At 42.6% G+C, this 137,871-nt stretch overlaps 1 protein-coding gene across 2 annotated transcripts; it reads right to left on the reverse strand.

Moving 5' to 3' along the window:
• Window positions 1–59,207: 59,207 nt before the first annotated feature.
• HS3ST3B1 (heparan sulfate-glucosamine 3-sulfotransferase 3B1) lies at window positions 59,208–117,003 on the reverse strand. Of its 2 annotated transcripts, XR_008375599.1 has the most exons (3): window positions 115,155–117,003; window positions 72,681–75,949; window positions 59,208–59,235 (listed from the first exon to the last, which is right to left on the reverse strand). XR_008375599.1 is itself a non-coding variant. In XM_053570014.1 (2 exons), the coding sequence occupies exons 1-2, from the start codon at window positions 115,706–115,708 to the stop codon at window positions 75,331–75,333; spliced, it is 1,173 nt and encodes a 390-aa protein (XP_053425989.1). In that variant the 5' UTR covers window positions 115,709–117,003; the 3' UTR covers window positions 71,987–75,330. The 2 variants fall into 2 exon arrangements, 1 of the variants encoding a protein (XP_053425989.1); XM_053570014.1 differs by lacking the exon at window positions 59,208–59,235 and having other exon boundaries at window positions 71,987–75,949.
• Between the last annotated feature and the right edge of the window lie 20,868 nt (window positions 117,004–137,871).

The raw sequence follows: 137,871 nt of genomic DNA on the forward strand, positions 1-137,871 counted from the left end.
ACAACAGGAATCTGCATACTCATACAAAAACATGGAAGTTAAATAACCTTATGCTGGGTCAGAAATGAGATTAAGAAGGAAATTGCCAAATTTATGGAACCAAATGACAATGAAGACACAAATTCTCAGAACCTCTGGGATACCGCAAAGGCAGTCCTAAGAGGGAAATTTATAGAACTGCAAGCCTTCCTCAAGAGAACGAAAAGAGAGGAAGTTAACAACTTAATGGGACATCTCAAGCAACTGGAAAAGGAAGAACATTCCAACTCTAAACCCAGTAGAAGAAAAGAAATAACCAAAATTAGAGCAGAATTAAATGAAATTGAAAACAAAGAATTATACAATAGATCAATAAAAGAAAAAGTTGGTTTTTTGAAAAGTTCAATAAAACAGAAATAAACCTTTGGCTAGCCTAACTGGGAAAAAAAGAGTAAAATCTCTAATCTTATCAGTCAGAAACAACAAAGACAAAATAACAATAGACTCCTCAAAATTCAAAAAATCCTTAATGAATACTTCAAGAAACTTTATTCTCAGAAATATGAAAATCTGAAGGAAATTGACCAATACTTGGAAGCACGTCACCTTCCAAGACTTAGCCAGAATCAAGTGGAAATGTTGAACAGGCCCATATCAAGTTCGGAAATAGCATCAACCATACAAAATCTCCCTAAAAAGAAAAGCCCAGGACCACATGGCTTCATGTCAGAATTCTACCAAACCATTAAAGAGGAACTAGTACCTATATTACTCAACCTGTTCCAAAATGTAGAAAAAGAAGGAAGACTACGCAACATGTTCTATGAAGCAAACATCACCCTGATCCCCAAACCAGGAAAAGACCCAACAAGAAAAGAAAATTATAGACCGATATCACTAATGAATATAGATGTAAAAATATTCAACAAGATCCTAACAAACAGAATCCACCAACACATCAAACAAATTATACATCATGACCAAGTTGGTTTTATCCCAGGGTCTCAAGGCTGGTTCAATATCCGTAAATCTATAAGTATAATTCAGCACATAAACAAATTAAAAAACAAAGACCTGTATCTCAGGTCTCGATGATTCTCTCAATCGATACAGAAAAAGCTTTTAATAATATCCAGCATCCCTTCATGATCAGAACACTTAAGAAAATTGGTATAAAAGGGACATCTCTTAAACTGATAGAAGCCATCTACAGCAAACCCACAGCCAATATCATATTGAATGGAGTTAAATTGAAATCATTTCCACTCAGATCGGGAACCAGACAAGGCTGCCCATTGTCTCCACTGCTCTTTAACATTGTAATGGAAGTTTTAGCCATTGCAATTAGGGGAAAAAAGGCGATCAAGGGTATCCACATATGGTCAGAAGAGATCAAACTTTCACTCTTCGCAGATATATGATTGTATATCTGGAAAACACCAGGGATTCTACTACAAAACTCTTAGAAGTGATCAAGGAATACAGCAGCATCTCAGCTTACAAAATCAACATTCATAAATCGGTTCCCTCTATATATACCAACAATGGTCAAGCTGAAAAAGCAGTTAAGGACTCTATTCCATTCACAGTAGTGCCAAAGAAGATGAAATATTAGGGAGTTTATGTAACAAAGGACATGAAAGATCTCTATAAAGAGAACTATGAAACTCTAAGAAAAGAAATAGCTGAAAATGTTAACAAATAGAAAAACATACCATGCTCATGGCTGGGAAGAATCAACATTGTTAAAATGTCCATACTGCCCAAAGCAATATGCAATTTTAATGCAATCCCTATTAAAGCTCCACTGTCATACTTTAAAGATCTTGAAAAAATAATACTTCATTTTATACGGAATCAGAAAAAACCTCAAATAGCCAAGACATTACTCAGAAATAAAAACAAAGCAGGAGGAATCACACTACCAAACCTCAGACTATACTATAAATCGATAGTGATCAAAACAGCATGGTACTGGCACAAAAACAGAGAAGTAGATGTCTGGAACGGAATAGAGAACCAAGAGATGAATCCAGCTACTTACCGTTATTTGATCTTTGACAGCCAATTAAAAGCATTCAGTGGGGAAAAGATTCCCTATTTAATAAATGGTGCTGGGTGCACTGGCTGGCAACCTGTAGAAGACTGAAACTGGACCCACACCTTTCACCATTAACAAAGATAGACTCTCAGTGGATTGAAGATTTAAACTTAAGACATGAAACTATAAAAATACTTGAAGAGAGTGCAGGGAAAACCCTTGAAGAAATTGGTCTGGGTGAATATTTTTATAAGGAGGACCCCCCCGGGCAATTGAAGCAGCTTCAAAAATACACTACTTGGACCTTATCAAACTAAATAGCTTCTGCACAGCCCAGAACATAGTAAGTAAAGCAAGCAAACAGCCCTCAGAATGGGAGAAGATATTTTCAGGTTATGTCTCCGACAAACGTTTAATAACCAGAATCCACAGAGAACTCAAACATATAAGCAAGAAAAGAACAAGTGATCCCATCACAGGCTGGGTAAGAGACTTAAAAAGAAATTTCTCTGAAGAAGACAGGCGCACAGCCTACAGACATATGAAAAAATGCTCATCATTTTTAATCATCAGAGAAATGAAAATCAAAACTACTTTGAGATATCATCTAACTCCAGTAAGATTAGCCCATATCACAAAATCCCAAGACCAGAGATGTTGGCGTGGATGTGGAGAAAAGGAAACACTTCTACACTGCTGGTGGGAATGCAAATTAATACATTCCTTTTGGAAAGATGTTTGGAGAACACTTAGAGATCTAAAAATAGATCTGCATTCAATCCTAAAATTCCTCTACTAGGTATATACCCAGAAGACCAAAAATCACATTATAACTAAGGTTTGTACCAGAATGTTTATTGCAGCCCAATTCACAATTGCTAAGTCATGGAAAAAGCCCAAGTGCCCATCAATCCACGAATGGATTAATAAATTGTGGTATATGTACACCATGGAATATTATACAGCCTTAAAGAAAGATGGAGACTTTACCTCTTTCATGTTTACATGGATGGAGCTGGAACATATTCTTCTTAGTAAAGTATCTCAAGAATGGAAGAAAAAGTATCCAATGTACTCAGCCCTACTATGAAACTAATTTATGGCTTTCACATGAAAGCTATAACCCAGTTATAACCTAAGAATAGGGGTAAGGGGAAAAGGGAGGGGAGGGAGGGGGGAGGTGAGCGGAGGGAGAGTGATTGGTGGGATTACACCTGCGGTGCATCTTACAAGGGTATAGGTGAAACTTAGTAAATGTAGAATGTAAATGTCTTAACACAATAACTAAGAAAATGCCAGGAAGGCTATGTTAACTAGTGTGATGAAAATGTGTCAAACGGTCTGTAAAACCAGTGTATGGTGCCCCATGATCGCATTAATGTACACAGCTATGATTTAATTTAAAAAAAAAGAAAAAGAAAAAGAAAATGTGTCAAACAATCTATAAAACCAGCGTATGGTGCCCCATGATCACATTAATGTACACAGCTATGATTTAATAAAAAAAAAAGAAAGAAAAAGAAAATGTGTCAAACGGTTTATAAAACCAGTGTATGGTGCCCCATGATCGCATTAATGTACACAGCTATGATTTAATAATTTAAAAAAAAATTACATTAAATTAGACTTAAATCTGCCCCAATATGTAGTGAAATGAACCCAACTAGTATGTAAGTAAACTGCAACCTAACCCAGATTATATTCTGGTAACGAGGAGCTGAGTCTCAGCCAATCACAACAGCTAAGCTTCAGCAAATCACAGGCTGCAAACTGAGCAGCTAGGGTTCATAAAAGACAAAAGTAACTCAACACACCAGGGCCAAATAAAGTAAATACAGGGCTGTAACTAATCAAGCTGTTTCTGTATGTCACTTTCTTTTTCTGTCTACAAATACTGCCTGTCCATTTTGCTGGGTAGCTCTCTCTGGTTCTACGTAGTGGCCAATTCTTTGCTCATTTAAAGGCTGCTAAATTTAATTTGTTCATGATTTTATTTTTTTAACAAGTTAATCCTAAATTTAGAAATTTAATTCCTCTAGCTTTCATTTAGAAGATTATTTTCATATTAAATTCCGAAGTTAAAGGAAAGAAAATGGCTCAGTAGTCTTGCCTGACCTATCATCCAGGCAGCTCTGAGAAAGTTAACATCTCCAGGTAACAAATTCATTATCTTAAAGTACAGGAGTAATTTCTTTTTTCTTTTTTTTATTTATTGTTTAGGATTCATTAAGAGTACAAAGAGTTAGTTTACATTGATTGCATTTGTTAGGCAAAGTCCCTCTTATAATTATGTCTCACTCCCAAAGAGGTGTTCCATACACTGTTTCCCCCCATCCCTCTCTCCTCCCTGCTCCCTCATTTTACAGATGTAATTTCTAATGAGAGAATCGATAAATTGTGAACAGTTTCTGGCCCTGACCCAGCAGCTGTGTGGACACATGGTTTCAAGGATCACCACCACCATCACACTGATTACTTCCAGGGCTCATGACTAAATGTTGCCCCTTTGTCACTACTGGACTCTCCTCTCTTTCCTCAACCTACGTGGCATACCATCCTCACTGCTCTTCCTATAGGCACCCCAACACATGCAGACCTGCTGGGTGCTCCTGGGAGCTGAGCCCCTGCTGACCCAGGGACACAGTGGAATAGCTGCCATCTAGGTGTGATCTCAGTCCACTAGCAGAGTGGCCAAAGTCTCGGGCCACAGCTTACTGAGCTGGCTTCCTTTACCTAATCTGTGAAAATGCCAAACATCTTCTTTCTCTAATCAGCCATCCTTGAGGCAGGGCCCTCACAAAAATGGGAAGTCCTCTCCTCATGTATGTAATGACTTCTCAGGCATGGGGAGCATAAACACAGGAGATCCAGGGATTACCAAATCCAATCAATGTCAAATTGAGCCCAAACTCAGCCCCTGTGCCTCAACAGAGCTGCCTTGTAACTTTAGTGCTATCAAAATGGCAGTCATGAATGAATTCTTGAACTCCCAGAAACAGCCCTTTAAACAGCTTTTCCAAAATAACCAAAGTAAGCAAGACATCCAGAAAACGACAGGCCCTTTGCCCTTTGGCCCTCCCAGGAGACAGTCTCAAATGCCTGCACTGTTGCCTTATGCTCCCCATGGATCAGGCTATTTATTATCCCCCACATTCAAATAGAGGTTCAATTAAAAATCGGGATTTGGCAGCAACAACCTGTTTTCTTGTCAGACACATTGTAAATTGTATAACATCTATTTTGGTGCAATTTACAACTCTGGAAATAAAAACACCCTCACGCAGCCATTTGTCTGCTGTAGCACTAGGGAGTCTGAATTCCTGGGCTCCTGGTCAGAGACTGGAGTGGCCAATGAAGGGTGTGTGGTTGAGAGTGGAATGCACACAGTAGTGACCACCAACAGCTACCAACAGTATGGTAGAGAAACACAATCACTTCCTCCCAGTGCTGTATACAGATTAAATGAATAAAAAATAAAAAATACTTTGCACAGTGCCTGGCATACCATATTTTAATAGAAGCAGTAGCATGGGGCAGGGGGAAGGTGATGGCAGTAATAATAGTGATTGTCATCATAGCAGTAATAATACTAGTCAGTGCTGCACCAATGCTGGGGCCACCCAGGCTCCAGTCATAGCTCCACCACTAATAAGCTCTCCAGTCCCTCTTTCCCAAGTCCAGGAAGGATTAATAAAAACATGGGAAAAGCAGATCAAAACCAGAGTAGAAGGCTGTTCTGGGATAACTCATTACTAGGTGGTCAGTAGTTATGTGAAGCAGCCAGATGTAGACAGAGCCAAAGGAAAAAGTTAACTCAGAGGACCTGTGAATGAAGCAAAAAAACTAATAAGACTGTCTCATTATTGGTTCCCTCCAAAGTCTCCCTCAAGAGTAAGAATAGGTAGAAAAATTCTGAAAAAGAAGATCCCGGGTTTTCCATATATTGAGCACATATAAGCTATAGAAATTTAAGTTACATGATACCAAGACAGGAATAGACAGACAGATAAATGAAATCAAATAGAAATCCTAGAAATAAAGTATGTGATAAAGATGGCACTCTAAACCAGGGGGGGAAAGGATAGATTTTAAATAAATGATGTTGGGAAAAATGGATGGGCTATCTGGAAAAATAAATAAATAAATTTAGGTCTCCATCTCTCATATTTTATAAGAAAATTAGAAATAAATAAAAAATTGAAACATACAAAATGAATCCATAAAAGTACTAAAATAAAATACAAACGTTTTTCTTAGAATGCATAAGGCCTTCCTTAAGATACTGCATAAAACCCAGAAGCCATTTAAAATAGCAAATCAACTTGAATACCACAAAATTAAAAAAGTCTGCATGGCAAAACACAAAACAAAACAAAAATGTCAAATTAGGGGAAAGAAGTGTGTAGGTTGTATCACAAAGGGCAAATTTCCACAATATATAAAAAGTTCTGGCAAATAGGGAATGGCAAATATGTAAACAGGTTGTTGATAGACTATAAAAACAGGTTGTTTACAGAAGCATGTCAAAAGAAGCTTAAACTTACTTATAATTAAAAAACATTATTATAGTACATCATTTTTTTCACCTCTCAGATTGGCCATTAAAAAGAATGAAAAGGCCTTGAAGTAATGTGGTTAAAGTAATAAAATCAAAGATAAATACTTAAGTAATAAAAGTAATAATTGTATATGAAAGAGTACTATTTTCAGGAAAACACACAGAAATTTATGTACTTGCAAATTCATAGACTATTTCTGAAAGTATTAATAGAAAACTGGTGCCTCTGGTTTTCTCTTAGAAGCAGAAGTGGATGGCTGGGGTATAGGAGGGAAGAAAAATACACTCTTCATTTAATGCTTTCATACCTTTGGGATACTGCATTTGCACATATCATCTACTTACAAAATTCGATAAAGAATATGTAAATCAGCAGGAGGGAGTAGAAAAGAAAACCTTCCACCCCCCGTGTCCCACCTGGTCTGAAGGAAACCCCTGTAACTCCCCACGGGTGGTGCGGGCATCTGCACACCTGCCTCTCTCCCCCGGTGCACGGTTCCCACTATCCCCACCATTATTCTTGCACCCCGCCACCTCCTGCTCATCCTCAGGTCTCAGACTAGATGTCAAATTCTTTTGGAATCTTTCTTAATCCCCAATAAATTGGGTTCGAAACCTCTAAAGCACACCATATGTACCCATAACATTCTTTCCCAGGATTTCATTGCCCACACAGCTCCATGAAGATAGACATCTTCACGACTCTGTACCTGCTCCTAAGGACTTAATGTTGTATACACTCGGTCCAGACCTCCAACGATTTTTATAGGTGAAACAGAGGCCATATAACAAGCTTAAGCTCCTACAGCTCTTTAGTGGAAAATGGTAAACTGGGAACCTCCATTTCTTCCCGCTCCACCACTTGCTTGCTTGCTTATTGCATACCTGGGAGCCAACACCCAGAGCCTTCATCCCCCACTATCAACGTGATAGTCTGGAACTTGCGCCTAATGCTCTTAGTTATCCATACCTTTCCCTTCCTTTGATACACAGTTCAGAACTTCCCAGTGCCCCATCTGCCGCGCTTCACAGGCTTATGGACAATAATTGCATGTTGTTACCATGCTGGGGTCACACTGTGTTCAATGCAGTGTTGTACGAGCAGAAAGAGTCCTGGGCCTGAGCTGCCCACTCCTACTTCTTTTTTTTTTTTTTTTACATATACATGTGTTTATTAGGTTTCCAATTTTTGCCTTCACAAAATTAAAGAGGCTTAAAATTTAATAACAATAACAATGTTTAAGATAAGGACTAGAAACAAAAACCTTGTAAAGAACGAACGAACATAAATACATTCAGAAAAGAAATCAGAGAATTGCTGCATCAAAATATTAAGTAATAATAATAATGCAAAGAAAGTAATATTCACATTGTCAAATAAGAGTATGTCTATTATAGAATGCTTTAACTCTGAGATTCAGTATGGAGTCATCAATTAACTTCTTACTTTTTCTTTAAGTCTCAAAAAATAGACAACTAATATTTATAAAGAAAAGTAAAAGATAATTTCAAAAAACAGATCATGCCAAATCTTATAGACAATAGAAATGGAAGAAATACTTCAAAATCATTCTACTTGATCTGGGTACACCTGATTCTACTTGATCTGGAGAAAATATATTATTATAAGGGGGAAATTATAAACATATGTCACTTATAAATGAGGATGCAATGCCCTAAACAACATATTAATAAATTGAATTAAAAATTAATGTTTAAGTAATGTACTTTGGTCAAACTTAAATACAATTTATGTGAATTTTTTTTTTTTTTTTTTTTGCCCACTCCTACTTACAAGTCCTCACTTTCATTTTTACTCGCTGGGCAACCCACATGGTCTCTCTAAGCTCCAGGTTCCTTACCTGAGGGCCACGGTACCTGCCCCACCTATCTCACCAGACTGTTAAGAGAATCAAATATGTGAAAATGTTCTATTCTTTACTGTCAACATTTAACTCCTTAAAGAAAGCCCATTGTTATGGAGGGCAAAGACTGGTTATCCCTTAATCTGAGTGCTTACATTAAGCATTTTTTTTTGTGTAGACTAGTTGCTTTCTAAAAGTAGGAAGGTACTCTGAATGCCCCTCCCCTATACTTTCTGGGCAAGTAGTTTTAAATCAGAAAATCTACAGAATATAGATTTTTTGTTTTCTTAAAATAATTTTCATATCAAAAGCTGAAACCTGCTTAATGCCTTTGCACCAGAAGATACAACAAGAAAACAGAGTTAGGACTAAGTTATGGTTAGAACTTCCCCACAAGGGAGCAAGGTTGGTATCGGGGTTAGCTTGGTTGCTGTCTGGAGAAAGAATGAAGTGTTAGCTTGGGGGCGCACACACACATGCACACACACAGCTGGTTTACCATGTTGTAGGGATAAGAGTAAGAGCCCTGTGGTGGGTGGCGGCAGAACAGATTCTTAATTGCCTGCTCTACAGCTAACTAGCTGTGTGATCCTTGGTGAGCCTCTCCAAATCTCAGTACTCTAACTCACAGGGATGCTATGAAGGTCAAATCAAATAATGGATATAAAAGTACTTTGCCAGCTAGCCTCTTGAGTGTGAGTTACTGTGCTCTGAACAGGCATTTTCCAAACTGGTGTTGTGCAGCACCCGGTTAATTAAAAGGTCTGTGAGAAAAGTGCCTGAGCTCATGTGAGCTGGGCCAATTATTCTCCTACAGCAGGTCTTCCCAAAGCATTGTGAGTCTCCAAAGCCAAAATAAGGGATTGATGTTGCAGAGTTTTCTAGTATGTTCCAAAGAAAGTCACTTTAGAAAAACATCACTCTCAATCAATTCCATTTGGAGGGAAAGATCCTCATCTCATTCCCTTTCCTGGTACAGAGACTCAGTAGAGAGCCGACATCACAAGTCTTTGGGTCATTGAGTTGTTTACTCTGAGTGCCTCATCTCTGCTGTGTCCCCTCACCCCAGGCCAGCCCCAGCCCAGCCCCAGCTGTTCTCCACGGGCTTCTGCTCTGTGTGGTCCTCACAGGTCTGACCCTCATGGACGGCACTGGCCAGCCCGGTGCCCTCTGGCTCCCAGGTGGGTCCCATCAGTGGAAGACACTGCAGGAAATGAGCAGAGAAGAGTAGAGGGTTGGGATATTTCTTCCCCTGGTCCTTTTCTGCGTGCGTGTCAGAGTTCTGGAAGGTGCTGTGACCCTCTAGTACAGTTTCCAAACCTTGCATTGTGGATTCTCCCTCAAGAGCGAGATAAATAGAATTCCAAAGATCTGTGATTTTGGAAAAGGAAAAAAAAAGTCTTTAAAAATTAACCTTTAACTGAAAGGTTAAAGGTTAAAGGTTAATTTTTAAAGACTTTTTTTCCTTTTCAACTATGAAGTAGGCAACAATTTTAGTAATTTTAGTATCACAGAACATATATTTATCTAGTGTTCTGTGATAAATATATTTTCTATCACTAGATAAATATATTTCTGTGATCACTAGATAAATGATCTAGTGATAAATATATGTTCTGTGATAAATATATTTTCTATCACTAGATAAATATATTTCTGTGATCACTAGATAAATATATTTTCTGTGATACTAAAATTACAAAATTGTTGCCTACTTCATAGGTGAAAGAAATGCTTCAATACTAAAATTAGTCAACAGCTGTGACAGATACCTATATCTCCAAATATTGTCGGTGCTCATAACTATCTTCAGATTATGGCATTATGAAATATTACCTCTCATTTTGTTATTTAACACGCTAATGAAGAGGTTCATAATTTACTATATCACAAATTTGCCTTTTAAAATATTTTTAATAATGTTATTTTAACATTTTTTTATAATTCTACTAATTTTATTCAAAGAAGGGACACATACATTTCTCCAGCCTGCTTAAAACCTACATAGCACAAGAAAGATTAACTCCCACCCAGAGGATCTGAATAGGCATTTCTCCAAAGAAGTTAGATAAGGGGCCAGCACACCAACACACATACACACACACACCTGAACATCGTTATTCAGCAGCGAGACACAAATTAAAACTACAGTGAGATACCACTTTACACTCAGTAGGATAACTATAATCAAAAAGTCAGATAATAATAAATGTTAGCAAGGATGGAAGGAAATCAGAACCCTCTTACAGTGCTAACAGAAGTGCAAATGCTGTGGCTTCTTTGTGAAACAGTCTGATAATTCCTCAGGTTAGAGTTACCATATGACCCAGAAATGCCACTCCCAGCTGTATTCCCAAAAGAAAACACTTGAGCACACAGAGTCTTGTACACAAATGTTTATAAGCAGCGTTATTTCTAATAGTTAAAAAGTGAAGGCAACAAACAAGATGTTCATAAATTTATCAGTAGATACATAACATGTGGCATCTCCATGCAGTGGACTATTATCTGGTTATGAGCAGGAGAGACAATACCAGTCATGTTCCACAACACGGATGAAACATGAAAACATTCTGCCTGGTGAAAGCAGCCTTTCAAAGGAACCCCCTATGGCAGAATTGCACTTATAGTATATTTTTATTATTGACAGGTTCATATTTGCACATTTACCTACTGGCTAAAATTTTCTTTAATTTTTTTTTTTTTTTTTGAGACAGAGCCTCAAGCTGTGACCCTGGGTAGAGAGAGTGCCATGGCATCTTAGCTCACAGAAACCTCCAACTCCTGGGCTTAAGCGATTCTCCTGCCTCAGCCTCCCAAGTAGCTGGGACTGCAGGCACCAGCCACAACACCCGGCTATTTTTTGGTTACAGCCGTCATTGTTGTTTGGCAGGCCCCAGGCTGGATTCGAACCTGCCAGCTCAGGTGCATGTGGCTGGCGCCTTAGCCGCTTGAGCCACAGGTGCCGAGCCTGGCTAAAATTTTCATAACCCTCAAACCAACACTCTCAGCAGTCTGCTGGTCATTTGCAGACATGCAGAGAGCAGCAGTAAGTTTGAGTTTCCCAAGGCTCATGTTCTCAGCTGAGGTCAAACAAGGCCATGCCCTGCCTTCTTGGTTCAACTCTCTTACTGTAAATAAGTCTTCGTTTCTCTGCTTATGTTATACCACCTTTAGCCACAATTTTGTACTTTTTGTTACACTTTTTACATTTCACACTTAAAATGGCTCCCAGGTCTAGGGTTAAAATGCTGCCTAGTATTCCCAAGTGCAAGAAGGCTCTGATGTACCATACATAGAAAACACGTACCTTACGTAACCTTTGTTCAGGCATGAGTTTTAGTGCTGTTGGCCGGGATGAATCAATGACAGATATTAAATAAAGTGTCTTTAAACAGATACATTTTCCCTAGAAGAGCAACTATTCCATATTCACTAATCCAGTGTTCAAGGCAACTTTATGGGAAAAACTGCAGAGAATTATAAGAATTGACTATTTATGGAATTTCCAGGTGGCCAATTGATAACAAAAAATAGAGCAGCAATTGACAGGGGTTAGGGAGAGGGAGACATGGTGGGAAATGGGGAGCAATACTAAGAGGTGCCATGTCTCTTTGGGGGGTAATATTTCAAAACTGGTTGTTGTCAACTCTGTAAATGTATCAAAAGTCATAGAATTGTAGGATTTAGATGGGTGAATTGTATGACATGTGAATTATATCTCAATAAAGTGGAAGGAAGGAAGGGAGGGATAAAGGGACGAAGAAGGAAAAGGCAGCCCCTGGAAGCGCCTGTGGCTCAAAGGAGTGGAGTACCAGCCCCATATACCGGAGGTGGCGGGTTCAAACCCAGCCTTGGCCAAAAACAGCAAACACACACACACAAAGGAAAAGGCAGTCCCTTCTCCCTGGCTTCATGGCTTCAGCTTCCACTGGGCTCCAGGCAAACCTTTCCCCTCCTCTTGAAGGTGGACTCTTGCTAGTCCCTATGTGGTCAACATTCTTTTTAGGTTTTCCTAATCCTGTCTACACCTGTGACAACAGTGCCTCTATTGAGATCGTCTTCAGTTGAACTCTTATGAGTAGAATTCTGCTTCTTGCTGGTACACTGAGTGAGCTATCTTTCATCACCTCTTGCACCATCACCTGCTTCACCAGCTGAGTTTGCTATGCTATGAGGGCTCACGAGACAATAAAAGTGGGTAACAAGGTTGAAATAGCCACATACTAGATTCCAGTGCCCCAGATCTCAATTAGGGCTCTTTGGTGGCACACAGCAGAAACTGATTCTCATTATCTCAGGCAAAAAGGAAATCAACTGGAAAAACAGAGGGAAGTGCAGAGGATCAAAGGGAGGACAGTACAGGCCCAAACCAGGAGGCTCTAGAAAGTTCCACGGGCAAGCTCAGATTCATTTTTAAAATAACTAAAATTAGAATTTGAAGAGGTATTTTTACCCCCATGTTCATTACAGCAATTTTGACCATGGCCAAAAGGTGGAAACAACTCAAGCATCCACCAAGAGACGAACAGATGAACAAAATGTGTTATGTACATACAATAAAGTATTATTTGGCCTTAAATGTGAAGAAACATCTGACACAGGGTATGCCACGAGTAAACTCAGAGGACATTATGAGGACACGATGCCAAGTGAAGTAAGCCCATCATGGAAGGACAAATACTATATGATGTCACTTAACATGAGGGACCTAAAATAGTTGAATTCATAAAGACAGAAAGTACAGTGTTGGTTTCCAGGGGCTGGAGCGCTGGGGTGCTTGAGGAGAGGGGAATGGAAAGATTGTATTCAATGACTACAGGGTCTCAGCTTTGTGAGATGAGAGGAGTTCCAGAGATGGATGGTGACAATGGATGCACAGGAGTGTGAATGTGCTAACACCACGGAGCTGTGCGCCTGCAAATGCTCAAGATGGTTAATTTTATGTTGTGTGCATTTGACCCCAATTACAATTTTTATTTTATCTTGTTTTGTTTTATTTTATCTTATTTTATTGTATTTATTGAGACAGAGTCCCATTCTGTCGCCCTGGGTAAAGTGCCCTGGCATGGTAGCTCAGCAACCTCAACTCTTGGGCTCAAGTCATCATCTTGCCTCAGTCACCTGAGTAGCTGGGACTACAGGTGCCTGCCACAATGCCTGTCAAGTTTTTCTGTTTTTACTAGGGATGAGGTCTTGCTCTTGCTCAAGCTGGTCTTGAACCCCTGAGCTCAAGTGATCCACCTACCTTGGCCTGCCAGAGTGCTAGGAATCCAGGTGTGAGTCACTGTGACTGCGCTAAAAATAATTTTTTTAATAACAAAAATCTAAATCAGCTTTACAAAATGCAGCCTGACACCTTAACCTAAGCTCTCTGGATCTAGTCTGGTTTAGTTCCGTATTTTCTGTCCGTCTTCGTTTTTAGCCTTGGGGAAAAGAGAGGAAATAAAAACAAATTAAAATAGCGTGCCTGCTTCTCCTCCTGCCATTCTTTATTAAATATAATATTCCTGGAATTCTCAGTTTTAGGGGTCTTTGGAATTGATCTCCCATGGGTTCTGAGGGCAATGACTTTCCAACATTATAGCTCAGCAGTGTACATACGTGAAGAACAGTTTGAAAATTTAATTCTGAGACCCAAAGTAAAACTAAAACTCATTTCATTCTCAGTGTATTGATAGGGCAACTGTAATGCATAAAAGACGAATTGCTTGGGGCTTAGTTTTCACCTGGTCTTTTAAACAAAAATACAAAAAGTGAGAGGTAATTTTGGCAAAGCTGTGTTGAGCCAGTGCTAAGAGAGCAGGTAATAAAGTAGTAGCATGTTGGTAAAGTCGATTTCCTTTGATTATATCTCAGAGCATGGTAATTTACAGATCAAGAGTCACCCACAGCATGAACAATTTTGCATTTCTGGGGACATGGTAGTAAGTCACTCATTTAACACATATTTGGAGAGTGCCTGCTACGTGACACATGCAGTCTTCATGGAGCTCACAGCTCAGACACCAGCACTCAGCTAAACAAATCAATTGGAACACGCAATAACCGTGTTCTCCCTCCCACAACCCTCATCACGCCTTAAATAGAAGCCCTCGTAATTTTTTAGAGATAGGTGAGGACAGACATGGCAATTTAGAGAGTTGGTAAATAAAACTGTATTAAAAAAATCCTTATAAATTACAAAGCTCAGCCCTAGCTTATTCTGCTTTGAGCTAACCAGCTCAACCTTTTAGCAGCAATCTCAGTTCAAATGAGAGACACACCCCCAAGCTACCCTGCACAACCCTGCACAACCATGGACCATGCTGATTATTTCATTTATGTATTGTTTTTGTTGATATTGCTAATACTATTGTCATTATTAAAACTTACCTTATTATGTAATATATATAATGCACAAAGACATTGTATACTTGTAGGGACTAATATCACTCTCTATCAACAAGTGAAGAAACAAAGAAGTTAGAAAATCCGCTGCAAATCAAACAGCTAGTAAGTGGTAGAACTAGGGTTTGAATCCAGGCAATTTGGTGCCCTAAACCAGACCTACCCAAGGTAGCTAGCCTTTAAGCTTTTTTAGACTGGTCTATGAGAAGATAGGGAGTTTACACACAGATTGTAAATCTGTGCACTGCTTCCTTCATCAAGAAAGTCTTGCTATGAAAAAAATATCATCTGAGCTAGACACAGTGCTTAGTTTCGTAGCTGATTTGTATTCTGGTGCAAGCTCCTATCTCCTTTGGAATCAGTAATAAACAGTTGTATACCAATGTCAGTCAGCAGACCTGCAAAAACCACTATGCTATCTGGCCTCTCAGCTTACCTTCTGTGAAGACATAGCACCCACATTTCTTGGGCAGGGCTAGGACTGTTAACCAGAGGTGTTTGGAGGAATCATTACAGGTCAAATACTATCAAAGGGTACCCCAATTACAAAGAAAATCTTAAAGGGATGAAAGGATTTCCAAGTCCTAGCCCACCCATCCCAAGCAGTATTTGATATCTGCAAGATATAGACGCCTCCATGGGAACAAATCCTTTCCAGACGGATGTACGAAAAGGCATCTTCCAGAGTGACAGCTGGAGCCCTTTGTAATTTAGCTCAGCTTTGAACCCACTCTAGTAGGGTGCAAAATCAGCCAAATTATGGTCACTCTCTCAGAAAGAGATAAGACTTCAAGATTTGTCTTTTCTTTTATATGGATGACCTGAAGCTAAAGCCAAAGGAGAGTGCTCAATTACAAAGCATGCTTGAAATCGAATCCTGTTTCAGTCAGTCAATTAGTATGGAATTTGGATGGGATAAATGCAATTTCATGTGCCAAATGTGGAAAGGTAAAAAACTGCAAACACATGCAACTCTTTGAAGCCACTGAAATCTGGAAGCTGGAGTTCCCAGGGGCTTATAATGTAAGAAACTGTAATAATTTCTCTTGGGAAGCACCAAAAATAAATCTTAAATGTGGTAAGTTATCATGAAATCTTGCAAAGAACTAGGCAAATTCTGAAGATGCAACTTTGCACTGAGTCTATGCTGAGAGATAGTATAGTTTAGTGGCCAAATGTGGACTGTGATTATTTTTTTGGCTCTGCTGCTTACAGCCCTGTGGCCATGAGTATAAGACGCACATCTTCTATTTTTTTATCTGCAATGGCATCTGTCTAATAAAGATCTTATGAGGATTAACTAAAATGCTAAGCAGAGTTCCTGGCACACAGTGAGTATTCCCTAAGGGTTAGCCGCCTTGATTATCAATGCATAGATCACCCCAATTTTAACTTCTACCCTTTAAATTTGATAAAATGTGCACCTTTCCAAAGCCTCAGTTTCTTCATCAGTAAAATGGTAGTACTGACATTATCTAGCAGTAACCCACATTGGGCTGTTATAAAGATTAAATGATATAAGACACTAATGTTTATTATAACAGAATACCTGGTATTTGATGAGAGCTTAATATGTAGTAGCTGCTGTAATTGTTATAACCACCTCCGTCTTTATTATCATCATCACTACCATAGCACCACCACCACCATTACCACCACTTCCATCATCATCACTAGATCCACCATTATCACTGCCTCCACCATCACCACTTCCTTCTATCATCATAACTACCACCGTTACCACAACCACCTCCACCAACATCACTGCTACTCTGTCACTACTGCCATTACCCACCTCCATTATCACACCTCTACAATCACCACCACCTCCACCATCACTAACATCACCACCATCACCAGCTCCACCATTAGGACCACTATCATCAATTCTACCATCATCACTGCTTCCACCACCATCACTTCCATCATCATAACCACCACTGTCACCACAACCACCACCACCACTATCACTAGTGCACAATTACATAATGATTTTATTATCACCAAGGCAAGTATCTGTCATTTGGACAGTCCCTATTCTCATAACAGGAAAAACTACTACTTTTCTCTCCTCTATTTCAGCGTCACCTTCTTCCAGAATATTTGAAAGAAATATTTTCATCACACATTCATTGTGAAATTGACCCACGCTGTCCCAGCTCCTCCACTGTATGGATTGCACTCAACATGCTACATGCCAGATCCAGAAACCTAGGCAATTCTGTGTCTTCTTCAAGGCCATATGTATGGTTCTATGTGTGTGTCTACTTGTCACTGCAAATGCCACTTTCTAACATCTTGTTTCCTTGTATAGCATCATGCAGTAGAAAGAGCATGAACTTAAAGTTGAGCCTGGGTCCAAATCATGACTTTATCTCCAGCTTTATTATGGTAGGCATGTCAACTTACCTTTCTGATTTCCAGGTACTTCATTAGTAAAAATGTCATTTATAATATTTGCTTCACAGGATTTAGGTAGGAATCATGAGTAATAAATGAGGTCATGACTATAAAGTACTTAGAACTTTATTTAGCATAAAGCAGGTACTGAAGAAATGCAAGTCTCCTTCCTTTCCTATTTTTATAACATTTGCTCAGTTCATAACGTGATGCCCAAACTTTGACAAACATCAGAATCACCTGGAAATCTTGTTAAACTCTACGTTTCTGAGCCCCACCACCTGATTTTCTGATTAGATAGGTTTGGAATTAATTCTAAGAATCATCATTTCTCACAAGTTCCCTCACCTACCAGTAAGACTATTTGTTCTGTTGGTTCCAGGCCCAAACACTGAAAACTACCACTGTAAAGAGCTAGCAGAAAGAAAAAGGAAGAAAAGTGATCCCTAAAATTTGAGGATAAAATTCTAGCACACATAAACAAATTTTGTTTTTTAAAAAACATAAGCATTCAACCCACCTGCTCCTATTTAAGAAAAAATAATAAAGCATCTCAATAAAGACACAAGGACAAAGAATGTATGCATATCGTTTTCACTGCAGTGGACGTTGCCAATGTTCTGTCTTGTACCTTTTCCATCCTCATGTGCACCAATGACCTGTGTGCTTTTACTCCTAATAAATAGCACCTGCGTCTTTTTACCTGCTTTGAAAGTGCTCTGAGATTACATTTTCCTTAGTTAAGCCTTTAACCAGTGACGGTGAATACAGGAAAACACACACTCAGGCTGCTTGCCCTAGCTAGCAATGACTTTCAGGTGTGATCTACCCATTCACTGCAAGAACTAGGCCAACATTACCCTGCATGGGACTTTGATTGATATCACTCTGTATCTTTGACCTTTATTTTCAGGTCTCATCTCTTTAGTTCCCTATAACTTTAACTTGAGATTAATTTCTTTATTATTTTTATGTATAATTGAAACATAACAGGGCAGCGCCTGTGGCTCAGTGAGTAGGATGCTGGCCCCATATACCGAGGTTCAAACCTGGCCCCAGCCAAACTGCAACAACAACAAAAAAATAGCCAGGTGTTGTGATGGCCACCTGTAATCCCAGCTACTCAGGAGGCTGAAGCAAGAGAATCACCTAAGCCCAAGAGCTGGAGGTTGCTGTGAGCTGTGATGCCACAGCACTCTATCGAAGGCAACAAAGTGAGACTCTGTATCCAAAAAAGAAAGAAAGAAAGAAAGAAAGAAAGAAAGAAAGAAAGAAAGAAAGAAAGAAAGAAAGAAAGAAAGAAAGAAAGAAAGAAAGAAAAAGAAAGAAAGAAAACAGTTATACATATTTATAGGGTACAATGTTATGTTTCTATACAAATATACATATAATGATCAAATCAGGTTAATTTATATGTCCATCACTTGAAACATTTAAATAATTTCTTACTGATGAAAACATTCAAAAGCATTTTTTCTAGCTATTTTGTAATATACAATACATTCACTATTGGTAACTCTAGCCATCCTACTGTGTGATATAACATCAAAACTTCTTCTTCCTGGCTGGTGTCGTGGCTCACACCTGTAATCTTAGCTTAGCATTCTTGGAGGCCGAGACAGGTGGATTGCTCAAGCTCAGGAGTTGAAGAACAGCCTGACCAAAAGTGAGACTCCATTTCTACTAAAAATACAACAACTAGCCAGGTATGGTGGCAGGCATCTGTAGTCCCAGCTACTTGGAAGGCTGAAGCAAGAGATCACTTGAGCCCAAGAATTTGAGCTATGAATTTACTGTGAGCTATGACACTACAGCATCTGTCCAGGGCATGGAGCGAGACACTGTCTCAATAAATAAATAAATAAATAGATAGATAGATAAAACTTGCTCCTCCAATCTAATTGTAATTAGAACCACCAGCATGGGTTATCATGCCTGCCCAGATAATTTGTCTCATTTTTTTTGTAAAGACAAGGTCTCACTATGTTGCCCAAGCCTCAAGTGATCCTCCTCCCTCAGCCTTCCAAAGTGCTGGGATTACAGGTGTGAACCACCATGCATGGCTTATAGAATGAGTTTGGAAAATTTTTCTGTCTTTCAATTTTCTGAAATAATTTGAAAAGTATTGACATTAGCTTTTCTTTAAATGTTTGGTAAAATTCAGCAGTGAAGCCATATGGTCTGGGCTTTTTTTTTTTCTGATAGGAGACTTTTATTACTAATTCAATTTTGTTACTCATTACTAATCTCTAGATTTTCTAAAGCTTTTCTTCATAATTCAATCTTGGTAAATGGTGTATACTTAAGAATTTATCCAGTTTTTCTAGGTCTTCCAATTGGTTGGCATACAGTTGTTAATAACAGTCTGTAATGATTTTTTTATATTTCTGTTTTGTTTTGCTGTGGTGCTAGTTATATCAATTATTTTTTGTCTCTGTTTTAATGTATTTGTCTTCTCTCTTTTTTCATAGTCTAGTTAAGTATTTGTCAATTTTGTTTATGTTTTCAAAGAAACCAGCTCTTTTAATGGTCCTTTGTGTTTTTTTAGTCTCATTTTTTTCTGCTCTGATCTTTATTATTTCTTTCTCCTACTAATTTTAGGATTGGGTTTACTCTTGCTTTTAGTTTCTTGAGTTGTAACATTAGATTGTTTATTTGACATCTTTCTTTTCTTTTTTATGTAAGCCTTACTTGCTCTAAACTTCCCTCTTAGTCCTACTTTTTCTGTACCTTATAAGTTTGTGTGTTTGCCTTATAAGTATGTTGTGTTTCATTATCATTTATCTCAAGAGATGTTACAATTTCCTCTTGAATTCTTTATTGACTTATTAGTCATTGGGAATCTGTTGTTTAATTTCCACATATTTGTAAAATTTCAAAAGTTTCTCTTGTAATTGATTTCTAGTTTTATTGAATTGTGATTAAAAAGACATTTGATATAAATTTCAATTTTGTGGCCTACTATCTGATCTATTCTGGATAATGTTCCATGTTCTGTTGAGAAGAATGTGTGTTTTATAACATTTGGGTAGAATGTTCTGTAGATACCTACAGGGGACTGAAGACCCCATTCTTGGAAAGGAAAAGCACCCTCAGAAAAAGAGGAAAATGAAAATGTAAGCTGAGTGAGTCAGAACAAAGAAAAGTCAGCTAGTTTACATTTAAGCTAGCCATTGCTAGCAAGCTTCCTGCCTTTTCTGAAATTCTAGCCTGTTGGGGATACAGCTTACAAACACCCCTGTTGGGTCTGTAAGCACTCTGAGGAAAAATGGCCATAGAAGAGAATGTGTCAAAAGTCTAGAAAAATACATTAACTGGGTCATTTCCTGCCTAGTAAACAGGCAAAGCAGATACCCATTGTGGAGATTTGCATTTTCCTGGGGCAGAGATCAAGGGAGTAGCTCAAGCCCTGAGATATGGGCAAAAGAGCTTATATCCCTTATACAGAGGAAGATCCTCTGTGGTGGTGATGGGAGGAAAATGCCTCCCTCCCATGGATCCCTCAGAGGAGATTAATGCAGGTGGCTTTTTGCTCCACTGGGAACTATTGGAGTTTAACACCTCCCTAGAAATCTGTGTGTGTGATCTCAAGCAAGAGGCTCTCCCAATACAAGGCTCAGATTTCAGATTTCTCAAGGCTGCTCAAACCCTTAAATAATAACAATAGGAGCTGATATCCTCACTGAGAGAAACTACTGGCATCTTTGTTCCTTCCCTCATCTTACTCTCTGGGAAAATAGACTTCAATAAAAGCAGAGTGGTGCAAACATTCTGGGCCATTGCTGGAATCCTACAAATGGGCAATGGACCCCCTGAGTTCCCACCTTTAATACTATTCTGTGTCTCATGTCTCTTTTTTTGCCATCATTTCTAACTCTATATTTCTTTAGTCAATCACTGCCAGTTCCACAGGTCTTAACAGACCCTGCCCCTGGGTCAGGACCCTGACAGATTTCTATTAGTTCCATTTGGATGCTCTTTTTTTTGATTTTTTTATTATTATTTCAATCTCTTTGTTAAATTTATCTCATAAATTACTGAATATAGTTTAACTCTTCTGTTTCTTTGTTAACTTTTTGTCTGCATCATCTGTCCATTGCTGAAAGAAGAGTTGTAAAGTTTCCAACTATTGTTGTATTGGTGTCTATCTCTCCCTGTAGGTCTCTTAATATTTTCTTGATATATTTAGGTGCTCTAATGTTTGGTGCATATATATTTACAATTGTTATATCTTCTTGCTGGATGGACCCCTTTATCATTGTATGACATTCCTTATCTCATTTTACAACTTTTGAATTAAAGTCTATTTTGTCTGATAGCTACTCCAGAAATCTTTTGGTTTCCATTTGCATAAGATATATTTTCCTATTTCTTCACTATTTTTTTTTTTTTTTTTTTTTTTTTTTAGAGAGAGACAGAGTCTCACTTTATTGCTGTTGGTACAGTGCTGTGGTGTCACAGCTGACAGCAACTTCAAACTCCTGGGCTTAGGCAATTCTCTTGCCTCCCTGAGTAGCTGAGATTATAGGTGCCCACCACAATTCCCAGCTATTTTTTTGTTGCAGTTTGGCCAGGGCTGGGTTTGAACCCACCACCTCAGTATATTGGACTGGCACTTTACTCACTGGGCCACAGACATCGCCCCCCAATTTCTTCACTTTTAATATATTCATGTCCTTATACATAAATTGAATTTCTTGCAAGCAGCATTTATTTATATATTTTTTTTCTATTTTTCATTCTATGTCTTCAAATTGGAGAATTTAATCCATTTACATTTAAGGTAATTATAAGTAGGGTCTTACTACTGCCATTTTGTTACTTGTTTTCTAGTAGTTTTGTAGGTTCTCTAGCTGTCTTCCTTTATGGTTGAATGATTTTTATTTTTGGTGATTCTATTATAAGATTTTGCTTTGTGAGTTACTATGAAGCTTACAAAAATATTTTGTTGCTATAAAAAGACATTTTAGGCTTATAACAACTTAACTTTGATTGTAAAGATAGAAAACAAAAAATGATGAAAACTATACACTTTTTATATTTTAACTCTATCTCCCCCCACAAACTTTTTGAGCTTTTGATGCCCCACTTTGCATCTTTTCATATTTTCTTACTTCTTGTCAAATTAATATAGTTATTATTATTTTAACATTTTGACTTTTAGTCCTTAGACTAACAAAATAAATGGTTTGCACACCACATTTATAATATCAGCATATTTATTTGTCTGAATACTTTTGTCAGTGACTTGTACACCTTCAGAGGTTTTCTTGTTACATGTTATCACTTCTTTCTTTCACTTTGAAGAACTCTCTTTAGCATTTCTTATAAAGCAAGTCAGGTGGCAATATTCTCTCAGCTTTCTTTGTCTGGAAAAGTCTATCTTTCCTTTGTTTCTAAAGAATAGTTTAGCCGGGTACAGCATTCTTGGTTGACAATCTTGTTTTTTTTCTTCAGCACTTTGAATATACCATTGCACTCCCTCCTCTCCTGTAAGATTTCTGCTGAGAAGTCTACTGCCAGGTGAATAGGAACTCATTCATATATTAATTGCTTCTTTTCTCTTGCTGCTTTTGGAATCCTCTCTTTGTCTTTGACATTTGAGAGCTTGATTATGATAGGGGTAGACTTATTTCAGGTCAAACTGACTGGTGACCTTTGACCTTCCTGTACCTGGATATTCATATCTTTCTCTCGGTTTGGGAACTCTTCTGTTACTAGTTCTTTGGAATTCTCAAGTGTCGGTTCAGTCCCAATAACCTGAATATTTGCTCTTTTGATGCTATACTATGGTTGCAATAGGCTTTCTTTATTCCTTTTTATTCATTTTTCTTTTTTCTCCTCTGACTGTGTATTTTCAAATACCATGTCTTCAAGCTCACTAATTCATTTCACTCCTTAATTGTATTGATGCTCTTTTTTGCATTTTTCATATTCTTATATGTTTTTTGGTTTCAGGATTTCTGTTTGATTTTTTTCATTATTATTTCAATCTCTTTGTTAAATTTATCTTCATAAAATACTGAATTGTTTGTATATATTTAATTGAAATTTACTGAATTTTCTTAAAGAGCTATTTTAAATTCTCTAAAAGATCACATATCACCATTGCTCTAAGGTGTCTTATTTCAGCCATTTGGTAAAGTCATGGTTCCCCAAATGTTCTTCACACGTATGGGCATGCAATGACATATATACATTGAAGGACTAGGTATTTACTTTATTCTTTTCATCCTGCCTTTTTGTACCCATCCTTCCATAGATTCTAAGCAAACACATTATTACATCCTTGTAATCACTTTCTAATAATTCACTTTTACACAAATTTTCAGCTTAGTTTCTGCTTTGGGGGGAACTCATCCTAAGATATATAGTATTGTGATAAAATAAGAGAAAGATATGAATTGGAAAAGGAAGGACAGACACCCCAAAATGAATCCAAGGGAATCAAAGCAAAATATGAAGACATCCAGGTCTAAAGACAAGGAAGCAGAGACATGCACACATAAAGAGAAGGAGAAATAGAAAGACCAGAGGACTGTGATATCTGAGGTGAGCATTAAGCATTAAGTTACAGTGCTCCATGAAACCTTCCCACCCCCTTGAACTATGACCTGTCAGCCCATTATTAAGTTCCTTAGATGAGCCACTTCTTCCAGTTTCTCAAACAAACCTAATTCCTAGTCTGATTTTAGCAACCCACCATGGGAATTAACTCCCTGCACAACCATTTCACTGAAGAAGACAGACTTGTTCCTTTGTCCTGATGATATATCACTAAAACCTAGTTCTGTACCATTCTAAAAAATTCAGATGGTTTTTCCTTTTCATAGCTACAAACATCTGTCTGGTAACTTTCTCCTTCTTCATTAAGCCCCAGACAGAACCACAATGGGCAGGATAATCCCTGTTTTGTCAAGGATTATGAATTTCCCACTGGAGACTCTAGAAGATTCTTGTCACCTGCCTCCAACACTCAGATGAATTCAAGCTCATGCTTATCCCTAAGTATCTTCATTTACCTAAAACCAAAAGCTTATAGATTTCTGGACTCCAGTAACACAATGATGTTTCTTTACTGACCTCAGAATAGCAAGTACAAATAGTCTGTGTGTTTGTTCTGAGCCTCAGTGGTAGAAATTCCAGATTCAGATGTATTTGTGGCTTCAACATCTAGGCGATCAGTGAAATTTTTCATCAACTTCATTAGATCCAGCAAGGTCAGGGAAAAGAGCCTGAGATTTGCTTTTAAGTTCTACTCCAGCTAGACAGGCATACTTTGTGGTCCCTCATTATCCCACAGCCGAATCTCACCTCCAGGCCTGCTTGACCTAGACTCCTTCCCCTGCTCTTTTTCTTCTGGCTCCTCCCCTGCCATCTTGACTCCTGTAGCCCTCACTTCCATGAGAAGAGAAGAACCCCCCCTCCCCACCCCAACTTCTCCATAAAAGACATTCTCTCACAACTGGCTCCCATCCCCTGTCATAATCACTCCTTTTGTTCTCCTCCCACCATTGCTCCAAACAATAAACATCTTTCTTGTTCACTACTGTTTAACCACAAAGCCTCACATTGTTCCTGTAGCAAAATAGGTACTTAAAAAATAGTTTGTTAAATGGATGAATGAATAATTACTCTTCTGCCATTTGTAAGCCATGTGACTTTGAATTAAGTTTTCTTGTCCATAATATGGAATAAAAAGGTCTTCTGTGAAGATTCAAATTTTTGAAAGATCTATAGAAGCATCTAGTTTATAGTCCCTGCTATTTGACAGGTACTCAATTTCTCCATTTCCACGTTCAAGCACAGGACAGCTTATGTGCACTTGGAAATTCTGTTTGACAGCCCTGGACTCCATTTCAAATACAGTGGAATGGAAGAAATGGAACAATTCACCAGAGTTGTATAGTAACAATAAATGAACCAACCAATTGGTGTGAGAAGCACGCCCACACACCTCTTCCCAGAAGTGCCATTTTATCCAAGCCTTGACCTGTGGAGAAACCTCACTTGCTTTTCTCAGACATTATGTACTATTTTCAAGGACTATTAAATCAAAGGCAAGGTGAAAATCACTGCCATTAAATGGCAGAAGAAAAAAATTCTTGAACTGAAATTCTTCCAAGGGAAAACAGCATGAAAATATTCCTTGAAACATTTCCATACTATTAAAAAAGGAAGAAACTCTCTATTACCATATTTATTACCAAAGCAAACTTCCTTTTAATCTATTACTTTGTTCATCTCTGATTTCCAGCAATGTATATCTCCCTGAAGTCTAATTTCCATAACTGCTTCATAGAATTCAAAGAGGACAGATCTTTGAATCTTCCTAATATTATTAATAAATGCTAAGTGGGTATGACAAAATTAATGAGGAAACTTAATAATTCTCCTATTGGAATTTCCTTTCCCTGTAATTCCCAGAGGGAGAATGTTAGTGCGCACTTTCTGGAGACAATATTGTTTAATGGAAACTTTGAAAAAATTAGAATTAGCCCTTTGGTGAACAGGGATCTTTAATTTAATTTGTTTTTACTGCCAGAACACAGGGAGTTACTCACAGTGGATTGCACCAGCAGGCAGCCCATAAGAATTAAGTTTTGTTGTGATCACCAGGGTAATGACTTCTCCAAGGCCCAGTGTTTGGAGAACAGCATGGTATAGTTATTATGAGAATTGTAAATGGCATTAATAAAGTCCTAGTGGAGCAATAGCATTGCAGAGCAACCTTATAAACATGGGAGGCCAGTCACTCTTTCACATACTTGAGAGGAGAAGGGAAAGGCTGTAATGTGTTGGGGGAGGGGAGGAGGCAGAAATTCCAAAGAAGAATAAGAAGAGAAATGGGGGGGAAGGAGGGGGAAATGAGACCCCTTGCTTTTACTTTAATTTTTTCCCTCTTAAAATGTGTCTCCAGTTTAAAATACAAAATAAGAACACTTTGTTACTATTACCATTATGCTTTCCTGATACTGATGTTCCTGCTTCCAACTCAGTTATATAGTTACCTCTTTACGGGTATCTGGGGAAGGCAAGGTTTAAAGGCAAAACTGCCATTTCTCAGTATCTACCTAAAAGAGTTGAAAGCTGGGACTCAAACAGTCCTGTCCATAACAGCATTGCCCACGGTGGCCAGAGGTGGAAACCACCCAAGCATCAAATGTTATATTCTATGCCGTGGGTTTTATCACAATAAAAAAAGAAGGTGGAGATAGGGGGGCCCAGGCCCTAGGAATCTCTCTTCCTTTTACCTCTCGTCCTTCTCCCCACACCCCTCTCCTTCCCTCCTCTCAGGTGTAACTCTCAATTTTCCCCAGCCTGACCTGAGGGTGGGGGGCAGAGGCCTCTGGCTCCCCATGAGTGTCCCCCTCCTGCAGCCTATGTGTGTGGGTCTCACTGTGTTCATATCTCTCTCCCTTCTTTTATCTTGTTGATTTTTTTTTTTTCATTAAAATAAAAAGGTGTTTAAAATTATTGCACTGAAAGAGATCCTGGTTCTTTCAGGAAACAATTTTTCTGAGGTATCATGATTACCAGTGTCGGAAGTGGTCATTTGTTAACAGAATAAATTCACTTGGAATTTGGTTCATAAGAAACGGCAGCCAAACTCATTTTACACCCACCTCCAAAGATAAATCAGCTTCCGATTGGCAATTGTCACCACCAAGGCCATGGGACTGACATTGGAAACTGGCCTATCTTTTTGACATGGAGACAAGTTTGAGGATCTCTTGAACCTGAGAGTTAATGTGAAACAATAGCAAGGAAACCAGGATTTTCCCTCACGTCTGCGAAAAGCCTCATCAGATAAACTCTCATTCTTAAGAGACAAAGTAAAGACCTGGGTACTTGAAGGATTTTTATTTAAAGATTGAGAGTTGTGGAAAAGGTTTTCCCCAAATTAAAGAAGATTCTAATAAAATTTGTGCACACAACTGGGATTAGAAAGGTACCAAGTTGCTTATTCCTAGACACTTTGGGGATAGCTTACTGTCAATTTTCTTATCTTACAGGGAAGAAATAATCCCAAAACAGAGGTTAAATTTGATTTATTCTCCCCACCCCCTCAAACAAAATACAAAGTAGAGGGACCCTGGAGATTTTTCTTTTCTTTATTTTTCAAATTTCATATGGCTCTTTTTTCTTCAATGAGGAAACATTACTGAACATTATCTAACATTGCTAAGATTAGCTGTTTTGATAAGGAACTCTATTCCCATTTGTAGATTTTCAATGAAAAAAAACACCTCTACATGTTTTCCAGGTCATCATCCAATGCTTGCTGTTTAACCATGGCAATGTGGCTCTGTCCTACACCTGGTAGTTGTTTGTGACTAAATTTTAAGGAAATTAACCAAGAGTTTCAGGGGCAATGAGTTTAGGAAAATGCGCCTGTGAATTAAAAACAGCAAAACATCCATAGCACTGTTTTCCAGGACTGGATTAAGACCTTCAGAGAACCTAAACTCTTAAAAAGATTATGCTACTCCCATCCTTTTGTGATTCAAAATACAATAAAAACAAGAGTAAACTGCTTGCTATTATTATTGAAGCATTATTGTTTGCATTGCCTGGGCTTTGCCAGGATTAAATGGCACACTCTGGAAGTCCAAGTCACGCTTAGGCCACCCAGGTGTTAAAACAAGGCATGAGGCAGGAAGCCTGTGCAAGCCGTTCCCACAGCTCAGCCTGCACTGAATGAAAACACTAAACCAGATGCAATTGATCCTGGATTTTCAATCATCTCACATGGTCTAATTGGATCGACCATTTTAATGGAACTGTCTCATCAATTCAAGCAGCCAGTCAATTAACTCTAACAATCCATTTAACCGATCTCCTGCTCCCCCCCTCTCCTAACAGGACAATGATTTGAACGTATGGAATTCACAGGTTGTTTTCACATCATGTACACACGGCCTTAATGACGGAATTGGACTCGTGCCACTGCTGACCTCATCGATTGTACAGAAATCACTCCCTAATATGTGATCTCCCCACCTTCTTTCAAATAAAATAAAATAAAGTAAGAGTCAGTTGGTTTACTACCAAAGAGTGCTTTGGTCTGAGGCTTTTGAGGATCATGCACAGATTCTGCCAACGTGCCTTCAGATGATGGACAACCACTCAGTAAACTGCAGCTCCCATCATGCATTCACGTGCCTGTCTGTGCTTGGCAATGTGACCACACATTCCAGAATATACACAGCACTCTGTGTGGTTTTTCCCCATGAGTATACTTGCCTGGGTCCTCATGAATTTATTTCAAAACTATGGTGGCCTTAGTACAGAAAGGTTCCAAATGTTCCATACTCAGCCCCTCCTGGCCACATGTAAGGTCCCAAGGGCCCATTAAAAAGTGGTTATAGCGCTCGCACATAAATTGCTAGAGTGTGTAAACTGATACAACTTCTGTAGTAGGTAATTGGGCAGGAATCTATCAAAATCACAAACACATATACTCTTTGTCCAGAAAGCCCACTTGTCAGAATGTGTCCCACAGATAAACATACTCTCAAATTCACAGAATAACCTAAATACAGGATTAGTCACTGCAGCTTTAGCTCTAGTAGCAGAAGGTTGCAAACTATGCCAGTGTCTGCAGGTAGGTGACTGGCAAGATACTGTAAATCCGCACCTTGGAACAGCGTGCAGCCCTCGAGTGAGGAGACTGTGCGTGAATACAGAGCAATCTTCTAGACACAATGCAAAGTTTCTCAACTCAGAATGAAAACAATTATCTATAGCAAGCTTCCATTTGTTTATTTTTTTTTCTTTTTCCTTTTTTTGTACAAATTTATTTTTTTATTACTTTTTTATTTTTACATATACATGTGTTTATTAGGTTTTCATTTCTTGACTTCACAAAATTAAAGAGTCTTAAAATTTAATAACAATAACAATGTTTAAGATAAGGACTAGAAACAAAAACTTCATAAAGAATGAATGAACATAAATACATTCAGGAAAGAAATCAGAGAATTTCTGCATTGAAATATTAAGCAATAATAATAATAATAAAGCAAAGAAAGTAACATTCACTTTGTCAAATAACAGTATGTCTATTATACAATGCTTTGACTCTGAGATTCAGTATGGAGTCATCAGTTAACTTATTATTTTCTTTAAGTCTCAAAAAATAGACAACTAATATTTATAAATAAAAGTAAAAGATAATTTCAAAAAACAGATCATGCCAAATCTTATATATAATAGAAAAGAAAGAAATACTTCGAAATCTTTCTACTTGATCTGAATATATCTGATAATATAATTGGAGAAAATATATTATTATAAAGGGGAAATTACAAACATATTTTACTTATAAATGAGGATGCAATATCCCAAACAACATATTAACAAGTTGAATTAAAAATTAATGTTTAAGTAATGTACTTTGGTCAAAATTAAATCCAATTTCTGTGAGAATTAGTCGCTATTTTCTTGTCTTTTTTTCCCCTCTTTTCCTTTCCCTCACCCCCTCCCTCGTTCTCTGTCTCGTCTTCCCTTCCCCCATTCCCCGCTGTTTTTTTTTTTTTTTATTGTTGGGGATTCATTGAGGGTACAATAAGCCAGGTTACACTGATTGCAATTGTTAGGTAAAGTCCCTCTTGCAATCATGTCTTGCCCCCATAAAGTGTGACACACACCAAGGCCCCACCCACCTCCCTCCTTCCCTCTTTCTGCTTCCCCCCCATAACCATAATTGTCATTAATTATCCTCATATCAAAATTGAGTACATAGGATTCATGCTTTTCCATTCTTGTGATGCTTTACTAAGAATAATGTCTTCCACTTCCATCCAGGTTAATACGAAGGATGTAAAGTCTCCATTTTTTTTAAGGGCTGAATAGTATTCCATGGTATACATATACCACAGCTTGTTAATCCATTCCTGGGTTGGTGGGCATTTAGGCTATTTCCACATTTTGGCGATTGTAAATTGAGCTGCAATAAACAGTCTAGTACAAGTGTCCTTATGATAAAAGGATTTCTTTCCTTCTGGGTAGATGCCCAGTAATGGGATTGCAGGATCAAATGGGAGGTCTAGCTTGAGTGCTTTGAGGTTTCTCCATACTTCCTTCCAGAAAGGTTGTACTAGTTTGCAGTCCCACCAGCAGTGTAAAAGTGTTCCCTTCTCTCCACATCCACGCCAGCATCTGCAGTTTTGAGATTTTGTGATGTGGGCCATTCTCACTGGGGTTAGAGGATATCTCAGGGTTGTTTTGACTTGCATTTCTCTAATATATAGAGATGATGAACATTTTCTCATGTGTTTGTTAGCCATTCGTCTGTCGTCTTTAGAGAAAGTTCTATTCATGTCTTTTGCCCATTGATATAAGGGATTGTTGGCTTTTTTCATGTGGATTAATTTGAGTTCTCTATAGATCTTAGTTATCAAGCTTTTGTCTGATTGAAAATATGCAAATATCCTTTCCCATTCTGTAGGTGTCTCTTTGCTTTGGTTATTGTCTCCTTAGCTGTACAGAAGCGATTCAGTTTAATGAAGTCCCATTTGTTTATTTTTGTTGTCGTTGCAATTGCCATGGCAGTCTTCTTCATGAAGTCTTTCCCCAGGCCAATATCTTCCAGTGTTTTTCCTATGCTTTCTTTGAGGATTTTTATTGTTTCATGCCTTAAATTTAAGTCCTTTATCCATCTTGAATCAATTTTTGTGAGTGGGGAAAGGTGTGGGTCCAGTTTCAGTCTTTTACATGTCGACATCCAGTTCTCCCAACACCATTTATTGAATAGGGAGTCTTTCCCCCAAGGTATGTCCTTGTTTGGTTTATCAAAGATTAGGTGGTTGTAAAATGTTAGTTTCATTTCTTGGTGTTCAATTCGATTCCAAGTGTCTATGTCTCTGTTTTTGTGCCAGTACCATGCTGTCTTGACCACTATGGCTTTGTAATACAGACTAAAATCTGGTATGCTGATACCCCAGCTTTATTTTTGTTACAGAGAACTGCCTTAGCTATACGGGGTTTTTTCCGGTTCCATACAAAATGCAGAATCATTTTTTCCAAATCTTGAAAGTACAATGTTGGTATTTTGATAGGAATGGCATTGAATAAGTAGACCGCTTTGGGAAGTATAGACATTTTAACAATGTTGATTCTTCCCATCCATGAGCATGGTATGTTCTTCCATTTGTTAATATCCTCTGCTTTTTCCTTTCTGAGGATTTCATAGTTTTCTTTATAGAGGTCCTTCACCTCCTTCGTTAGGTATATTCCTAGGTATTTCATTTTCTTTGAGACTATGGTGAAGGGAGTTGTGTCCTTAATTAGCTTCTCATCTTGACTGTTATTGGTGTACACAAAGGCTACTGACTTGTGGACATTGATTTTATATCCTGAGACATTACTGTATTTTTTGATGACTTCTAGGAGTCTTGTGGTTGAGTCTTTGGGGTTCTCTAAGTATAAGATCATGTCGTCAGCAAAGAGGCAGAGTTTGACCTCCTCTGCTCCCATTTGGATTCCCTTTATTTCCTTGTCTTGCCTAATTTTATTGGCTAGAATTTCCAGCACTACGTTGAATAGTAAAGGTGACAGAGGAAAACCTTGTCTGGTTCCAGTTCTAAGAGGAAAAGCTTTCAGTTTTACTCCATTCAGTAAAATGTTGGCTGTGGATTTGTCATAGATAGCTTCACTCAGTTTTAGAAATGTGCCACCTATGCCTATACTGTTCAGTGTTCTAATTAGAAAAGGATGCTGGATTTTATCAAATGCTTTTTCTGCATCTATTGAGAGGATCATATGATCTTTATTTTTGCCTCTGTTAATATGGTGGATAACGTTTATAGACTTGCGTATGTTAAACCAGCCTTGCATCCCTGGGATGAAGCCTACTTGATCATGATGAATGACTTTTTTGATGATAAGCTGTAATCTATTGGCTGGATTTTGTTGAGAATTTTTGCGTCTAGGTTCATGAGTGAGATCGGTCTGAAATTCTCCTTTTTGTTTGGGTCTTTTCCTGGTTTTGGTATCAGGGTGATGTTTGCTTCATAGAATGTGTTGGGGAAGATTCCTTCTTCCTCAATTTTTTGGAATAATTTCTGCAGTACAGGAATAAGCTCTTCCTTGAAGGTTTGATAGAATTCTGGAGTGAAGCCATCTGGATCAGGGCATTTTTTGGTTGGAAGATTTTTTATTGTTTCTTTGATCTCAGTGCTTGAAATTGGTCTGTTCAGGAGTTCTATTTCTTCCTGGCTGAGTCTAGGGAGAGGGTGTGATTCCAAATATTGATCCATTTCCTTCACATTGTCAAATTTCTGGGCATAGAGTTTCTGGTAGTATTCAGAGATGATCTCTTGTATCTCTGTGGGATCAGTTGTTATTTCCCCTTTATCATTTCTGATTGAGGTTACTAGAGATTTTACTTTTCTATTCCTCGTTAGTCTGGCCAATGGTTTATCTATTTTATTTATTTTTTCAGAAAACCAACTCCTTGTTTCATTAATTTTCTGAATGATTCTTTTGTTTTCAATTTCATTGATCTCTGATTTGATTTTGGATATTTCTTTTCTTCTGCTGAGTTTAGGCTTAGATTGTTCTTCTTTTTCCAAATCCATAAGATCTCTTGTGAGATTGTTGATGTGCTCTCTTTCTGTTTTTCGAATGTAGGCATCTAAAGCGATGAATTTTCCTCTCAAAACTGCTTTTGCAGTATCCCATAGGTTTTGGTAGCTTGTGTCTTCATTGTTGTTATGCTCAAGGAAGTTAATGATTTCCTGTTTTATTTCTTCCTTCACCCATCTGTTATTCAACAGAAGATTGTTTAGTTTCCATGCCTTTGGGTGGGGTCGAGCATTTTTGTTAGAGTTGAGTTCCACCTTTAATGCCTTATGGTCTGAGAAGATACAAGGTAAAATTTCAATTCTTTTGATTCTGTTGATATTTGTTTTGTGTCCCAGGATATGATCAATTTTGGAGAATGTTCCATAGGGTGATGAGAAGAATGTATACTCTTTATCTTTGGGATGGAGTGTTCTATATGCATCTATCAAGCACAGTTGTTCTAGGGTCTCATTTAAGTCTCTTATATCCTTGTTTAATTTCTGTTTAGAGGATCTGTCCAGCTCTATAAGAGGAGTGTTAAGGTCCCCTGTTATTATGGTATTATCAGATATCATATTGCTCAGACTGAGTAAGGTCTGTTTCAAGAATCTGGGAGCATTTAAATTGGGTGCATAGATATTTAGAATTGAAATGTCTTCTTGTTGTATTTTTCCCTTGACCAATATAAAGTGACCATCTTTGTCTTTTTTGACTTTAGTTGCTTTAAATCCACATGTATCTGAAAATAAGATTGCAACTCCTCTTTTCTGCTGAATTCCATTTGCCTGAAAAATTGTCTTCCAACCCTTGACTCAGAGCTTTAATTTGTCTTTTGAAGCCAGGTGTGTTTCTTGCAGACAGGAAATGGATGGCTTGTGTTTTTTAATCCAGTCAACCAATCTATGTCTCTTCAGTGGGGAATTCAAACCATTAACATTTATTGAGATAATTGATAAGTGTGGTAGTATTCTATTCATCTTATTTTGTGACAGTCCATTGCTTAGTTTTACTTTTGCATCAGTGTGGAGGTTTGGTTCTGTCCTTTAATTTCTGCGTTCTTACTTTGCTGCTGATCCATTGTGGTGGTCAGTGTGCAGAACAGGTTGAAGTATTTCCTGTAGAGCTGGTCTTGTTGTGGCGAATTTCCTCAATGTTTGTATATCCGTAAATGATTTGATTTCTCCGTCAATTTTGAAGCTTAGCTTAGCAGGGTACAGAATTCTGGGCTGGAAATTGTTCTGCTTAAGTATATTAAAGGTAGATGACCATTGTCTTCTTGCTTGGAAAGTTTCATTAGAGAAGTCTGCAATCACTCTGATGCATTTGCCCCTGTAGGTCAACTGGCGCTTACTCCTGGCAGCTTGCAGAATCTTTTCTTTTGTCTTGACTTTGGACAGGTTCATCACAATGTGTCTTGGAGAAGCTCGGTTAGAGTTGAGGCGACCTGGGGTCCGATAGCCCTCTGAAAGCAGTGTGTCAGAATCTTTGGTGATGTTTGGGAAATTTTCTTTTATAATATTCTCTAGTATGGCTTCCATTCCTCTGGGGCGTTCTTCTTCCCCTTCTGGAATTCCTATAACTCGTATGTTGGAATGCTTCATAAAGTCCCATAATTCTGACAGTGAATGTTCTGCTTTCTCTCTCTTCTTTTCTGCCTCTTTTACTATCTGAGTTATCTCAAGAACTTTGTCTTCTACCTCTGAAATTCTTTCTTCTGCATGGTCTAACCTGTTGCTGATACTTTCCATTGTATCTTTAAGTTCCCTGATTGACTGTTTCAGTTCCTTCAGGTCTGCTATATCCTTGTTATATTCTTCATATCGTTCATCTCTGATTTGATTCTGTTTTTGGATTTCCTTTTGGTTATTTTCCACTTTTTTAGCAGTTTCCTTCATTGTTTCCATCATTTCTTTCATTGTTTTCAACATGTGTATTCTAAATTCCCTTTCTGTCATTCCTAACATTTCTGTATAGGTGGAATCCTCTGCAGTAGCTACCTCATGGTCCCTTGGCAAGGTTGTTCTGGACTGGTTCTTCATGTTGCCTGGAGTTTTCTGCTGATTCTTCCTCATGGGTGATTTATTTTATCTGTTTCCTTGCCCTAATTTTCCTTTCACTTCCTCTTGCTCTTTAAGTTCTCGTGCCTGTGGAAGTTGCGGGCGGGTTTAGACGGATTGAACACACGCGACCACTTGCCGTTTTTCCACTGTTTTAGTCCTCCTCTTGGGGTCCAGAAGTCTCTCGCTGACTCCCTGTATCCTCTCAGAGGTGATTATAGGCAGATCCCACCAGCCAGAGATGCCTGGAGTCCTATATCCCCAGACTCAGAGTGCCCAGATCCAAGGAAGCTGTTACTCGGCTGCCATCTTGCTCCGCCTACCCCCATTTGTTTATTTTTAAAGGAAAAATTGGTTTTGCATTTTCTCTTTTATGTATAATGTAGCTCTGGAAAAATGTATAAGAAGTAGTGGATGCTTCCAGCAAGAACTCTGGTCGGCTAGAGCGCGGGGACTTTCAGAAGCAGGTGGAAGGCATTTTATCGTATTCTCCTTTTCCTTTTTTTTTTTTGAGACTGAGTCTTGCTTTTTCTCCCTGGGTAGAGTGTCGTGATGTTACAGCTCACAGCAACATTAACCTCTTGCTGATCTCCAGCAATCTTCTTGCCTCAGCCCCGCAGGTGGCTGAGACTACAGGTGCCCTCCACAATGCCTGGCTGTTTTTAAAGACAGGATCTCACCCTTGCTCAGGCTGTTCTCGAACTCCTGAGCTCAAACAATCCACCTGCCTCAGCCTCCCATAGTGCTGGGATTACAGGCATGAGCCACTGCGCCTGGCCATCGTATTCTCCTTTTCTGCATTCAAATCAATCTTGACGCATGACAGACCCTTGGGTGCTAAAAAGAACAGGCAGCTCCTCACTGGGCACCACAAGCCAAGGGTAGGTTAGATGTCATCAATGCTGGATTCTCCTCTTTCCAACTTCTGGGATGGTCTCAAATCTGGAACCTGGGACAATGTTATTAAACGGTTTTATTGAGGAAGATGTGGGGAAAGACCTAAAGATCTTCCCACTCTTCTATTTCCTGTAGCTGGGAAAATTACATCTTATTCAATTAAAATAGTAACATTTAGACTCGGTGCCTGTAGCTCAGTGGCTAGGGCGCCAGCCACATACCCCAGAGCTGGCTGGTTCGAACCCAGCCTGGGCCTGCCAAACAACAATGAAAACAACCAAAAAATAGCCGGGCATTGTGGCAAGTGCCTGTAGTCCCAGCTACTTGGGAGGCTGAGGCAAGAGAATTGCTTAAGCCCAAGAGTTTGAGATTGCTGTGAGCTGTGATGCGATGGCACTCTACTCAGGGTGATAGCTTGAGACTCTGTTTCAAAAATAATAATAATAATAATATTTACTTAATTCATGCATGCATTTATTGAGGGTAGACAATCTTAACAATAGTAGATAGCAGGGGTAACTTAGGGACTATTTCTCTGGAATTTGACAAAATTTCACATACATCTCTCTCTCCTATTCCAAATGTCTTCAATAAAACCTGGTGCACTTCATAGAGCCTTTCTTTAAGGACACAACACATTTTCTTTGTCTCAAATAACATAATATCTGAAAGCACCCCATTTGTTCATTCAGCAAATACTGAGATGCCATTGCTGCCAGGTACTGGGCAAACAATGGGGAATGGGCAAACAATCAAGGCCCCGAGACCACGAAGAGAGGCAGCAGCATGCATTTAATAGTTGCATGGTGGTAGGTGCTATGAGAAAAGTAAAATGCATCCTTCTGGGTGATGAGTACCCAACATTTTCTCCTTTCTGCCATAGAAAGTACAAAAGGGGGAGAAGGAAAAGAAACTAAGCCACTGACCATTCCATGACACTCAGATAAACCACACTGAGCCACCTGCCTCAGGAAATTCACAGACGCAGGAGTTTGGGTTCTCAACACCGAATCTTTCAGTAAAATGTCAGGTTCATTCAGTTACAATGTACATTATTTTGCTGTGTATAATGGGCACTTCCAAATTTTTAAGGGAAAAATAAAGATGTACATTATACATGGACAGTATGGTTCAGGAACAGGGGAGCCCCACAAACCTCCCCAGGCTGCCAAACCCTCATGGGGTTCCATCCAGGAGGATTCAGGATCTGGTGGGAGTGGGCCAGAATGACATCTGTCAACCACTACAATCAAGGGAGGGGGCAGTTACAGGGTTGTCAAGGCAGGGTGAGGGCTGAAGCCCAAAGCTCTGCTGTGTGGAGAGGACAGGGACCCCAGTGCAGACCCCTGAGACCTGGCTGCCCATGAGCTGAGCAGCCTCAGAAACTCTCGCCATGCTGGACACATGGGTTACCTGCTTGGCTGCAGCCCCTGATGTGGTGGAGAGGGAAGGACTCCTGGGAGAGAGGGAAGGGGCAGCCTTCACAGAGTGGGTGACTGTGGGAGGGTGGCGTGATCTGCATATTTACCGGGGGAACATTAACCATTCCCAGATGTGCTTCTCTTAGCCGAGAGCTGGCCACTTTCTTAAGGGGCATTTTCCTGAAAGTTTGGGCCAAAACCACTGTGCACATTATACACAGGAGTGCATGATACACAGCAAAATACAGTAGTGGGAAATGGACAATGGCTATCAGTGGTCCTGGACAGACCTCTGAAGATTAATAAAATAAACAAAGTCAATATCAGTCTGAAGGTAAATATCTTCCAGGGTTTGGGGTTTTTTGGTTTTGTTTTGTTTTGCTGGTGACGGGATCTTGCTCTGTCTCCCAGAGTGGAGCGCACTGGTACCATCACGATTGTGGCTTACTGCATCCGTGAACTCCTGGGCTCAAGTGATCCTCAGTAAATGGGTAATCCCAAAGTGCTGGGATTACAGGTGTAAACCACTGCACCTGGCCTTCTTTCAGATTTAAAAACACACCAAACCCACAGCATAAGGATGATAGGGAATGAGCAGAAGCCATCTGCCTGGAAATAGAAGCCAGATAGAAGCCAATAGAAGCCACTGTTCCAAGAAGGAACAGTGTTATTACAGTCAGCCCCATGAGTAGCTACTCTTAAAACAAATAAGTAAACCTGTTAAAAAGTGAAATAACACGTTGATGCTGTGTCTGGGTGATCTATCCTGTGGTTAGCTAGCAGGCACAGAATACAAAAAGGTGACGGTTTATATCCCATATTGATACAGCAAAGTGGACCCCCAAATCTGAGGTCTGGCCTAAAGGCCTAAGGGGTTCTTGGCTTCACACAGGAAAGAATTCAAGAATGAGCCAAGAGAGCAAAGGAAAAGCAAGGGTCTTGAAGTGACCAAGACACAGAGGAGGGCCGCTCCTCGGACAGAGTAGCCGAAGCCCCCAGAGAAGCAGAGAATAGCACCTTGTGAGTTTCCAGGGTCCTATCTTATATCTTCAATTTAATTTTATGTTAAGCAGAGGATTATTCCTAAGATTTCTGGGAAAGGGTAGGGAGTTCTCAGAACTAAGGGCTCCTTCTCTTTTTAAACCATCCAGGGTGACTTCTGGGAGTTGTCATGGCATTTGTAAACTTTAACAGCACAGGAGAGAGTTCCTTATAGTGTGCTGATACATTATAAGCAAGTATAATGCACGGAGAGGGTGACCTGAGGTCCTTTTCTGTGGCCAGCTTGGCTGCAGTTGGTGTGGGCTGGCTTCTCCACCGCCTCCTGTTTTATCAGAGTCCTTGGTTCAGGTCTCTGAGCTTTATCCTGCAGCTTTTCTCTCTCAATCTCACACCCACTAGTGTCATAGCTGCAGTATTATACTCTAACACAGTGATTTTCAACTGCTGTGCTGTGAGAGGATCTTAGGTGTTAGGGTTAGGGTTAGGGTATGAAATTTTCTTTTTTTTTTTTTTGAGACAGAGTCTCACTATGTCGCCCTTGGTAGAGTGCTGTGACGTCACAGCTCACAGCAATATCAAACTCTTGAGCTTATGCGATTTTCTTGCCTCAGCCTCCCAAGCAGCTGGGATTACAGGTGTGTGACACAACACCCGGCTATTTTTTTTTGCGGGGGGGAGGGCGGGTTGTAGTTGTCTTTATTGTTTGGCAGGCCCGTACTGGATTCGAACCCGCCAGCCGCTGTGTATGTGGCTGGCACCCTAGCCTCTGAGCTACAAGCGCTGAGCCGCCGTGAAAATTTTTTAAATCATTAATCAAATTAGTTTTGAAAGAAGTTCAAAGCACAGTAAGAATTTTTTTTACTCTATTTTTTATCAACATAATTTAAATATACCACAGAAGTTTAAATATAGGTTCCAGTGTGCTGTGAGATAAAAAAGGTTGAAAAACACTGCTCTCATACCAAAGGTAATTTTTGAGAGTTGCTAAGAGAATGTTTTTTAATGTCTTCCCATTCCCCTATATTTTTATGGTCATTTTGTATCTGCATTGTGAGATCATATAACGATCCTTTCTATTGTTCAGCCCTCATCTGATCCCAGCTCTAGAGTAGGCACATACTGAAAGTGCCATCCCAGTCCCATGTCCTTGTGTCTTTAGGCATTTGGGTTGTCTATAGCTCGCCCTGTCTGAAAGATGCCACTCCACTTTCTTCTGGCATAAAGCATTGTTATCAAAAATCTGCTGATAATTGAATTTACTTTCTGGGTCACTGGGTTTTAGCTCTAAAATTTCTTTTCCTTTTTTTAAGTCCAAAACGTTTACTAGAAGGTGTCTTGGTATTGGTCATTCTTGGTTGATATGCCAGTCTCAGGAATATGACAACTTTCAAAATGTAGTTTATGATCTTTTTGAATTTCAGAGAAATAGTTTTAAATTACAGTTCTTAGCTCCATTCTACTGTTTCTGTGTTTTCGTAGGTGGGAGTTATGTTCCACACCACCCACACAACACCTTTGTCTGGGGCTTCCCAACACGACCTCTGTGCTCTCTTTCTTCCAGGCACTTAGATGCCACGTCCTGACGGTGGCACACACTCCCAATCTCCCTGCCCTTCCTTTTCTTCACGCACTTCGTCTGCTCTTCCTGGAGACACCATGCACTCCTTACTAGCTAGCTAGCATCCTGTCTTACTCCTCCCTCCCGCTTCCCGAAACCCTTCTCACCCATCACAGCTCTGAACTCCTTATAGATACTCATCAAATATTCTTGTAATTGAATCAAATAAGCTCTTTGCCGTGAGATCTCCTGGGGGATTCAGTAATCTGCCTCAAGCAGTACACCAGAAGATATGATGCGGATCTAAACGTGAAAAACTCCTTTAAATTTTTAGTAGGTGGTTGGAAGCCAGAACGCTGGCTGTCCCCGCTCCGTAGGCCTTGCCTAATACACCGTCATAATCCTGGTGAAATTCATAGGCTGTTTCTGCTGAATTGATTGCTTGGTTTTAAAAGTAGTACATGGCTTCATATACCATTATTAACGAGGAGGAAAGGCCACTTAAATTTTTACTTATGCTTGCTAGGTTTGTGATTCTTTGGGTTTGATCTACTTTGCCTACCTCACACACTTCCTTTTTTAAATAACATTTTTCTTAAAATGTTCTGGCTTTTTTAAATATAGAAAATAGTTTGCATACACTATATTTGAAACAGTCACTTATGCTGTCTTCAACTAATATCCCATTGATCATTTCCAGGTGATTTAAGAGCTGTCCAAGGTTGTTTCTTACCTATTAGATTAAAATACATTTTTTTATTTCTCGTCAGATCAGATTATTATAATCATTATCTTATAAAATCATTTGTAAATAAGAACAGGGTTTTCAAGCATTTTTGCTTGCAGAGCCCCTGAAAATATTTTCAAAAATCACTTATTAAAAATCTTTTAGTGTAGTTTATATAATTGCAAAGAATGTTACTTCCACCACTTTCTATTTTATTACCATTCCAAACATAAAACTCACATCACACTCTTAAAAGGCTTTTTCTTCAACAAATTAGTCTATGTTTCTCTTTAGTTTTCATTTTTCTTGAGACACAATCTCACTCTGTTGCCCAGGCTACAATGCCTCTGCATTGGTTGCTCTGCCTAGCTCACAGCAACCTCCAGCTCTTGGACTCAAGCAATCGTCCTGCCTTACCCTCCCAAGTAGCTGTGACTACAGGCACTGGCCACAACAGCGAGCTAATTTTCTATCTTTAGTAGAGATAGGGCTCCCTTTTGCTCAGGCTGGTCTCGAACTCCTGAGCTCAAGAGATCCTCCCTCCTCGACTTCCCAGAGTGCTGGGATTACAGGCATGAGCCACCATGCCTGGCCAATTAGTCCAGTGAATACTTAACAGTCTGCTAAAAGATCAGAAATCATAGTATGGGTGATTTCCTAGAGTACAGAATTGAACTGTCTGAATTTAAATCCTGCTCCATCACCTCCTAGCTCTGTGATTTTTTTTAGAATGTGATTTAACCTTTCTACCCTCTGTTTCTTCACTTGTGAAAATAGCATTATTAACAAGCACTTCATAGCACTTTTGTAGAATGAAATGAACTAACACATTCAATTAAACAAATACCTGGCACAAAGCAAGTCCTTTCTCGCCTACTATACTTTATCTTCTACAGAGCATAATCTGCAATCTTATGAATGTTTGGGTTCTTTAGACTTTCCTGATAGCCTAAATTAATTTTAATAAAGAATCAGAATGCCACTGACACATGCTTTGGGTCATGAACGCTTTTACCATACCCGAATACCTGCAAAGATAAACTCAACCCTGCGACATTGTTTCAGAACCAAGAACAACTAGTTGATCAAAACTGAGTATAGAAATAAGGGGTCCTGCAGCTTTAGTGAAAGAGTAAAGACAAAGAAATGCCGGTGAACCTGAAATCTTCCACACCCAGGACGCACTGTACTTCTTACCACAAAATGGCAAGAAAATACACACCTGAAATCCTGGTTTTGTTGTTGTTTAAATAGGCATTTACTGGAAACCTCATTAATGGTGATGCTATGCCATTTCTTCCGAAAACTTCATATAGACAAATTATCTCTTTCAAGATCAATAACACTGTTTATATATCCCCTTCTCTGACCAAATTTGCTGATGTTATCCATTTTCAAACACCCTCTAATATCACCATCCCGGTGCTGTCAGGTAACAGCTCATAAAAGCAGGCTGTCAAAATCAGTGGGCCAATTATGCTAAATGAAACAAGCCAGTCACAAAAAGGCAAATACTGTATGATTTCACTGATATGAGGTACCTAGAACAGAGACAAAAAAAAAAATAAAAGACTTGAATGAAGATTACCAGGGACTGGGTGAGGGGAGAGGGAATGGGGACAAAGTTTCGATTTTGCAAGACAAAAGCCTTCTGAGACAGGTGGTGAGGTTGGTTGCATGACAACATGAATGCACTCAACACTACTGAACTGTACACTAAGAGTGGTTGAGATGGGAAATTTGATTTGTGCGTATTTTGCCACAGTCAAAAATAATACAGGGTGGCCATAAAGTTCATGTACAATTTAAATAGTTACAACTAAAATTTAAGTAGTTACAACTATTTAAATTGTGTACTTTATGGCCACCCTGTATTAATAAAAAAGATCACTGGGCCGTAACAAACTCCATTCTCTCTGCAAGCCTGGAGTACAACCAAAAATGTTAGAAGAAGTTGGTTCCGGCTTAACTTTCTTCAGGTAGGAGGAGTTTATTTCTCCTAAGCATGAGGCTCTTACTCAGCCAGACCCAAGGCCTTTACCATAAGTAGACAATGAGGCCCAGGCCTGGGGAGAGAAGAATTGGAAGCCACTGTGGCTGGAGATGTTAGTCTTCTGTGCTTGTTATTAGACTGGGAGTGTTTGAGATTTGGGAAGCAGGCGAAGATGGCCTTTCAACAAGGCGGAGAGAGGAAGTGCACTCCTGCCAGAGCTGATCTGGGAGCTGTGCCCATCACCTCTGCTCTGCCCTGCAGATCAAGGGGCATGCTGTGAATATTAGAGGTGTGGGTCAGCATTACACCACAGGACAGGAAACAGGGCTCTGAGCAAACACGGTCTGAACAGTTCCTCTCTCCTTCGAGGACAGGCAGAGATAAATGCTCCAACGAAGGGACGAAGAGAACGTACAGCAGGGCAGAGGTCAGAGAAAGCAGGTGGCAGCTGGGCCTTCTCCACAGTCCTGTGGGAGAATAAGGTCTGTACGGCATTTTGGAGATGATTCGACAACATCCATTTTTATTTTAAATCGTGAAGATTTTATGTTCTACCAATTCTACTTCTAAGAATTTAGAGTAAGAAAACATAAATATGTATATAGTAGAACCTCCATAGTTGATCACTTCCCTACACTGACCACCTCTTTAAGTTGACCTAATTTCCATAAATCAAACATGGACACATGTACATTTCAGTACAGCAGGCCTAGTTCCTTATGTTGACCACCTCCATGTTTTGACCAGTTTGTTACAGCCCCTTGGGTGGTCGACTTAGAGAGGTTCTACTGTATATCTAAAAATTTAAGTATAAGAATGATGGGTAAGAATTCTTAAAATGGATAATAGTTGGGTTTGGTTAAAACAATTTTTTTTCTTTTTTATTGAACGTGGCTGCATACATTAATACATTTATGGGGTACAATGTGCTGGTTTTATATACAAGTTGGAATGCTTACATCAAACTGGTTAACAAAGCTTTCACCTCACTTTCTTAATTATTGTGTTAAGACATTTATGCTCTATACATAATAGGTATATATCCAGAAGACCAAAAATCACTTTATAACAAAGACATTTGCACCAGAATGTTTATTGCAGCCCAAATCATAATTTCAAAGTCATAGAGAAGCCCAAGTGCCCATCGACCCATGAATGGATTAATAAATTGTGGTATTATGTACACCATGGAATATTATGCAGCCTTAAGAAAAGATGGAGACTTTACCTCTTTCATGTTTACATGGATGGAGCCGGAACATATTCTTCTTAGTAAAGTATCTCAAGAAAGGAAGAAAAAGTATCCAATGTACTCAGTTCTACTATGAAACCAATATATAATCACCCACACTTTCAAATTTTGAATAATTATACAATGCACTACCAAACATTTGCTTAAAAAGTATTTGCCTAAGAATATTTAATGAAAAATATCTATTCCATGTCTTTATACAAAGTAGATTCTATAATAGTTTGTTTAAGATGATTCCATTTTTTAAAAGGTAAATACGTAGATAAATGCATAGATACAAATAATAGGTTTTCTCTGGAAGCACAAGTAGCAAATTACTAATAATAGTTATTTTACGTTACTGGTGATTTTTTATTGTCATATGTTTGCTTTAGTGAAACTTCAATTAGATCTGTGTTATTTTTGAAAAGCAAAAAGAAGTTTTTCTTAACAAATATAGAAGGTACACACTATGAGTGTGCATTTGAATCTTGGGCCAAGCAGTGTTGTGTGTACACAGTGGTTCTCAAATGACAGCCCTGGCACTTCCGAGACAGTTTTCAGGAGGTCTGTGAAATCCAAACTATTTTCAAAAAGTGCTAAGCTGTTATTTGCTTTTTTGCTGCGGTGATGTTTGCACTGATGGTGTAGAAGCAGCAGTGGGTAAAGCTTTTGAAACCTTCCCGCATGCAGAGGCAGTGGCCAAACTTGACTAGCAGACGCTTTATTTTTCACTGTCAAACACATGCCATAAAAAAAAATGGCAGTTCCACTTGAAAGTGTCCTTGATAAAGCAGTAACAGCTGTTAATTTTGTTAAATCCCGACTTGAACATTTGTGTTTTTAATGTACTGCGTAACAAAATGGAGAGTACACAAAAAACACAACTGCTACAGACCAGAGGACGACAACGGTCCCAAAGAAAAGTGCTCGGGCACCTGGCTTAACTGCACACTGAACTGGCCGTCCCCCACATCCACAGAGTGTCATTATTACTTGAAAAATTACAAATTATTCTGATCTGGACTTGGGTATTTGGCAGGTGTGTTCTTGAGAAAGAGCAATGGAACCTGTCACTTCAAGGAGAACACTTGAGGGTGCTTGTTGCCAGTGATAAAATATAAGCTTCCAAGTGAAAATGAGAATTGCAGCAGCCACCATGAACCTGACAGATCTGCAGCATTTCAAAGGCTTTCTAATGATATCAGTGGCAATATTAATGAATACCATTGTTTTACATTACATTAAAAATCAATCATTGGCTGGGTCTGGTGACTCATACCTGTAACCCTAAGACTTTGGAAGACTTGAGGCCTGGAGTTCAAGACCAGCCCAAGCAAGAACAAGATCAAGACCCTGTCTCTATAAAAAAATAGAAAAATTAGCCCAGAGTGATGGTAGGCACCTGCAGTCCCCAATACTTAGGAGGCTGAGACAGGAGAATTACTTGAGCCTACGAGTTTGAGTTTACAGTAAGCTATGATGATGCCACTACATTCTAGCCCAGGCAAAGAGACCCTGTCTTTAAAAAAAAAAAAAAATTATGACTGGGCAGAGCTACATAACTGAGTATTTTTGAGGATGACCCATGAAAACTGTTTTAAGAATTGCATATGGGGGTGGCACCTGTGGCTCAAGGAGTAGGGTGCAGGCCCCACATGCCAGAGTTGGTGGGTTCAAACTCAGCCCCGGCCAAAACTGCAAAAAAATAAAATAAAATAAAATAAAATCTATATATATAAAGGAATGGCATATGGTCGAAGATCTATTCCGTGTGTAAGACAGAACCATGAACTTTAACCAATTACAAAAGTTCATTGGTATAGTTTCAAATTCCACATTGTCACTAACCTTTAAAAAAACTACTGCTTAACAGCATGGCAATTACTCAAAAAATTAAAAATAGAATCACCATACAATCTGGCATTTCTAGGTATACTTCTTGTGAGTGTGTGTCCAAAAGAATTGAAATCAGGGACTCAATCAGATATTTGTGCAGCCAAGTTTATTCACAATAGACAAAAAGCAGAAGCAACTTAAGTGTTCATCAACGGATGAATGGAGAAACGAAATGTGATGTTTATTATTCAGCCCATCTCAAAGGAGGGCAGTCAGGGACCGACCTCGTGGTTGTTTTGTTTTGAATATTAGTGTGGGACATTGGAACATACAAAAACAAAACATCAGTGGAGTTGGTCCCTGATCCCCACCCCTTTGGGATCTGACTGTGCAAATTCTGACAGATTAAATCTTGATGACATTACGCTAAGTGAAATAAACCAGTAACAGCTGGGCTCCGTGACTCATGCCGGTAATCCCAGCACTCTGGCAGGCCAAGGAGGGTGGATCGCCTAGCTCAGGAGTTCGAGACCAGCCTGACCATGAGTGAGACCCTGTCTCTACTAAAACAGAAAAACTTGCTGGGCATCGTGGCGAGTGCCTTGTAATCCCAGCTACTTGGGAGGCCAATATGAGAGGATCGCTTGAGCCCATTACCCAGGGCACGCAGTAAGACTCTGTCTCAAAAAGTATAAAGACCAATAAAATAATAAGAAATAAAATAAAAAATAAAAAGAAATAAGCCAGCCACAAAAAAACAAATTTTGTATGATTTCACTTACATGAGGTATCTGGAGTAGTCAAATTCATAAAGACAGAGTATGATGGTAGCGGCCGGGGATGGGGAGGAGGGACGGGGAGTTAGTGTTTAATTTGGACAGAGTTTCAGTTTTGCAAGATAGAAGGAGTTCTGGAAATGAATGGTGGGAAAAGCTGTATAACAACGTGAATGCACACTTAAAAATGGTTAAAATGGTTTTAAAAATAAAGGAAGGAAGGAAGAGAGAGAAAGTGCTACTTGTCAAATTTGGCGAGCACATCAAAGAAAAATATCCACAATTATGTGAATCGCTATTAAAATATTCTTTCTTGGGCTGCACCTGTGGCTCAGTCGGTAAGGCGCCGGCCCCATATACCGAGGGTGGCGGGTTCAAACCCGGCCCCAGCCAAACTGCAACAAAAAAATAGCCAAGTGTTGTGGCGGGCGCCTGTAGTCCCAGCTACTCGGGAGGCTGAGGCAAGAGAATCGCTTAAGCCCAGGAGCTGGAGGTTGCTGTGAGCTGTGTGATGCCACGGCACTCAACCAAGGGCCATAAAGTGAGACTCTGTCTCTACAAAAAAAATAAAAATAAAAAAAAATTCTTTCTTTTTCCAAGCATAAATTATCATGAGGCCAGATTTTCTTCATGTACTTCTTCTAAAACAACATATTACAACAGTTTGGATCCTGAAGCAGAAATAAAAATCCAGTTACCGTCTATCCAGCTGGACATAAAAAAGATTTGCCAAGAGGTAACACACCACTACCCTTCCTCCTACATATCCTTTTGTTTGAGAAAATTTAGTTATTTTTCATAAAAAATATGTTTTGGTATTAACATTTAATGGCTTTCTTATTATTTTTGAATGAATTAATATATATTTTAGCATCTTTCTCAGTCCTGAATCCTAACATGGTTAGTATCACTGGATATAACCCACATAAGCAAACGTACTTCGTGGTCTTTGACAATTTTTTAAGAGAGTAAAGGATCCTGAAACCATAAGAATCACTGACTGAGCACATAATAAATGCTGAATAAATAAACATTTACTGAATGAAATCACCTCCTTATCGGGAGTGTACCTGGTAGAATAAGAAGCCAGGACTTCTCAGCCTCTATGCCAATCAATTCATCCCATTTCTTCAGAAATCTGCAGGAGACTTTTCTCACACCGTGGGGCCCCTCCTGGTGGCACCTGCCAGAAATCTTGCTATGCCCTGCTGCCTGTCAAAAACACAGATCCTGCTCTCTTAAAAACCATTTGCCAAAAGTGTTGTCAAACAACTAACTGCACGTAATTGAGCTTCTGAAAGAACATGCCCTGGGGTGAGTTTAAAAGAAATGTTACAAATTAAGATAATAGATGATCATGTGAAACATACCTCAAAATTGTCAGAAGGCTTCTGTCTTACAAAGCCTGCAGTTGGCAAAATGGGGTTCCAGGGCTGTCCACTGGGTTCTCTCCCTTGATCGCTTTGTCCAGATTCCTGCTGCCTCAGAAGTTGTAATTCATATTGCATTATAATCCTGGATTTGTACAAAGGAGTGATTAATACAAAAGAAAAAAATCCCCTCATTACTTGAGATACATTCCCGAAGTTTAATACAAATGCCACTAACACAGACGGAAGGGCTGGAGATCTGGCTGCCAGAGGACCTGTGCTCCTGTCTCTTTGGATCTGTTAGATTGATGGGCTGAGCATTAGCATGGGAGTAAATTATAAGGGCTTTTGTGGCTGAATCTTCCAAACCTCTGTAAGATGAATGTTGAGTTTCCAGCGCACTCACTTGCTTCTTAAAGCACACTGTCTTGGTACTCTACATGTGGACGAGGACAGCTTCTCCTGCCCTCACTCTTTGCTTCCAGGCTCTGGCCACTGGAGGCCACTCGGCCAGAGTAAGGACAAGCTAGGGAGGTAACACCACCCAGGAAAATGCCTCAACCAATGACTTGCAGTAGCTGATGGATACATGGCTCAACTCCCTTTCCCTTGGGATGGGACAACTCTGGAATTTGCTTCACTCTGTCTCTTGGGGGTCCCCAGAGACATGAGCCTAGCTGGCCATAAGAGTCATCTGATCAATAACACATACTTCATTGGTTTCCTTTTACATCTCAATCTCCCACTTCATTTTTGGTGTTTCCTAGAGTCACCTTTCCAATAAACTACTTACACAAACATCTTTGCCTCGGGGGCTATTTTTCAGGGAAACCAAGCTATGATTTGATTTGAACAAGCACAGCGGCACATACCTGGGACCTGGGAGGATCAGTTGAGCTCAAGAATTCTGAGTTGTAGTGAGCTGTGATGATCAGGCTTTTGCATTAAGTTCGGCAACAGTATGGTGACCTCCTGGAAGCATATGACCACCTGTTGCCTGAGGAGGAGTGAACCTGCCCAGGTCAGAAACAGACCTGGGCCATGCTCCTATGCTGATTAGTAGTGGGCTTGCAACTGCCAATGGCCACTGAACTCCAGCCTGAGCAACACAGAGACGGTGTCTCTGTTAAAAATAAATAAATAATTGTCACAGCTAAAAGAAAGAAGCACCTATCAGTGACTGAATCCTCAACCAATTTTGTTTTTCCTTTTGTGTTCCCTCTTAGCTTCTTTCATGGTCAATGGGTGAATGGGCTCTCACCTACACCTTCTGCGTGTGGAAACCCCACTATTCCTAAGACATAGTGTAGCCTGAACAAGTATCAAGAAAGTTTGTTTCTTTTTTTTTTTTCTCCAAAGCAGTATCAGGGCACTGCCTCTGCAGAAGGTCTGTATTTCTATTGTCCCTGCAGCTACCTGCCAGCTGCATCCCGTTTTCAGCACCTATGGCGTCCCCAGGCAGAAGCCAAGGAGGAGCAGTCCCCACCAGGGTGAAAGAGGAGAAAACGCAGCTGGGCTGAGCAAGCAGCCAGCAGCCCCCTCCCCTGGACAGTCTCTGGCCTGGCCTGCCTCTCAGCCCTTGCACTGTCCTGGTGACCGAGTGTTTGCATGGGCTTTGCCCCCAGTTATCTGTGTCCCTTGATCTCGGTTTGCTTTTCTGGCCTTTGACCCCTCTGTCAGCCAAAACCCCAAGTGTTTATCATGCTCTTTTGTCCCAAACCCTGCTCTGTCCTGGCCGTCAGCACCACACGAGCACAGAATGAGAGAAAGAGACAGAGAATTCCATTTGGTCAATTGAGTGGTTAAAAGGAAAAACAGGTTGCTTTTATTTTTTTTCCTTTTTAAGTAAGTAACTTGTTTGATTTGCATTGACCAGCCATTTGGCCTAATCGACTCGGCGGTTCCAATGGTCAAGCTGATAGAATTAGGTAAATAAATGAGAAAGAGCAGAGGAGTTCAAGGCCTTCTGTTGTCACTCCCTCCTCCTGGTCTCAGAGTCAGAGAGATTGTGGCTGAGAAACCAAGACCCCAAGCTTCTACAAGGGAGGGTCGGCGGGTAGTCTTTATTTCATGAAAGAAGAGTCAGGTTTCAGGAAACACAAACCCTGAAGCTGAACTCACCATCTTTAGAGTTTTAAAAACACTCTGTTTAGAAAACAAAACATGTTTTGTTCAGAAAACAAAAACAAATCCCTCCCTAAGGTATCCATGCCCTTGGTGGTACAGTGAGTTCTTATTTACCAGGGGGACCCTCATGGTCTCTCCTTCCCCCCCCCCTTCCTCCACCTCCCCAATAAACTGCCTGCATCCACATCCCTTGCCCCAGACTCCACCTAGCGGTAAGCCCAACTGAGACAGCTGGCTCATAGTAGGTTTTTCATCAATATTTTTTAAACAAATGGATAAGCAAACAAATCCCTATTGTGGCTAATCTGGACGTGACTAACCTTTCTCATAGTGTGAGATATTAGTATAAACCAGCCTGGGAGAGGAATGGATACAAAGAAATCTGAAGGTAAACTTGCACCTCCTGACTTTTGTAAAACAATTCAATGCTATTTATGAGCCATTCATGTACAACTGGTCCCCAAGAATACATGCCCGCCTCCATGGCTACATTCTTCAGGGGATAGACACTCGTTTCCTCTGGGCAGAACGTCACTGTTTTCAAACAGGTTCAGTAGTCACAGCATATTTTCAAACTCCCTCATTTCTGAGCAAATACGCAAAGGTCATGGATTAAACTAAACCGGGGGTAGAAACCAAATAGTTCATTTTTGACTAGTTACACATCATTAGAATATCCTCAGCTTCACTCTCCATGAGCCTCTTAGAGTTTCTGGATGGCCCCTTTCAACATCTGGGAACAGCTGGAGGTGCTGGCTCTGTTGGGAGTGCTCCTTATATGGCCTAATGTAAACAATCATCCTGGCACATTAATTTCTCAAGATTCAAAAATAATTAAGGTAACAATAACCCTTCAGCCATACACACCCCCATTTTTACGAGCATGGTGGAAGGAGGTGGCGGGGGTCAGCCATAACCTGTGCCCCGGGGACTGTAATACCACGCACCCTGGACAGTCCTTAAGGGAAAGGTCCCCCGCCCCTCAGCCTGTACCTATAAAGAAAGGGTAATCCCATGCAAACCCAGGCAAATTGTCCACCACCACTTCCACCTCTAGTTTATGATTTGGGGGAGATCCATATGACCTTAGTTCCTGAAAGTAGGAACTTGGATATTTACACTCATGTTCATAGCAGCATTATTGACAATAACTAAGAGGTGGGAGGAACCTAAGTGTCCACTGGTGGATGAATGAATTAACAAAATGGGATATAGCCATACAATGGAATATTATTTGGCTTCAAAAGAGAAGAAAATTCTGACATGTCAGGACATGGATGTACCTTGAGCACATTAAGCTGAGTGAAATAAACCAGTCACAGGAAGACAAATACTGCATGACTCCATTCACGTGAGGTATCTAGAGTAGTCAAATTCACAGAGACAGAAAGTAGAATGGTGGTTGTGAGAGCTGGGTGGGGAATGGGAGAGTTAGTGTTTAATGGACATCGAGTTTCACTTTGGGAAGATTAAAGGGGTTCTGGAGACGGAGGATGGTGATGGTTCAACAACTATGGGAATGTGCTTAAAGCCAGTGAACTATACACTTAAAAATGGCTAAAATGCTCCCTACGAAAGGAAGGAGATTTTCCATCTTTTGTGTTTACCAGATAAAACTGAAAGACATTCTTCTTACTGTTTCACAAGAATGGAAAAAAAAAATTCAATGTACTCAATACTAATGTGGAACCAATATATAAACTACATGAGCACGTGAAAGAAAACAAGTATAGTCTAACAAGGGAGAGGGAAGAGGAGAGAGAGGGAAGGAGGCGGGGGGACGGCTACTGGTGAGATCTCACATGCACAGAGTGGAGGGCTCAACTACAACTTGGACTTAATCTTAGAAAAGAAAACATGTAACTCAAACATTTGCACTTTCATATAAATATGAAATTTTTAAAAATCTTATGATCATCAAAGTTTAAAAAATGATAAAAATCGTAAATTTTATGTATATTTTACCACATTTTTAAAAAAGAGACAGAATATTTAAGCCATGCCTTCACAGCAGGGCTTCTGAACTCAATGCCTCCAGGGATCAGGTGGGTTTCTCAGGTGATAAACTAAAAAGAGGCCACCGTGTCCACTGGAGAGCAGAGCTGAGACTTGTCTGAAACAGCCACCTCTCCTCGGCTCTCGGCTCTTGGCTCAGGCAATCCAGCACAGCAAGGCCAGCCCAGAGTATCAGGAATGATCACTGTCCAGGGCCCAGTGTGAGAAACACAGGTGACTTAGGGCAAAGAGTCAAAAAATACCTGGGGGGTTAAATATCTGGCAATGACAGCATTTGCCAAAGTTGTCAGTAAATGGATAGTCAGGGCAGCATCAGTGGTCAGAGGCGGCTCCAGGAGCAAGCAGTGGAAGTGTCAATCATCCCCAACACTAGCAGCATAAGCTGTGCTGAGGAGTGAGGCTGGTGGGCAGGCACTGTGACTTACGGAGGCTGCTGATAGCATTAAATACTGTCAAGACAGAGGGCAGTGAGCAGGTCTCAAGAAGCCATTTGGGTGGGTCACAGTGCTCATGCTGTAATCTCAGAACTTTGAGAGGCTGAGGTAGGAGGATTGCTTGAGGATAGGAGTTCAAGACCAGCCTGGGCAATATAGTGAGACTCTGCTTCTAATTTAGAAAAAAAGAAGAAGGGAAGAAGAAGAGGAAGAGGAAGAAAGAGAAGGCAAAGCAGCATCCATTAAAGGTCCTGGGTCAGCGTGCAGGCAGAGACCCCAGAGGAAACAATATGGATCAGTAAACATCAGGAGCACATCCACTTTTTGCTGATTCCTTAAGAACATCTCTGAAATCCTCCCACCGTTTGTGCCCTGGTTACTTATTGCTGTTGTGATTTAGGACCCAACTTCCGTTCACCTGCTAGCATAACCCTCCTGATTTGCTGACCGTCCAGGCCACCTGCTAGCTTCCAGTTGGGGCAGATCACCCCCTCCTCAACTCTGTGCCTCACCCCCGTGACATTGTCTCTGCTGTAATACTGAGTGTTGATTTCCAGTACTGTGACTGCAGTGTGCAGAAAAGATCTCCAGATAAAGAGTCAAGAGGCCTAGATCTCAACAGCTATAATGTCATGCCCTCCACCCCATCCTCTCCCACATTTCCTGGCCTCACTTCCTCCATCTGTAAAACCAAGGCTGGGGCTCTGGGATCTCCAAGGGATCATCAGACTCTAATATCCTGTCATCCTACTGGCCCTGCTTCTCCAAGAAATGCACAAGCACCAGAATGGATGACCCGGGCATGTGCCTTGTGTAACCCCCCTCGTTGGCACCAACTAGGTGATTGCCAGGATAATGTTTATTTATACAGCCCATGAAAGCATGTTTTAGTACCTTTAAATGATGGTGTTGCTACCAGTAGGACTAAGAAAGGGCAACACTTCAGTTGTGTGGCTACGCAATGCCAGCAAGGAGTCAACTCAGCCCATTCAAACTCCCCAGATCAGGTAGAAAACCAATGCTCTTATTAAATCCCAAAGAAATATTGTCAGTCCATTCTGTGGTGTCATTTAGTGAATTCACAGTGGTGGGAAAGGAGTAATGAAGGGAGTTATTTGATCCAATGGGGATGAAGTACCTGGTTTGTTTGATAACACCTGTCTTGTCCTCCTGTGGATATTCTTGATGGCATCATGCCTATTCCAACCCCAATTAATTCTGAAGTATGTTATGTTACAACTGCAAACACAAAGAGCTTATCGACTTGATGAATGAAGATTGCTATCTTTGACAGTAGAGAATTGAGGCCAATCTGGAAAACAAGCATCTATAGTTTGAATATGTGTTCCCTCCAAAACTTGTGTTGAAAATGAATCTCCAGTATGGCAGTATTGAGAGGTGGGAACTTTGAAAAGTAGTTGGTCATGAGGATTCTGCCCTCATGATTGGGCTAATCGATTGGTGAATTAATCGACTAACAGGCTAGTGGGTTAATGGACCTTTAAATGACAGTGTTGCAACTACTAGGGATGGGAATGGGACTCTCAGCTTTATAAGAAGAGGAAGAGACACCCGAGCTAGCACAGTGGTCACCCTCCCCAGAACGCCCCACACCATCCCACCCACAAGAAGGTCCTCACCAGATACAGCTTACAATTGTGGACTTCTCAGCCTCCATAACTGTAAGAAATAAATTCCTTTTCTTTGTAAATTACCCAATTTCAGGTATTCTGTTACAAACAACAGAAAACTGACTAAGACAAAAGCCAAAATCCCTCCCCTTGCCAATTGCTCTCAGCAAGTCCACATTTCAACTGTGAGCTCATTGGAGGGAGATAATCTAGGTGACAGGACTTCCTTAGCTGAGGTGGCCAAGGAGGGCCTCTTGGAGACCTAAAGAACAAGAATGTGCCGCTCCATAGAGAACACAGGGGAGGGGCCGCATCTTGAAGGCAGAGAAGGACTTGCCCTGCTCAAGAATAAAGGAGACAACATGGCGAGATTAGTGATCGAGGAACCACTGCAGAGGCTGAGGGGTCAATCAGGAGGCCACCCAGCCAGTGATCAAGGCTCAGATCTGGTGTCAAGTGTGATAGGAAGAAGCCATTGAAAAGCTTCAAGTCAATGAGTGATATGGTTCTGTTTTAGCTTCAAAATACTGCTGTAGTTATGTGTGGCAATGGAACACATATTAGCAGAGCCACTAGTTTTGAAATAACAGTTTAATTCTGCTAAGTTCAGTGTTTTCTAATTAGTATGATCATAAAACACCTTTTCTCCCCCTGGAGCACTTCGAAGTTTTATGACAGTAAGACACAGCCTGGCAGAAGTAGATCATTTCCCAAAGAACTACTTGTTGTTACAAATGTTTTGGGCATCCCATACTAAAATATTGAACCCTCTCCAGATGGTTTTAATAAAAAGAAAAGCAATAAACAATGTCTAAATTAAAAGAGTACATACTTGGTATCACCTACCACAGTGAATATTTTTATCATCTTCATTTTTTTTTTAGATAAGCACTTGGGAGTTAAAAATATGGAATAATCTCCTGAAAATCACATAGCTCATAACAGTTAACATCAGGACTCTTAGCCACCACATAATAAATCCCTAATCATGACAACAGGCACTCTCAAAACCCTGCCTTCCTCTATGGGTTTTATCTGAGATTCACGGAGCATAATTATCTCCTCCTACCTATCTTCATTTTCTTCTCTGAAAGGTGCAGAGGTCCTTTGCTGTGAGTTTGTATATATCTATAGTTTAGTGCATCCTTTCCAGCCTGTTACTTAGACAATTGTTCTTTCTTCTCTGCCTTTAGGTAGAAAAGAACAACAGCCAGGAAGATGATGAGACTTCAGCCTTATGGGCCCTTGGAATCTTCATCGCAGCCTCCCAGCAGGTCATGTACGAATTCCTCTGAGACCAACATACAGCGGGATGTCTTGTTCAAGTGCACTGGGTTATGGATTAGTCACTATGCCAAACCTATATGATCAGACACCATGAGGAAGCCAATGCATGGCTCTGTTTAAAAACTATGGAAAGGGGTGGCACCTGTGGCTAGAAGGAGAAGGGTGTCAGCCCCAATATACCAGAGGTGGCAGGTTCAAACCTGGCCCTGGCCAAAACTACAAACAAAAAAAAAAAAAGAAGAAGAAGAAAAACTATCTATGGATCTATGGAAAAACATTTTTTGTATATAAGGTCTTGTTTTATCACCCTGGGTAGAGTGCAGTGGTATCATTATACCTGACTGCAACATCCAAGTAAGGGCTCAAGCAACTCTCCTGCCTCAGCCTCCCCAGCAGTGGGGACTGCAGGTGCTCACTGCCATGCCTGGCTAATTTTTCTACTTTTAGTAGAGACAGCATCTTGTTCTTGCTCCAGTTTTGACCTCTTGGCTTCAAGCAATCCTTCCACCTCATCCTCCCGGATTGCTAGGATTACAGGTATAAGCCACCGCGCCCAACCAGTTTTTAAAAGTACAAAATATCTGAATAGATAAGTCACAAGAGACAAACTAGAAATGGCCAGTAAAACCACTGGAAGATATTCTATCCCATTATTTATTAATGATAGGTAAACATACAGATAAGAAAGTAACCAAATTCAGGCCAGGCAAAATGGCTCACACCTGTAATTCCAACACTCTGGGAGGCCAAGGAAGGAGGATGGCCTGAGCTCAGGAGTTTGAGACCAGCTTGAGCAAGAGCGAGACCCTCTTGCTCTCTACTAAGAAATAGAAAAAATAGTAGACTTGCCCTGCTCAAGAATGAAGAAGAGAAAATGGCAAGGGATTAGTGAGCAAAGAGAGGGCCAGGTCATGTGAAGCTGCAGAAGCTTAGGGATCAACCAGAAGGCCCCCCAGCCAAGGCTCAAGGCTCAGAGTTGGTGTCAAGTTCTATAGGAAGCCATTGAAAAGTTTTAAGTCAATGCTCTAGTAAAAAGGGGGGGGGGGAGGAAGAGGAGCATTGTGGCAGACACTTGTAGTCCCAGCTACTTGGAAGGCTGTGGCAAGTGGATTGTTTGAGTCCAAGAGTTTGAGGTTGCTGTGACACTACAGCAACCTACTCAGGGCTGTGACACTACAGCACTCTACTCAGGGCAACAGAGAAAACTGTCTCAAAAAAAAAGGAAAGTAAATTCTACCAGAAAATGCTCCATCCAACCATGTATTTCTAATATATATATTACTGACCCTTACCTGGCACCAGATTAGGCAGGTGAGGCAAGGAGGATGAGTCAGATTCTTCCCAAGACTTTTCACTCTAATGGGAGCCAGCAGGGAAGGGCCCTTTGGTCTCTCTGTTCATACTGCTGAAGGTCTTAGTCTGGAACAACTCCTGGCCACACCTAACTACCACCCCTTCCCTGGGAAAACACAATTCACATCCTCACTGCCTGGTCAGCACCAGGAAAGAAAGAAGCTAATACTGCTAATGCCATGTTGAATAATGAAGGGTTATGTGGCCACGGCACAGCATTTACATCACTGACTCCGGCTGTCTTCAAGTCCAGCTTCAATTCTAATATTCCCTTGACTTTGATATTTAAACCAATACATATTCCTGACTTTCTCTGAGCTAAGTCCAGACAGGTTTCTGTTGCCCGCAGCTAGAGTGCTAGTTAATATACTAAATAAATGTATCATTCTTCATCTCTAAGACTAATACAAATCTAAGAGTGGTGAAACGCTCTCTTGTGAAGATCCCGGCTTCCCCACTTTGCTGAACACATGCTCATAAAGGTGGGCCAACAGCAGACACAGGAGGACAGTGCAGTGGGTGGGGTGTGGGTTCTAGAATCAGATGACCAGGTTCAGGACATGGCTACTCCACCTATGAGCCAGAAAAGTTGCTTTAAGTCTCCAAGCCTCTATATGCTCCTCTGTCAAATAAGCGTAATGATAAAAGTATATTACTCATAAGCCTTTTGAAAAGAAAAATTAGCTAGAGTTCCTGCCACAGCATAAGCATTCAATAGAAGTTTAACTACTATGACGAAAAGCACACCAAAATCATTTACTTATGTGATAAGAGACCACCAACCAAGGTAGCTCTCTGGCACGCAAATGACAACCTGTAAGCACCCAAGTAGCTCTGTATCCTGAGTTGTGCAGTATTATTCTCACATGATACTTTTGTACGTATTGTCTATCCATCTGCAACACTCTTTTCTCTGTCTTATTTTTTCTTTCCTAATATACTTCATCTATTTCATCCTATCAGATCATAACTCACCTGTCACAAACTCAAACAAAACTTCCCTTGACTTTCTCAGGTGAAAATCAAACCACTTTGTTGATACCACTCTGTGCTTTCCTTCTCAATGTTTGCCCATTTTCTAATTGCAAATTTATTTGCAATTACTTGTGGTTATCTCATAAATGTTTACCTCCTCCACACAGAGACCACCTGCATGAAGTCAAGGTCACATCAGCTTTGCACATCACTTTACACCCACTATCTGGAATATGGTTGGCCATTAGAAAATACTTTATGAGGCCAGGCATGATGGCTCACACTTATAATCCTAGCACTCTGAAAGGCAGAGGCAAGAGAATAGCTTGAGCTCAGGAGTTGGAGACCAGCCTGAGCAAGAGCAAGACCCCATCTCTACTAAATAGAAAAATTAGCCAAGTGTGGTGACAGGCATTTATAGTCCTAGCTACTTGGGAGGCTGAGGTAGGAAGATTGCTTGAGCCCGAGGAGTTTGAGGTTTGCTGTAAGCTATCATGACCCCATGGCACTCTAGCCTGGGTGACAGAGTGAGATTCTGTGTTAGAAAAAGAAAAAATTTCCGAATAAATGTATTAATTAAATCATCATAAAAGCCAGTGTGCTTGAAACTCTCTAGCATGGTGAAGCACCATCCAACACTTGCTGCCTGAAAATGAAATGGTTCTCAGTCATGAATTGCTGTAACACTGGCCATGTACCCAACCTGAGTTTTTAACTTACCTTGAATCTTTTTTTTTTTTTGGACGTGCATAATGTCAGGAAACCTTTGAGACTTCAGTGCTAATTGTGCGCCCACTCTAATAAAATAAGGTCTTAGAGCAGTGATTTTCAACTGGTGTTTCATGACAGCCTGGTGTACTGTGAGAGGATTTTAGGTGTGCTACAAAAATTTTTGAAGATCATTAATTAAATTATTCCAAAAGAAGGTCAAAGCATGGTAAGTATAGTCCTTTCTTTACTCTTTTTCTCAAGCACATAATTTAAGTGTTTTGTGGAATTTTAACTATAGGTTCAAGTGTGCCAGGAGATAAAAAAGGTTGAAAAACACCATCTTAGAGTAATTTGGCACCAGAAGAATTTAAAGAGGATAAAATGTAAAACAATCCACAAAATGAGTTGAAACTGAGTGTCTCTGAGCACCAGGAGGAGGAGTTCGGTAGGGGACATCGTCTGGGTCAGAAGTCTTGACAAATTAATTGGCATGTAGAACTTTGATTTTAAAGAAAAATAACCAACTCAGAAAAGACAGAAAAGTAAATCAAGAATTAAAATAAGGGAAACTGGGGCCTGTATAGAGACAAGCACAGTGTGCTATGGTGTCACATGAAGTCATGTCCTGGGAATGCACTCAAAAGGCCTGTCCACAGACACAGGGATCCTTAGTGCTAAACAGTTTGAAAGTCTAACAAAGCGCAAGAAAATTCAGTCCTCAGAGCTAATCACTAAAACATGTCATTCCCGTAATTTTAATGTGTTTTAAATCATTGAGATAACAATGAAGATCTAATTTTCTATCCTACTTTTTTCACCTGATGCTATGGAAGAACTATTTTTTCCCATATAACTAGGAAGAACTACCATTAGAAAAGGGTGAAAGCAATTACTTAAAGTCTGCCTAAAAATCACAACCTTTGGGGCAGTGCCTGTGGCTCAAAGGAGTAGGGTGCCGGCCTCCTATGCTGGAGGTGGCGGGTTCAAGCCTCAGCACCAGCCAAAAACTGCAAAAAAAAAACACAACCTTTGGTTCGTATTCATCCTCCTAATTTCTATTTATATCTGGGCTAAGAAAATAATTCAAAATAGAAATCAAAATCAAAATTTTCATTGAAATATTATTTATCATAGTAAAAAAAATAGCAACAGACATAATTTCCAATAAAAGGGAAAAGGTTAAACAAATTATGGTAAATCCATAAAATGGACTACCTGGAAGTCACTAAAAATTATCTTCCCTACAAATGTTTACTGGCAAAGGGTAATGATTCACAAGTAATGGTAAATAAAGCAGAATATGAAACTGTGTGTATTTATATCCAGTTTTTAAATATATCTACAAATTTACATAAAATTATGCACAGAAAAAATTGAAAAATATTATCTCGAAGTGTTCACCATGATTATTTCCATGTGGTAGGATTTAAGTGATTTGTATGTTCTCAATATATTTTTATATAATTTCTGAATATTATATAATAAATAGGCATTAAGGTTTTTCTTTTATCCAGAAGAGGAAAGATATTACCTTTTTTCTTTTTTTTTATTAAATCATAGCTGTGTACATTCATATGATCATGGGGCATCATTCACTAGCTTCACAGACCGTTTACCAAGTTTCACATGTACCCTTGTAAGATGCACCGCTGGTGTAATCCCACCAATCCCCTTCCCTCTGCCCACCTCCCCCCTCCCTCCCCTCCCTTTCCCCCTTCCCCCTATTCTTAGGTTGTAACTGGGTTATAGCTTTCATGTGAAAACCTTAAATTACTTTCATAGTAGGGCTGAGTACATTGGATACTTTTTCTTCCATTCTTGAGATACTTTACTAAGAAGAATATGTTCCAGCTCCATCCATGCAAACATGAAAGAGGTAAAGTCTCCATCTTTCTTTAAGGCTACATAATATTCTATGGTATACATATACCATAATTTATTAATCCATTCATGGATCGGGCGGCGCCTGTGGCTCAGTGAGTAGGGAGCTGGCCCCATATGCCGAGGGTGGCGGGTTCAAACCCAGCCCCGGCCGAACTGCAACCAAAAGATAGCGGGGCGTTGTGGCGGGCGCCTGTAGTCCCAGCTACTCCGGAGGCTGAGGCAAGAGAATCGCTTCAGCCCAGGAGTTGGAGGTTGCTGTGAGCTGTGTGACGCCACGGCACTCTACCCCAGGGCGGTACAGTGAGACTCTGTCTCTACAAAAAAAAAAAAAAAAAAAAAAAAATCCATTCATGGATCGATGGGCACTTGGGCTTCTTCCATGACTTAGCAATTATGAATTGGGCTGCAATAAACATTCTGGTACAGATATCTTTGTTATGATGTGATTTTTGGTCTTCTGGGTATATGCCCAGTAGAGGGATTACAGGATTGAATGGCAGATCTATTTTTAGATCTCTGAGTGTTCTCCATATCTCTTTCCAAAAGGAATGTATTAATTTGCATTCCCACCAGCAGTGCAGAAGTGTTCCCTTTTCTCCACATCCGCGCCAACATCTCTGGTCTTGGGATTTTGTGACTAGGCTAGTCTCACTGGAGTTAGATGGTATCTCAAAGTAGTTTTGATTTGCATTTCTCTGATGATTAAAGATGATGAGCATTTTTTCATATGTTTGAAGGCCGTGGGCCTGTCTTCTTCAGAGAAGTTTCTCTTCAAATCCCTTGCCCAGCCTGCGATGGGATCCCTTGTTCTATTCTTGGTAATGCGTTTGAGTTCTCTGTGGATTCTGGTTATTAAACCTTTGTCGGAGACATAACCTGAAAATATCTTCTCCCATTCTGAGGGCTGTTTGCTTGCTTTACTTACTGTGTTCTTGGCTGTGCTGAAGCTTTTTAGTTTGATCAAGTCCCAGTAGTATATTTTTGAAGCTGCTTCAATTGCCCCGGGGGTCCTCCGCATAAAATACTCGCCCATCCCGATTTCTTCAAGGGTTTTCCCTGCACTCTCCTCTAGTATTTTTATAGTTTCATGTCTGAAGTTTAGAAAGATATTATTTTTAGAGAGCCTCTTGATTGAGTTAATGCATAAAAATCATTAAGAAGTTTTTTAACATGGATATTCCTACTCTGTATTTGAATGATAGCTGTAAATAAATCATAATGGTGTGATAGTCCTTAATTAGGTGGAAATAGTAGTACTTCAAAAACTTTCTTGGTTAAGTTTTAAAGCTTTGGATTCATTAATTACCAGCTAAGTACTAGAGCTGTCAGGACCTTCATCAGTCATGGCATATCCAGGCCAATTTTTTGACAACATTTTGAAATGTTATTTCACCAACTTCACGAATAGAAATGACCAAGATGGTAGAGAATGGAATTTTACAAACTCTTAAGGTCAAAGTTTATTTTTTCAGAGATCTGTCTCTAAAACAACACAGTCCAGCTCATTCATAGAACAGCAGGCAAAAAAAGGACATTAATGGCCCATGACGGATTTCATAATCTGTAGTAGAACTCCCAAGTAGTGGCCCAGCTCACAGGCCATGGGAGAGGGGAGAGAAGGGCAGAGGAAGAGTGAAGGACAAAGGTGCTTGAGGACCAGGCTCTGGCCCCAGGGATATACTATTCATGTTCATATTTGTTTTAAATTTTGAGGTAGAATATTATAGAAAGGACTCTGACTTCAGAGTCAGACTGAGTCTAAGCCCTGGCTCTATGTACCTGGAAATGACATAACTACTTTAGATATTTACTTTACCTCTCTGAGATTTCAGTCTATCTGTAACATGGTGATAAGGCTTCTTACAACAGCCCTGTGAACAAATCTCCAATTTCTTTAACATTGGCAATCTATTTTTGTTTTTAATGTCAAAAACCGGGGGTGGTGGGAAAACTACAGACATAACGTGGGAGTTGTTGGGTGTCATTGGAAGTAAGAATCTGGGTGGGCAATCAGTCACAGGTTTGAATCCTGCTCTTCTGTGTAGCTTAGGCAGGGACTTAGCTTTTCCTAAGCTATGCTATCTGCTTCAGCAGAATGAGGATAATAAAACTGCTTATTTCATGAGTTATGGAGGATTAAATGAGATGACCCATGTGTTTAGCACACTGCCAAATGCAGAGGAAACAGGTAACCACCACCGTTGTTATAATTATTGCTGCTGTTGTTGAAAGTTTGCAGGGAAAAGTTGAGTAAGAACTCATAGACAAGGAAACGTTTGAGGAGCATCTCAAAGGATCAGGAAGAGCTTGTCAAGTAAATATCCATACATTCAACACATTTTGTGTGCCTACAATTGTCTAGTCACTGTGTGGCTTCTGGGGACTTAGTATTAAATAAAACAGAGTCTTTGCAGACATGCAATTTATATTCAACTGGGGGAAGATGAACAGTAAATGACATGCTTAGTGGCTAATAAACAGTAGGAAGAGTAATAAATTGACTGAAAAGCCCCAACTGTCCATGAACAGTGACGTGGATCAATCGCATATGGTCTACTCATGAAATGAAAAACCACGCCAGAAAGGACAGGAAGTAACACCAGGTACAGACACTGCATGACGACTCTCACAAGCAAAATGCTGGGAAAGCACACACCAAAGAATGTGATTGCTTTCACAGGAAGCTGAGAAATAGGTGGAATTAGTCCTTAGTATTTGGGCACCCATATTCATAGCAGCAAAACTCAAGTAAGCCGTGAAATAATATCACAATTGTTAGGATAATGGGAAGCTCCAGTTGTGAAATAATTTTCATGATCATTAAGATAATGGTGTGGTTGGGTGATCATCAGAGAGGGTTGAGCAGAGGGCTTCTGAGTGCTGGTGGTAATCTATTTTCCCTTGGGTTGGTATAAACTTGGCTGTTGTTAAATCACCTGTTGATGCCTCATGCATTTGTCTATATGTACATTTCACAAATTTTAAAATGTAGAAAAAGAAGCAGAAGGCTCAGCTCCTATAGCTCAGCCTCTAGGGTGCCAGCCACATACACTGGAACTGGCAGGTTCGAATATGGCCTGGGCCTGCCAAACAACAATGACAACTACAACCAACAAATAGCTGGGTATTGTGGCAGGTGCCTATAGTCCCAACTACTTGAGAGGCTGAGGCACAAGAATCACTTAAGCCCAGGAGTTTGAGGTTGCTGTGAGCTGCGATGCCACTACACTCTACCAAGGGTGACAGCTTGAGACTGTGTCTCAAAAAAATAAAAGAAAAGAAAAAAGCAGAAGTAAATAGGGAATGAAAGTCCATGTGGGAAATAATTTCAGAAGGAAGGAATTGTTCACGCAAGGGCAAGAGATACCTGCTATACACATATTCTGAGAATCAAAAAATATTCAGTACAACCAGAACATACAATATAAGCAGACAGAGGTGGTGATGGATGAAGAAGGGAAGAGAAAAGCAGGGGCCAGGTCAGAACAAACCTTGTGTGATATCACATGACAAAGAATGTAGATTAATTCCTGCAAATGGGGAGGGGGGCACCAAAGAATATTTTTGACAGCAAATTGGAAATATTCACTTGCACTCTGGATGGTGCATTGTAGCAAGATGGACTCAGGGCAGAGAGGCTCAAAGAAGGCTCTTCAAGTGGACATGATGTGGGTCTTGCCAGACCAAGAGCCAGGGATACCTGTAAAATCCCTTGGAAGGTGAAATTTTCTGAGAGATTGGAGTAATGGATATGATAAGAGGATAGACAATTGTACTGTGTTGCTGTGCTGCTTAAATTTATGTGTCAACTTAACTGGGCCATGCGATGCCCAGAAAGCTCATCAAACATTATTCCTGGGTGTGCCTACGAGGGTGTTTCTGGAAGATACTGATGTGTGAGTAGACTGAGTGAAGATTTGCCTTCACCAAAGCAGTGGGCATCATTCAGTCTGTTGAGGACTGAAGTAGAACAAAAAGGGAGAGGACATAATCTTCCCGGTCGTTGGACATTGATCCTCTTGGTTCTTGAGCCTCTGGACTCAGATTGGGACTTACGTTACTGTCTCCCCTGGTTCCCAGCCCTTCAGGTTTAGACCGGAACCACATCAATGGCTTTTCCCGGCCTGCATTGTCTTACACCAGGCAGCTCAGGGGACTTTTCAGCCTCCATTCTTGCACAAGCCGACCCCTTATAATAAATCTTTTTCTGTGTATCTATCTATATCCTGGAGGTTCTGTTTCTCTGGAGAACTCTGATTAATACAATATCAAAATGCTGAAGAGTGACAACCTATTTCTGAATAGGGACAATTGGCAGCTGATGTTCAAAAAAAGGAGATGACGGTATGTGTACTTGAAACTTCAAAAACAAATTCAGAAAGGGAATAGAATTTGGGCTGTACCATAAAGGAGAAGGAACAGGCTGGAGAAAGGGGAGGGGGTGAGGGCTGGTGAAGCAAGTGGAATTGCAGTAAGGGCACAGTAAGGGAAGACTGACTAAGACTGACTGCCAGAGTTTTCTTTCCAGGGTTAAGGGGATTCGGTCACTGACTCACATTAGTCACTTTGCTCTGGACATCAGATTTCACAGCTATTGTCCCACTTTCACAGGCACAGATTGGTGTCATCTCTTCACACCTCGGGACTGTGCCACCTTCCTGCCCACAATGTCCCCACCGTCCCCTCGGTGGTGGGAGGGGAGAGCAGGAGGGAGAGAGGTTAAGGGGTGTGGGAAAGGGATATGGGGAAACCCACTAAGTTGAGAGCAGGCTCCATGGTACCCAGGGCAGGGTATCCCCAACTCTCATGGGGGGTGAGTCCCCAAGAGAGGAACCACATGGAGGCCAGATGGCTAAGGGTGCATAAAGCTGTCAGGCAGCAGGTGAGGACAGTGAGGCACTGCCTGGCTGCTCAGAGATGGGTTCAAACCTGGGGCTTCAGAGCTCTGTGTAAGAGCTTCCCAGGGCGTTAGGAACCCAAACAGATTGGGGTCCAGGAAATCTCTAATTCCAGAGGAAATGGGAAATTCCTAACACAGGTAAACTGAGGCAGAATCCCATTCATGTAGTCTTAGTCCATGGGACAAGGGCAGGAGGGGCTCTCAGGGTTTGGAAGACTTATATCCTCAAACCTGTCAGGGTTTGAAGGACTTACCTTGGATGACCACACACACCCCCCCCTTTATAGAAATGAGACTGGTTTTAGGTATTACCATAATGAACCTGAGTCTTTAGACATTCATCCCACCCTGATCCAAATTAACTCAGGAGGGGTGAGTGAAGGAAAATGATGACTAGCAAATATTACCTGTGTGCCACATGGTATGGTAAGTGTTGTATAAGTGAAATCTCTTTTAATCCTTTTAAACCTGCTAGACCAGTATCATGGACTCCAGTCTGCTATTAAGAAATCTTGAGGTTTAGTAATTTCCCAAGGCAACAGAGCTAGAAAATGGTGGTGCAGAGTTTCAAACCTGGCATAGAATGGGGCTGAGCCTGTGGGCAAAAGATGTAAGAATTTTCAAGTAGTGGAAACAGGCAAAAAGGGGATCCTCTTCTTAAAATTTGTACAAGTCCCAGTCTCACAGATTCCCATTCTCCTGGTCTCATAGAGCCAAAGGTCAGACCCCCAGTAAGATATAAGTAGTTGTCTATTCAGGCAAAAAGCAAAGACCCAAATGGATGGAGAGAACTCCCATTTAGAGAGTTTGAAAATCATACGCTTAAACACTTAAAGTGAGAATGTTCTGCAACTATTGAGCAAATTATCAATGTTTAATCAATCATTAAAGAGAAAAAAACCTCAACTGACATGATGTCAAGAATATAAATAATTATTTTAAAAATTCAATAAAATAATACTGTTTTCTTTCCAGAGTCCCCAGTTCAGCTAACATTTTCTCTTGACTTCTAACATTTCAACTTGATTTTCTGGGTTCCCACACACATGAGGAGCTCATGCAGTCCGACAATGCCCATATTGGGACATTTGGGGTAAGCAAAACAACTGGAAAAGCAGGGGTGAGTCAGCAAGTCAGAGCCCTCCCCAGCCACCACCCCACCTGAGTGCTCATCCTTGATGTCTGCATTACTGCAAAATGGGCTCCTCCTTATTGTTTCCCATCAAAGCTTTAGCACTGCTCTCCTCCCAGATATTGAAGCCATGAATGTGTTAGTCCTTCTTGCTGTCTCCTCACCCCCTAAATTCCTTCAGTTTGTGCTCAATGGTTCCCAAACCTGCAAACTTCCCTCACTTTCCAACCCACCACTGTGATTCTGGCTACCTTCATTTCCTACCTGAGTCCCTGCCACAGCCTCTAACAGATCCCGTTGCCTCTACTCCTAAACCTTCCACTCTACTCTCTCCAGCAGCCGGCATCATCTTTCCAAAGTGCTAATCTTATGGTGACTTGGGTTTTTCCCAAGTTCCACAGCCTTCCCAGTTCACGCTTTTCTTTCAAAGCCAAACAAAATAACAAGAACCAAATGACAGGAAGCCCTTACTTTTTCCTTGGGAGGCTCACATTTCCTGGGGTCCACTGTGGTGGATCACTTCCCTCTGTTATACAGTTCTCCAAATCTTCCCTTCATTCCTCTAGGGAAGAGCTGAGGTCTGCAATATTCTACTGAGAAGGTTCACAAAGCCTGAAGCGGTTAAGAAAAGCTTTGGGAGTTGCATGTTGGAGGGGAATTAGAGCAACTCCCAATAGCAATTTAAATTGGATAACAAGCTGTTATTGGTCGAATTGTTTCCCCCAAAAAATACTTTGAAGAGCTAAACCCCAGTACTCGTGAGTGTGACCTTATTTGGAAATAGGACCTTTGCAGATGTAATCAAGTTCAGAGGGGTGATTAGGTGTCTAATGTGACTGGTGTCTTTATAAAAAGAAGAGAGTTCATACACAGACACAGGGAGGAGAATGCCTTGTGAAGGCACAGACACAGATGTGGAGGGAAACAGCCATGAAGATAGAGGAAGAGATTGGGGTTTTGCTGCCATTAGCAAAGAAATGCCTCGGGCTACCAGAAGATGGAAGAGGTGAGGAAAGATGCTGGACTAAAAGAGCTGGAGACAGCACGTTCCTGCCAACACTCTGGTTTCAGATGTCTGGCCTCCATAATTGTGAGTCAGTAAATTTCTGTTGTTTTAAGACACCCAGTTTGTGAAACATTGTCGTGGCAGCCACAGGAAACTGATACACAAAGGAACTAATCACCCCTTCCTCCATCACAAAATATCTTTCCATCTCCTCCCTATGAGACCTATTCTGTCTTTCCAGATCCCTGAAGAGCATTCTCAAGAAACAAGTTTTTCTCCATGTCTTTTTCCTGTAGGTCTCTGTGTCCTTAAATGCTTATCTCCAGAGTCCATCTCAAGATCAAAATCCCTTAACTTATTTTTTCTCTGCTGAAGGAAGCCACCCTTCACATTATTTTTCAGTACACTTTTAACCTCTCTTTGTCTCATCCTCTCTCACCCATACTAAACTCAAAGCCTTCTCTTTCCAAAACGCAATGTTCTTATTGCTTCTTAACCATAAGAAACTTCTTAGAAGTATTCTGCCCTCAGTAAAATGTAACTTTTAAACTTTTTTTCCCCTTGTAAAACTATTTTGTCACTCATCTTTTTAAAACTCTTATCCCCTTGCCCTCAGGATATAATCTAAACCCCTGATTCTTTCATTCAACAGATAATTAAGCACTTCTAAGGTGCCACTGAAAATACTTTCCCAATGAATAAGAAGCTGTGGTCTTGTCTGTCATGGAGATGGCAGACCAGTGCTAAAGAAAGATAATAAGTAAACACACAAACACATACAGAGTTATGCCACTATAAATTGTGTCAAGTGCTGTGAAGAAAGGGGATTGTGTTACTTGAGCTAAAGAAATAGTAGAAGTTAATTTAGCCCAGGAGTTCGAGGTTGCTGTGAGCTGTGTGAGGCCACGGCACTCTACCTAGGGCCATAAAGTGAAACTCTGTCTCTACAAAAAAAAAAAAAAAAAAATAGTAGAAGTTAATTTAAATTGGAGAGCATTCCAATTATTTATTACTAGACTGTCAAACCACCCCATAACTTAATTGGCTTAAGAGAAAAATCAGTTAAGATCTCTCTCAATTTTGGTGGTTGCCTGGGCTCAGCTGGCTGGTTCTTCTGTTCCATGTGATGTAGACAGAAGCTGAAATCACCTGAAGGCTCAACTAGACTGGAATACCCAAGAGGGCCAACTATCATGGTGGCAGTTAATACTGGCTGTCTGCTGAGAGCTCAGCTGAGACTGTTGACCAAAATGCTTACATGTAGTTTCTCCAAGTGGCTTGAGCTTCTCATAGCATAGGCTCTAGATTCCAAAAGGGAGTATCCCAAAAGTAAGCATTCCAAGATGAGGAAGCAAAAGTGGCCAGGCCAATTAAAAGCACATCCAGGGATGGAGACAGTCACATTTCTCTTGTATTCTCTTGTTGGCTAAAGTCATCACAAGCCCACAACTAGGTCAGTGTGGGAGAGGGTTACCCAAGGTTGTGGGTACCATGAGGCATGGTTAATTAGGGTCACAGTCTACCATGGGGACTGAGAAGTCATGGTCAGGGGGAGAGAAGGTGGCAAGTTCTGAGAGAAGAGTACAAGTTGGCCAGGCAAAGACTTGAGAGAAATGGCACCCATCAGGAGAACCTGGCTCTTTCTAGGAGGTGAAAGAAGACAGTGTGGCTTGAGGACTGGGTATACAGTGAGGCTCAGTGGAGACATCTAAGGCAAATTAAGGAGTTGTGATTTACCTAAAATATAACAAGAGACTATTTAAGAGTTTTTAACAGAAGGAATGCACCATGAATCACTTGAGTTTTTAAGAGATACCTCCATCTGCAGTGAGAAGTCTGGGTTGGAGGGAGCAGGAGGACATCATGGAAGGCCTGGAGGAAGGGTCCATAGTGGCCCATCACACAGGGAAGTAGCTTGTGCCAGGTGACAGTGTCAGAGGGGACAGAGAAAATTGAATGGATTTGGGAAATTTTTTGGAAGTTGTCTTGGCAGGACCTAGCAGTTGACTGGATGTGAGGAAGGTGAGAGAAAGAGCGGTCAAGATGACTCCCAGGTTTCTAGCTGGAGGACTCTCGAGCAGGAGAAAGTAGTCCAGAAGATTTAGGAGGGAAAACCAAGAGTTCAATTGGGGGCATGTTTATGTTTGAGATGCTTTTGGAGACATCCAAATAGAGATATCAGATGGGTAATTGGAGAGACGAGTCAGGAGGTCAAAAGCAGTTGGATAGCTCTGAACTTGTCCAGATACAACTTGCAATACAATCTTCTGTTTACTCCTGAGCCATCCTCATGCCTGTACACTCCAGATGTGTCCCCAGGGAATGGCCTGCAGCCCCCATAGACCCAACTTGTGCACATCTAGATCTTGGCACTTGCTGTTCTCTCTCTGCCTCTGTCATCCCTCCCTCCATCATCCCATCGCCTGGTTATGTCCTGCCAGATTTGTAGGTATGACTATCTCTTGACCCTCCCCCTCCATGAGATGGCCCTTGTCACATTGCCTTCCAGTGGCACTTTCCCTTGTGCTTCAATGCCCCCAAGGAATGCAAACTCCTTAAAGCAGGAAGCATGCCTTATTTAGGGTTGTGTCCTGAGCAGGTGCTCAGTAAATAATAGCAAATGAATGAACTGACCTCTGCCTCTAGCCTCTTGCTCCTGTTTGTTTGTAGGGAATATTATGTTCATAGTACACTTCTCTAAACAGCCCTCTTATCTTATGTCTCCCTTCCCCAGAAGCTCCAGAGGCTTCCTGATGGTCACTGCTTCCAAAGAAGGATTGATGCCCTCTCTGTTCCTGTTGAACATATTGAAAGAGAAATCATGCAAGGCCTGGATATTTGGGGGTTAGGATTTCTTAACAAGCAAGGACAAGAGAGGCACTGGAGCAGGCAGCACTGAGGGCCAGAAGGGAGGAGACAAAGGAGCCTCCAGCACCTTCTCATGGGTACAAAGGCAAGTCCAAAGGAGAATCTTCAATTCCTTATATTTGTGTATCTCAGGAAACACTATACATCAAGGTCTTTAAGCCACTGTTAGTTCCAAAAAAAAAAAAGAGAGAGAGAGAGAGAGAGAGAGAGAGAGAATTGGATAGGAACAAACAAATCCCAACCTCTCAAATGAAGAAGCTGGCCGTAAGCCCACAGATAAGTTACTATCAACAACTTTGTGCAATAATAGGACTATTTTATCATTTTTTGCACATCATAATAAGAAAAAATGAAACTAATGCCTATGATAAGAACTATAGGTTTTAGAGAAGCTTATTGCAATTGAGAGCAAAACAGCCAGGTGGCCAGGGTTAATCCCCCAGGCATTAGGCATCCAGCTATGTTTGTTCAGTTGTGAAGGATAAGAAGAAATAATTATTGATCATATACAAGATGCTGGGAATATATTGTTGAAGTTTTAATCTAGAAGGTAAAATGATATTAGGGATTTAAAGGTTTTAACTCTCTTTTGAAAATCCCTTATGAAAGATAAATCAGTTGTTCCCCTTTCTGGCAGTTCCAAGAACACATTATAGATGATACCTTGGGGACCATCTGATAAAAGAGGGTCAAGCTGAAGGAAGGGAGCCAGTCAGTCTTGGCACTATGGAAAATGCTGCAAGAGCAACTATGCAAGGGTTTCCCTTACAGGACGTGCAGAGTTATAAGGGGTGATGGTTTTCAACGATATTGGTGAAAAGCATGGTCCAGAGGAAAACATCCTTTTTGGAAGGAAGGATGGAGAATCCTAAAAAAAAACTCAAACTAGACCTCCCATTTGATCCTGCAATCCCATCACTGGGCATCTGCCCAGAAAAAAAAAAAAAAATCCTTTTATCCTAAGGATATTTGCACTAGACTCTTTATCGCAGCTTAATTTACAATCGCAAAATGTGGAAACGGCCTAAACACCCACCAACCCAGGAATGGATTACCAAGCTGTGGTATGTGTATACCATGGAATACTATTCAGCCATTAAAAAATATGGAGACTTTACATCTTTTGTATTAACCTGGATGGAAGTGGAACACATTATTAGTAAAGCATCACAAGAATGGAGAGGCAAGAATCCTATGTACTCAATTCTGATATAAGGACAATTGATGACCTAGTATTCGGTGGAGGGGGAGCAAGTGGGGTGCAGGGAGAGGGAAGGAGGAAGGGGGTGAGGGGTCATGGGGTGCAATACACCTCTTGGGAATGGGACACAGCTTACCTAACAAATGCAGTCAGTGTAACCTGGTTCTTTTTACCCTCAATGAATCCCTAACAATAAAAAAAAAAAAAAAGTAGGAAATACTAACCGTACAGATGGTGTGCTAGGTCTAAAGAAAACAGAAGGTAGATTGAGACAGACTAAAGATACAGAAATACTGTCTTATCTAAGCCCTTTCTGCCTCTGGCTTACAGATAAAGATCTCTATACAACACTCTGTAAATGTGAGAATGGAAGGCTACTATTATCCAAATCCACCCAGCCATAGGTGCTCTGCTCACGTTGCACATGCTGGTGACATGTAGCTGCCCGCATGTGCCCATCCTGGTCTAACCCTGTGGCACTGGCAGGCAGCAGCAGGTAGTGTCTGTGGACTTCTTGGGATCCTGTGTAATGGAGAGCACTGGGGGTGGGGAGCTCCTCGGGGCACACGAGCCTCTCTCACCCACCAATCTTCAGGAGTCATTTACAAAAATCCACCCCCAGTATTTGTGGATTAATTGGATTCTGGATTTGACCCTTTAAAATCAGAAAGATTTTGTGTGTGTGTGTGTGTGCGCACGCGCACATGCTGTTAGTTATTGAATAAAATATTGCTATCCTGTCCATCTGTCGTATTTGAAAAGACATAAAAGTTCCCACAAGTTGGTAAAAATATATTTTATTTGTTCATACAAAGAAATAGTATGAATTACCAGAATTTCATTTTCCTAGAAACATCTTTCTCTGTGTAAAATTAATTTGTGTTATACATAGGACAAAATACTTGATTTAAAATGTTTTGTACATATTGGCTATTCTAACATCCAGGTTATAGAAGACATACTGCTAGAATTTGCACAGTATTTTAGAGTACGGGGCTGAACAAAACTCAGTCATAAATTAATGTTATAAAAGTGAAAAAAAGTCTAACCACACCTTTAAGTTTTATTGACTGTCCTTTCTGATAAACCAAATAGAATAATGACATTAACTTCTGTGTCAGCATCTTAGATACGTACCGTTTGTAGTTTATCGGAACAGTCCTTTTTCCTTTCTTATAAAAATACCCTGACAGCATTTGAAATGGTGCTCCTCCAAAGGTCTCTAATGTATCTGTCGCTCAAAAGAGAATCCCAATTTCTCCTCCTCCATCATCCTATTATGAAGTCATGATACCAGATACCACTTATAAGTTAACAGACTACTGCACAAACACTGCAAAAAAAGCACAGGAAAGATAGGAACAATAAAAATCTCTCAGGCGGCGCCTGTAGGTCAAAGGAGTAAGGCTTTGACCATATACGGGTGGGTTCAAACCCAGCCCTGGCCAAAAACTGCAAAAAAAAAAAAAAAAAAAAAAAACTCATTTTTGTTAACCTTTTTTGTTTGTTTTCAAATGAGAAAAGAAAAAAAAAAACAACAGAGAAATAAAGTACTGCAACAAATACCAAAGCTTTTCCCTCAAATTAGAAGAAACCCAAAACATGCTGGGACAAAGTGCCGGAACATGAAAGGGTGTTTGTCTTCTAGCAGCTAAAAAGCTAAGTGTGGTGGCCTTGGAGATTGCTAGAACAGGAAGAAATTCAAGGCTTCATTTTCCCTGTGGCCCGCCCTCTCCAGAAGGAAGACACACTGGTTCTGTAGTAACTCCCACAGGCTGGGGTGTAACCTGGATCAGTTGGGGGCTATAAGCTATCAGACCCCCAGGAAGATGTTTTGATTTATTTGTCTTATATAGAAAAACTTGCTATGCTCCATCAACGCTAATTGTGGAAATGTGTTTGAATTCAAGAATTTGACCCAGAATAGGATTTTGACCTACTTCATTGTTGATGACTAAATGACCCTCCTTCTATCTGAAAATTTCCTGTTTCAGATTTATTTTAAGGCAGGGAATAAACAATCTAAAAGTGTCCAGCTTGGGAAGAGGGCAGGGACCTGCCTGGGAAGGCTCATGCGTACTTTCTCTGGCTTTGTTGCAGCCCCTTCTCTGAACCCTCCTCCTGCATCCTGAGCCACATCAGACCACAGGGATGGCCAGAGAGCTGACAGGGTAATTCTCCATGAAAGGCTTGGATATCACCTTCTATTCCAAGCCATATAGTATGCTGTAACTGAAAAGAGGAGATCTCAGTTTAATTTCAAATAAACAAAACAACGCACAACCAGTCAGCACCCTTGGCCGGTGTTTTTCACATCCAAGAGAACCACGCCAACTAGGTTTAAGGTGTTCTCCTAAGTGCAGGCTCCACATCATTGTCTAGACACAATCAGAAAGCTATGCAATGGATTTAGCATTTGAGGAATGCATACAGCCCCTAACCATCTTCCTCCAAAAAGGAACCTACACAATCATACCTTTGCACAGTAGCCAGATCTGGGTTAAAACTTGTGGGCAAATATAAACTAGATTATTGAGATACTACTTAAAGACCAGTAGTATCTTTGATCAGTTTCTAAAGATGAATTATCTTTTCCTCTTTCCAGACAAGTTTTCTTATACTATCAGGAAAGTTATCTCATACAAAACACAAAAGTACTCTTTGTAAATATGACATCTTAACCATTTTGTTAATATGTATCTCTTCCCACATATTCCTTGATGAAGGAATAACTCAAATAACAATTCTTTTCTGGTAGAAGCATTCTGTTTTGTAAAGCTGAGGATAATCTGAATATATCATATGTGATATTGCTGTATGTTTAGCCAGCTGTCCCCATAAATCTATATGGTTACCCAACTGTCTAAGTCATCATGCCCAGTAGCTCTCTCTGACCAGAAACGTCAAGTGAAGAGCATTCTGAACAGCAGTGACAATGCTGGCAACCCTTTGGTCAAGACCTAGCTAAAACAAGGGACAGCTATACAAGTGTCAGGTTCAAGTGTTTACAGGTAGCAGGGGGCCAGCTTCCTCAACCTGTCTTTACAAGCCCCAGTCTTGGTTCTTGTCATTTGGCCATTGACTACAGACCATGCTGTCACTCTGCAACGTCATTGTGAGATAAGCTAGGAGCTCCAAGGAGACATCAAGTGGGAGGAGCAGGGATTCCCTTCCCATGTCAGGCTGCCTGTCATTCTTGGGTCTTTTGTCTTTTCTCCTGTGGAGGCTCAGGGCCCATGGCCTAGCATTGGCTGACCCTCTACCTAGCAGCACCTTGGAAGACGCTGAGGGTAAGGGACACATCTGATTCCTTAAGTCGTATCACCCAGCGTCCTTGGTTCCAGCCCACTGGATTCTTTGGTGTGTCAAAGCAGAACTGTCTGCCTGGAGAACAAAGTGTGGGCCCTCTCATGCAAATTAGAAGAAATCACTTTTATTTCTAAAGCAGCACCCAAGAGTCACACGCATGACCTGGAAAAGAGGACGCTGACATTTGCATACACTTTAAGTTGGTTAATGAAGTGGGGAATGGGGCAGAAGAAGATGCTGGGCCATCTTTCAAAATCAAAAGCTAAAGTAAATGCACCCTGGCACTGCAACCGAAAAGGAAGTGAGTGATTCTCCTACATGCTGAGTGGAGGTGTGGATGAAACCCTCCTATCCTCTGAGGAAGCTGCTTGGTGAGGTCTGGCCTTCAGAACACAGCAGCGGGCAGCTCAGTGCTGCCCTGAGGTGCACGGGGCAGGAAGACAGGTCGCTGGAATCTGAGACCCAAGAGGCAAGGAGGCAGCCAGCGGAGAACTCAGGTGGCCACTGAAGGCTGAATACCCGTAACAACCACAATCTCAAGTTGTGCTTTTCTTCTTTTTAAATATAATAGGCGAGGGGGGGGGGGGACAGAAGCACCATCAATTGTGAAAAACAGAACAAAATATTAAGAGTTCAACAACACTTTGGAATGTTAATAGATTATGACTCTAACTCCCTAAAGAGTGTGGCCAGGCAGCTTAGTGAATTAATTGCTTATGAATTAAAAATAAATTATTATAAAATAGATTTCTGTACATTTTACATACATATAATCTCTCTCAATATATAAGCCACATGGGAAATTACACAGCCCAGGTCTGTTCACTCCCAGCCGAAGTCGAGCCCGGTCATCTGGTAGAACTTGCGGTTGAAGGGCCGGTAGAAGTCGCGCAGCCGCCGCACCACCTCGCGGTCGATGTGCGGGTGGGTCCGGCCCTTGGTCTTGCCCAGGCAGTGCGGCTTGCCGCTGCCCTCGGCCTTCTTCAGGCAGGGGAAGCCCTTGGTCTTGTTGAAGTAGAAGTGCTTGTCCGTGATGATCCTCTTGAGGCCCAGGAAGTCCTGCACGCGGCCCAGCTCGCCCGCCGGGTCGCTGATGAGCCGCTCGCCGCTCACGAAGAGCATCTGGCCGAGCGGGAAGTGGCGCAGCCAGAGCTCCAGGTGCTTGGCGTAGATGCCGATCTGGATGGCGCTCCACGACGTGTCCACCAGGCCCGCGCTCCTGTTCTTGAACGTCAGGCTCTCGAAGGTGGGGATGTCGGGCCGCTTGGACAGCGTCTGCGTGTAGTCCGAGATGGCCCTGGTCACCGGGTCCCGCACCACCACGATGAGCTTGGTGGCCTTGGACATGGCCGAGATGCGCGCGGGCGCCTCCCGCGTCACGAAGTAACTGGGCGTCTTCTCCATGGTGATCTGGCCCTCCAGGGTCCTCGGCATCAGGTCCCTGGGAAGAGCAAACAAACCAAAGGGTCAGCAGGGCATGCTTCTGCGGCCACACAGACCTTGGTCTCAAGGTCAACGCTTCTAATCCCGGCGCCCTCTTATTAGTGCAGAAACACGTAAAATTACAAGCAGAATTTTACAGCTGAACGGGACGTTAACGATATCCCAGCTGAAGTTTGGAGGACACGTTCCCTCCGCCTGAAACATGAAGGCATCTTCACAAGCCAGAAAGAGCAAGATATACCTTTCTCTAAGATCCTCTTGTGAGTGCCCCTTTTCTCTTATTTTTCAGGTCTCCAGCTTTCAGACTGGCCCACACATTTGATGTCAACACACAAGAGCCTTTGGCCTCTGGTATGTGGTTTTCCTAAAAAACAAAATAGGCCTGGGGCTCGCAGAGATTTCTCTGTCTGTGGGTCCTGGCCCTAGGCTGCTTTCACACACATACCAGACCCAGGCCAATGTGCCATGGACACATTGAAAAACACCTCCCTGGACCAGCCAGGTTGTTCCAGCTTTATCACAGTGTCCACCGACACAGCCTTCACTCCAAAAAGCCACAAAGCACACTGCGGCCAAAAAATGGGTGAATCAGGTAGGTACAAACTCATACAAACAGGCCACGAGGAAATTCCCAAGACACAATTCTAGCAGCTTTCAAAAATACCTTAGATTCCATTAGAGGAAAAAAATGGTAAGAATCTGTGACAGCATTAACTTACATTAACATACAAAAGTAGCATACAATACTGTTACAACCCTCAGTACATAAAGGCCATGATAATTGCCAAAAAGCAGTTGGGGGAGGGGCAGATCACATCACACTGATTACACAAAGACCTTGGTTATAAGAAATGAAGTCCAAAGCCACATGATTGTAGCTAATGTTATAAAACAAGTTGCAAATTTTAATTGTTAGGACATAGATTCTGTTATACAGATATGTGATGAGATTGTTGCTATAAAACATGGGATGGAGAGTCTGGAACCTAAAGGTTAGGGGTCTGTTGATGCTGTGAGTTCACTCTGTAGAATATTTTCAAGTGAATCTGCTCAAGAAAAAAGAAACAGCACTACCCAAGGCAAGCAAGGGGTGACATGGTAGGCTTGGAGAGTGATGAAATTCTTGGGTGAGGGAGGACTGTCCCTATTAGGGAGAAGCAGGACGTAAAAACAGGTGCCTGAGCAAAAGGAAATGCCTACAGGTTAATGTTCTGTGACACCTCAGAAGATGGGAAAGGGAAGGATGGAGACAAAGAGGAGTGTTGGGTCAGACGTCCTCCTGGGACTTGAGACTTTCAATGAAGGCAGAGACAGTAAGGGCTCTGGCTCAGCACAGCAGCTCACGCCTGTAATCCCAACACTCCAGGAGGCAGAGGCAGGGGGAATCACTTGAGCTCAGGAGTTCAAAACAAGCTTAAGGAAGAGCAAGACTGTTTCTCTTGAAAATAGAAAAAACAGCCAGGCGTGGTGTTGGGTGCCTGCAGTCCCAGGTATTAGGGAGGCTGAGGCAGGAGGATCTCTTGAGTCCAGGAGTTTGAGGTAGCTGTGAGCTATGCTGATGCCACTCCATTCTAGCCTGGGTGACAGAGCAAGACCCTGTCTCTAAAAAAAAAAACAACCAAAAAACCAAAAAGCAGAGTATGGGCTTTTTGTGTAATGGGCCTACATCTGAGTCTTTCTCTACATCCGGTTGGCTCTGTAACCAAGAGGCAAGTTACTTAATCTCTCTGAACTTTATTATCCCAATACCAATATGTGAAGTGAAAATAATTATACCTACTTTATAGAGTTGTTATTGAAAATTAAATAAGGTTAGCTCTAGCAATCTCACTATTGGGTATATAGCCAAAGGAACTAAAATCGGTATGTCAAAGCAATATCTGCACTCCTGCGTTCATTTCAGCAGTATACATGTTAGCCAAGACATAGAAGTAACCTAAGTGTGTATTAATGGATGAAGAGATTGCTTTAATGTGGTGTATATACCCAGTGGCTGTTTTTAAACTGCCTTTAAAGTGAAGGAAATCAGTTGCTCATAACATGAATGGAATTGGGGAACGTTATGTTAAGTGAAATAAGCCAGGCACAGAAAGACAAATACTGTCCATGATCTTGCTTATATGTAGAATCTAAAAATGAAGCTCTCATTGAAACAGAAAGTAAAAAGGTGGTTATCAGAGACTGGGGTGGGGGGAGGGGTCTGACAAAAGGGAAGATGTTGATCAAAGGGTAGATAGAGTTTCAGTGACACTAGAGAAGTAAGTTTTAGTGATCTATTTCACTGCTTGGTGACCTCAGTTAATAACAATTCGTTGTCTATTTCAAAATTGCTACAAGAATAGAATTTTAACATTCTCACCACAAAAAAAGGATAAGTTGGTGAGGTGATGGATATGTGAACTTGCCTGGTTCAATCTTTTCTAAATAAATGTAGATCAAAACATCACACTATGCCCCACAGACATATGAATTATTTCTCAATTAAGAATAAATTCTTTTTAAAGAAAAAAATTAAATGAAGTTTGTAAAGCTGACTCAGTTTAGCCTAATATTTAAGCTCTTTGGGCTCAGAAGTCAGGCTGCCTCCAACCCTGGCTTTCCCTCTTATAAGCTGTGTCACCTGGAGTAACTTATTTAGCTTTTCTGGGTTTCTCCTCATCTATAAAAATGAAGCTAATAATAATATCTACCTTGTAGGAGTTTAATGAGGATTAAAGAATTAATAATCATGCTTAGAACATGCCCAATGTATAATACATACTTGATAAGTATGTGTATCAGCTACTACTATTATTATCATCATTATGAAATTGCTCAATACATAGTTTATGGGACATGGTGGGACCAAAATCAAGCATATGTGTGTATCCAACAGTGTGTCCCGTATACATCAAAAGGGGATGCATTAACTTAGTGGGTACTAAATTTTGATCACATGTCTATAATCACATATTAACAATTGGATGGAGATGTCTGATTGATTCCTACCTAGGCATAGGAATGAAAGTAAAAAGACAATTTCCACATCATTTTTGACAAAGCATTTACCCCTCAGTAGGACATCCAAAGCTCCAAGCATCCTAATGTAGAGACCACAGCTCCTCTATTGAGGAGGAGCACATGCATAGAAATGATACAAACTATGTATCATACAAGCCGGAAACGGCTGTTTCCTGGCGAGAGTGAGCTCCTTCTCACAGGACACTGCCAACAGGGACTCAGAGGAAAAGCATTTTCCCGTAGGAAGACTGCAGCAGCAGCAGCAGCACCAGAGCTGTCCCCAGCTTAAACTAACGCTGGATTGACCCACTTTGCCCATTAACCACTTAGATTAATGTAGCCGTGTCATCAGCCTAATGTGATGGGGGATTAAAGAGAGCCCTAGCTCTCAACTTATTTTGCATTTGACTAAAAAGCAGGTCAAGTCAGAAAAAAGCCCAAGTATTTTTACTTGTGCCAACCCAGCTGCAACCTGACAGTCTACAAGAGGTTAATACTCAGAAGCAAAGTGTTTCTTCAATTACAGGAAATCCTACTCCCAAAGTTCTTCAGGGTTGGGGCAGGTGGTGGGTTTAGGGTCTGTCCTTAGAGTCCATCTTGTCTAGCCTGGGCTTTGAAGCCAGGCCACCAGGTAAGACTCAGCACTAGCCTTCACTGAGGTGTGTGACTCTGGACACTTCACTGCCATAGTTTTCTCATCTGAACAAAGAAAAATGAAGATGTCCACCTCTTTGGGTTTTTGAAAGGGCTGCAAAGCCAACTTGGGTACCTAGTTGGGTACCTAGTTGGTGCTAGGAAAATGTTTCAATTATCTTCTGTTGACAGGATTTGAAACAAAGATGTAAGGAAGCAAGGTTTGCACATAGGGGACTTGCCATTCCTTCAGTTCTGCCCTCTAGGGGGGAAGGCTCAGCTCCTGAGAGGCAAAGTGCAGGGATGCTGGCTCCTGTCCTTGGCCTGCCTGGGGTCCACTACCATCCCTGAGCCCCACTGCCTGCATTTCCCCACTGGCCCTAAAGAAGGGTCTGTTGGTAGTTGCAAAATGGCTAAACCAGCAATTGTGACTGGGAAGGCACATAAAAGGACTAGTAAAAAGGGAAGGGGACCTCAGCCATAAATTAAGACTCCTTGAGCCATGGGCAGACTTACTGTGTGACTGACTGCTGCTCCCCCAAACCATGCAGGTCACCAGTCTTGAAGGACCCATCTCCCCAGGACAGCCTGGTGTTTGTCTATGTGTCAAACAATACTCAAGGAGCCCCAGAACTTATTTTGATTATTCTCAAAATAGTGAAGCCAGGGGAGTACTGTACTGCTGACAAAAGACCTCCCAGAGGCCCCTCAGCCCTCGGTGTGCTGGGAAGCAGACAAAGCATGGCTGAGAAGTGAGATGCACAGCTGGGTCCCTATCATTTTGGCAAATGACTCCTCGGCCGGGGCATGTGGGTAGATGGGGCCTGGCATCTCCCAGTATGCCCCCATGGGTCTATCTGTTGTAGAAACAATCACTTTATGATATGTGTCAAAACATACTAAGGGGCGATTCCACTCAGGACCACTGTTACAGGTGCATGAACGCTGCAATGGGATATAGCTGTGCGGGAGAGAGACTAGGCTCACTCTACCTACCGCCTGAGCTGGTGGGGACTCACAGCCAAGCAGCAGGGCAGGGGTCAGTGAATGGAAAAATCACAAGAGGTGACATCTGGGCAAGGGGGATTCTGGCTAAACTAACCTGACAGGACTCTCACTGGTGAAGGCCACCCAGACACCAGCTGGGGGATAGTGGAGGATGAGGAACCCAAGCAGATATCCATGGTGATCATTTGTCCAGGGAGAAGAGTTCAGGCTAAAATGAGTCAGCAGGGCTCTTTCCTAAGACTGGGTGTTACAAGGACGTGCACAGCTGGGCCTAGGAAAAGGTTCAGGAGCCTGACTAAATGTAGGTCAAGCTGAGAATCTTTGTCACACCACCAAGGAACACAGCACAGCCTGAGAAATGAATGGAGAGCTCCTGGCACAGAAAACCCCTGGTGGTGACAGGCAGGTCCCTTTTTCTCTTCTTCAACCCCTCTTCCCCTGTCATCGCCACCAGGTCCTAGAGCTGAGTCCTGTCTGTTCACTTCCTGGTCCATTTTTCTCTTCTTTTGCCCCAACTCTGGTCATAAGTTCTTGCCTTGCTGCCCAGAAACCTCTGAGTTCAACGTGTCTAAGAGAAGAGGGATAAGGATGTAGCCAAGGATGACCCAGCCCAAGCTGGCCTCCAGGGTACAGGGTAAGCAAGGTGACTAAGCTGCTCATTAGGGAAGCCAGTTTCTCAGACAGTCAGAGCTAATAATTATATGGGGCTTTGGAGCTTGTGAAGAAACTTTCACACACATTATCTGATTTAATTCTTAAAACAAGCCTTTGAGATAAGTAGTATAGTCATCAATTTACAAAGGAAGAAACTGAGGCCCAGGGAGAGAGGATGAATCGCTTGGAGCTGGGAGACCGCCTGCAGGTGAGAGCTGGAGCTTGGAGTCAGCACTCCTGAATTGTCTGCTCCCATCATCACCATCTCCACCTCCCTCTCAACCTCCTCTGCTCTTTCCTTATAAGATTAAGAACACATAGAACTACAAGCCTGTCCTCTCTCTACATAGGTCCCTATATCTTTTTTCCAATCTTTCATAGATTAGGATCTTACTATTAGGTATTTTAGTATGAATTAGATCACTACTGATCATAATTGTTCAAATATGAGGCTGATTTCAAAATAACAAAGTTATTTGGTTCACATAGGTGTATTCACACTGTTCACTGCATTCTATGAGACATGACAAATGACCAATCACTGCAACAGCTCCTCCCTTCCAGTGTCCCTCCTTCCCTCTACTGCATGGGCAGGCCAGGAAACCTCTTTGAAAAGCACAGAAAACTGGCACAAATCACTAATAGAAGTTCATGAAGCCAACAGGCCTAGACAGCATCTCCCCAGGCCAAGGCTAAGGAAGACACAATGTTCACAACCCAACAGAAGTGTCCCTGGCAGTCAGTTCCTCCCCTCTTTTACATTAGAATCTCAGAAGGGTACTTTTTAAGGAGTGCTAAATGGCCTGGCCCTGCCCCAATCTCCAGGGGTAGGCCCTGGAGGGATAGGGCAGGGTGGCGCTCCAATGCAAGAATCTTACAGATGACTCTAAGGTGGCAGCGGGGAGGGCAGCCATTCTCCCTGGTATCGGGACCTGGAATCTGTCCTTCCCATCAGTTGTTTGCTCATCTGATATTCACACATACCTAAGTGGAGATGATGACGCTGTGTTAAGTACAAAGTGCTACCTCAGTGGGAAAAAAATGAGGAAACAACCTGGTGATCAGAGCTAAAAGTTGTTCAGCTATTCCAGATTTACTATTTGAGTCAAGGCTAGAGAATTAGGGGTCCTGCTCTCAGCTGCCAGTAGACCACTTCCCAAAGCAAGTGAGAGAAAACAATGGGGGAAAATACAATTGAGCTGGAAGCAAAGATGTTTGTTGGTCCTGAACACACACACAAACCCCTACGTCTGATAGTTAGCAAACACAAATGAGGCTACCCGTGAAGCAAAATGCGACAAACTAAAGGAAACAAAGATAAGCCCATCTATCTGTCAAGATAAAGAAAAGCTAACTGATGCATCTAATTCTTTCACTATTAAAAGTTAGATAATATCACCCTCCACAGAAGGAAAACCAAGCAGGTGAGGCATGATGCTAGTACAGGTTTGTGGCTCAAAGTGAAGCTAAGTTCTCTTTTAAAAGAAAAGAAATCCCGTGAAACTAGGATGAATTAATGGCAAAAAAGGACCATCAGGCTGTTTTCCTCTTTTCTAATCTTGAGGCAGCGTGGATAAGGAAGATGGTGAGAATTCTGTTTGAGGATTTGGAACCTCCAGCCTCAGTTGGAGCCAGCCTCTGCCTGGGGCCTTTTCTCTCTGTGCTGGAGAGGTCAGCTCAGAGGAGAGGGTGAGCCGACTTCCTGCTGGCTCCATTTCCCACTGGGAACAGCTGTCCTAGGGCTTTGGAGACACAGTTTACTACTTAACATAAGTCTTGCTGGGGCTCTTAAAAGCTGCTGCTGGAAGGAGACTACAAAACAAAGGAGTAGGAAATAAGAATGAATGGGAGAAGTTCTGAAAAAACTCTATAATTCTGGTGTTATCCAGGACCAAATGTTGTCCTAATTCCTTTTCTGCTTCTTCCTCTCCTGGGGTGATACCAGCCCTCCTACAGTCCAGCAGTCGACTCATTGTTTGAACTGGTAAATTACACAACAATAAAAAGGCAGATTATTGAAATGGGTGTAACCTAACTCACTATAGTCAAACAGATGCTGGGGCATTTATGCAAAACAGATGATGGAAGTGAATGTTCTCAAGAGTACAAGCTGTGGCCCACACTGAGTTAGAGTAGGCCCCCTCTTCCAAGCTGATGGAGGAAAACTGGAAAGAGCTAAGGAAACATTTGGCCATACCCTTCTCCTCTTCCACTGGGAGAATGACTTCCTTGCCAAGTTGTGGAAATACCCCACATTTTCTGAACCCCAAAGATTTTATTTCTTCTTTTTAAAAATGTACTTGTTAACTTGGGCATAGTAAAAATCATTCCTGACAGGCCAGGCTTGGTGGCTCATGCCTGTAATCCTACCTAGCACTCTGGGAGGCCAAAGCAGGTAGATTGTCTAAGGTCAGGAGTTTAAGACCAGCCTGAGCAAGAGTGAGGCCTGGTCTTTAAAAAATAGCTGGGCATTGTGGCAGGCGCCTATAATCTCAGCTACTTGGGAGGCCGAGGCAAGAGGATCACTTAAGCCCAAGAGTTTGAGATTGCTATGATGCTGTAGCATTCTATCAAGGGTGACAAAGTGAGACTGTCTCAAAACAAACAAAAAATCATTCCTGGTGTCCGAGTCTAAAAATTTTCACAAATGCATAAAATTATGTAGCCACCACTACCATCAAGATACAGAACAATTCTACCCATCCACCTAAATTCCCTTATAACTTTCTGATGAAGATTTTACAAGTCCTCTTAAAAATGGCCAAAGGTTGCTAAATCCTTATTTTGACATTGGGGGGGGGGAGGGGGGATATTGATTGAAATGAGAAAAGGGTCAGTAGGGACTTAGAAATTTTGATATAACAGATATTTACTGCTGCTTTTTAAAAACGAGAGACCAGGTATTTCTGTGAGGGTCTCTGGCCCTCATTGGCAGATTGTCCTGGACACATTCCTAAGTTTCTAGCCTCTACTTCCTCATCTGGAAAGCCAGCCCAGTGGAGGCGACACAGGTTCCATCCATACTGATAAACTGAGCCGACCACCACCCCAGGTGCACAGGCCAGGAAATTGTAAAACTGCATCAGCTTGACTGTTCTATGAAGCCCAGGTCTGGCCTCTGAGATCTCACAAAACAAAAATTCAAAAGAGAACCCTTTACCAAGAGAAGAATCAAGATTTCTATGAACGTTATGACTGTCTGCTCCCTGATCCAACACAAAGCTCACTCCAGGCATCTGCACAGTCACAAACTGGTCCAGGAAACAAAGACACCCCTTTAAAAGTTGATAAAACATACAGAGAGTGAGTGCTGGGTTTTGAGCACTTGATATACTGACAAACATCAGTGGCTAAATTCAAAACCACTGGGCTCCCAGAGAAGGGAGGGATAAATAGGTAAAGCAGAGGATTTTGGGGGCTGAAACTCCCTGGGATGGTATTATGGTAGTGGGTGCATATCAAGATAAAAGTGTCCAGATCCATACAATGCACAGCACCGCACCTGACCCTCATGTAACTGTGGGCTTTGGGTGACAGTGACGTGTCAATGCAGGTTCACTGATCACAACAAACATACCACTCTGGGATACTGACAGTGGGGAGGCTTGCAGGTGTGGGGGCAGGGGCTATATGGGAAATCTCTGTCCTTCCCCTCAATTTTCCTGTGAAATCTAAAACTGCTCTGAAAAAATAAGTCAATTTAAAAGATATTTAAAAAAAAAAGAGAGAGAGAGACCTGACACAAAGATTGTCTTTGTCAGAAAATCTCCCCTGAACTTTTTAAGTAGGCCTTGACTTTTATAATTCTGTCTCTACATTGTCCAATTTTAGCAAGAATCCTACTAAGTCGGTTTAGCTAGAATTCCGTTTCCTCCATAGCTAGTCACCCTCTATATGTAAGGGTTCCCATCTCCCACCACCACCCAGGTGATATCTTGTCACCCTGGCCTGCCTTCAACTGTTAGGTCAGTTTAGCTAGAATCTCCTTTACCCTTCATGTTTCCTCTTAGCAATTTTCCATCCACTGACACCCCCATCCCCAAACTCCTTGGCTATAAATTGTGTCCCATCCATGCTGCCTTAGGAATTGAGCCCAGTTCTATACTGAGGTCTCTTTTGCCCTCTTTTGCAGAGGTATTGAATAAAATCCATAAGGTGTGTCAAAAGTAGCCCCTGAAGTCACCATACAGAGGGAAAATTACAAAATTTTACAAAGAGGTGGTCAGGTCATAGAGAATATTTTGTAAATACAGTATTTTGTAAAATTCTGTAATGAATATTTTGTAAATAAAGGTACAGTTAGCCACAATTCCCCATTTTTCCTATGGACAGTGGCTTCAGGGATGACTTTTAGGACACCCTGTAATATTTTCTGCTCTATCTACTGTGCCTCTGGTTTTCCTTGGCAGATTCTTTCTATTCTTGGTTTCTTTTCTACCAAGGATCATTTTCTTCTCTGGAGAAGACTAAAGTCTCAGACCCTTAATGTAGGCCAGCCCCATGGGTAGTATTCTCAGCATGACCCACTCAGTTCCTGGAGCTGAGGGTTCCTCCCAGGATGCAGGGAGCAGGCTCATGTCTTTGCTGGTCTTGAAACTCCCCGGGAGCCTCCTCCACAATTCATCCTCAGCCACTCCAGAAAGAAGAAAACTCTCCTACTCAAGTAAAACAAAGATTTGTCAAAGTTAGCATCACATTCAAACCTAAAGCATAAAAGGGGGAAAAGGCCTTATTTTATGAAAGGATGCCCTTTGGTTCCTGGGAACTCTGGTCTATATCGTCACCCCCCATCATACAGAATGAATGAGGACTCTCCAAGCCCTTCTCCTCCTTGGTGCTGAAGCCTTAGCTCCTGTCCTGTCTATTCCCCAGGGTAGCAAGTATGAGAGTAAGGAAAATGAGGGACCCAAGAACCGGTGCAATGGAAGTTGGAGGTTTTATTTCAGGCTGGGCATTCTTGGGACCAGCTGCCTCAATCTCCCATCCCAGGGAGATAGACGAAACTCAACTGGCAGGCCTGAAAGAGCAAGGCCAGAGGCCGCAGGCTGCAGGCCCCTGGGGTTTGGGGAAAAGAGACGCTTCTGAGCAGCAAACTTCAAAGCTGCCAGGCAAGTCCTAGAGGTGAAAGAGCTGGCAGGTTTAGGAGGGGAGGGCATTTGGTACTCCAACAGCCAACCCGTTAAAGCACTTTCAAAATAAAATCCAGGGACAAGAGAAAGAGTAGGCCCCAAGGTTATCATAGTCCTAATCACAGGATTTTCTGTAGTAACAAGCTGGGGCTAAACTATTATCTTCTCTGAAGGCCAATCTACCAATCTAAGTATTCATCCAAAAAGAAACCTCCCTAGTGTCTTTCCACCTTATGACCTTATAAATCACAGGGGACCTCAAGGGTGAAAAAGACCAAAGTTACAGTTTCTCTTCTCCCCTTTCTTCTCCAAGGGAAAGATAAGACATCTAGCCAGAGATGAGAAGAAGTTTTCCTAGAAACTTTACCAGTCTTGGGAACAATGACACAGACGAGCTGTAACTTGAATTGTATGCTGTACTCAGGGACGTTTCTTCTTTAAAGTGGCTTTCTTCCCACGGAGTTTAGTTTGGCTGGAGGAAGATGTGTATCGGTTCAGACATTCCTTATCTGGAACCTCCTTCCTTTTCAAGGAAGCCTCAAAACTCACCAGTTTTGCACTGCCCCTTCAAAGAGGTGCATCTCCATAAATAATTATGTCCATTTGGGGGTGGTGGTGAGATGTTTACATATGAAAGAACTCCTTTGGGAGGGTTTTAAATAATTTAAAATAAAAGTGCAAATAGTTTGTTGCTCTCCATGTCAAGGCTCAAAGTTGAATTCGTAGAGCTACGGGAAGTGATGTCATTATCATTAAAAAGTTTACTGGGCCTGTTTTCTTTCTTTCTTTCTTTTTTTAAGATAATGGGGAGGAAAGAAGAAAAATAACAAAGGGTGGACTGCCCAGCCCTCACTTCTCCCACCCCTCGGTACTTTCTCCACTCCCAGCCCCCAACCCCCACAGCAAGGATTTGGGCTCCATTGTCCCGGAATTTCAATACTGCTTAGAAAATGAAAAGCCCCTGAAAGCCACAAGGGGGTGGGTGCAAAAGAGCATCTCCTGCACTGGGTCAACTCCAGATCCCTTTCTTTAGGGCAGAATATTCGGTTATAGGCCCTGCTTCACAAAGGCCCCAAGTTCCTCTTCCTGGAAGGGGCTGGGGGTGGGGCGGAGGGAGGGTTTCATTAAAAGCTAATAGTCTTTTGTCTCCCAGCTCTCTGAGGGCATTGCTCCTGTTTATTGGACCTCGCTGGGTGCTGGGACAAATCATGTGAAATCAGAGCGATCCTGTTTCCTGTTTATTGGAGGGAAAAATCTAACATTTACAAAAAAACCAAATCATTAGAAAGAAAAAAGAGATTTCTGGGAAGTAGACTTAGAAAGTATTATAAAATCAGTCTTGCCAATATGCAGGGGCAGGGCGAGCTGAGTACCCGGAGGGAAGGGGAGCAGGGCCAGTATCCCAGCTGAAGTGGCTCTGCCCTTTCCGCTTGGACACGGTCCTCTCCGCACGCATGGAGCTGAGGTTTTGCCTTTGATGACTTCTGGCTTCCCTCTCTGTAATATGCTTCTTTTCTCTGGGGTGGCAGAAGCCCTAGCCCTATGTGGGTTATTTCCCTGGCAACAAAACAGCAGTCCTCCAGAGCAAGTTTGCATTTGCTTGTATTTTTCACATGCTCCAGTAAATCCTCTCCCAGCTCCTGGTTTCATCCAAAGGAAAGCAGCCTTTCCTGGTGCCCTTAGTAACTCGGTATAAATGTTTGTAAACAGGCCTTCACCCACGAGCCTCTGAAACACTCACTAGTCAACACAGAGTTGATGAAATTCACTAGCCATGCCCTCCACACACACGCACACCTGCTCCTGAGCATGTACACACACACACACACACACACACACACACACACATACATGGAACGCAGGAGAAAATAAACAGGATAAGGGGAGGAGGCTTCCCAATACTCAGGGTGAAGGCAAAGTGAGCACATGAAACCTTGGGTTCCAGTCCCCACCCTGCCATAGACAAGCGGTAGAGAAGCTAAGATGCTGGAGGAGGCACTCGGAGCTTTGGGCTCAGTTCTCCATGGATAAGAATTAATGGATTGGTAGATGATCCTTATAATTACCACCTCTCCCACTCATACCCCCCATCTCACCTCCTCCTGTGGCCAGCATCAGTGTCAGGTTAGAGTGAGTTAGACAGGAGCAGAGTGGATGGAGGATGCACCTAGACTATCAGTAATTTTGGACTGGCTCGGGTCGGGCTGGCCAGGGCTCTTGTGGGAAGGGGGCTATTTGCTGATGGAGACTCTTCAAGTGCAAAATGTTCCAAGTGGGTTTTGAGAAGCTGCTATTTTAGGGGACTGATTAATATCCTAGGAACTTTCTGACATGAACAGATAGATACAAGTTGTTGTGGGAACATGATGTGGGAACAGAGTTGATCGAGACTCTGGGAATTTCCAAGAAACAGCTAACACCCCCAAAAATTGTGTATAAAAGTCAGCACTGAGCTCTCCATGACGCCTGAGGTCTCTAGGATGGGGCTGGATTTGCTATTCTAACTGTTAAAATAAATTTTGTCTTTCTTGTAAACTTTCCTTGTTCTTGCTCTCTCTAATTATTTTGGTGACGACCTTGAGCTGTCATCTTGCTGCCCTAACAGTAGGTTGGCACAAGTTGGCAGAGGTTAAGTAGAACCTCTATAAATATTTGGTGGATATGTACAAAATGCAGGAAGAATAATTTAGATGGAGATCAACATCAAAAGTACCCGAAAGGAAAAAGAGACACCTACATGTTAAGCACCTGGTGAGTAGAAAGGAAAGTGGCGTTCAAAGTCAGGCCTTGTGGCCTTGGGCAAGTTGACAGCATCTCTGTGCAACTGTCCTCCCTCACCTGTAAACCAACTGGTTAATATTTAACCTGCCACATTTACAAAAAAAAAAAAAGAAGAAGAAGAAATGTTTTCAAGAATCAAATACAGTTTGTAGGAAAGTAAGTTCTCAAAGCAGCAAAGCCCTACCTAGGGGTACGGGGGAATGAATCCCATTCACAGCCCTCTAGATCTCTGCTGCTATATGGAGCTGGACGCAAGAACTAGTGTTAAGGAAAAAACAGACATTAAATCAAAGACTCATATGAAAGCAAATATTTAAAAGAATTCTGATTTCCCGCACTTCTTCACTCATGCTACAAGGAATCACATTTTTGTGCACCCTTCTTAATTCCCCTGTAGTATGCTGGAGACAAAGAAAACTGAACTCTCCCTTCTTGGGTTGACACAAATAGGATGACCACCCAAAGAGGAAATGTGGCAGCTTTAATTACAAGCACAACCTGCTTTGGGGGACTTTTTTCTTTCTTTCTTTCTTTTTTTTTTTTTTAACATGGTATAGAATGAGGTTGACAAGAAGCGAAACAGCCCCAGTGTAGGGGCAGGAGTCCATCCGAGACTGGTGAAAAGAAACATTCCAACTGTTGAGAAGACTTCATATAATCAATTACCTCTCCAGCCTCCTGATTGTGGGGCCAGTAGCAGTTTGGGATGAGAGAAACCCCAGTCAACGCGACTAAAAGTCTGAGATAAGAGCTCCAAGCACCTCTGCTTCCCTTGTGTTCAACCGACAGAACCCCATTTCATGGCAACCAAATGAAAACGGTATAAAGAGAATTAGGTCAATAAAAATCTTAAGCCATAAACTAAAATGAAGGGAAATCAGTGCAAATAAACTTCCCTTATCAAAGGCTATAAATAGCTCCTGACCATTTTAAAGAAGAGAACTTTTCTAAGCAGAGAGAATATGCCAGGGAGAAGAAAGCTCAGAGACCCCGCTGACAAAGAAAAAGCGGCTGTTTCCTATCTTGCTTCCTTCCTGTCATCAGCACTTAACTTCTTTCTGGTTGGTTTGTTTGAGTACTTGAAGCTGACCAAGAGATGTCTCAGGAAAATAGGTAACAAGGCAATGGCAGTGGAAACTCCGAATTGAACATAATCATTTAAAGTTCCCTTTTTCCCCAGCCTTTTTGAAATTCTCAACTTGTGATGTTTGCTTCCCTGAGTCTACTTTCAGCAGGAGCAAAGTCAAGCCAACCTCTCCAAATTCCCATCTTTTCGCTGCCTTGGTCCACCATTTTTGCTAAAAGTGCAGTATACAATAGAAGCTCCATAATTGACCATCTTCCTACACTGACCGCCTTATGTTTTCATAGACCAGACATGCACCACATGTACATATATGTACAGTAGGCCTAGTTCCTTATGTCCACCTCCTCTGTGTGTTGACCAGTTTGTGGCAGTCCCTTGGCTGGTCAACTACCAGAGGTTCTACTGTATTTGCAACAGATTACTACAGAATCTAACTTGCCTTGTATAGTTCATGTCCAAGGGAAGGAAAATGTTGAAAACTGGAGCTACGTACAAATGTTCTGCATTGACTGAGCTCATTCCGTCGTTATATGTTACATTCCATGAGAACTTTTTGCTAGGAGATGTTGCCTGACTGGTGAATCTTAAAATAAAACTTCCAGCAACTGTTTTGTGCTTTAGACAAAGTGTCCCTGTCCCTGTCTTTCACTCCCCACCCCCAAGGGAACAAAACTGTAAGCAGAAAGGAGATCAAATAACTAAACGGTCAGTGAGAGAGCTGCTAAGAATTACAAGTGAGATTAGCCTTTTACCCTGCGTAGGCCTGGTGAAAACTAACCCTGTGACTATTTCTAAGGTTAATGACTATTTCTAAGAACAAAATGTTTAGTTGAATTTTACTACCTTCCGTATTTTCTCTTGTATTTATTTGGACTGTAAGTTATAAAGATTTTATCTTCTAAAAAAATACAAAAAAATACAAAAATAATAAAAAAAAAAACACCCAGAAAAATGTCAGGCATAGGAAGCACTTGAAAATGTTTGTTGAATAAATAAATAAGTGAATCAAAGAAAAGTAATCCACTAGCAAGGCTTAAGTCTAATGACTGAAGGTCACAGTGCAAACACATCTAGAGAACTGAAGACAGCCTGAAGTAGTAAATTACCATGTGGACACAATTGTAAGAAGGACTTTACCTAACAAATGCAATCAGGGTAACCTGGTTTCTTGTACCCTCAGTGAATCCCCAACAATTAAAAAAAAAAACTTACCATGTAGAGCCAGGTTTAAAAATAACGATTATCCTGGGTGGCGCCTGTGGCTCAGTGAGTAGGGCACCGGCCCCATATGCCGAGGGTGGCGGGTTCAAACCCAGCCCCGGCCAAACTGCAACAAAAAAATAGCCGGGCGTTGTGGGGGGCGCCTGTAGTCCCAGCTACTCGGGAAGCTGAGGCAAGAGAATCGTGGAAGCCCAAGAGTTAGAGGTTGCTGTGAGGCGTGTGACGCCACGGCACTCTACCCAAGGGCGGTACAGTGAGACTCTGTCTCTACAAAAAAAAAAAAAAAAAAAATTACGATTATCCCAGTATCCCAAGGCCCAAACACAATACGTTTATGTGTCATCACACCGGTTACATTAAGTGACACAATTACATTAAGAGGCCACACACAAGAAGGTCTTGAACTTGAATGCTAAGTAAAAGCAAAGAACCAGTGTGGCCTAAGTTCAGAGTTCCTTATTTTACGCAAACTGTAAGAACATCTCACCAGTGAACTCTGAAAACCTGAGCTCTGGTGGCCAGTAATGAACTTTCTCTGCTTAAAGTAATAAATAGTTACAGTTAGTAAAAATAGTAAAAAAGAAAAAATTGCACTAATGGCAGATTTGTAACAATTATTATTTTACTTATTTTCTGCTTTAATTATTAGCAAAAATTAGTTTGCTTTCCTAGGCATCCACCAAGTGATGGTGGGTTGAGATACCCAAGTGTCTCCTATGTAACAGCAAAAGGGACTGCAGACTAGAATTGAAATTTGATGTTAATCATAAAGGATGAAGGAGTCAGTGACATGGCTTAGTGGGATTATTTAGGGGGATCCTTCTTGCCCTCCAGGGGCTTACCATTTATTTCAAGAGAAATTCCTCACACAGGAAGTTGACCAATAGATACTACAAAGGTATCTTTGTGTCCCAAAGGTCACCCACAAAGTCTCCAGACATAGAGAAAATGGGAAATTGTAGCTAAACATACCTTTATTTCCAAAATATTCATTATAAAATTTTACAAAATATTTTCTACATGTTGGTCAGGTCTTTGTAAAATTCTATAACGAGGACTTTGTAAATAAAGTTACATTTAACTACCATTTCCTGTTTCTCCTATGTATGGTGACTTTATGGGCAAACTTAGGGACACCCTGTGTATCCTTGGCTCAAAATGAGAAATGTGGAATAGAAGCACCCAGAAGCTGTATTCCCTGGGGATATGAAGCTTCCTTGGGCTTATCCTGAGGATAGGTAGGAAGGCCTGGATGGGAGATTTTGTTTGTCTTTGAGAAATAGGTTAGAAAGATTTGGAGAACAGGCTGGGTTGCTCTCATCCACCTTGCCCATCCCTTCACCCACAGCTTCCACAGTATCTTTCCAAAAGTCGAATCTGGAAATCTTCCCTGCTCCCTGCAGGGCACAGGTGAGGTCTAAGTTCCTCCCTCACTTCTTTTCCCCTTCTCTCAATCTGCTTCATCCCAAAGATGAGAAAGGGCCCTGCGGTTCCTCCACTGGATTATGAGGTCTCTTGCCCGCTTTGGACTCTCTGGCCCTTCTCTTTCTAATAAACTTCCATGCAGTCCTTGTTCCTCTCTCATAACCACCACCCTCACCACTTCCTTCCTGAAAATACACACACACAGTTATTAAACCCTTTATCAGCTGTGACAGTCCTCTAGGGGTCTGAGGACTGCACTGTGCCTTATTTGCACTGTGGAAAACATAAATGGTTGTTAGATGAATGAAGGCTAAATAAATAAATGAACAAATACTCAACAGAATTTGAGTTTGTCCTTGAAGGTGATAAGTGGCCACATACAATGCAGGGGGTAAGTGGTATGAAAACATTGTGTTAGAAGTGGGGAGCCGCAGGCAGAAGCAGCATATTTGAGCAGATTTGGGCTTTTAGCTAATTATAAACTCCATGAGCCTGCTGAAGACCAGTATTATAAAATACAAAGAAATTTGCAACAAACACCAAAGAATCCTGGGTATCTCCAGTAGAAGACATGCATTGTTTACAGCACACCTTTCTGGTTACCTGACTCCAGCCTTTTATTGCTTTTGAGATATTTGCAACTCAGAAAACGATGGATTACAATATAGCAATACAATATAATTCTTGACCACAGATAAGTAAATAAATTCTCTCTGGTGGTGGTTCCCTGCATGTCCCTCTCCATGCCATCCCATGGAAAAAGTCTGTTTCTCATATACTTGTAAATTTAAGTCAACGTTCCTTTATTCCAAGTAAACTTGTTTTCTTTTCACTTCCTTTGGACCCAGTGGTAACATTGGCCTGGTTCTTTCATTAATACTGAATGAAATAAAAGCCTTAAGTTGGTTGGTGCCTGAGAGTCATGATTTTACCTCTCTTTAAGAAATTTACCATTTCACAAAAATTTAACATGAGCCTCTTGCAGGTCCTCTGTCCCTACGATGGCCTTTACCCAATGGTGTCCTCTTTATACAAACCCTCAGCTTATTGCCAGGAACAGTCACATTTCCTTTTGAGCAAACAGCTTGTTTTTTGTGATCTGTGTAACTGAGGTTTACCTTGCCCTGAAAGCTGCCAGGAAGCTGGGGATCACGTCCATAGTCATTTGAAGGACACTTCTTAAGCCAATTCCTGGCTCCCTTCTAAATTCCCATGATTGGTTTTCTTCTTTTGCTCTCAATTTTTGTGTTTTTCCGTTCTTTCTGCATTGTCTTTAAATATCACCTTAAGTACTTTTTTTCAGTAAGGTAGGTAAAAATAAATGAAATTATGTAGCTCTTAAGGGGGAGGGAATAGTGGAAATGAAAAAGAAGAGGTGGCTAAAACCAAACATTTTGAAGGAAGAAAAAAATACAAGCTGGTGACAGGTTAGATGTGGGGGAAGAAGTAGGGGTGAGGCTGGAAACTGTGCTCTGAATTCACCCAAAGGATCAGCACCCTGGGGCATTTGGGGACGTGGGGGAGCAGCAGCAGAATTTAGATCCCACCCAAGAAATATTAGAACAAAATGAGGATGTAGGTTCTTGTGTCCATGTGTGAAAACAGAAATTGAGAGAAGACAAGTGTATCCTCAGCTCCCACACTAGGAAAGGGTTCAGAAGGGCCAATTCTGGGCACATAGGTCACCCCATTTGAACACAGAAGTGGCTCGGACAACAATCACTGCCTCTCTCTGAAATGCTCAGTGGTGTCTTCCATTCACTGACAAAACCAAACAAAGACCTTTTAAGCTGCTACTTTCCAAACGAATCCACTTCCAAGTCCCTGGGCTGGGAGCATAGGGCCCTAAGCCCATAAGCAAACATCACCTAAAGGCCAGAACAAGAGAAGTGCTCTGTACTGCCCCATTAGCACATTTTGGAAATTAATCAAGCTCAAACCTCTCCAAAGACAAGGTTCCCCCAACCCCCGCTCCTGCCCTGGGTTTGCTAAGTGCACACAGATCCACTTGTCACTTGGAGGCAGTCAAGACAACCAGGTAAGGAGCTGACTCTAAGATGCCCTAATGTCTGGGCAATTATCAGCCTGCTCACACCCACCACCATGAATCTGGAATTCGGAGAGCTTTCTTTATGAGACAAATGTGTTGTTTGTCCAAGGGCGGGCCAGCCTTTCCTGGGTCCTCCTTTTTTTGAAGATGGTTCATTGGCTGTCTGGAACACAAATGGGGCTTGTTAAATATCAAAACAGAATGCCACCTCGCTGACTACAAACAGGTATGCACATCCCACAGCACAGCCTCCAGGGTGCTGGGCTCTTCAGCTTTCAGGAGCTGCGGAGAATCTGAGAAGAGGGGCGGGCCCTCTGGGCAGCAAGGTGCAGATACAAAGCATTTATCTAGACTTCAGGTCTCAACTTCAGCTCATTCACAGACCCTTGGGCAAGAGCCTGGTTGACGGGGTCTGTGTGAGGGCTCAGGCAGAGAGGACTTGGATCCTCCCAGGTTTTCTAGATCCCCTCAGTCTGGAAGGTTAGGATCACACTTAGGCCCCATGAGCTGGGCTTACCATCCAAACGCTTTGCCAGAACTAGCTACACAGGGGACCAGCCTTTCTATTTTACAAAGCACTGAAAGGATGAGCTGGGACAATAATGGGTCTGCTGGGTTTCCAAAAGCCACAAAGACACGGCCCCATAGAGTACTCAAAGTTCACACCACAGGAAAATAAGCCCTAAATATTAGAAACGAATCAGGATGTAGGCCCACCCAAGAAATGTTAGAAACAAAAGAGGGCGCTCTCCCGAGGGCAACAAAGTGAGACTCTGTCTCAAAAAAGGAAGAAAAAAAGGTTCCATTTTAAAATAATTTTTTGGAATTACACGAGCTATAGATTATAGGAAAGGAGTAGCAACTTATATGCACACACACAAGAGAGACAATGTGTGTCGTGGACACACTGTGGAGAGGGTAGTAAGAGGCGAGCCTAGCTCTCTCACTGGCTCCCTAATGCCTTTATTTTAGTTCAGTTTTCACTCAATCCCACTGAAACACATGATCGCAAAACTGAAAATAACCAGATAAGCCTTCCCGAACTGTAGTCCTCTTTATTTGCTGTTGCTTTAGCCTACATTTGTTTAACTGTGTCCGTGGATATGCAGTTTCCTTCCACAGAAAGAAAACACCACTTGCCCCGAATCCTGGAACCAATATTACAAGCCAGAAGTGCTCAATGTGGCTCTTCCACAAGCCTCTGTAGACACAAACCCAGCAAGAGTTGGGATTTCAAACGCGCTCTACAGGTGCCACGGGCAGGTGAACTGGCCCCAGGCTACGCTCTGGGCTCGCCTCCTCCCCTTTAAATAAACCAAGTGCGTAAAAGGAAAAAGAGCCCTTGGAAATTCTCAGAGGCCAGAAGTCAAGCTCAATCCATCTTTAGAAGAGAGGAGATGCAGGCGGCTGTACCAGGCCGAACAAGCCTCTCCAACCAAGAGACAAACAGGCTAATAAATTAGCCCTGCTAACCACTGAGCCGAGGAGAAAGAATCAATCTAATAGGCTGCCTCTTCTTCTAGCTCATTAACTATAGGAGATTACCATCATATGGGGCGTGGCCTCCCAGCTGGAAATTAAATTAGCCTAGCTATAAACCCAGGGTGTAGACGGGTCTGAGGAGTGAGCAAGCTGGGGGGAAACCGCACCACATGACTCGCACAAACCCCATCCTCTGGTCCTCTGAGCTGGCCCTCCTTTGAAATTTCTCTTCAGAACAACAGGAGAGAGACTTTCTTACTTTGATGTTCAGATAAAAGCACAGTAAACTCAAGTTCCTCCTGATAATGGAAGGAAGAGATGGTGTAATGAGATGCAATGGTCTGGTATTCAGGAAGAAAAAAAAAAAACAGAGTAAGAAATATTCAAATAAGTAGTTCCAGCTACTGGGGAGGCTGAGGCAAGAGAATGGCCTAAGCCCAAGAGCTGGAGGTTGCTGCGAGCTGTGACAACATAGCACTCTACTGAGGGCAATAAAGTGAATAATAAAAAAAAAAAAAAGAAAGAAAAGAAAGAAAGAAATGTTCAGATTAGAAAGAAAGAAAGAAAAGGGTGTGGGGGATGTAGAGAAGCGGTGGGGGGCGGGGGTAAGGACTATGCACACATGCCCCAGGTGCTCAGGCTGCGTGCAGTGAGAGGAGCAGAGGGCACTAATTGCACGCTCAGCACAGGTGTGTGCCTGCACAGCCACCTCCCAATTACCAGGTTTGGCATTTTGGCACCAGCAGCCTGGCCCTGCTCTGCTGCTAAGAATGCTGGGACGGAGCAGCCACGGGGCTGTTCATGCAGTAGGTCCAAAGAGCTAAGAAGTGCAATTTCTAATTACATGGCTTTACCCTAATGAAAGTCTCCTTCTAGATGAGAAGAAAGCAACAAGCTTCGAGGACGTGGACCCTGGAACATCTCCTGAGAGGATCTCCAGCCCTTGCCTTTTTTCTGGATGGCATCTTTTCTGACCACCAGCAAAAGCAATTCCTGTTTATCACCATTCTGTGGCCTGCAATTCTCACCCCAAGTTAAAATACTTGAAGAAAAAAGAAAGTGCAGGATAACCTTTATTATCAACAGTTACCTTCTGATCTCAGGACACAAAGCCTCATTCACAAAAGGCTTCACTGCCTCTCACACCACCCTACCTCACCCTCACCTCCTCTGCGGCTTCTTCCCTGCACCTGCCATACTTCCTCGTGCAATGTCCTTGCCTTTTCACATGTATTCCTTCTGCCAAAAATATCTCCTTCCTTCCCCACTTGGTCTGCACACAGACTCCTATTCATCCATCAAAACCTCATTGTGGTGCCACTTCCTCTCCGAAGCCTTCCCGGTGCAGCTCCTCCCCCACCTGGATGGACTGTATCACTCCTCCCTCTGCAGGATTACCTTGACCTACTTCTGGTTTTGCATACATCACGCCACACCATATTTAGAAGCCTCACCTTCTCCCCTCACTCTTACCTCATTCTCTAAGTCAAGTCTCTACAACATAGTCAGGATTTTTCTAAAACACAGAGCAGACCCAGTCCCTTCCACGCACAGACACCCCCGACTAGCATCCCACACTAACATCTGCCTCTCTGCCTTCCTCCTCCTCTTCCTCCCACCTTTCCCCCCTCGGCCACAGTACTTCTCACTGGGACATGCTCCCTCCCCATGGAGACCCAGATAATCTCCTGTCATCAGTCAGGTCTCTATTCAATGTCACCTCTTTAAAACAGCCTTCTGCCTAAACTAGCCCTTTTTTTCCATCAAGTCTCTCCCCTCACTCTCGGTGATATCATATTTTGATTGTCTGCTTGTTTATTTCTTCACTTCCCCAGCTCCGTACTAGCATACAAACTGCATGAGGGCAGGAACAGTGCTCATAAAATAGGCACACAGTAGTATCTGTGAAATGAATAAATCTTTGAATCACAAAGCCTAGCACAGAGTAGATGCTCAACAAATTAATAAAATCGACATGCAACTGGTTCAGTGCTTGTAGCTCAGCAGTTAGGGCGCCAGCCACATTCACCAAGCCAGGCAGGTTCAAACCCAGCCCCTGCCTCCTAAACAAAATGACAACTGCAACAACAACAACAAAAATAGCCAGGCATTGTGGTAGGTGCCTGCAGTCCCAGCTACTTGGGAGGCTAAGGCAATAGAATCGCTTAAACCCAAGAGTTTGAGGTTGCTGTGAGCTGTGACGCCATGGCACTCTACTGAGGGTGACATAGTGAGACTCTGTCTCCAAAAAAAAAAAAAAATCAACATGCAACTATAAGGAACAGAACCAAAACCACTGGGCATTCAAACACAGAGAGACCAAGAGGTCTCTGGAATCAACCTGAAGCCTCTCTCTTCCTGGCACCAACTGCCACTTTCCATATGGATGTAATTTTCAGGGACTTCCCTGAGGCTGGTTTCCTCTGCAGGGAGGGTACACCATGGTGCCTGTCCTCTCAGTACACACTATTGAGTAAAGGGAAGACAAAGGACTTTATAATTGAGACAAAGCAGCACCAAATCCAAACCAGAATGTAACTGACAAGCAACAAGCAGTTGGAAAATTCTTGACGGAGGTCACGTGTTAAACATGAGTGGAGGGGCCAATGTTTAGAGCCTAAGCCCACCACTGACCTTGAACATGCAAACCCTCGGGCAGTATCTTTACCTGCAGCCCAGACCACCAAGTGCTCCCCTCTGCACACCCTGAGCTTCTGGGACCTGTGATCCATTTGCCACTTCTGGAGGCTAATCAAACACAAGCCCTCAGTAGCGTGCCCTTGTACTTCCCATCCCCCAAGCCTATCTCCCCAAAAGACACCATCTGGGCAGGATGAGGTGGCTTCAAAGTCCTGAAAACCTCAGTTTTCAATGAAAACTTGAATCTTGAGGAAGCTGGTACATCTGCTGCCTGGCAAATGCTCTTTTTACAGAACACAAAATAGTCATGGGCCTGTTCTATACTTTGGTTTACAGCTGGAACTGGAAGGAAACAATCCTAAAAATAACCATGAAAGACTGAACATTCTGTCAGAGAAGACAGATGGGAAGTGGACAGGGCCAGGATGGGGAGCCGCCTGGCTCATGCTGGTAGCCCCCTCACCAGAGCACCCTGGCTGCACCCTCCTGAATTGTCCACCTCTCAGCCTCCTCTGTATCTCCTGCAAACGAATAGAGTCTGGACAGGGCAACACAATTCTAAGCCAGATCATGAACTGCGATCACTTTTATGTGCTAACATGCAAGGTCCCTGAACTTGACTGAATTCTTCCACAATGAGTGATGGGAATAGGACCGAACCTCACTGGGAGTGGTGGCAATCAGGAAGGTGCCAAATGTGGCTTCTCCCAACCTGGTAACACAGGGCAAAGGCTTGCCCTGGCCCTGCCTGGTTGGGCCAGAGAGCGGCAGCCTTGTGGCTTCCCCTTGCTCCCTGGCCTGCTCTGCTTGCTGAGAAGCCCCTGGCGAGGAAATGACAGGTGTCTTCCGCTGAACTGGTTAAGGGAGAGGAAGGGGTTGGCAAGGCTGGAGAAGCTGGGCTCTGGGACTGAGCTGGCAGTGGGGAAGGATAGCTCCTTTTCTCCAAACTTCAAACCACAGAACCAAGGCCCTTTGGGATAGTCATCCAAGCTACCTAGGGAGAGGGGTGTGTGGATTCTGCATTGACAGAGAGCAGGAATGATAAAGTATATTCTGTCCACCTTTTTTGGGGGGGGTGGGGACAGAGTCTCACTATGTGACCCTCGGTAGAGTGTCATGGCGTCACAGCTCACAGCAACCTCAAACTTAAGTTTGAGGCTTAAGAGATTCTCGTGCCTCAGCCTCCCAGGTAGCTGGGACTACAGGCACCAACCACAATGCCCAGCTGCTTTTTGTTGCAGTTGTCATTGTTTAGCTGGCCCAGGCTAGCTTCAAACCCGCCAGCCTCAGTGCATGTGGCGGTGCCATAACTACTGTGCTATGGGCACCAAACCTTTTCTGTCCATTCTTATGAGGACCATCAAAAGAGCTGCTTGTTCCAGGAACAGAGGGCCTCACCCAAATTATCCAGAAGGGCCAAGTATGGTTCATCTTAGAACCATCTGTGCGTTTTCTAGCTTTTCTGCAAGAAATACCAAATTATTTCATTTTTCTTGAAAATACATGAAAAGGGCTTGAATGCACAGTTCATGTTGAGCTTGTGAAATTTTTTTATATGGAAAGCTGTGCTGGCCTGAAAAACTCCCTTTGGCTTGTGGAATGAAGGCCCTTTCCTTAACATGACATTCTAGCCTCTCCACTTCTAAGCCAGCCTCCTAGTCCCTGTCTTCCACAATCCCTGACACCATCTGAGTTCTTTCCAACTCACAATTTTCTACTGTGCCTCCCTGGGTCTTTCTCATACAGAGCTTCCCTGCCCTAAATGCCCATATCAGCTTTCTGAACACTGAGTCAGTGAACTCCTATGCATGCCTCAAAGCCCTACTTGATGATAGCATTCCCTCCCCTCTGCTCTCACAGTATTTCTTCTACACACTTCTGAGCACAGCCTTTTGACCAAGTCTGTGAGCTCCTTGAGGATTTCTTTTTTTTTTTTGTAGAGACAGAGTTTCACTTTATTGCCCTCGGTAGAGTGCCATGGTGTCACACAGCTCACAGCAACCCCCAACTCCTGGACTTAGGCAATTCTCCTGCCTCAGCCTCCCGAGTAGCTGGGACTACAGGCGCCCACCACAACGCCCGGCTATTTTTTTGTTGCAGTTTGGCCGGGGCCGGGTTTGAACCCGCCACCCTCGGAATATGGGGCCGGCGCCCTGCTCACTGAGCCACAGGTGCCGCCCCTCCTTGAGGATTTTGACGGTGGCCTAACACCTTGTTTTCCCAAGTACTTGCGTATTGCTCCACCCATTCTAGGTGCTCAAAAACTGCCTGGTGGGTAAAATCATGAATGAATGAATGAATGGTAGACATCACACCATTCCATCAGCAGTGCTATCTAGGTGCTCTGCTCATGAAGTGGCAATAAGGCTACCTTGTTATTGCCTGATTTTCACAAGGCCCTGTGGAAAGAGAAGGTGAGTATTAAATATCCCTTTAAAAGATATGTAACTTTATAGGAAGGGAAGTGTGATAAGAATGAAAAGCTAGTCCACTACATGCAATTGAAGACTCTACCCTGGTGTGAAACTGTTCACCTGCAGATCACGTAAAATGTCCTTGCCAAATGCCTCCTCCTGAATGAGGGCCCACGGTGAAGGTTCAGAGGTGACCCAAGCATGTGTTAGAATTTCCCCAAATATGAGGTCTCTATGGAAAGTGTATCAGGAGATAACAAGATCACCAGAGCAAGTTCAGAGTGCTTGCAGAGGAAATCCAAACACTCCTGTAACTTAAGTTTTATACAAACAGGTAAATCAATCCCCATCACCCTCTGTTGAAAGGTTCTACTCTCCTCCTTTCCCAGGGACACCTAATCTGAAAGTTTCCTTTCTTTCCGGTGCTCTGTGACTATAGAATACTTTTAAGTGTTCTCCTGGCCACACAAAAGGGGAAAAAGGATTAAAAAACAAAAAAAGGTTTTTGGCTTTGTTTCCACCTCAAGGCTGCCAATGTTTATAGGTGGCACTCGTATTATTATATTTAGCAAAGACCTCCACATTATATCCCGGGTGCCCAATCTTCTCGCTGCTGGCAGAAAACATACACAGATCACAAGAGCTGGGCTGCACCAGGCAGGGTAGAAAAAAGCCTCCCCTTTTCCAGCAACCATCAAACATCTTGCTCCGTAAACACCAACGACACGGGGCGCTTACCTTTGAAAACAGACATAAGCTGCTTGGAGGAAAGCTGAACCTACAATTAGCCTGCTCAGGGAATAACAGCAAGTGGGAGCCTACCAAAGAGGCTTTCGACAAGACCCAACTTGAAATCCTCATCAGCAGCCGCTGTTTTCCCTGTCCTCAGCCTCGGCCTCAGTAGCTTTCTATCCAGGGTCTCTGATTTATTGCAACCACCTCTTCTCATTTCTTATTCTTTTTGCACCAATCATCTGGGGAGGGAGGAGTATGCAAACACATTAGGATTGAGACAACATCACCAGGGAGAGATGTGTGGGGGTCTAACTTAGGCAATAGGAAGGGGGGCCTCTTCCAAGAAGTAAAGGAGGGCCGGATGGGAGAGGACAGCAAGAGCACTGGAGCAGGGTCAAACTCTTAGAACTGCAAAAACCTCAGAGACCTGTTCTGCTAATGTGGCCCAAAGTGACATCTAGACAAACACAACTCCTATGGAGACTGGTAGGTAGGACTAAAAATAGGATTCTGTACACAAGAGGAGGGTCTAGCTTAAACATAGTTTTAATTACTTTAATTTATATACAGATTTTTAGTTTGTTTTAACCACAGTACATCTTCCCAAGGCCTTTAACATACTCACATGGAAACATCTTTTCTATATAGCACCTGTTAATTTTTCTGGAACTTTCTGTTCATTGATATAATTTAGGACAGGGGATTTCAAAGCATGGTCTTCAGAATCCCTGAAAACTGTCCAATAGGAGATAAATACAAAACCTGAAAGGAAAAGTTTGAAACTATTTTAAGTAATTTGGCATTGCTACACCACCCAAGGCCATTACCAATGAACTCACAGGGCAGGGTATAGGCCAGTGTGTGTATGGCTAATTGCACAGCAGGAGTGAGCTATGTCACACACAGGGGGACAACACATCGATCCACAGTAGATTGGGGGAAACTGTGGTCCTAAAACAGACTTTGCTGAGCACTGGTTAGGAAACAGTGATGTGTCTAATTTCTATTGAACTTGTGAGAATGTTGACACCCGAGATAAGATGACTTGCTTACGGTCACAAAGTGCAGGAAGCCAAGGGCTGGCTCTAAGAGCTGCCAGTGGGGGGACTGATAGAAGAGTCAGGTGGGGGAACTAAACAACTAATAAACAGGAGAAGCACATCACTGAAAATGATTTATAATGTTGATTGTAAGTAACATCTAGCTAAGCAGCCCTCTATACAACCTCTCCTAGGTTCCCTATAAAGGTATAAAATGTAAAAGAAGTTAATCCTAGCACTCTGGGAGGCCGAGACAGGTGGAATTCCTGAACTCAGGAGTTCAAGACCAGCCTGAGTAAGAGCAAGACACCATATCTACTAAAAATAGAAAAACGAGCCATGCACTGTGGCAGGTGTCTGTAGTCCCAGCTACATGGGAGACTGAGACAAGAGGACTGCTTGAGCCCGAGGGTTTGAGGTTGCTGTGAGCTATGACACCACAGCACTCTAACCAGGATGACTGAGTGAGACTCTGTCTCAAAAAAACAAAAAAAAAAAGGGAAAAGAAGTCAAATAGATAAAAGTTCATGCCCAAATCTAACAAGAGCGTCCTCCATGAACTGGGTTGCAGAAGTTCAATCCTGAAATGTGTATACCTGAAACAAATAGGAAAATAGTTTGCAGCTCCTCACTCTCATAGCAAATGAGAGAAGCTGACCACATGTGACACAAGAAGGAGAGCTGAGAGGGAAATGCAGCAACAGAGGAAATGTAGTGACAGAGAACGTGTCCGCTGCCCACAGGCCCAGCCAACCGTGGCCATGAGAAAGGCCAGCCTGCATTTGCAGGTGAAATCACCCCGCCTGTCCATGCTGGTGATGAACTCACATGTTTTAAAAACCCTACAAATATTGACTCCAGGATCTCATGTATATTAAGTTCAACAGGTCTAATCAGTGGCAGTTAAAAAGTAGGATGGTGGTTTGTCCTTGGGATGGGGACAGTGACCTGAAGGGAGCATGAGAGTAGCTCTGGGGGTTCTTGAATTGCCCTTCTCCATCTTGTTACCAATATACTTGTATTTTTTGCTTATGGAAATCCATCAGGTTACACACGTCTGGTTTGTTTTACTTTCTTATACTTACATGAATAATAATCTGACCATAATAACTCACAGGCTACATTTATAGATAAAATATTGTGACTGTCTGAAATTTCCCTCAATACCAAAAAGAGAGAATACGACACTTCCTTAGCAAGGTTGGAAAGAGTCTGGGAAAAGATAAAATAAGGTCACGTTGGGAAGTGGCTAACAGAATGATATTCATATAAGCGTCTCCGTATCTCTGAAGTTTCTCCCTGTGTGGAGGGAGAGAGAGTTACATAGATTGGTGCTGGAAGGAAGAGGATGCAGTGCAGAAGAGACAACGCATGCAGCAGGTCTTGGCAGGGGTGAAGGGTGATGACTAGCAAGGCTGGTAAAATGCAGAGTTAAGGGCCAAGCTCTTGGTCAAGGGTGGGCCAGGTCTGCTTTAAGATAAGATCTTCTTATGCACAGCTTCTGGGGACAATACAAATCAAGGTGTCCCCACAGGTGGGGTAATTAGAGTGTCAGACAATGCACAAGGGGGCAACAGGCCACAGAGTATAAGCAGGGAGGGTTTTAGTGTGATCCTGACAGCTGAGAATCTCAGAAGCATGGCTGTGGCAGGCAGTGTTGAGGAACAGGCAAGGCAGAAGGGACAAGCTGATAAATGAGGGGACAGAAGGAGAGTGCGGTCAGAGAAGGGGAGTCCAGTGCACAGATGGTAGTTTTGGAGCAAGGGCTACAGGGATGACACATTATGCTTGGCTGGTCTATGGGTGATGTGGATGAAGATTGCCTCCATGGACAGGAGGCTGAAGCATGGACACAGTCTGAGGAATGACTGTGGTAAAGTAAAAGAGTATTAGGTATAGGGACAGAAAAGGGGAGGGGAAAATGTAATCATGGGGTGATTTTATTTGGAAAAGTCTGTCTTTGGTGGGGTAAGAAACATAAGAGATACTTAAACTGATCCAGAAGGAACAACACGCTGAATTTCAACCAGGTATAGACCCTCCTTCCATGGAGTTTGAAGGGTCCTCAGAGAGGCATTCCATTCTTCTTGGGGTGCAAGAAGCAAACCCATCTACAGATACAGCTGTGTGACCTTAGGCAACCTCTGTGAGCTTCCATTTCCTCCTTCGAAAAATAAGGGAAATCACACAGGAAGGAACACTCTTAAGATTAAATGCATGCCTGGCCCACCCCAGGCCCACAGCAAGCCCAGGCTTATTCAGGCTGCAAGACCTTTTCTTCCCTGTTATATCACACAGTCACTGATTTTTTTGGTTCCTCTTACCTCCTTAGCTCTTTTTAGACAGCTCCTAGAAAATTAAAATACAAAATCACATTTTTAAATTTTCACTATATCATTTCATTGTTTTTCTTCTCCCTAAAAATGGTTTTTAGATGTTTGTGCTTGTATTTCTTGGAGACCTCTTTGAGCCTATAGATTTCAATTCACCAAGCCAAAGAGGCTTCTCAAGTTCATGGCTTTTATACTTCCTCAGTGCCTCAAGGACGGCATGTCCAGCCCTTGCTAAGAGCAAGCACTCAAACAAGATTTTCAAGGCAGCAAAACTAACCTGCATGATGCTATAATGTAGGACATATGTCAGTATACATCGGTCCAAAACTATAGAATGTATAACACCAACAGTGAACCTTGTAAACTATGGACGTGGAGTGATAATGATGTGTCAATGAAGGTTTACCAATTGCAATAAAAGTATGGCTCAGAAGGAGATGTTGACTGTGGGAGAAGCTGTGTGTCAGAATGAAGGGTGTAAGGGAGATTTCACTTAATTTTGCTGTTAACATGAAACTGCGCTAAAAAATAAATTCTTATTTTTTTAAATGCTCAACAAATTCTTGCTAGATAAATAATTACATAAACATGAGTTTTAAGAAAGTATTATTCATTGGCTATGAAAAAAGATTTTAAACCGTCACCTTTGGCTTCCCACTTTAAGGATATCAAATCAATGATAAAGTCACAATCTCTTTGGCTCGGCACCCATAGCTCAGTGGATAGGGCACGGGCGACATAAGCTGAGGCAGGCAGGTTTGAACTCGGCCAGGGCCTGCTAAATGACAATGACAACTGCAACAAAAAAATAGCCGGGCATTGTGGCAGGTGCCTATAGTCCCAGCTCTTGGGAGGCTGAGGCAAAAGAATCACTTAAGCCCATAAGTCTGAGGTTGCTGTGAGCTGTGAGGTCACCGCACTCTACAGAGGGCGACATAGTGAGACTCTGTCTCAAAAAAAAAAAAAAAGTCACAATCTCTTTGCTACCTTACTGTGTCTCCCCCTCCACCCACACCCACTCACGACCCACTTGGGGGTTCTGTGAAAGCTCTTGCTGGCAACAGGATGTTTACTTCTTTGTGTATCTGTGTTAACTGGCAGCAGGAGCATACGCTAAGTGCCTGGAGACTGTGGGACAATCAGACTGGAGGGCACCAGGGACCAGCACATCAAGAGGAAGGGCTGGACCCAGCCAGAAGAGGTTTTTATGTCCCAGAGTCCTTTATAGGGCAGTGAGAAGCTGCTCAGCTGGCGGAAGGCACCAGGAGTGATCTGGATTGCATGGTGTGTGTGTGTGTTTCCCCAGGGAGACTGAATGGAAGTATAAACCAAATCTTGCATTTTCTCAACATCTCACACGGCAATCAGCCATGTCTTCTGAGTGCTTCCTGACCTCTGTATATGGGTCATCTACCTACATCTCCCCCAATAGTGCACGAAAAAAGATTTCCTCTTTCAAATCCACAACAGACTACTCAGTGCCAAGGAGGAAGAGGCAGTGTCTCCTGAGAAGAGGCAGCTTTAACAGGGCTGAGTCCACTGACGGATCAGAGCCCATAAAATGAGACCCTTCCCATCGACCCTGTCTTGGGGGTCGGAGGCAGCTGCAGGGCTGTGGCGCAAGGCCCTGACGGTGTGCCAGGGGGACTCGCAGAGTGAGCACGAAGGCGCTGGGGAGAGCGATGGGCCAGTTGGTCTTAATCCAGGTGAGATTCAGGAATCAGAAAGAGGTTTGAAAGTCACCGGCCTTCCTAGTTCCCGCCTGTCCTCTGCATCCAAGTCCTTCCCACTTCTCTCTTCATCTTGTCATTTAACGTTACTAACAGGCAATGTGGCTATTTTTAGCTATCTCCTGAATTTTCTGGATCGCCTTTCAGGCACCTATTACAGAAGTGGGTGTACTGAGGATTACCTACTTTCTTCTCCCAAAGAGAGTAAGGGGCGGGGAAAGGGAGGAAAAAAAAAGAAAAACATGCTAGTTAGAAACTGACTCAATGGATTCTCTTCCATGCCAGCAACCCCTCCCTATCCTCTGCCCCAAAATAAAGCCCTGAAAAGACAAAGAGTCCCCTCCTTCAGCTCTAAAGAATGAATTCAGCTCCGCGTCCTGTCGGCCACGGACGCAAGGAAGGCAGGTCTGTCACTCGACAGAGAACAGCATTCCGAGAAAAGACACCTTCGCTCCAAAAAGCAAGAGAATTTGTGCAGAGGGACAAACAGGAAAGAAAAACAGAGAGAAGAGACTACAATAGATCAGCAGATAAGCTCAGCTGAAAAAGCAAGACAGCTCAGGACTAACTCAGCTGCTGCGCGTCGCTGCGGAGCCCGGGGACAGTCTACCCACCCTTCCAGCTGGGGTGGAGCGTCAGCGTGGCCCACCCCCCCGTGGGAGGAGCTTTCGCACAGGCAGAACATCATTGGTCTCCCGGCAGCCGATCTGGCCAATCGGCATGGGATGGATCCCTCCAGCACCGCCCACCGCGAGCGCGGGCCGCTCCAAGCCGCTAAGCCCAACAGGTGAAGCCGGAGAGCCGGCTGGTCACGTGGCCCTGGCTCAGCACCCGCGGGGGCTGGGGCAGGGGCCGTCCGGAGCCGGCCGCCCGCCCCGCCCCTCATACGGCGAAGCTCTGCCATCTGTCTCCACCGCTCAGCGGCCCTCGGGCCAGTTGCAGTGATACCATGCGACAGAGGGAACGCGTTGACTGATCCCGGAGGCCGGGCAGTCTCCAGTCTCGGAGCCATTTTCTCTGTCGCTGGCCGCGCCCTTGGTCCCCCTTCAGGACGGGATGCCTCCGAGAACGCTCCTCTAGCTGCCGGAAACGAACAGACACGTGGCACAGTCGGGGGACTCCCCCACCCCGGGGCCATGTTGAACATTTGCATCACCAGACCAGAAAAAGGGGGAAGGCTCTTCTCCCCCCACTCCATTCATTAAACCAAGAGTGTGCCAGAAAAAAAAAAAAAAATCTGTTTCTTTTCATTTCTCTTCCCAAAGTTTTTTTCACTCTCCATTTGCTTCTTCAAACCTCATATTACCCAGAACCATCTTTCAGCATTTTATGGTTTTCTAAGCAAGTGTAACCGTGTTAAGTAGTGTGAAGCAAAGTTTGGGAGAAAAGAGGGATTCTGAATCATACATCCCAAGTTGCTCAGTGAACACACATGGAATCGTTCTCATTCTAGTCAAGGGTGTTTAAAAGTCTTAAATAGTGACCCTTTGGCAAGAAATAGTCTGGGCTGAAATAAAATCAACTTGATGTTAAGCCTGAATCTTACTTTTTCACATTTGCCATATTTAGAAGAAAATTATCTTATACCAACAATGAATGGTGTGCGCTTTTCCTAATGTTCAGAAAATATGAACTACTTTCTGGCAGTCCTCTTTAACCAGTTCTACCTTTACAGAGTTAGAAATTTTTTAAAATAGCACTTTTTTGTGAGGCAAAGACCTTGTAGTATGACTTTGTTATTAAAATATTTCATCTGTGACACAATGGAAGTAAATTTTTTTAATGACTCAGTAACTTAATCTATTTATAATATTTTCAAGTTAAGATATGTGTATTAAACATGCATTTAAAAGAATTTAGGATATAAATATAATAAAGGAAATTAACATCACTCATGTATGTACAAAGAAAATTAATGGTGGGTTTTATTAGCGTTAGCAATATTTTAACACATAGCCTCTTGGTTGCAATAAAAATTATTTACTATCACGTTATTCAGATGGTAATTGCTCCTCACATTCTAAACTTTCCTCCAAATCTCTTGACAAGAAAAATCAGAAATAAAAATCAACATGTACTAACATCCATTTTATTTAAAGTTTGGTTTTGGCACAGTTTGAGAGCAACACGAGCATTATAAGAAGTAATATTTTAAATAGAAAAAGTTCATGCTCTACTTACAATTAGTTTCCAATGATATCAGTATCTCATTTCTTTTCTGTCATGGTAAATGTTTTCATTTGAGGTAGGTAGCATATTGTTTTCATTAGCTTGAAAATATGCCACATACTTGCAGGATTCATTTTGCTGGGATTCCTGACTATCCCAACAGCTTAGGACTGAAATTTCCTTTACTGTCTGAAATCATGGGCTGATAAATGAGAGAGGTGCCCTATTTGGAAACTAACTCTATTCACAGCAAAAGAAATGCTCATTATCCTCTGCCTTTAGAGTGGGCATTTTGTGTTTCTGTCAATCAACTTAATTTCCATGTTCATAGAGTGAGAACATAAAGTATTCAAAAAACTACTGACATAGAAAACAGTCAGCAAGTAGTCTGAGTCACGTATTTCAGTCTGAAGCTTTAAATAAATGCTACCTCCCTGATTCATAAGACTAGCTGGCTGATGGGTTTGTTTTTTAAAAAATTCCTGGTGAACTTTTAGTAATTCAAAGAGTCATTCCACACAACCAGAAAACCTATGTTGCCAGAATATGTGTTAAATACAAAGGTAGATTAGCATACATATTTGGAATTAAGTTTTCTGACATACTGACTTTTTAAAATACCAAAAAGTTTTTCTTCAAACAAAAATAAAACACCAAATGAGAAACACAGAAGCTATGTCAAGATGCTTTAAAATTTCAAATTATGTAACTTCAGCTGGAAAAATCTTTCATGAATACTAATCTATATTAAATTGTAAAATTTCAATAATTTGATAATCAAAAAAGCACAATCTAGTTTAGCTAGCCAGCATCTAATTCCTAATTGTAGTATTCTATTTTAATAAATATTTTTTAAGACATGGACTGCAACCTAGTTTTTAGAGATCTGTTCAAATAATAGCATATCATTTGGGAGATAATAATTTAATTCATCTATGTTAGCATTTTATTTATCTAAAACAAATAGGTTGCTATTAAATATTGACTATTTTATTAACTCAGAGCATCTGGGAAAACACTTATGATTAGGTTAATTTATGTTATATTTTCCCCTCAACTTGTAAAAGATTAATCAACCATTTTATGGTCTAATTTAGGTGTCTAATTAAAAACAGAGTTCAACACATGCTACACTGTCTTACTAATAAATCTTGACAGCTTTGGAACATGATGGTTTGTATTTCAAATTGTTGCATATAAATGTATATTTTTGATCTTCACCCAGCAGGTTGGCAGTGAGTTACATACTTGGTTTAAACTCCAGGTCTGAGAAAATACAATTACTTCAAAATTGATTATCCTCAATCAGATCTTACCTTAAAATTCCCTCAGTGAATACAGAAACGATCTTTGCCACCAGATTTTTAGAAAGAGACCAGGACAATATGGGGAAATTTTTTTTTCTCAGCAAAGGTTGGATTAAAAATGTTGGGGAAATTGCTATTTTCAGCTATTCGCCTTTAAGAGAGATTTCTGAAGTTACTGGGTTTTAGAATTATCATTCCACACGAATCTCCTCAAAGTGTTAGCTATAATTGTCTTCTGGTTAATCAGCACAAGTTAATTATTCAGTCTTGTTTTGGAGGCACTCTTTTTTTAAATGAATAAATTAATTCCAAGAAGTTCTGGAACATGTCACTTAACCCTATGTCTGCCTACACTTCCCAGACTTAAAAAGGCCAAGCACTAGAGAATAAATCAAAACAGACAGTACTATGTTTTTCCGTCTCTATACTTGGGGAATATTTTAGTCATTTTAATGTCTCCTTTCTAACAGTCCTGTGCAGAAAAATGAAACAGCCACAGAGGTGTGAGTGTCTTCACACTACTTATAGCTACCAACTTCAGATATCGTCTGTTTGGAGTTGATGTTCTTTTAAAGTGAATGACACAATGTACAATCCACATCAAGATCACTGAAGACACCTTGGAAAACAGTCAAATTCCTTCAAAGTAAACCCAGTTTTGGATTAATGACATATCACAAATGGCTTGTTTGGGTCACCTAAGCAAGAAGCACAGCAAAGAATGATCTCTGTAGCAGAACTGCCTGGGTTGGTATATTATTTTTGTCATTTTACACTGTGAGATCTTAGTCAAGTTGCTTAACATCTCTGTGCCTCTGTTTCCTCATCTGCAGGAATGTACAAAACTTCACAAAACTGTAACAAATAAATCTGCTAATCCTGTAAAACTTGAAACAGTGCTTGGCACATAAGGTAAACATTCAGTAAGGATTAGGTACCTACATTAAGCCAAACACACACACACTTTGTTTGATGTAGGCTACAGTTTAAAGTGTCAACTTAGTTAAGGTGGGGAAAGAGCTTCTGTTCCTATAAGGCCTACAGCATATTTCTATACAACAAATAATAGTCACACAATATTTGGCTAACTTAATTCCTGAACTGAGGTCATTAAACATTTTTTAATCTACCAATTTAAGCCAAATCACAAAGAGACTTTAAAAATTATATATTTCAAAAAAAATTAAATATTTCATTTTTGACCATTCAAAGTTTAAATCAATATTACCACCCTAAGTGTACAGGCCTTGCATATGTGAAGTTGTCCTGGCCCACAGCCCCATTTTTCTCACACACCATCACACCCATGTAACAGAAGGCCACCCTTCCACCAGATAACCTGATAAGCTACTCAGCACCTACTAAGTCTGGGAGGACTGATTCTAGAGAACTGGATAATGAACTGGAAGTGTAAACTTCGGAGTAAAACCAACTCGTGTTCCAGCGCAGATAGACAGCCCATAGAAACGGCTTCCACTCTCTGGCCGGTGATGAGGTCAGCCCTCGGTGGGTGCCATACACCATGACCCCTCCTGATTGAGTGATGGTGTCTCCTTATGCCAAGTAGGAGGAACTGCAGTCAAATTCCCAGACGTCATGCAAATCCCTCCAGGCCTTGGGCTGCTCACTGGTTAGGCCACTAGCAGGGCTGTGTATCAACCGTTTAAACCTATTAAGGACTCACAAACAGAACACCACCTCACTCCAACAGAACATGCCTACAGTGGGTTTTTGTTGTTGTTTGTTTGGTCTCAAATGCCTTCAAAATCTCTCCCTTCTTCCATATTTTCTGGTTTTGAGTATTTATTTTAAACACGCTTCTGAATTGTCACTCCCCTGGGTTAATTACTATCTATTCTCTTCTGCAATTGGCTGCCACTATAGGGATGGATCCAGGATACAAAAGAGGCCACCTCTGGCGAGAGATCTTGGCCAAGCAGAGAGAGCGCCGGCGACCGCGAAGGGTGCACTCTGGCCTCTGCCTTAGGCGTCTCCCCCGGGCGGGTCTGTTTAAAGTTTAAAAGTCCGTCTTCAAAATAATTGTGAAGCCCATACATTTGCCCAGACATCCATTAATTATTCTTTATTAATTATTTTTTAATTAAACAGAAAGCATTTAGACATTTTTTTTTTTCCTTGAAAAGATCTTCTAACCCTCTGGCCGCGCCAGGCACTGCTGGGAACTCAGTCTTTGGGGCCAGTTGCTACATGTGCAGTCGGCTCCTCGGCTTCCCGGTCACCGCCGCTGCCCTGAGCCTCCTAGTCCAGGAAGTCCAGCTTGTCAGTTGAGGGAGATGGCTTGGGAGACTGGTGAAGCTCCCCGGGTCTAGCCACCCAGCTCGGGTCCCGCCCAAACTCCAGGGCTGCGCTCCCCCTCCGCAGGCGCACGGCGAGGATTTCCAGGGCGGCTTCGTTCTTTATTCGTTTTTTTTGAGTCAATCAAAAGGAACGTGGCAGATGGAGGCCAGCCGCCTAAGAGATTGCGTGAATCTTCCTATGGGGATTTCCACAGCTTGCCCCAGGTGCTTCTCAAAAAGCTTAACATTAAGGGTTCAGTTCTTTTCCTGCCAGTTCCTCCCAAACCGGCCCCAAGTGTGTCTGATCACACACAATCCCAGGCTGCCTCCGGGCTCTGGCGGGTTCCACCTGGACCGGCGCTAGTTATAGCCTGCCACCCCGGAATCATCACCCCAGGAGGAGGGGGAGTGGCGGTGGGAGAAGTAACCACTACATAATCGATGACAACAGCTAACAATTGGAGAGGCCCGCGCGCGCCTGGCGCGCTCGCTCTCCCCAGCCGGGTCAGGAAAGGCTTCATTCCCACCGCACAGATGAGGGCACCGAGGCTCCACTGCGGCGACGACTCTGGACGTGAATCTAGGCGTTGGGCTCCAGAACCCGGCTCTTAATCACCAGTTTCCCGGGAACAGGACGCGGCCCGAGCACGGTGGGAAGGGTGACTGTCAGGGCTGGGTAAACCTCTTTGGGCAACTCCTGACAATAATAAAAACAGTAAGGACAAAGGGGACGGGGGCAGGGCGAGGCTGGGAAAGGAGCGGCTGTAATCCGCAGGATCAGCCCCCACCTTTCCCTCTCCATTCCGACCGGCCCCGAAAGTGGGGTGGAGACAGGGAATGGGGCTCAGTTTGCTTTTCCCTTCTGTTTTCTTAAGTCTCTTTGAAGCTAATCGGGCCTGAAGGGGTGGTGGGAACTACGGAGTCGTGCGAGCTGAGGTCAGGGTCGGTGGCCAGAGACCAGGGAGAGGGGGGCCAGTGCCTGGGTCCTAGACCGAGAAGAGGTTTCCCCAGAACCGAGTCTGGACCACTCTGCACACCATCGCCTCACCCGAAGCTCTGTCAACACAACAGCTTACCCCCAACACCAGTAGCCGTGGGAAGCGGTGGGCAGAGGTCGTGATGATGACCCCGGGGCCAATGTCCCTTTGGAACCTGACCCACAACCCGACTCGAGAATAGAATTTCCGGAAAGCGCGACCTCAAAGCAACCCTCGTTTCTCAATGGGCCCAAATATCCTTTGCCCCCGACTCGTAAAGGGCCCGAGGAGACACGCGTCCTTGTTCTCACTTTCTCAGCATCTCTGTCCTCGCCAAGGAGGCGGAAACGGGCGGGCCGTGCTCTGGGCGCTGTGGAGCCTTCAAAGCTGCGCGCCGCGGCCGCCCGCTGCAGTGCGCCCATTTGCCCGACAGGGACCAGCACCGCTCCACGCTCTGCGTGTAGCCCGCCCGCCCGCCAGGCAAGCGCGCCGGGCCACCCGCCCAGCTCACCCTCCCTTAGCCCCAGCAGCTCGCGGGCGACGCAGGTCTGACTCTCTTAACAAGACCGACTGTAACAAAAAGTTAACAGACTCTGCGGCCTCTACGGGACGCCGCAGACCCCAGTCCCATGCCCATCTGGGAAGCAGAAGCTGTTTTAGAAGTTGGTTTAGGGAGAGGACCGCGTTCGGAGAGGCGCAGAATACTCCTTCTAGCGTCCCGGGTTCCTCAAGGCAAAATGAAAAACCAAGCAATAAATATGATTTGCATGGGACACCGCCACGGTTGGAGGGTGCCTCTTTTCCACCGAGTGCAGTCTCGCTCTCTGCCCCGCTTCCCTGCAGCGAGGTCGCCTGATTAATTATAGGGCACCCTGGACCACCGGGTCGCCAGCGCTCCGGGAGAAGTTTCTGCGTGTTGTGGAGAAAACAGAGCTGGACGCACCCCAGACCGCCACTGGCCCACGCTGTGTTTCTCTGTCCCTTCCCGCCCCCGGCGAACTGAGGTACCCCTGTCACTTTCCCTGCCACATCTCCCTTCGTTCACGGTGTGAATCGTGGCCGGCGCCCCATCCCCTGGAGGGGAAACTCACCGGTACCAGGCGAGGCCCTTGTCGTAGCTGCGGTCGAAGAAGTGGGGCTCGGCGCCCACGGCGCGCACGTCGGGGTGCACGCGCAGGAACTCGAGCAGCGCCCGTGTGCCTCCCTTCTTCACGCCGATGATGATGGCCTGCGGCAGCTGCTTAGTCCCAGACCCACTAAAAAAGCTGGAGATAGGGCTGGGGGAATCTGGCGCCTCGGGATTCTGCTCCTCCTGGCTCTCTGCGCCCTCGGCCATCTCCTTGCCCGCAGCCAGCAGGGTGGCTGGAGGCGCCCGGAACGACTGCCGGGGAGGCGTCCCATCCCCAGCAGTGGCCTGGGCTGGCGGGGCGTGTGCGGCTCGGAACCCCGAGCCCAGCAGCAGCAGCCCCGGCGCGGAGGCGCACGAGCCGGCGCACGAGTACAGAAACATGTAGAGCCAGACGCAGAGCATGGCGAAGAGCAGTGCGAGCCTTCTCCTCACCGGCGGCGGGGGCGGGGGCGGCTCCGGCAGGAGCCGGCCGGGGACATCGAGGCAAGATCGGCCGCCGCTCAGGCGCTGCCCCATACGCTGCCCGCGGGCGCGGCCAGGGACATGCTCAGCACATGGCCGGGGACCGCGGGAGCAGTGAGCGCAGAAAGGGTACCCCGGTCTGCTTGACTCCCGTGTGGCTCGGTTTATTGCCCTCGAGTGCCCGCAGACACCGCTGCTGCTGCTGCTGCTTCTCCCCAGGTGGCGGCGGCAGCTGTAGAGTCTGCGGCTCTTGACATGTTGCCCGGGAAGAGCCGCAACTGGAATGGAAAGTCCGGACGGCGGTAACTATTGGCCGAGGAGTTGCTCCTGTAGTGCGACGACCCGCTCGGACAACGTTGCACTCCCGCGCCCTGGCCACTCTGGACTGCGCGCACCGCTACACTCCGGGGCTGCCGCCTCGCTGTCCTAAGAACTGAGCCTGGAGAGTAGCCCCGGCACTTCCCTGCAGAGGCTGCGGAGCAGAACTGCGCAGGAAGAGAGCCCAGGACCGAGGTGGGGTGGGCGGGCCTGGTCTTCCAGAGTGACAGGCTGCTCTACCTACCAGAAGCTCCGAGCACTATGCAAATACGGGCGCTTCGCGGAGCGCTGCACAGCCAACCAGCTCCCGAGACATGGGGGTGTGGAAAGGGTTCGGGGTGGTGTACAGCGACCGGGTGTTGCTATTGGCTGCGTGTCAAGGGGCGGATTCAGAGAGGCGGCGCCAGGGACTGGTGACAGGAGCGGGTGGTCGGAAGAATGCTGCAGTGGCGGAGCCGGGAGAGAGGTCCGACTCTCACCGGTGGCCATTTCCGCACTCCCTCCGCTGGAGTCAGATGTAGTTACCCAGATGTCGAGAGAGGAGTCCCCATTCAGATATTTCTCCGACAGGCTCTTGATGTGTAGTGTTTCAGAATAGGAAGGAGTCGGAGGAGGAAAGGCAGTACCCGAGATGCCCTCAGCCACCGAACCAGCCCAAACCCAGCCCGAGACTCGCAGGGAGGAGGACTTTCCCGGACAGACACGGTTTAGAAAGTTTGAGTAGAAAGCCTATTTGGAAATCGCTATCAACGGCCCCCCATTTCCCTCTCCTAATTCTTTGCTAGGTGTTGATCTCCCTCGTCTGCCAGTTAACAGGAGATGGGGTAAATGGTCCTCAAGAAAACGTTTCTCACATCTCCTAAAAGTGCCTGGGGAAAGTTGCAGAGTTGGAAAGAGACAAGGGAGAAATTAACAAGGAGATGAAGTATGCTAAAAAGTTTTCTGGTTGAAATATACGTTCGTATAATATGTGCAGAAGTTTTATTTGGACAAGAGTTTGTTGGAAACATTCGGGATTTTCTATCTCCTTTCTTACCTGAGTAAATATTAAAGCCAAGAATCTCCTTTTAGGAACCAGTTTGGTTAGCTGACCTGTGACACTGATTATTAGGTGTTTCTTTTGCCATGATTTTGTTTTAATCAAACGTCATTTTGGAGCACGTCCATCACCAAGATGCACCTATTTAACAGTCAAAGTCCACTCGAAGCCACCCTCATCTATTTCCTGGCCAAGATTTTCAGCCAGGGGCGGGGTCGAGTAAGCGCGTCCGGCAAAGTTCTGTAGCCGCTCGCTGCGGAAAGCGCTGGCGAGGGGTGCGGCGCTCTGCTGAGTTCCTGCCCCGGCGTTTAGAGTTAGGAAGCGCAGGATCCTTGGGGGCGTTCCAATCATATGCAGAAAGTTTTTGATGCCTTGTAACCTAGCTTTTGCGGGGTCAAGGGCCTCCAATGCCCGGCTACCCACGGTTCCGGGGACAGAGCGTTTCTTCCGTCTCCGACCCCAGGGCCGCCCTGGGAGCTGAGTGTCGCCCACGAGGTGACACGGGAACAGCCGTTTGCGCCGCACTTCACTGCCACGCAGCGGAACCGACCCCAGCTCTGCTGAGCAGTCCAGGACCAGCCGCCAGCAGCTGGTCCCGTGTACTCTTCCTGAGTAAATGTCCCCAAATGTCCCCGAGTGTCTGCAACCCTACCCTGGGTGTGGTTCCCCTAGTTCGTGCGCAAAAGGAGAAAGCCAGACTGACTGAAATCAGAAAGGCGCCCGAGCGGCGGTGGTGGCCAGGAGGGATTCAGACACCGAAGCGGCCACCACGGCTATGCTACGGGCGATCTCTTTGCAACTAACTTGAGCCTGAGACATTTTCCTACAAAAATGTTGAGGGTAAAATAATTCAGGTAGAGGATTTTGCTCCTCCATTTATATTCTCAGGGAGAATATTTCCAGCCTTTTCCCCTCTTTCCTTGGGATGTTGTGTTTTTCTTTAGAAGTGACCTATTCGCCCTTCAATTTTAATTTAATCAATCTATTCATTAACAATTTGTTTTAGACTTCTAAAACATGAGAAAACATATTTCTTTCTTTCTTTTTTTTTTTTTTACTCTATTTTGAAATGTGCTGGAGAAATGTGTCTCTGAAGGGCATTTCTTCAAATTCCTGTTCATCACTTCATGGAAATTCATGTTATTGTAGGTGTGTGTTTAGCCAATTGTAGCTCCCAAGTGGGTAGCTACAGGCCCAACGGGGCGAAAATCTTACCGTGTTTTAAGGACTTTGATGACTCTAATGGGAAAAAAAAAAAAAAAGTCCTTGTTCTGAAGGTTAGCAAAGTCCAACAAGAGAGTGATTACAAATCAAGGATGCCCGATATATTTAACATTTCCTTTTTCCGGGGGTGAAGGGAAGGAGGGAGGGAGTGGAGGAAAAGATGTGGGCGTGGGCGTCGGAAATTGCCTTGAGTGCAGAACTGAACTGGTGCTCCAGAGCTGAGTCGCCGGCCCAGCCCCCTCGGCGTTTATTCAACCCGCACTGCTAAGAATAATGGGGGAGTTCGCGGTGTGTGTGGGCAATGCCCAGGGTCTTCCACGCCCAAGGCCGGTTGGCCATTCCCGGCCTGAGTGGCACCCGGAAGGTTTGGGAAGCCGCGCTGGAACGGGACCTGGGTGGCGACCCGACCCTTTGGCCTGTTCACCCACCCGACTGGCTGCTCCTCCCACTGCTCTGGGGAGTCTCAGGCTGCGTTTCGAAATTCCCACGGGCACCAGTAGCTCTGGGCAGTTCCCGGGCAAGCGCCTTCCCTCTCGTCGTCCCATTCCGCAAATGCGGAATCCGAGGCTCAACCCTGGGCAGAGCTGGGGGTTAACGCAGCCCCGCTTAACGCAGCCCCCCAACCCCTCCCCGACTCCCGCTTGCAGCCTGGGCATCAATAAAGAACTATGACCAAAACCTGCAGAAAGATTGACCTCTCATAAACTTAGTCAACATTTTTGCACTAGGAAAACGTAGGAAGGAGAGAATTCAATTCCAGCAGACCTGTCGGTTTCTGTTTTATTTTCATTTGCTTATTTGGGATTACCTAATGGGGGGGCGCACCCACCGCCTCTGAGGGCTCCAATCCAAGAAGCAGCCCTTACCCTTCTGCCAGGACAGGGTCGGGTCGCCTCCGCGGCCTCTCCTTCCCTACTGTCCAGGGTCCTGCTATGACCTCAGCCTGGCCAGTCTCAGGCCCTAAAAGTCCAAATCTGTAAAATGGGGGACTGGAGCCAAAACATCAATATTTTCCTTGTGGAGTTTCTCCCAGCCTACGCTCGGGATGTGAGGTCTCGCGGCCGCTCGAGCCCTCCGGCCCCTTGGTCTCCAGACCCCTGGCCTTCCCGGCCGAGGCGCCCCCACTCCTCCCTGAGGGACAGCGAAGCAGGCATTTCCTGGAGCTGCCTGAACCGGTGGCCCAGAGCCCCAGTTCCTGCCACCGGAACCCGGCCCTCCTCCCGCGCCCCCAGCAGCGAGGTGGCCCCCAGGGGTTAGCAGCTGTGCTCACTCCGCCCTGGTCCAGCGGCCGGCAGAGAAGGGCAGAGGAGCCGCAGCCACTTGGAAGCCCGCCCGCCAGGGAGCGCGCTGGCCCGGGCCGCGCAGCTGCCGGGTGCCGGGAGCGCGCTAGAAAGTGGACTTTCCCTCCCCCCTGGCTCACGCGAAGCGCCTGCGGCCGCCCGAGCCTCTGATATCTTGGGTGCCGGGGCACCTCCTTCCCCTCCGAGGGCCAAGCCGGCGGCAGGGAGGAAGAATCCTTTGGGAGAGTGGCTAATAGGAAAGAAACGCTTCCTGGAGTGAGCTCCGGCTGCGCCGTGGAGAACGTGCGCCCACCAGCCCCAGTTGCAACCTCTACCCCAATTTGGAGGCACTGTCGCAATAACAGCTGCCATGTACACGGACCCCTCTGCAAGCCGCACGAGAGAGATGATTGCTCGCATCTTATAGATAAAATAAATTTGATGCCCAGATTGGTTTGTCAACTCCTGTCCTTAGGAGTAAAGTTGGTGCTAATTCCAAATCCTTCCTCCACATTGCATCCCGCCCTAGGCTAGGGGGGGTCCCTGGCCTCCTGGAGAAAGGGAGAGACTGGCACGGTGGGGAGACGGCGGCGGGGTGGGCGGAAGGTAACTCTGCCCCAGGCTCGCTCCTGGCCGCTGCCCTCCCCTGGAAGTCCCAGCAGGACTGTGCCCCTCACCCTTCAGGCCTAGAGTGGTAAAGACACTACCACAGCCAAAGCTCCCTGCAGCCCCTGCTGTCCTCCCCAGCGCCTTTGTGGGCAGTCCTTTTATTAGTATTATTCTCCCCTCCTGTTGCCCCATCTAAGGGTGTGATACCTGTCAGGGCCCTGACACGCGATACACTACAGCTGCATTTATTTCCTCATCTGGTCAGGATGCCTGACCCTTCTGAGCCTTAGCACCACTATCCATTTGTCCTTGAGCCCCTTCTTACTCCGGTGCACTCTCCTAGTCCAAGAAATGCTCCAGGCCATTTCTGCCTTTACCCAGTGCCTGAGCGGCTCAGTTGATGGAGGAACCACGTCGGAGAGATGGCTGGTCCCGCTTTAATTTTCCCACTGCAAACTTCCTGTGGACACAGAGGTGCCCTGCCCACTTCCTAAGTGTCCTCAGGGGCCCTGCTTTCCCGATCTCTGAAACAGGCATTTCCTATGCTTCTCTCCTCCCAGAGACAGCCTCTCCCAAGCCTTCTTCAGGAACATATGACTCCTGAGGGCTGATCTACACCTTCTACCACAAAACCTCCATACCGACAGGTCCCTCTGCAGAGCCTCCACAGTGACTGGTCCCTCTGTCACAGTGGAGGAAGATGCAGGCCAAAGAGCGATCCCATTAGTACCCTGCATCTCTGTCCTTCTCACCTCAAGGCACTTCCTTATCTCTTTGTCCTCGAGTCTTCAGTCTCCCTGTGGTGGACACTGATGTCACCAGGACCCCATCAGGCAAGGACTTGCTGCCCCAACTCCTGGGATGCTGTCAGCATACAGCCCGCAGCTGTCCCCACTCCATGACAGCAGAGCACTGCTGCAGAGAGCAAGGACACTGACAGGTATGCCCCTTCCCAGGCGGGTGCCCTGCCAGTGGCAGTGTAGGGGTAAAGGCCTGATCCCACCAGCCCAGCTCCAGACATCTCTGCAGGGCTGAGCACTAGAGCTCAGCTGGGGCTAGCACAGGATGCTGGGCCTGCATCACAGCTGGACTTTCCCTTCTGCCCACACCTGCTTTCTCCTCTTCCCTTTGACATATGCTTGTCCATATGTGTTGTGAAACATGCATGGCACACCTTTTGGGAGCGGGACATAACTACAAGAGGGACTCGACCTAACAAATTCAAATACTGTAACTTGTCTGTTTATACCCTCACATTAACCTGAAAAAAACAAAACAAAACAAAACATGTTCAAAATAATATGCTAACATTCTAGCAACACTGAAGTTTATCACCAGGCATCCTGCACATGTTCCCCTCATCCTCAACCTGGGTCCCTCACTCTCTATGGTATAGCTCCCATCGTGATCCAAACATACTCTTAATTTTTAATGATGAAGAAAATTATTACAAGTCCTGAACAACAAATCAAGTTTTTAAGAAATAGAGAGTATAACTCTCTCTGACCCCAAACCCTCTTTCTCTCTCCGGAAGAAACCACTGTTGCCAAATCTTAGATGGAAATACAAGCAAAAAAAAGTTTACAGTGCCCTCGTCTGTTCTGTTGTTTTCTGAACTAGAGCATTGAATAACAATGTTCTGCCATGAGATGAGTGATCCTTCCATATGAATGTGAGTTGTTAAAAAATGTTCACTATAAATAAGTTCAGTTTAAAAATGAAAGAATGATTATAAATGGCTCTTTATTCCTAGGAGTATTGTTTCATAAAAAGTACCTCGAGAGATAAGAAAATAAAATGCATGTGTCTGTGTGTCTAAAGTCACTTTTTCTTTCTTTCTTTCTTTTTCTTTTTATTTTTTTGAGACAGAGTTTCACTCTGTTGCTGAGACTAGAGTGCCCTGGCCTCAACTTAGCTCACAGCAATTTCAAACTCCTAGGCTCAAGGGAGCTCCCTGCCTCAGCCTTGAAATAGCTGGGACTACAGACACCCACCACCACACCTGGCTAATTTTTCTATTTGTTAAATAGAGACAGGGTACTGTTCTTTCTCAGGCTGATCTCAAACTCCTGAGTTCAAATGATCCTCCAGTCTCAGCCTCCCAGAGTGCTAGGATTACAGGCATGAGCCACCATGCCCAGCCTAGAGTCATTTTTTAAAATGATATATTTTACTTACAGACAGTATTTTTTCACAGTATGTGCAAAAGCACACATACTTGCTTTTGCCCCTTCAACTTTAAAGAAATTACCTAATGCATAGTTGATCAAGACTGATGATATTTACACACTTAATTACAATTCCATAAGTTCTCTGCTCTTAGTTTTACTTTTATATGATTCAAAGAAGCCAGGAGATCTGAGAAATTTTTTTAAAATTTCATATTAATATAGAGTACATATAATTGGATTAAATTGCTTGCCTTTTTTAAGTAAAGTCTGAGTTGTACTTAAGTCTTTCACCAGGAGGTGTGCCTTATACTCCTACATTGTGCTCATTACATGAGAGTTTCCTGAGCCCCTTCCTCCCACTGAGGAAGCACTGAATATAGGAGATGCTTGTTTTTCCATTCTTGAGATCCTTTACAAGAAGAATGTTCTTCAACTCCACCCGGGTAACTATAAAAGACGTAAAGTCTCCATCTTTTTATGGCTGAGTAGTATTCCATGGCACATATATACCACAGTTTATTAACCCATCCATGGTTTGTTGAGTACTTGGGCTGTTTCCACATCATTGTGATTATGAATTGAGATGCTATAAACATTCGAGTAGAAATTTCCTTATTATGAAATGATTTTTTTATTCTTGGTAGATACCAAGGAGAACTTCATTTTTGATACATTATAGTTGGCTGAAATTCATAGAATGATTGGTTATTGCTATTCATTGTTATTGTTTTGAGATGCATTCATGGACACTGTAATTTTTGAAGTTTTACCTGCTTCAGAATGCCTGTCTGTTGCCTTTTTTATATTTGAAAAATTTGGGTAGCAAGTTCTTCGGTTATACTAAACTATTTTTTTTTCACTTAGAATTTTATGAAACTTAGTCTGCTTTCTGTTGGCATTGAATGTTGCTAGTTCATTCTTTCTATCCATTCTGCAATCTAACACCTCTACTGAGTAATTGATTTTAACCATTGTGTATGTTATATCCAGTATCTCTAATAGTTTAAACTGGTAGTTTCCATGCCTTAATTGTTTACTTTTTCTTGGGGAGTTCATGCTTCTGGGAGCTCTCAGATACTTAGCTGACAATATGTAGCTGGAAAGGAGAAACCCCAGGTCCTAGCCTGTATGCTTTCATGATTTCTAGCTGCCAGGGGGACTCTGGTGTTAGATATGGGGCTCAACTATTCCCTGGGTAGCCCCTGCCTCCCAGTTCAAATGGCCCTACCTCAGTGAAACTGCAGGTACCTGAGCTCATGGTACTTTTCTTTGTAAGTGCCACTTGCCTGCATCCTAACTCATTTGTCTGCGGAGCCTGTGGAGGACAAACATCAGGGGAGGACTTCCTCCCTGGCCTATTTCCTGTTGTAGCAACTGGTCCTCTTTTACTCCAAGGTACCATTTTTCTCCCCTATCCTGAAACATAAAAAACTTCTCCTGCCTTTCTAAGGCTTTTATGTTCTCCCTAACCTGAAGGCTGGGGTCTCTTGTTTCTATGGCATCTTTAGGGTTGAATTTAAGGGAAATTTTGCAAAACATGGTTGTCCAAAACTTTGACTCAATTTTTTATTTTTTTCTATTTTGCTTGTTTTGTTCTATTTTTTTTTTCCAGAATACTGTCTATCACATACCACATGTCAACATTTTGGTCTATAAAAGGATCACATAGATGACAGTGGTTTGGGGTGGCACCTGTGGCTCAAAGGAGTAGGACACCTACTCCAGCCCCACATGCCAGAGGTGGCAGGTTCAAACCCAGCCTTGGCCAAATACTGCAACAACAACAACAATAAATGACAGTGGTTTTATGAGATCCTAAAACCATATTATTACTGTACCTTTTCTCTGCTTAGATAATTACCTACAGTATTCAGTATGGTGACATGCTATACAGGTTTGTGGCCCCAGGGCAGTAGCTGAAACCCTACAGGTGTATAATAGACTATACCATTTCAGTTTCTTTGAGTTTACTCCATGACATCCACATTACCTATAATGCATTCTCAGAACACGTGATATACTAATTACAAACACAGTGTATTTTCTTTGTCTTTCATGCCTACACTTCTTTCTATAATACTGTTAAATCTAGACATTTTCCAGGTTTTAGGGTATCATTTCCTTTATCCTGTCTTCTTAAACTCTGAAAAATTTCAGTTGTTTTCATTCTTTTCCTATTTCTTTATTTTGTTCTTCTCTTTCACTCTTGCCTGACCTCTGTCAAGAGCTCTCTTTTCTTTGTCTTCTGTTGTTTGGTGGTGTTTTATTTGAAACATTGAGCCTATCTTGTGATCGTGTTTATTTTTGGAAAGGATTGTGTTTTCTGTAGTTCTTTGAGGGTTTAGAGAATTATTTTTCTCACTCATTACTTCTTTTGTAATTAATACGTTTAAATTGAGTGGAAAAAACAGAGTTTCCATGTATGTTCTAAAAAACACATACACACAGTTTCCTTGATTAATTTTTGCATTAGTGTGGTACATGTGTTACAACTGATAAGCCAACACTGGATCGGTTTTTATGAACTAAACCCCACAGTTCACATGAGGGCTCACTCTCAGGGTTGTACATTCTTTGCATTTGGACCAGTGTTTAACGACATGTACGCACCATGTTGTACAGAGGTTCTCTGTGCCTTGACTATTCACTCTTTCCTCCCTAATAACCCCTGGCAACCACTGAATTTTTCATTCTAGATCACAGGCTTTAAAAAGTGATAGTGTTGGCTGAGCATGGTAGCTCACACCTGTAATCCTAGCACTCTGGGAAGCTGATGCAAGTGGACTACTTGAGCTCAGGAGTTTGAGACCAGCCTGAGCAAGAGTGAGACCACATCTCTACTGAAAATAAAATAACTAGATGGGTGTTGTGGTGGGTGCCTATAGTACCAGTTCTCAAGAGGCTGAGACAAGAGGATTGCTCAAGCCCAAGACTTAGAGGTTGCCATGAGCTATGATGCCGCAGCACTGTACCCAGGGTGACAATGGGACTCAGTCTCAAAAAAAAAAAAAAAAAATCTAACAGTGTCTTGTTTGTGCTATACATAAGTGTTCCAGATTGCTCCCCTTTATGTCGAGGTCTGCCTATCTTCCCCAAGGGTTTTATTTCCTTAAGGGTTTCCTGTGAGGGTTCTGCCTGTTCGTCCTTCTCTTCCTCCTTGTGTCACTCTCTTCCCCATGTCCATTCAGTGGGGCTCAGTTGCTGCTGCCGTGGTGACAGAGACAGCAGCCTATATCCCTGTGAGCCTGCAATGAAGCAAGTTTGTCACCCTCTACAGAAGCATGAAAGGAAGACTCTGTGCCCTTGAGTTCCTATTGGCACAGACGAAGAGGACTTAGGCCACCGGCTTACACTCTCTGAGGCCGAAAGACCAGAACTCCGCATGTGAACAGGTGGCACTTTCTTTCTCAACAGTCCATCAGCCTCTATGAGCGGGATCGAGACACTCGCCTTTGGCCATTTCTTGTCTAATGGAAGGAGTTGAGGGTGGGAAAGAGTGGGGGCTGCACATATCTAGGAAGGTGCCATCTCCCCAGAATCCTCTGATTCTCCAGGAAGCCAGTGGACCCTTTTTGGCCCTTATCTTACAGGTGCTTTCAGCTGCATTAGATTCAAGAGACCATCTATCTTCCTTGATACTCACATGTTTTGGCTTCTGCAATACTGTGCTGCTCTGATTTTGTTCTGACCTCACTGTTCACTCTATGTATTTCCCACATCCTTTGTTTCTCTCCTTTTCCCAAACACCTAAATGATGGAGTTGTTCGAGGCTCACCCGTCCTTCTTGTTTTCTCACTCCTTCCTCTCTCCCTAGGTTGGTGGTTCCCAATCGGGTGCAATGTTGTCTTCACCCCCTCCTCACAAGGCATCTGACAATGTCTGGAGACACTTTTGGTCGTCACGACTGAGGGAAGTGCTACTGACTTTAGTGGGTAGTGGCCAGCAACGCCGCTGAACATCCTGCTTGCACACAATGGCCTCTGCCACAAAGACTCAGCTTCCCCGGTGTCTATCATGCTGCAGTGAGAGAACCCCTGTCCTGAGGGATTCTGTCCAGTCCATTTTCATGACCCTTAAAGTGCATTTCAGCCCAGACCTCTTTTCTGAGTTCCAGACTCATAACAGCCAACTGAGTTATTAACAGTGCCACTTGGCTGTCTCACAGAAACATCACATTTTACCTGCATACATTCATGATAGGAATCTTGATTTCATGATTTTGCTCCTGTGTCCTTATCTTATCTAATTTTCCAGGCTGGAAACCTGGGGTCAGTCCTTCCTTTTTTCCTCCCTGTCCGTTCCAGCAAGTCTTGTCACTTCGACCATGACGCAGCTCGAGTCCTCCCTCTTCTTCATCACTGCCACTGCGGCCTTCCCTCTTCAGATTCAGGACCGGTCTTGGGCAACAGTCTTCCATGTCAGCTCCCTGGATCTTTACATTCCAAATTTTCATCTTAAATGTCACTTTGCAGGAGTTTGTTCCCGATTTTATCCACGGTAGGTTTTCTGTGGCTCAACTGCACTTTTTCTTCCCAGTATTTTGGCAATTTATAACGTTGTTATTTGTTTGTTCACTTGTTGTATCACCTTTGTCCTCCACTAGGAATGTGTGTACCTGCTTGATTCATCAGCAAACACTTAGCATAGCGCCCTGCAAAGGACAGGGTCTCTCAGTGTATATTTGCTTTTGTTTTTGTTTTTATTTTATTTATTTATTTATTTATTTGATACAGAGTCTCAAGCTATTGCCCTGGGTAGAGTGCCATGGCATCATCATACCTCACAGCAACCTCCAACTCTTGGGCTAAAGCAATCCTTTTGCCTCAGTTTTTCTATTATTAGTAGAGACGGGATCTCGCTGTTGATCAGGCTGGTCTCAAACAAGCAATCCACCCACCTCGGCCTCCCAGAGTGCTAGGATTATAGGCGCGAGCCACTGTGCCCTGCCTTCCACATATATTTGTTGAATAAATGAACTTAGTTTGAGAAGGTTGAGTTAATACAAAGTGCCCGATAATATGCCTGACACATTGTACACATTTGGCAATAATTAAATTGCACTTCATTGAGAATGTGGCTATTACTACAAAGGTACCATTTGTGAAAATTCCAATTGCTTTTTTTTTTAGAGACAGAGTCTCACTATGTCTCCCTGGGTAGAGCGCAATAGCATCATAGCTCACAGCAACCTCAAACTCCTGGGCCCCAGTGATCCTCTTGCCTCAGCCTCCCAAATACCTGGGACCACAGGTATCCGCCACAACACACAGCTAGTTTTTCTATTTTTAGTAGAGACAGGGTCTCGCTCATGCTTGGGCTGCTCTCAAACTCCTGAACTCAAGCAATCCACCAGTCTCAGCCTCCAGCATGCTAAAATTACAGGTGTCCCACTGCTTTTGGAAAAAAAGAAAAGAAAAGCACTTTATAAAAAACTTGAATGATTCTCAAAGTGTGGTCCTTGGACTTCCCACGTTAGCATCACCTGGGAGCTTATGTGAAAAATAGAAACACTGGGGACTGGGCCCAGCACTCTGTGTTGAAGACTGATGCACGCTCAAGTTTGAGAACCACTGCCTTCGTGTTATGTCTCTTTTCTTTCTCTTTAGTTTTTATTTTTAACTATAGTAAAATACATATAACATTGAAGTTACCATTTTAACCACTTTTCCATGTATAGTTCATGGTGTTAAGCACACTCACAGTCTCCAGAACTCTTTTCTGTCTCTATGAGTGTGACTGCTCCAGGTGGCTCATGTAGCAGAATATATAAGTATATAGACAGTATGTGTCTTTTTATGACTAGCATATTTTACTCAGCCATGGAACCTCAGTCCTCAAGGTCCATCCATGTTGTAGCATATGTCATAATTTTCTTCCTTTTTTGAGGCTCGGTAGTATCTCATGCACGCCTCATTTTCCTTATCTATTCAGCCGTTGACGGACACTTAGGCTGTCTCTACCTTTTGGCTGATGTGAAGAATGCTGCTGACTGTGAGTGTGCAAAAATCTCTTTGAGACCTTGCTTTAAATTCTTTTGGGCATATACCCAAAGGTGAACTTACTGAATCATATGGTAATTCTATGTTTAATTTTTTTAGAAACTGAAATGTCTTCTTTCATAACAGCTGCACCATTTTAGCATTCCACCCACAGTACGTAAGGGTTCCACTTTCTTCATATTCTCACCAACACCTGATAATTTTTGTACTTTTTATAAAATAGTTACCATTCTAATAAGTGTGAGGTAATACCTTACTGTGATTGTGATTTACATTTTCCCAATAATTAATGTGCCTTGGAGTGTTTTTACTATGCTTGGGCCCAATTTATAGGGTAGTAGGATAATCTGAAACACCAATGAGAATTTTTTTGTCACTTTAAAATTTAATTTTTAAAATTGAACAAAAATTCATATTTTCTATCAGTGCTCTTAAAATCCTGACCTATCTGTATTTTGTAGTCCTCACAATGGGACTGCTTTTTCACTTCCACTATCATAAAAGTAAAGGCTAACAAATACCCTTGTGGGCAAAGAGAGAGTATGGTTAGAAAATGGTAGAAACCACAACCAAGAGTTCAAATGCCCCACAGTAAATTGTTCAGGGAATTGAAAGAGCTTTTGAAGTAGCAGGTGGTACGTTGAGAGCCTTTGAACCAGATTCCACTTACTTATTGGGTAAAAAGGAATCTTGTCATTTTAATCAAAGAGAAAATCCTCAGAGGTATCTGGGAGCCTCTATTCTTATAACCTGTCTCCCCAAGGTCTTGTATTTCAATCTGATTCCTCTGAAAGTGCAAGAAGTTACTGGCCATCTTATTTTGTTAACCAACAACAACAGACTTGCTGAAGTCATTTACGATTTTGCTCAAATCAAGCCCATTAACATATAAAAATATAACCCAGGATTCCTTCTAAAGTTTTTTTTTTTTAATTTCAGATTAATGTGAGGGCACAAATGATTAGGTTATTGTTTGTGTTTTTTATGGTAAAGTTCAAGTTGTAGTTGAGCCCTTCATCCAGGGTCTGTGCTGTGTACCCTTACATTGTGCACATTAGGTGAGAGCACACCAATCCCCACCCTCCTCTTTTCTTTCTCTCTTCCCCTTCCTCACCCTTTTTTGAGACAGAGTCTTACTGTCACCCTGCTTAGAGTGCCTTGTCATCATCATAGCTCACAGCAACCTCAAACTCTCGCCTCGGTCTCCTGGATAGCTGGGACTGCAGGCATTGGGCCACCGCATCCAGTGCTGCTGGTTTTTCTATTTTTAGTAGAGATGGAGTCTCATGTTTGCTCAGGAGACCAGGTAGGTGGGATCCACCCACCTCTGCCTCCCAGAGTGCTGGAATTACAGGCCTGAGCCACCACACCTGTCTTGATCCCTTCTAAATCTTGAGATATGTTCATCCTGGAATTTGTCCTGCAGCCAGGTGTTTGCTACTCTGTTTTTGTGAATTGTCAAATATTCGCTATCCACCTCCATCCACTTCTCACTGAAAGGGCTGTTGATTGCAGAGGTCTCCATACCATATGCCACTGCCCCTTTATTCCCACTGGCAATGTTAGTCCAAACTCACCTCACGGTCCGTGCATTCTCTTCTTTCATGTCTAACCCTTCTATTCCAATTTTCCACTCTTTCTCCCTCTGGAAATCACCTTTATAACCTATTTCTCATTTCCAATTCCCAGCAGTCTCCAAACAGGCTGAAGTAATAGATAAGTGGGTTTCCTGTCATCATAAATGCTACACTTGTCTCCCTCACTTTGCTAAGTGCATTATGGAAAAATTGTCCATGCAAGGAATATGATTTCCCCATTGACTTCCATTAGCACTTTATGAATTCCTTAACTTTGAGGAGGGAAATAGGGATGTCTGGTACCTTTTATGAAGTAAGCATGTGAGTATAAAATAGTGATGTTGGCTTTCATAAGCCATCCTTGAAAATCAGTTATGTTACTGAATGGTATGCCGGCTTTGTCTCCATAGGGTTCTGTCCAGCTTTTAAACTTCCCAAGGCCACCATCAGACTTTCAACCCCTATTTCTAACTGGTAGGCACAAATGTACAAAAGCAATTCTACCAAAAAAATGAGGTTGACTTATAAAACCCAGAAACGCCTCTTATTTGATTTCCTTAAGAATTTGTTTCAAGATTAACAGTAGAAGTGCTTTGCTAGAAATGACTTTCCCAGCCATTATCATCAATTCACTGAATATGTAGCACCCAGGTTCTGTCCTGCCCATCCAGATTAACCCTTCTCACCAACTCCAATTTCTATCTGTCACCTTCCCACTCAGAGGCCTTCAGTACCTCTTGGCTGTGCACACCTGTGTCGCTCAACCCTAATTTCACCTGGAGTGAGATTACCTAGTTTTGTTCCTTGCCATCCCAGACCTCTATGGGAAGTTATTATTCTCTGTGTCTCAGTTTCCATTTGTAGATAGGGTTTCTAATGCTTATAAAGGACTTAGAACAGTGCCAGGCTCACGCAGGCATTTGGTGGACACTGGCTCTTATTATTCCTGAAATGATTATTGCACACATCTGATGCAGTGCTTTTGCTGATCCTTGTGACACCCAGTGATTTACAGCTAAGGAAATGGGGAGGGGAGGCCATCAAAATCTCTAGGGCTGAAAATTCCACTAGATTTCTATGTCCTTGGATCACTCTCCCATGCACACCCCCTGCTTGCCTGCCGGATACATTCTGAGCTCTTTCTGCTCTCCAGACCTGTTTTGAACCCTGGTGGACACACACACACAGGCCCAGTGAGAAGGAACAGGGAGGCCGGAGGTAAACAGGGAGGCAGCAGCGATCACCCCCACACTGGTGTTGCCCAGTGTTGTCAGAGTTTCTCATTTTTATAGCAAAGTCTAAAAACTGGATTTTTATGTGAAATTGCCTGAATTTTGAATATGAATTGTAATATAAATGTTACAAATTTAAAACAAAAGTTGAAAAGAGCCATGGGGGCCATTCCAGTTTGAGCCAAACAGCCTGCACTGTAAACTAGGGTGGCAGAACTCCCACTTCTAGCCTCAGGCCTAGAAAGACCCTGCTCCTTCCTTCCAGACAGTTCCTGAAGTTAGGCAGAAAATGACAACATGAGAGTTGAAAAGACTGCTGTGTGCACAGAGTCAAAACACTCCTTTTCAGAGAAGAGAACACTGACTTCCAACAAAGTGAAGTGACTTCCTGGAGTCACTGTCTTGTCGCACCAGACAAAAGTCTCTTGATCCAGATTGTCCCACAGGGAGAAGCACAGACTACCACTTAGACTGTCCTGCTGCCCTGCACTGGTGACGGCCTTCTCTCCGTATCCTTCCATCTGTGTCTATTTCCAGCTCACCATCCAGGGACAAGCTCTTCTACTCCTTTGTAAACCCTCCTCCAATCCTGCCTCTGCCTGACATACTCCTAGACCTATTACAGAAAGTGGCCAACAAACTATTGTTGTGTAAAGTCACAAAAGCAATTAAGCACAGGACATTTTTATATTAGAGTAATAGCTTACTTTTGCCCATTTTCTTACTTATATGGATAATGTCAGTTGCTGATCTGGTTCAGATGCCTGGGATTTGAGAGTAAATGAGTTTCTGGATCCTCCACTACCTCAAAGTCCTAACTCAATCATCCCTCCATTCATTCACTCCCTTGGTCTTTATACACAAACAGCTTATCATCCATCTGGGCACCGTGCTAGCAATAGAGACACAGTGCATGCTTTCAAAGAGCTCACATCTACAGAGCAATCTTACTATAACTAAGTGTGGGTGTTAAAAAACTTACTAAAGGCAGAATACAAATGTCTACATACAATAACTAAGAAAATGCCATGAAGACTATGTTGAACAGTTTGATGAAAATATTTCAGATTGTGTATGAAACCAACACATTGTATCCCTTGATTGCACTAATGTACACAACTATGAGTTAACAATAAAAAAAAGGTATGTATATTATCATGAAAGGGAAAAAAGACATACTAATTTAATACATGAATACAAAAGGTGAATGCAAGAGGAGATCGAGGCAGTTATACACAAGAATCTTCCCCCCTTATCTGTCTTCCCATCCCTTTTTGGTGGCTCAGAAACAAATAGTTACTTCCTGAGACAGTCTGAATAATTCCTGCACCATGAGCTGCCCTGATAGGAGCACAGGTGTGCAAAGGCCTCGGGGATAGATCTGCCCCATCCAGAAAGCATTTACCAACCGGAAAGCGTGAGTTCATGACCTTCTGTCTACCTTTGACCCCTGAGTATGAACACAGACACTATCTAAGTCATGATTCAAGCAATTAGATCCTATTGAATAATTCCAGAGAAAGTTTGTGATGAATCCAGTCTGGAGGGGTCTAGTCTAGACACCTATCAGGACCCAGTTAATGTTTACTGGTTTTTTGCTCTTTCTCCTCACCTGCATGGCCTCTAAAAGGTAGGCTCAAGGCCCCCCCTTTTCTTTTTCACACACTCTTCATAAGTGATCTCATCAATTTCTGTGGATTCAAATACCACCAGTAATTCAATGGCTTCCAAATTTATACTTTGAGCTGAGTCTTTGAATCTTTGAGCTATAGCCTCACACATTCTCCTCCATATCCAACATTTCCACTTGGAGGTTTTATAAGTATTTTGAGATAAACTAGGACAACTCTTTTCCCTTCAAATTTACCCAGCTACAGTAAAGGACACTGTCATCTACTGACCATCTATAGAAAACTGGGTGTTATACCCAAGTCTCTCCTTGCCCTCCTCCCTCACCTAACCCTTCCACTGCCTCAGAAGCCCTGTCACATCCTCCACTGTGATGGAGCCACCTTTCCCTCTTCTCTGCATCTCCACTGCCCTGTTAGAGTCCAGACCACCACTCTCAATGGACTGTCACAGACACCTTTCTGGCCGGCCCTCCTGCTTCCACAGCTCCACTCCAGTAAGCTCTCCACTCGGCAACAGGTAACAATGAGAGATCAATCAGATGGTGTCACTGCCACTGTCAGGGCTCTCAATGAACCTCCAGTGGGCTCCAAACACTATCCAGACACCCTGTGTCATGGACCACTCTCCTGTTCTCACTTACAGCATTGCAGTTTCCATGGTTACCATCACACCTGTACATCATGGATTTGTCAATGCTGCCCCCTGCCTGGCTTCCTTTGTCCCCATGCTTCACATGGGTTGGTGCTTCCCAGCCTTCTGATCGCACTCAAATATTTCCAGTCCAGAGGGGCTTCCCCTGAGGTCCCAGAAAAGTAGCAAGCAATCCCGTCACTCCCCATGTGACATTAGTCTGTGCCCCTACCTCAAGCCACACATTAGAACATGCATTTAGGTATTTCTTTGTTGGTCTTTTCCACTAGAACAGAAGCTGGATGAGGACACGGATTGTTTCCTTTGCTGTAATATCCTTAGTGCTCAGCTCTGAGTCACATAGGAAACACCACTTTTCATCACATGAAGGAGTGGCAAAATGAGAGGGAAAAGCAGAGAAAAATAGCAGAGTAGGAAGCTCCAAGCTCTTATTCCATCTCAGAAATATTGAAAAACCAAGTAAAAATGACAGACTTGACTTTTCTCAGAACTCTGGAAAAATGTCATAAGTTAATTTTACATTACTCCAAATGAATGTTATAAAAAAAAAGCTATCTTCTGGCCTAATGCGATAGTTCATACCTGTAATCCCAGCACTCTGGAAGGCTAAGGTGGAAGGATCACTTGAACTCAGGAATTCAAAACCAACCTGAGCAAGAGGGAGACCCCATTCTACTGCAAATTAAAAAATTAGCCAAGTGTTGTGGCAGGCACCTGTAGTCTCAGCTACTTAAGAGACCAAGGCAGGAGGATGAGGAGTGAACTCAGGAGTATGAGGTTGCTATGAGCTAGGCTATGACTTGATACTCTAGCCTGATCAACAGGGTGTCTCAAAAAAAAAAAAAAATCACCAAAATGGCAGGAAAGCTTTGTAGTGCTTTCACTTGCCCTTACTCCAACCCCTCCCTGGCACAGTGGCAATCTTGGTCTTGAAGTGACAGTAGCCATGTTCCCACTTTGGTACCTTGGTCCTTGAAATCAAGGGAAATTATTTGCAAATTATTGTGTATGTCTGTTCTAACCTGCCTGTCTAACTTGAAGGACTCAGGTGTTCATCTCTGTCTCACCTAACTTGCAACTCAGATGAGAACAGTAGGCATTGTTCATAAATCTGCAAGGTGGACTGAAGGCCCAAAGGTGCCTGAGCCAAACCATACCATAGATCACCTAAGACATGGAGGAAAGTGTGAGTGAGATTCTTTTGGAAATTAGACTTTTAAAAACTGCCAAATCTAGAAGAACTGTTGGCTTCTTTTGGAAATTAGACTTTTAAAAACTGCCAAATCTAGAAGAACTGTTGTTGGCTTTATTCATGTGGATAAATTTGAATTCTCTGTAGATCCTAATTATCAAGCTTTTGTCTGATTCAAAATATGCAAATATCCTTTCCAATTGTGTAGGTTGTCCATTTGCTTTGGTTGTTGTCTCCTTAGCTATACAGAAGCTTTTCAGTTTATTTTTTGCAGTTTTTTTTTGGCTGGTGCTGGGTTTGAACCCACCACCTCCAGCATATGGGGTCAGCGCCCTACCCCTTTGAGCCACAGGCGCTGCCCTAGCTTTTCAGTTTAATGAAGTCTCATTTGTTTATTTTTGTTGTTGTTGCAATTGCCATGGCAGTCTTCTTCATGAAGTCCTTCCTCACGCCAATATCTTCCAGTGTTTTTCCTATGCTTTCTTTGAGGATTTTTATTGTTTCATGTCTTAAATTTAAGTCCTTTATCCATCTTGAATCAATTTTTGTGAGTGGAAAAAGGTGTGAGCCCAGTTTCAGCCTTTTACATGTGGATATCCAGTTCTCCCAACACCACTTATTGAATAGGGAGTCTTTCCCCCACTGTATGTTCTTGTTTGGTTTATCAAAGGTTAGGTGGTTGTAAGATGTTAGTTTCATTTCCTGGTTTTCTATTTGATTCCAAGTGTCTATATCTCTATTTTTGTGCCAGTACCATGCTTTCTTGATCACAATGGCTTTGTAGTACAGCCTAAAATTTGGTATGATGATATTATTTTTATTACTAAGAACTGCCTTAGCTATACGTGTTTATTTTTATTACTAAGAACTGCCTTAGCTATATGGGGTTTTTTCTGGTTACACACAAAATGCAGAATCGTTTTTTCCAAATCTTGAAAGTACAATGTTGGTATTTTAATAGAAATGGCATTCAATGGGTAGATTGCTTTGGGAAGTATAGACATTTTAACAATGTTGATTCTTCCCATCCATGAGCATGGTATGTTCTTCCATTTGTTAATGTCCTCTGCTATTTCCTTTCCGAGGATTTCATAATTTTCTTTATAGAAGTCTTTCACCTCCTTTGTTAGGTATATTCCTAGGTATTTCATTTTCTTTGAAGCTATGGTGAAGGGAGTTGTGTCCTTAATTAGCCTCTCATCTTGACTGTCATTGGCGTATACAAAGGCAACTGATTTGTGGACATTGATTTTATATACTGAGACATTACTGTATTTTTTGATGACTTCCAGGAGTTTTCTAGTTGAGTCTTTGGGATTCTCTAAGTATAAGATCATGTCATCAGCAAAGAGGGAAAGTTTGACCTCCTCTGCTCCCATTTGGATTCCCTTTATTTCCTTGTCTTGCCTAATTATATTGGCTAGAATTTCCAGCACTATGTTGAAAAGTAATGGTGACAGAGGACAACCTTGTCTAGTTCCAGTTTTAAGAGGAAAAGCTTTCAGTTTTAGTCCATTCAGTAAAATATTAGCTGTGGATTTGTCATAGATAGCTTCAATCAGTTTTAGAAATGTGCCACCTATGCCTATACTCTTCAGTGTTCTAATTAGAAAGCAATGCTGGATTTTATTGAATGCTTTTTCTGCATCTGTTGAGAGGATCATATGGTCTTTCTTTTTTCCTTCTGTTAATATGGGGGATAATGTTTATGGACTTGCATATGTTAAACCAGCCTTGCATCCTTGGGATAAAATCTACTTGATCATAATGTATGACTTTTTTAATGATAAGCTGTAATCTATTGGCTAGGATTTTGTTGACAATTTTTGCATCTATATTCATTAATGAAATTGGTCTGAAATTCTCCTTTGTAGTTGGGTCTTTTCCTGGTTTTGGTATCAGGGTGATGTTTGCTTTGTAAAACATGTTGGGGGAAGATTCCTTCCTCTCCATTTTTTTGGAATAATTTCTGCAGTATGGGAAGAAGCTCTTCCTTGAAGGTTTGATAAAATTCTGGTGTGAAGCCATCTGGACCAGGGCATTTTTTGGTTGGAAGCTTTTTTTATTGTTTCTTTAATCTCAGTGTATGAAATTGGTCTATTTCTTCTCGGCTAAGTCAAGAGAGATAGTGTAATTCCAAATATTGATCCATTTCCTTTACATTGTCAAATTTCTGGACATAGAATTTCTGGTACTATTCAGAGATGATCTTTTGTATATCTGTGGCATCAGTTGTTATTTCCCCTTGATAATTTCTGATTGAGGTTACTAGAGACTTTACTTTTTTATTTTTGGTTTGGCCAAAGGTTTATCTATTTAATTTATTTTTTTCAAAAAACCAACTCCTTGTTTCATTAATTTTCTGAATGACTTTTTTTTTTGTTTTCAATTTCATTGATCTCTGATTTAATTTTGTGATTTATTTTCCTCTACTGGGTGTAGGCTTAGATTGTTCTTCTTTTTCCAGTTACATAAGATGGCTTGTGAGTTTATTGATGTGCTCTCTTTCTGTTTTTGGAAAGTAAGCATCTGAAGCAATAAATTATCCTCTCAAAACTGCTTTTGCAGTATCCCACAGGTTTTGGTAGCTTGTCTCATCATTGTTGTTATGCTCAAGGAAGTTAGTGATTTCCTGTTTTATTTTTTCCTGCACCCAAGTGTCATTCATCAGAAGGTTGTTTAATTCCCATGCCTTTGTGTGGGGTTGAATGTTTTTTTTTTTTTTGGAGTTGAATTCCCCCTTTAGTGCCTTGTGGTCTGAGAAGATACAAGGTAAAAATTTAATTCTTTTGATTCTGTTGAGGTTTGCTTTGTGCCCTAGGATATGATCAATTTTGGAGAATGTTCCATGGGGCAATGAGAAGAATGTATATCCTTTGTCTTTGGGATGTTCTATATGCATCTATTAAGTACGGTTGTTCTAAGGTCTCATTTAAGTCCCTTATACCTTTGTTTAATTTCTGTTTGAGGATCTGTCCAGCTCTGTAAGAGGAGTGTTAAAGTCCCCTGTTATTATGGTATTATCAGATATCATATTGCTCAGACTGAGTAAGGTCTGTTTCAAGAATCTGGGTGCATTTAAATTGGGTGCATACATATTTAGAATTGAAACGTCTTCTTGTATTTTTCCCTTGACCAATATAACATCTTTGTCTTTCTTGACTTTAGTTGCTTTAAATCCACATGTACCTGAAAATAAGGTGCAACTCCTTTTTCCTTCTGAATTCCATTTGCCTGAAAAATAGTCATCCAACCCTTAACTTGGAGTTTTAATTTGTCTTTTGAAGCCAGGT

The sequence above is a fragment of the Nycticebus coucang genome, chromosome 18, assembly GCF_027406575.1.
Source record: "Nycticebus coucang isolate mNycCou1 chromosome 18, mNycCou1.pri, whole genome shotgun sequence".
Classification (NCBI taxonomy): Eukaryota; Metazoa; Chordata; class Mammalia; order Primates; family Lorisidae; genus Nycticebus; species Nycticebus coucang.

Bases quoted from the DNA above. Each gene is read 5' to 3' on its own strand.
- HS3ST3B1 (XM_053570014.1), bottom strand. From the start codon at position 115,708: ATGGGGCAGCGCCTGAGCGGCGGCCGATCTTGCCTCGATGTCCCCGGC. The intron at 75,950-115,154 runs GTGAGTTTCCCC...TGCTCTTCCCAG, and splicing joins AAGGGCCTCGCCTGGTACCG to GGACCTGATGCCGAGGACCC.